This window comes from Sceloporus occidentalis, unplaced genomic scaffold (genome assembly GCF_023333645.1).
Source record: "Sceloporus occidentalis isolate IW3139 unplaced genomic scaffold, rSceOcc1.0.p SCAF_34, whole genome shotgun sequence".
Classification (NCBI taxonomy): domain Eukaryota; kingdom Metazoa; phylum Chordata; class Lepidosauria; order Squamata; family Phrynosomatidae; genus Sceloporus; species Sceloporus occidentalis.
Window position 1 is genome coordinate 1,733,435 of NW_028317014.1, and position 144,179 is coordinate 1,877,613.

A 144,179-nucleotide genomic window follows, 5' to 3' on the forward strand; every position below is an offset into this window, starting at 1 on the left:
GGAGGTGGGCATTTCTTTAGAATCTGGTCAACATCGCCAATTTGATTTACCCCATGAAACTATACATTTTTGAAAACTAGTCACCCCATGGTTATTTCAAATGCCAGTTTTTTTAACCTCTTTCCATGGCACAGTTTTTGTGAATATATAGTGCTATTTTTTAGGACTTGCTCATTAAAAAGGTTTTTTTATTTATATATATTTTGGGACTTTTTCAAATACTGTGTCCATATTGATCATCTTCTAGCTTATTTTAAAGCAGGTTTTTAAAGCAGCTGTTTTCAGTGTTGCTGAATGTTTCAAACCGGAGGCCTTACAGCAGCAGAGGCCTGAACTTGCTTAACCTCATGACGTGCCTGACATGTCAATTGTCCTCAAGGGATTAATTATTTGCAACAGTCTAACTAATAAAGAGAAATATATGCATCATTTTTCAGACTTACCCATTTTGTTCCTTCAAATACAAACCAGGATCATTTTTTTATTTTTTATTTCATCAGGCCCCATGTTGTCCTTTTGTTAATGCATATTTATCTTTTGGACTTTTACTAAAGACCTAAGTTATCCAAAGGCCTGGTACTAAACACAATAGTTAGAGAAACATGGTTTGCAATTTGTATGTTTTAGGTCAATGTGACCAGCAATATATTGTGTGATTACTGATATTAATTTGGTTTTGAATCCTCATTTAAAAAAAGCAGATATACATTTTAAGAATTTTTCAAGAATTCCCAAATAATTTGAAAAGAAACGTTAATAATTAATCAGTTTGTTTTGCACGCCTATATGCTAAAATGTCCTGCTGGCCTTTAAACGTGCACATTTAAATGTATTTTTGGATTTGGAATAATTAACAACATTTTTGTAAATTACATTAGCTTGTTTCTGAATGTGTTATGCAGGAGGATCTTCTAGAATTACTGCAAGGAATCAAGCTTTGAGTATGTACAAACCTTTTAATCCAGGATCGTGATCCAGCACACTATTATCCTATTTATGTATTTATTTGCACCGGAGATTGCTTCCTTTATTGATAGGCTTCTTGCCATAGATCGTATTGTGTGCCAAATAATGCTAATCTTTATGAATACCTTAATGTGACTTTCCTTTTTCGTGACCTTTACCACATACAGAGCTTCCTCAAGAAAAATAGACAAGCTGTCTTAAGGAAACAGTCCAAGTAGGAATATAGAACACTCAGCAGAAATCCTGTATTGTCCATCTGAATATTTCCATAAAAATAATCAAATACTGAGCATTAATCAACAAACTTTAAATCACGCTCTAACCTGTTAATTTATTATAGATGTAGCTGCAGCCCACCAGACAGTGTTAAGAATGTTAATTCATAATATAACCCTTACTGATTATGTATCTGCATTGACACTTAATGTCCAATAATATATGGTGCGATTGCTTAAAAAATGGCACAAAACAGTAAAATACTATCTAAAATTGAGGGACGAATGGTTCCCTGGTTACAGAGCTAGGATACAGCTTTTCATTCAAGCTACATATCGCTATTTCCTGCCGGTCCTGATGATGTAGATGTGGGTATTGACCTATGGCAGAATGATAATCTCCCTTAACGTATTGCAGAAGACAGGGAGATCCTGAATACCCCTATAGTAGAGATGGGCAATTTCTGTGGTTTCAAATGGCAAGGCACCTATTACTTTTTAACATTATACTGGATCCTTTAACTTGGTTATTGATTAGTGATCACATGTTTGGAGCATTGTGATATGAGGTTACACTTACAGCCATTGGGAGGATTTGTTGTATATTTCCAACCCCTCCTCCTCCTTGCTGAAATTCGTTGTTCAGCCCGAATACCGAAGAAACGACCATGGCGGCGGCAAAACGTAGACGAAGACACACAATACGAAGAATCTTTGTGTAGGTCTTCATTATTTCTCTAAATAATCTCCCCGGTCCCTTCCCCATTTGGTCAATCTTATCTACGCAGCATTGCAGGGGTCAACGGGAGCGAAAATACCTAGGATCACTGGTTTGTGCAAGCAATTGGTTGATGCTAGAGGAGGCCTCTGCTGATGACCAAGAGTTGCTCTTATGGACCTTTAACTTCTGTTCCCTATTCAGGCCAAGTTTCAGCGTCAGGAGTTAAAGGTCAGTGCAAGCGATTCTATTGGTCATCTGGACACGACAACTTTGTCCCATCTGCCAAAAGAGTTTTCAATTAATAACTGCGGAACATGTGTTTTTATTACTTTCAGAACAGGGCTGTGATGGTACATCCTTATCTGATTGAAAAGTAGCATAAAATCCAGCGAGCATTATATGCTGACGCTATGCAAATACTATCTCCATCACACTATGGCCTTGTGCCAAGAAATCAGTAACGCAAGGAGAAAGATAACAAAGAACAGCCATATATATATATATAATTTAATTTTCTTGTCCAATTTAGGTGTGTTACTTACTACACACCTAAATTGTCCCCGGATTTTATTTAAAAAATCTGGTCACCTTAACGTACAGTAATTTCCGATACAGACTTTCCATTTGTGAATACTAAATCTAATATGGCTTCCTCACGATTTGGCTCCTCAACTACTTGATTTAAAGATTATCACAGTAGGGAATTTAGAATATCTGCACTCCAGGCACAACCATCTACTTTCCAGTTCGCAAATGGTCAAATGAATCCTATCTGCCAACCAATTATTTATGTTTCTATGGTCTTTTGAGTGATATAAAAATTGCTGAATGATTCTAATGGCCACTAAGTGGCAATGTTATCGCATTGTTTTTTATCATTTCGCATTTTTATAAAACTTAAAACATTTATAAAGAGACACAGAAAAGCACGAGTCCTGTAAACAAGATACACTCTCTTATAAGACAAGATTAGCCAATTACAGGAACAATCTATTTTATTCTTCCATTGCTAGTCAGAATTAATGTACCCTGACAGGAAGTCTTAGGTACACAACCAATCACAGTGATGGCATGAGACTGATAACATTGCTGGTAGGAAGCTGCTGGGCTGCTACCTTTTCTGCAAAATCTCTAACTGATGGACTATGCTTTGTCTGATAAAACATTTTATTTTCTCAGAGGTTAAATTTTAATCTTCTGAAAAAGAAATCTCTGTAGGCAATAGATATTCTTGAGAATTTTATCTGCAAACCTAAACATGTAACATTAAATTGCAAGAATCAAATCTGAAACTAATACCCTTTTTTAGGTCTACTTTACTTTAATGTACTGTAACATCTCATCGACAGTAGGTAAATTTAACTTAGTAGACATGAAGCCCTGCCACCAGCCACACCTTCAACCACATACATTCACACATCACCCCTCTTTGCCTACTGGAGTTGGTTTAGGTATGTTAAACATATATTTTTTATTGATTTAGCTAGAGTTACAAATGTATTACAAGATATCTGGGCCAGCTTTGGTGGTGTATTCTGGCCCAGGACTACAGCAACAGGCTCATGGATGAGCAGCCCCTTTTCTGCATAATGTTACTCCACTACTCAATGAGCTGGTTTAAAACGGAGCTCAGTGATCTCAACTGGCCCATTAATGTTATAGAGGGCTATGCTCAGTTGATACAGTCATCCACAGGTTCCTTCTGCTCTGTGCTTCTCTTAAAAGTGGAAGAGGTGCAGAGGGAGCTGCAGGTCACATTGGCCTGGGTTAGCCCTAGGGCAGCACTAACAGAAAATATACCTTCATTACTATTGGGATCCTTGGTGGTCTCCCCACACCTACCTTATGTAACTGCCTACCCTGTACTCCATTTTGAATTGCAGCACACTGACATTTTGCACAGTGACTTCTGTGTACGGAAAAAAGTGTAATGCAAGTTACTTAGCAAATACATGCGTCGTGTCACCAAGGTGGCAAGCTGTTGTGCTGAACTTTACAGGACTCAGTATGGCCATACAGAGATATAGTGGCCACTGTGCAGATTAATGCAAATTGTAGTGACTACTGAGGGAAGTCCTTAGTTTTTTAATTTTGAGTACCATATGCATTCTTCACATATAGTACCCTTTAGGGTAGTATTTTTTATGGCTTAACGGGTTTGGGGGTTGTGAACGGGGGCGGGAGGGTTATACCTTTTAGATGTTGTGTTAGGGCAATGGGATGTAAGAGTGTTTTCTTTTTTTATTATATTTTTTTTAATAAAATTGCACTGTTATCAGTGCAGTGTGGCTAGAGGTCCTCACACTCCTCCCTGCGATCCCCCTGCACCGATCACACTGTGATCTCTATGCAAGTCCTCACAGACTTGCATAGAGATCACAGTGTCTGTGACCAGTGCCTCATCAGAGTGGTCGAATATCCCAGCAGAGTCTAGACAGACCCTGCAGGGGATATCCTGCCCTCCAATGACCTTCCGGGTGATGTCAGCAGTTGTGCGATCGGGCATTTAAAACAGAAGCTGTTACAGGAGATCGGGCAGCAGAAAGCCACTGAAGCTGGCGTCTGATGACAGAGGGGAATCCAGGCTGTCAAACAACAGCAACAAGGTTAGAACTTACTGGTACGTCCATATGTGCAGTACAAGAGAACGCAGAGGGAGGCCGCGCCCCCTGCTGAAGTCTGTGAGCGGCATCGAGAGAGCTGCAGTGCAGGTAAGGGGGTGGGGGAGATTGAGGGAATTAAACTGTGAATGAATGAGTATATTAATTGAGTGTATGTTTGTGATAGCATGGATGTGTAAGTCGGGGGGCATGGTACAGGATGGCTGTAAGTGATGTGTAGACCCTATACTGCTGGCAGCATCAATACACAATACACAAGGGGGGGCAACTGGCTGACTTGGCATGATAGGAGTGTGATTGCTAACAGCAATCATGCCTAGGTTCCAGCATTTACTGGTTGCCTGGGTCTGATAGGATCATGCCAAGTCATATTGTTGATTTTTTTTTTTGTCCAATTGTGGTGTGTTACTTACTTTTAATAAAAGTGTTGTTTACACACCAAAATTGGACAAAAGAATACAATAACAATATTAATGTATATATGATTGTTGACAGCAATCACACTCCTATCATGCCCAGCTAACCAGTACATGCTGGAATCCGGGTATGCCTGAGATTGCTGTTAACAATCATAATATATATATATATATATATATATATATATATATATAAAACCAAAGAAAAATGAGCACTCACGGGTCTTTGTCGCAAAGTGCATTAAACACTAGTTTATTTCAATCAGCACGGCCAACGTTTCGGACCACCTCCGGTCCTTTCTCAAGACAAAAAAAGCCTGTGTGCAACCGCTCCCTTTGGTTTGTATATATATATATATAAAAATAAATTTTTGGTGTGTAACTTACTTCTATTAAAAGTGTGGTATTTTTTATTTTTTATTTAATATAATAAGGTGGGGGGTCATTTTTGTTTTCGGCTGCGTGAACCCTGAATTTTCGGTTTTGGTCCAAAATTTTCATTTTGGCGCATGCCTAGAATAAATAGAACTAGGAAAAGTGTAATTTGTGTCATTTACTTTATTTTAATCTGCATATCTTATTAAAGCCCATATTTTCTCACAGTGAAAAATGAGTGCGGCCCCCAAACATATACAATTCTGATGAAGTGGCCCACTGCAAAAAAAAAAACTTGGACACTAGGGTTTCAGAGGCACGTTTTCAACCCACACTGTGATTGTTTTAATGGTGTATTCAATATGCACAAGAACACTAGAACACTGTGGGTTATTGGGGAAAACAGATTATGTTTGTTAATCATTGTCACTAAGATGTCAGTGTAGTGCCGAAAATTTACTGGGGTGAGATGGATTGGAGAAGCTGAAGTGTAATGTATATTAATGTGTATATTGTATAAGCATGTATAAGCAATTAACAATGTAAACAAATATTATATTCCTTGATAAAAATTAGGCATTTGACTCTACTTGCCTACGGTGTGACTGTGTTTTAGTTGCTACTGTCTTAAAAAAACTATACTATGAACAGTATTCCATTTACATTACCAGCAAATCCTCTAGTTTGTGAACAACACAAAATAACTGTTATATTAATTGATGGATATTGGTGACAAAATTAGGCATTTTGCTGTATGTGAAACTCCTGGGTAGGGTTATACACGTTTACATTCTGGTACAAATCAGGGGATTGTTCTCTTGTTTTCCCATGGCTTTTTTGACATTTTTATTATGTTTGTTCAATTGCAATTCTCCTTTTTATGTTAATGTACCTGCACAATTTTTATATTGAGGTTTTTCCCGCAACAGATGGAGCTTTCTTTTGATATCTTGTGCATTCCATCATTAGTATGAGTAGTATAAGAAAAAAATTCTTGTAAAGTTCTTGCCACTGAAAACAATCCTGCAAGTTCAGCAACAGCTCTTCAGTAGAATAATACCCCGCCAGCAGTTTTTTAAATTTTATTTTATAATGGGGCAAAATACCGCTTACATACTATTCTGTTGTTTAACTTAAGAGTTGAGAGGTAGGGTTTTTAAACTTTCTAGTCAAGGGGGTATGAGGTATTTGGGCTCCTATTCATTTCATTTTTAAAACTCTTCTTTCTTATTCTTTTGCAGTGACAATGACATAATTGGAGTTTTTAAATTTGCTTAATTTATGCTTTTGCTATTTTCTTTATTTTGAAGTGGAATAAAATCAACTGACCTGGTGATTTACATTAAGCCACATTCTTATATGGACCTCCAACCTAAACATTTCTTCGTTTTATGCCATTTAACACAGCAAAATGGTCCAGAGAAAGACAGTGTACAGGATAAGTGAACACTGCAAAAGAATAAAGATACACAGACAGAATAATCCTTATCCTCAAAGGGAGCATGTGAAAAGCAAATATCTTCACCTCAGTAACTTCGTCTCAACAAGGAAATGAGTTAGTACTGAAGCAAGCTTTGAAGGTCTCCACAGACAACTCTAGCTGAAAAAGCCAATGCAGAAAGGAATATGTTTAGCACAATCAATCTCTTCGGGCTTTGTTTATAACTAGCCATTGAGTGTTGGTACATGTTCCACTAAATAAAATATAGATATACAAGGAGCATTTCACAGAACTTCAGCTTTGTAAATCAGAAGCGCAGAGAAGATTCAGGAAGTTTTAGAGATAGTATAGACCAATAACCACTAAAATCATTACTAGTAATGTACAATAGAGTTTGTTCTTTATGTACCAACAGTATTTATTGATCCACTTCCCAGCATTTGACTTTTAAGACCATTGTATTTTTGCTTGGGAAAAAAACACGTAACAGCTTAACTTTTTGATTATATTTTAATTATTTTAGTACATACCGAAGCTGCTGTAATTTTATCAACGTGGTAGATAAGAAATCTGTATTCTTAATCCGTTAACCCTTTTCTCAATGTGTAACCTTTGAAGTATAAGAATTTAGATTTTTACTGGACATACCAACTGAAACCCAAATCGAAAAACTGATTTTTGTTTTTGACAAGAATGCTTTACAGAGTAAAAATACTAAATATAAACCCCAAAAAAACGTGATACAAAAAGCAAATTTCCATGTGGTCCATTTTCAAATGTATTCTACAGAAAATGCATTTACCCCTTTCTCTACTGCCTGGCCAAATGCATCTCCTGCAGGCAATGTTATTCACCTCCAGTCAGATCCAACCCTGAACTCTGCCCACAGGTGTCTGTTTAGACCTCGGTGAGCATATGTAAAGTCTTCCCATTGATTTCAATGGGAGCACTTTCCTGCCACTGGTTGGTTGCTTAAGCTGTCAATCGTTAACTGGAATACTCATATTGATTTTATTGGAAGTACATTACTGCCACTGATTGACATCTTAAGTAGCCAATTAGTTGCGATAGGTTTCGAATCGTGGAGGAAGAAAGAAGATTTTGCAGCATGGTTGCGGATTCAGTGCCAGGTAAGTGTTTGCTTTTGTATTTATTATTTGTGGAAGAATGTATGTTAAAGAACTAATTAGTTTAATATGTATTTTCTTATAGTAGGGAAATCAGGGATATCAGACTGCCCCTTTAAAAGGTATGTCATGCCTATATCATGCCTCATGCCCTCCCTACATACATGCCTTGAGATTGAGGGGGGTTTTAATAAAAACCTAAAAAATGACTAAATAAAAAGAGGTTCCCCAAATAATGACACAAAACACCATAGTTATCTTAACATTCTTTATCATAAAAAGTCAACAGTAAAACATCACATAATATGGCAATGCATGTGCCGAACCGCCTGTAAACACGTGCAAGCATTGAATTAACCATTAAGTGTTAGCAAGAAATCCTGAAAGGCTAAAAAGTGCCAACACCTTAAACTGTTAAACAACCACTTACTTAACCGTTAACTAGACCGACCCAGCTGGCACAGGTGTAAAACCGTAACACTGTAGAAACCCATGTACGGCAGCCCTTGTCACCACTGGATTCACCAAGACACAAGCCCAAGGATTGTCCCACACTTAAGCCGAGGGCCAGTGCACCATGAGTTAAACCTTGCTCCATGCCAGCCCAAGAACCAACCGAAAAGTAATGAAAAAAAGGGCGGGAGGGAGGGAAAACTTACCCAGGCCAGTTAAATTAATGACCAAAACAGGAAGGGTTCCCATATATATAATGTCACCCACCACCTAAGCTAACAGGGAGGCTAACCCGCTGACCCTACCTATCACCCACTAGCTCAGGCTGTCAATCACTCCTTGATTGACAGCCCCTTAATTATAATAGAGAACACACTAGAAAATGGGAGGGGGAGAGGGCTGCCTGCCGCCCCCTCAGTCATGTGCCCCTCTTGCTCCATACTCTCGGCCTGCATGAGAGTTAGCCCCACGCCACCTAACCCGAAGAGTAATCTCAGACCACACAAAAAATACGAAAACCCTCCTGAGAAACCATCGCCAAACAAGACAGCGGCCACTCTATCGGGATACCTAGTCAGCCAGGGCAGCATCATCTCCAGCCTTATTGGAGTCTCCCCTCTTTGCACCACCAGCCTGTTTGCCCCTTTTTCTATCGGGATACCTAGTCAGCCAGGGCAGCATCATCTCCAGCCTTATTGGAGTCTCCCCTCTTTGCACCACCAGCCTGTTTTCCCCTTTTTCTATCGGGATACCTAGTCAGCCAGGGCAGCATCATCTCCAGCCTTATTGGAGTCTCCCCTCTTTGCACCACCAGCCTGTTTGCCCCTTTTTCTATCGGGATACCTAGTCAGCCAGGGCAGCATCATCTCCAGCCTTATTGGAGTCTCCCCTCTTTGCACCACCAGCCTGTTTGCCCCTTTTTTGGCGCTTTTTGCTCTTTGACAACGGGTGGGAACCTGTAAGGACTTACCCTTCCAGCAGCCGCGTCCCACGGAGACCCAAGACGTGCTGGTCGTGGGACGCGTGATAGCAGCAGCACACGAGCGTGGTCAAGTGATCGCGGCAGGACACGAAGCTCAGTCACGTGATCGCGACTGCTTCGGTCACCTTGGTGACGTCACTGAGGTCACTTAAATTCCCATTTCTTCCCCGTTTGAACTTTACCACATGCCTAAATGCATTGAGTAGTTGCCATGTGATTGGCTGATTTGCTATTTGTGTTAACAAGCAATTGAACAGGTATGGCAAGTGAGTGTGTGTGTGTGTGTGTGTATATATATATATACATACTGTATTTGCCCGAATATAGGCCGCACGTTTTCCCCCCACTTTAAGTCTTTAAAGTGGGGGTGCGGCCTATATTCGGGGTCTAGCGCCCGACGCCCAGGACATGCAGTTCCGGGTGCCGGGCAGGCATCAGGGTTAGGATACAGATCCCCCGCAGCGGTGCAGGGGACCTGCATCCTACTCTCGGATACGCTCAAACAGCCTCCCCTGCCAGCACTTCCCACGGGGGGAGTGCCGGCACGGGAGATTGTCTAATCGCATCGCGCAGACATTCACCGGCTGCGGCGATGCGCGCGTAAACAACCTCCGCTGCTGGCATGTCTGCTCGATGTGCTTTAATCTCTCTTGCTGGGAATTCCCACAAGGGGAGTCCCGGCAAGGGATATTGTTAAAGCACATTGTGCAGATGTGCCGGCAGCGGAGGTTGTTTATGCGCATCGCCGCAGCCGGTGAACGTCTGCACGATGCGTTTTACCTCTGCCCCAACACTTACCAGAGCAGACTCCCGGGTGTCTTGCGGGGCCGGCGGGGGACATCTACGCAATACGCGTATACAAATTCAGCAGAAGTGCCGGCACCGGAAGTTGTATACGCCTATTTTGTAGATGTCCCCCACCGGCGCCGCAAGACAATCAGAATTCTGCTCTGGTAAGTCGGGGGGGAGGGGAGAGAGATTGGCAGCATATCTCGAGGGGGAGGGGAGGGGAGGACAGAGTGGCAGCATATCTCGAGGGGGAGGGGAGTGGCAGCATATCTCGAGGGGGAGGGGAGTGGCAGCATGTGTCTGGGGGAGCAGAGTGGCAGCATATCTATTACAAAACTTTTTCTTTAAAAAAGCACCAAACTTTTTCAGGTGCGGGCCTATATCCGAGCCAATACGGTATATATATATAATGTAATATATAATATATATATAATGTAATCTCATCAGTTTCATAGCTTGTCCCTGAATATCAGAAATAAGATGTCACCCTAATCAAGTGGAATTGTGTAAATATTATGTGAATATAAAATTATAATATATAAGAATAAAATAATGTTATACCATAAAAATATTGAAGCCATTTATAGGACAAGGATTTATGCTAAACTAAAACTGAGAAATGCTTTACAAATCTTCTCTGCTTGCTTATTTGAAATAATTTTCTATGAATAATGAAGGCAGCAAGTTTGTAAAACACTTTTCCTTTCATGCTATAATTAATTTTTTTTGTATATACTTGGGAAATAACTAAGAATATTTATATCATAAAACTTGCAATCCTTTTGATAAAGGAGGGGGCACAGCTAGATGTTTCTTTCGTTATCTTGCCTACTGCCTATTATATTTTCCTTCATTTGTTGGTATCTTTGCAACTAAACAGCAAGGATAATTATAATGGAACTGAAAATAGTTTTCTTTGAAACAGTTCACTTAAAATATTCAGCTTAAAGTATCGTTGGAGATGTCAAATTATAAATCTTGGTTGTAAATTATACTCTTTGTACCCTTTTGTTCCCTTGACCTTGGTTTGTGTTGTATTTTCTGGAGTTTTACATGGTTCTTTATTATTTCTAAGTTGTCTCTAAGTTGAGACAAGATACCTATATTCTACAATAGGCCTTATCTCCAAAATAGGGAGAAATGGCCACATTATTATACATATTCAATTACTGTACAAAATATAGAATATTTAGTTCCTTTGCATCCATCGTGTGTTTCATGCTGCCATGATTTTTGGGTTACTTTACTTTCTCTTCCTTCATGTTGATATTGAACATCATGATTTACATAGCATTTGAGGTTAGTTAAGACCATTCAGCCCATCTAGTTTGCCAACTTATTTACCAATTTAATTTATACCAAAAACAGCATTAGGGCATATTATGTACATCTCTATTTTTAGCAAAAGGGAAGAAAAAAATCATATTACATTTTAATATGGACATTTGCAAAAGAACTAACCTGATATGTGGGGAAACATTTTCAGTGGCCAAAAGTTCCTGATGAGGCTTTGGGAAGTGGGGGCAGCTGTGGAGGTCCACTTTGCTATCATGTACATAGCTGGCACTCTAAGGATTAAGGCAACATGCATTAATAGGGGCTGCCACATAGTGTTGTGTGTGTGGGAGTGAAGGGGGTGGCTTATAGTGGTGTTGGAGAGGAACACCTTTTGTAATATAGACATATAGAATTTGACGGCAGATAACCATTCTACTTCAGGGATTGGAAGATACTAGTTATGAAAAGAGACTTATAGCTCTCTTTGGACACCATTAGCAAGTTACCCATATGGCCATATAATTGCTTAGCCCGCCACTGTGTAAAAGTTATGATTAGATAGGATATTGATTTACCGATAAAAAGGAAATATTCTTTGAGAATTTTTATTAATCTAAAGACTTAGACTGATTTCTCAAGAAAGCATAAACTAAACAAATTTGTTGTGGATATTGCAGCATATATGACAATTAAAGCCGAACAGCCCAACTTATTCAAGTTGATACCTCCTCTCCCTACACCTACCTCTGGCTAGTGCATAGGAGTTGAATACCCAAATAAAGCAGTTTTCAGGATTCTATCCTGACTGCAGGATCTTTCATGTTTGACCCTTCATTTGTTATGATTTACCTATTTCGAACACCACTCTACCTGCCTATTGTCTGGTCTGACTTTCACCTCGACTTACCTTATTACCAGGCCTATATCTGGACACTCCCCTGTTTGTTAGGTGCCTTTACATTAAGACTGTGATGACCTTACAGGCTGTGTAATCTGGCTTCTGATATCCTGTGATTTAACCTGCGTTTACCTGACTAAAGATTGCCAGACTCAAGTTCCCCAACTACAGAAGCCTGTGTATCTTTATAAGAAGTCTTATTGAAGCGTCAACTCTGCTTCATTGATTCTGCTTGTCATAGTTACCAGTGGCGTCGGCAGGGGGGGGCCAGAGGGGGCCATGGCCCCCCCTAAATCATGCTGTGCCCCCCGGTGTGCCCCCCCAATTGAAACGCCGTCTTTTTTTTTTTTTTTTTAATAGATCCGGAGGAGAGAGAGAGAGAGGCGCCGAGCGGTCGCTGAGGAATAAGTTCTCAGCGACCGTTCGGCGCCTCTCACTCTTTTCCGCGACCGCGAGGCCTCTGCCTTGGTCGCAGTGCCGGCATTTCAAGCCGAGCGCCGGTATATGATGTCATATCCGGCGCTCAGCAATGAAGCCGCGCACACTGCGGCAGAACCAGGAAGACAGAGACCTCGCGATCCCGCCGCTGGACTTCTACAAGCCCAAGGTAAGTGAACTTCAAAGGGGGGGGGGAGGGTAGAAAGTTAGGAGGGGGTTAGAGAGTGAAAAGAGGTAGATAGGAAGTGAGAAGAGGTAGATAGGGATACATTGGGAGGGAGAGAGGGGGTAGATAGGATAGATTGGGAGGGAGAGGGGGTAGTTAGGATAGATTGGGAGGGAGAGGGGGTAGTTAGGATAGATTGGGAGGGAGAGGGGGTAGTTAGGATAGATTGGGAGGGAGAGGGGGTAGTTAGGATAGATTGGGAGGGAGAGGGGGTAGTTAGGATAGTTTGGGAGGGAGAGGGAGATATTAACATATATTGGCAGCAGGGGCTAATATTAATATTAATTGGCAGCAGGGTCTAGTATTTATATTCATATTGGCAGCAGGGTCTAGTATTTATATATATATCGGCAGCAGGGGCTAATATTAATATATATTGGCTGCAGGGGCTAAGTTTATATATATATTGGCTGCAGGGACTAATAATATATATTGGCAGTAGGGGCTAATATTAATATATACTGGTAGCAGGGTCAAATATTAATATATATCGGCAGCAGGGTATAATTTTTATGTATATCGGCAGCAGGGTATAATATAAGTATATATCCGCAGCAGGGGTTAATATTAATATATATCAGAAGCAGGGTGTAATATTTCTATATATTGTCATCAGCAGGGGCTAATATTAAAGAAGGAGAAATAACTGCCTAACGTGTGTGTGTATATGTGTATATATATATATATATATATATATATATAGTGTATATGTACCGTTTTATAATTGGCCCCCATACCTTGGTTCCTGGCCCCCCATGTGCCCCCCCTAAATATGAAAGCTGGAGACGCCACTGATAGTTACACCTGCTACAGATGCCAATGCTCCTTATACCTCCAATATCTTACTTGGACTTCAGCTATCTGGGGTAAGAGAACTGTAATCACCGGTGTAGATCTGCCTTCATAAGCTGTTACTACAACAGCTCCAACTGGATTTTCTTATAGACTTCATGATATGAACTTTCATGTTAGTTATCTCATGCTTTGCTTTATGAATTGTCTGCAACAAAATATATAGCTTACCTTCCTTGGATTAACTCATCTGTCTCTGGACTATTGTGTGCCTTATTTTCCTTTTGTACTTGGTTCTCATTATGAATAAAGACCAGCAATCTGAGTTAACCGTTAACCCCTGAGCTGAGACTCTTTCCTGACCTGGTAAGGTTCATGACAGCAGTCATTAAAGTGGGTAATGAACCTTCTTGATGCCACAGCAGATAGTTTGCTACTAGTACAGCCAAGTTAAAACCTTGTGAAAACAATACCTATTAGGTTGCAATTTCCTTTAGAAAGGAGGTATGGAATGCAAATGTATCTAACGGCTTAGTATACGCAGCTGTCAGCTTAGACCTCAATTGATTATTAATAAACCCTCAAAATGAGCTATTTTTCCTGAATCAAAAGGGAAATAACGGTAGGTCTCTTTCTTACTGTATATTTTTGAGACAGAGTATAGCTGCTACCTTATTTAAAGAAAGACTGAAGCTATCGTGCACTTTGAAGCACATGATATCTGCATTGTTCTTTAAGTTTATGTATTGTCCTTTTGCAAATGCACACGGGGGATTCTGCTGCAAGCTGCACTGAAGGCAGCGCATAAAGCAAAGTAAGAGGGATGGGGGCTGTGTGAGGTACATAGATGATGGGAAAGGGAGACTGAGTGTGTGTGTAGTGTTAGTAAGTGAGCATGTGTCTTAATGTATGGTGTTGGAGAGTGTGCGTGTGAGGATATGGCATTCAAGTTTGTGTGTAAATGTGTATGCATGCATATTACTGTATGGGGTTAGCATGTATGTAAGCATATACTGTCAGCGTGTGTCAGTTTATGACATCAGCATAAATGTATGTGTCAGCACATGGTGTTAGGGGGAACATAGTATACCATGTAATTTTTAAACCTCTACATCCCTCATAGGATTTGTTGGTTTAACTTATTATACGTCTGTTTGCCCTAAATCATACCACCATTCCTAGCCAGGCTAGTGCTTGTATTGTCTAGACTTCACCTCTGAAAAAATCTGTGTTGAAGCACACCAGGTGTCCTTGAAGCACAACAAGTACTTTTTACTTATACTGGCAGTTAATACTATATTTTTGCAGGAACCACAAACCAGCTGGAAAAAGAAATGCAGTGCAATCACCTTTTATATACTAAAAAATAATAAATAAGTGCAGAGAAATAATGTGCATATAACGTAGTGAAAGGTCCAAGCCAGAGGTCGAGAGCCAAATCAGGAAGTCAAACAAGCCGAGGTCAGGATACCAGAGGTCAAACTGAGTCAGGGATGAAAGCAGGATTTGGGAACCGGAGAGGAAATCAGCCAAGTCAGGAGTCATACACAGGAAACTGGCGGAACAATGGAGAATGCACTTGGAGAGTTTGAGACCAAAAACAACGGCTATGAGAAACTGAAGTGTTGCTGTTTAAATAGCCAGACTCTAGTGTAAGAAGCAAGAGGAGTGGGGGAAGGGTGAAAACCCTGCCAATTTTATGTGTTTTTATTTAAACATATTAAAACTGTATTTTCAAATTCAAGTCTCTTACCTAGTACTTTAAATATAGCCATTACCACCCTGTTTATATTCTAGTGCACTCTCTCAAGAGCACTGGAAACTGCTTTTTTTGGTGATTATTACTGATGATGTCCTTTCACCAGATTGGAGAATCGGACATAACCTGGAGCAAACATCTGTCATGTAAGACCATTTTTACGACTTCATTCTTTAAGGGATTAACATGGTTAAGGGGTAACATGAAAGAGTTACTCTATACCCCCCCACAGGGGTTACTTTTTTTAGTTTCTACCCAAATACACAACGATTAGGGAAGGGGGGGTTATAACAATCCTTTGTAATTTATTAACTTAAACTGTAAACCTTGTTGTGTTACTTATTGAGAATTGTGGGGGGGGGGGTTGTTTTTTTTATAAAGATTTTGGAAATTGCAGGTGTCACCTTCTGCCCAGGCTGCGGAGCTGCATATCTGTCTTGCTTCAGTTTCCCTGTTTTGCTTCGATCCATTCCTGGATTTCCTTTTGCTCTGTTCTGATCTTCCATTCCTTGCTTCTGCTTCAGCTCTTTGCTTCAGCTCTGTTTCCTTTATAAGGTGTGCCCCACCTGTGTGTTCTGTTTGTCTCAGTCTGCAGTCTAAGGTATGTCTCAGTGCTATGTGTTTTGATTACATGTTTGGTTTGTTTCGTACCACTGTCAGCAGGGATTAGCGTTAGGACCCACTGTCATTGGCGTACTTTGGCCATATGATGTGACGGAATCTCCAATTGTTATCATATAGTTCTAGGCTAGTTCCTGTATTCATGTTTGTTTGTCTCTTATGTACCTTTGCTCTTCTTCCTTGTATCATCTGAGGATTCTGGTTCCTCTCTCCTCTCCCTTTGTCCTAGTCAATATGGCCTATCCTTGCTTAAAGGAGAAGCGTCCGAGGATTCCGGCTCCTCACTCCTTCCCCTGTGTTCCTTGCCTTGTTCCCTGTCCTTTGTTGTGCCCTGTATCATGTATATCTTGTCTAGTAATGTTTATTCCTTGTCTGGTTCACTGTAGTGCCCTGTAACATGTATATCTTGTCTGGTTATGTTTCGTGCCTGGTCTCCCTGTCCCTTGCTTGTTATGTTTCTGCTATATCCTTTGCTTAGCTTCCATACTCCCAGCCTGCAGCATCCTGCACGTGATTCCAGTGATATGTTTCATGCCTGCTCCAGGGTGCCTGCAGGATATCACTTCGTTTCATTCTGGACTTCATCCGCTGCTATATCAGGGCGCTGGTGTTTGGTTGCACAACTCTAGGTGACCAACACCTGGGTGAGTGTGGTCGCCCTGCAACCAGGCCCTGTCTAACTCCACTACTGCACTGTGACTCCTGCACACAATCTTTGTGCGCGCTGGGTCCTTTCAGTCATCTGTTTGGACCCAGTCCGTGACAGCAGGTGAGCATATGCACATTGTCTTACAACCACGCCCTAACCTTCAACTCAAAAAATGTATATTCACTTGCAGTTGAATACTTTATGAAGCAACTCACATATTAATGTATATACAAGTTGTCTTCTTGTGTTTGCATGCAAGGGCATGCAACCTCATTTATTTCAGATCAGTCACGTTTACACATAACAAAATAAATATCTTGTAACAGAGTCCAGACTTTGATATCGTAATGGCACAGGATTTGTGTGTGACAGGACTTTAGGGGACAGGAAGTAAAATAAAATCTTGCACGCCCACAGGCATGGAGAAGCCAATCATTACCCAATGAACCTGCACAGAAATTTCAATTCACCAGAAAGCAACATGTGAACCTTAATGTTAAAGGTTCGTTACACTATTTAGTTATACTTTGCGAACATTCCTGGCTAGGCTATAATTAATATGCTGCCCCAACAAGCTGGCTTTTATCAATATTTTTGCTAGGAAAGAATAAAAGATAGTTTCGATGCTACAGCTATGCTCTCTTATTCTGCAGCACTTTGCATATGTATTAAAGCTTACTTTGTCCATAAATGGAACCCCCTATATTGAAGTCCTATTATTAAAACCTATAGAACAGAATGATTAATTACCACTTTGTAATAAAAAAATAAAAATAAAAAAAAAAGACAAAGCAAAACACTGCATATCTTCGAGAAATATTCTCATATGTGTGTGTTTTCTTCAAATATACCCTTGGAGGTAGCGATGCATTCTGTTTGAACTATTATAGAGTTTTTTGGCGTAGTGTACTGCATGGTAATCAGAATAAAAAGCAAAATGCTTGAATTTTTTCCGCCACAATATTTTAATTAAGACTTGTGGTTTGTACATTGTATCCCACAGGAAATTACTTATGTAAAACCGACAGAACTCTCACTTGCATGCTGCGATAAACACATTATAGTGAGAAACTAAAACACTACATTTCTTTTTCTTCATACTGTTCCTGTCTAATTTAATAGATCATCTTGTGGTTTTGTTCCCAACCCCGATTTTAAATGTTATTGCCTGCTTGAATTAATTGCATGATTAAAAGGTTCACAGTTGAACTGAGGTTAACCTCAGATATTGGGAATTATTTCACAGAAACAAAACATTTTGGGACACTAGCCTACTATTATTATTACAAATGCCTTCTCACTTTCTAACATTTTTAAGCCTTGCTTGCTTCTTGTTTTAACTGGATCTTTACGAACTTCCTCTCGCTGAATTTTAGACATGAAAATACTGGAATATGCGGACAATTAAAAAAACAAACAAACAAACAAAAAAAAAAACTTGTAGACTGCGCATTCCATACTCTGGAAATGTTTCCCTGAATCTATTACCTATTTGCTATCATCTGCAATATTATATGCTAATGGGTTCAGGAAAACAAAAAGTAAACTGAAAAAATGTGTCCTTTGGGGTACTGTGATGTAGTGGCAAGCTAAGCATTATATGGCCATATAGGTACTCTTTAAAGGTTATGCAGTGCACTCTTTTGTGTATTGTATTCGCCATTATTATTTTAGCAGCAACCCGGGAATCTGAATGTGTATGCCTTTTGTGCTCTTTATTCTGTGTTCCCCTTTCTGTAGAAAAAAAAAATATTGTGTGGAACTCAGTGAGGAATCGGAAGATACCAAATTAGTTTTTCTTTTCATTAACCCCTTAAGGACCGGGCTCATTTTTCGTTTTGTACCCTGTGGGACCGAGGCTGTTTTGACACTTTTGTGGTGCTTGTGTTCAGCAGTAATTTTCTCCTCACCCATTTAGTGTACCCACATAAGTTATATATTGTTTTTTTCAGGACAAGATGGGCTTTCTTCAGATACCATTATTTTGATCGTATCATCTTATTTACTATAAAAAAAATTAAAAAAACATGGTGAAAAATTGAAAAAAAAACACATTTTATGACTTTTATTTGAAAAATCTTTTACTCACCTAAAAAAGCAAGTAAAAAAACTAGCTAAATAGATTCTACTACTTGTCCTGAGTTTAGAAATACCCAATGTTTTTATGTTTTTTTTGCTGTTTTTTGTAAGTTATAGGGCAATAAGTACAAGCAGCGTTTTATGATTTCCAAATCTTTTTTAACAAATCTGGTCAGTCTGCCTCCATCTCCTCTTTGGAACATCTTTGAAGCCGGTTAACTCAATTTAACCCATTCAAACCATATATTTTTGAAAACTAGACACCCCAGGGTATTCCAAATGCTGTTATTTTAACCCTTTCCATGCACCAATTATACAACTACACTTTGTCAAACTTTGTAATAGTAATTTTTTTTATTTTTTTTTCCACACAAATTGTACTTTAGTTATAGATATACAGGTGCTGGTATATGTCACTGTCAAACAACACCCCAATATGTGTTCAGCAACATCTCCTGAGTACAGCGATACCCCACATGCATGGGTTTGTCAGATTGTTTGGCTGGTAAAAGGCTACTTTTGGGGCATGCGTAATTCAGGTGGTCATTTGGTCATTGTGCCTCCCTCTCCTCTTTGGAATATCTTTGAAGCCGGTTAACTCAATTTAACCCATTCAAACCATATATTTTTGAAAACTAGACACCCCAGGGTATTCCAAATGCTGTTATTTTAACCCTTTCCATGCACCAATTATAGAACTACACTTTGTCAAACTTTGTAATAGTAATTTTTTTTATTTTTTTTCACACAAATTGTATTTTAGTTATAGATATACAGGTCCTGGTATATGCCACTGTCAAACAACACGCCAATGTGTGTTCAGGAACATCTCCTGAGTGCAGTGATACCCGACATGCATGGGTTTGGCGGGTTGTTTCAGATTTAAAATGCCACATTTGGGAAGTGCGCTTTTTTTCGCCATTTTGGTCAGTCTGTACCTATGCCCTATCTTTGAGCTAGGCCACTCCAATTTACCCCATCAGCCATTTTTTTTATATATTAGACACCCCTTGGGTATTTGAAGTGCTTTTATTTTAACTCTTTGTTGAGATTTTTGAGAAATTTTAGCACTTGCTCAAAATAATAAACTTTATTTTTTAATTTTATTTTATTTTTTTAATACTTTTTTTATATTTTTTTTACACATTTTGCTGGTACTGGATGGTTCATCTAGTGACATCACTGCATAATTATTTTTAAATGTTAGCACATTTTTTTTTTATTTTTTTTCCATTTTTTATTTATTTTTATTTTTTTTGAATATTTTACTAATCACATAGTGATTAGAAAGCTGGGCTCCATTGACTTGCATGGTTGAATGCAGTACCTGTATTCAACCAGCAAGTGGAGCCAGTTCTCTAGAGGGTCTGGAGACCCTCTAGCGAACTTTTTCGTCTTTATTGTTTTATTTCCCGGGCCGCCGCCATCTTGCTTGATGGCGAAGATCACCGGCAGCGGCGGCTGTGACCGCTCTCCGGAGCGGTCACAGCCCACCCAGAGGTAAGTGTTTGGTGTCGCTGGATGCCTCCTGATCGAGGCATTCCAGCGACACCATTTAAGTTTAGGAGGCGATCGTTGATCGCCTCCTAAACGCTTTTAAAATGGGCGTCCGCCGCCATACAATGTATGGCGGCTGTTGACGCCCCGGGGAGGGGCCAGACATGGCCCCCGATGCCGATCTCGGCCTTGCTTAATGCCTCGACATCGAGGCATTGCAGCAAGGCCGTTTAAGCGAAGAAAGTGATCCTTGATCACTTTCTAAGCTTATTTAATTTTTTGACGGTTCAGGACCGTCAAAGGTCATTTAGTGACCTTCTTGTTATGACGGTCCTGAACCGGCAAAGGTCGCGAAGGGGTTAAACCCAAAATAGTATGTGGTAACACATCAATAGGGGTAGGCAGGGAGTGCAATTAAGATCCTCCAGTTCAAAGCAATTATTCAGGATTCAGTTACCTGAGTTCCTTTGTCAAGGCAGATTAGGACTCTAACAGGGATAGATATCAATACATTTAACATCCACCTAGAAAAATAGGGAATGGCATTATACATAAATGTATGTTGTCCTAGGGTGATCTCCCCAGCAGTCCCATTTACATTTTGCAGAGCTGGCATAGACCCCATAGCATGCTGCGCTTGGTGCCACCTAAGGAGGCAGAGCACTGGCAGATTACATCATATCTCAGCCAAAAGGACTGCAGCTATGGAAATGAGCCGGGGGCAGTTGGGGTACTTAGATGCTAGGCTTAGGGCAGCACCCAAGAAAAATACATCACTGATAACCGTACCTGTGAACTTGTGGGCTCTGGCTACCCAGAGCATACCCTTTCGGGACATGACCAGGACTGCCCACTGGAGAACCAGAGAAGAGGCGCTTATCTCCGAGTTCTCCGAGCCAAACCCAGAGAGTTGCCACGTATGCTGATTACATACATAGTTTGAGGTAGAGAATATTCACTAAATGACAGAAGGCTTGGCATCCCTGGGATGCTAATTTAAAAGTTGGAACATCCTGATAATTTATCTGCAAATAAATACATTCTCAATTATATTAGGGAGCAATTACCCTTTCAGTAAAATGAAATTGAAAAGTAAAAAGTAAATTTTCTTAAATGAACAAGGACTGTGATCAAGATACTCCATCCTAGGTATTATAAGGAGGAGGACCGAGGTCAAACTTTTTAAAGGTCAGAATTAGCCTAAATAACGGCAACTAGGTTATCCGACTTGGAAATGTATGCAAAGTGACAACGTGATTACACTCTAGTGCCATTATTCCTACAAATCTGGGTATAAATGGTATTATTCAGTGCCAGAAATCTAACATGTGCACTGGACTGGCTAGGAGTAATTTAACAATCTTCTAAAATAGACAAGTGTATCTCATGGTCCAATTCAGCATTTAAATACTGATTGACAGAGGGTGGCGGGACTACAGCTATTTTGTTTTATTAATACTTACTAATTAGGGTAAGTGAGCAGAGTGAATATGGAATTGCTTAAGCCCATGTTAACTAACTGATGTGTCATGAAATATGTGATGCTTTTTAGTGGCCAAAGGGGAAGGATGTGAATCATCCTGCATGAAAAAGACCGGAACCCCGTGGTCTAAAACAGTCTAATTTATATATTCCTGTTTGTGCGGTATGGAAATGGATCCTTACAAAAAAATGAATGTCTGTTTCTTCCTGTCACCACTATGTAGGTTCACTTATCTTACATGAGTGCTATTGAAAAGTCACAGCATGTCTTGGGTCTACAGTATTATGACCGCTTAACGTCTGCTCCTCTGCGCCTCTACTACTTTTGCGTCTATCGAATGAGTTATTTCTGCACATACGTGCAGGGATTCCTGATCAGGAACTTAGACAGTCGTGACTGTCCTGGTCTGGACTATTGACTATTGAAGTCACATTCTGAGTACAGAAGTCATTATTTCATTGTGAAATACAATAGCATTCTCTGAAATTAATAAATTGGAAACTCAGCCACACTGACCACTTTATTCACACTATACACAAACACAAAATACAGCTTTTTGTAAAATAAATCCACAAATGTCAATTGATTTTAAGTACTTTTAATAAGCATGATAAGGATTATGATGATTTCTGATATATTAAATGAGCTGGTCAGATCACAGTAAAAGATATGAATTCATTATGCTTTCATATACAGCAGATATGACGATTGATTGATTGCTTGACACATCTATTATATGTGCCTTGTATATGTGAAAATTTAAGATAAGCTTTGACTGGCGCCAAAACAATTCAGACAATTATGCAAGTGTAAGGCATTTTATAATTAATATCCAATACAAAATGAGCAATGCCCTCTCATGCAAAAAGGTTTCATTCTGTATATTTAGAAAATTGTTGGTAGTCAGCACGTTCTAAATTTCATGTGCCAAAGGCTGCTATGCTGATCTGGCACAAAGGACCTTATTTACACCAAACACAGTTAACAAATAGCATCTTCCTGCACCTTGAAGGTCACAGTGTAGCACGGATTCAAAAACAGGCTTATTTGTTAACATACACTCATAGATGTTAATAGATACAAAAATATCTTGCAAATAAGTACATCAAAAACAAATAATTAGGGAAACACAGTTATGAATTTTTGTGGCTTTTTTAATGGTTTAATAAATAAGCGTGTTGATGCATATCAGTGTTATCTATGTCGGGATATTTAAACAGCATTTTCCAGTTTTTATAGGTCTGGAATATTTACTTACTTACTGGAACTTATGTGGCCAATCCAATGCTTTAGTGTGTAGGAGTGCAATATGCTGCTGCATGTACTCAGAAGGGGCCATATGTACGCCATTTATCAGTTGTAGGCCTTAAAGGCCGGGGCCACTTTTCATCCCCAGTCGTTTCTTGGTCTGGCAGATGACTTTTTGTGTTTTCTGGCCTAGTTAATTATTTGACACTTGCTCTTGGCCTCACTTAAACCCAGTTACCTTCCGGTATTGTCTGACTCCATCGCTTAATATCAATTGCCTCATCATTGTTTTACAGTCTGATACCACTGCCTATCTCGTGCCCTGATACCGGCTTAACATCTACAGAAGGTTCTGTTCCTCTTCTCTCTACAAAAGGGTTCCCCTGGGTGCATCTCACACCATAAGACCAACATCGGATTCATCATAAGACCTGGTCTAAGGTATACACGTTTTTTTAGCGTTTCTGTTGTGAAAATCCCATGCTGTGAGTAAATAACAATTATAATAATCATTGTCATTTATTACTGATATCACCACACTAAAAAGTATTATCAAAAATTACATACATTAAAAAAACCACAGCCATCCTGCACAGATTCCTCTAAAATGATGGAATATATTTTGATGACATTGTTAAGCTAACTGAAGTTATAGGCCTAATTATGAAGTGTATTTAGTGCAGCTATGTGTGTCTGCAGCTCAGACTACTGCATATTTTAACAGGATTCTCTAACAAGAGAGTTGTGAATTCTTTAGTTTATGAGGTCTGCTTTGCTATGGTCTTATAAAACATTGATTATCTTTAGAGACACAAAAAAGATAGCAGTGGTCAATCGGCAGGCTGGAAAGTTACAATTGTTTCGGGGAGTTTATGAAGCAATCACACAGGATATTTGCTTAAAAGATGGCTTCAATTTCACAATCTGCTGGATTGCACCGCTATGCTGATGAACGAACAAGTATGTAATGAAAGTGCCTGGCTTTGTGAAAGAGAACAGTATTCATTTCCAAATTATAGACAGCAAAAAGGTACATGGGCCGTGTTTGAAAGCGATGCATTTTAAACTCTAAAATAATACAGAGCATAAAGTCTGAAATATTATACAGGCATCTGGATGAAGAAATACAGATAAATATATTTTGCAAGAACACCAAATCATAAGCATATACAGCAATAACCCAAGAAAAAAAATCACCGTAGTATGAAAAGTTGAAAGTGACTACATTGAAAGCACCTCAAGAAAAGCATTTGCTGAAGCAACCTTTCTTATGTGACTTTAAGAAAAAAAATATTTAATACCTAACAAAACATCAAAGATTCTATAATATAAGCAGAGTATAGAATAAAAAAGGTTAACAAATAAATACAGAATTTGACATGAGAACCATTCTGCCATTCTTCTTGTCTAAACAGTCCTTTGCAAATAGGAAACAGATTTTGTAGGTAGGATAGGGGCCAAAAAAATTATCCAACACTGAATGTAGTAGCAGAATAGGATTTATTTGATTTATTAAGCCCTTTCGTGACAATGGCTGATTTTATTTTTTGTACCCTTCGTGACAATGTTTTAACATTTCTGTGGTGCTTGTGTTTAGCTGTAATGTTCTTCTTTCCCGTTTACTGAACCCACACTAGTTATAGATTTGTTTTTTTCAAGACAAGAAGGGCTTTAGTTAGATTGGATCATATCATTTACTATAAGAAAAAGTATAAAATACGGTGACAAATTTAGAAAAAAGACTTTTTCTGACTTTTACTCATCTATAAAATTTAGTGAAAAAACCTTCCCCAATGTGCTAATTCGGGTAGCTGGCCGATGCAATTTACCCCATCAAACCATTTGTCAAACCAAAGACGTGGATTGACAAATTTGGTGTGGAACTTTATTGGCTTGCACAGACCCATGACCTCCCATTTTTGTATATTGTTTTAGTTTTGCATAACTTAATATTAATGCCCATAGTTTTGGAATGGGATGTGCAACAAGCTCATATAGGTGTGATGATCAGCTGTCCTATAATGCATTCCTTTCTATTATTTTGCATGCTATAGTATAGTGTGTTAACCCAATCAGTAGGTTTACTGTACAACTTTTCCCTTAAACAATGCTTTACGTTTTATCCCATGCCTTTCCTTATGAAAATAGCAATTTCTCACCTGTATCGACTAAATCAACTACATATATCATGACTCTATCAAGGGACTGTATAACAAAAACAGTGTGACAATATCAATGCAAGTAACTTGTAAAAAGATGCTAAGTTGTTAGGATAAAGGTGTTAAACTATCACCTTTTTTAAATGTGTTACATTAACAGGCTCAATTTAATTGCTTTAAGGTGAGGTTTAAATAAAATAAAGTCTTATGAGAATTAACGTGTCTAGTATACACTTGATTAATTATACACACATGCTACTATTTTTCTCTATACAGATTATATGTGGGAGTGTGGGGGCTTTGTCCATATATAAAACGCACAATACATAACAATGCAATCTACTGGCTGCAACCAATATGGGTCCATCCACTATCTGGGAAAATGAGTTCTGTTCACATTGGTAGTACTGTAGGTGTTTAATGTAAACATATCTTAGTTTAGCAGTAAAAAGACATGCAAAGACATCGGACGCAAAATAATTGAAGGTATGCCCAGCAGAAAATATGCTACCCAATGAGCTGCTACCCAGTCGATGACCGATGACCACACACTTAAACAAAGCAGGGCTGCTGCTGAAACAACACCTTTAAATTGCCTGGTAAGCTTACATGAGGCCAAATGGTAGGGGAAACATAGGTGAAGCACATGAACAATTTCCAACACCTGCCTTGGTCAGTTTGCATAGCCTTGGAAAAAATACTTCCCATAAAAGTGCCTCATCTAGAATTTTTACTCAGTTCCTTGTGGAAACTGTTGGGCAAGACTAACGAGTGGCGGCATATTTCACAATTCAGTACAGTAGGTTAGAATTGTTGGGGTAGTCAGTGGGCCAAGTGTTTTTGTACTAATGTATTAAAAGTTTAAATGGGTTGAATGATGTTGGAATGTCCCTTGCATTTTTCAGATCATTATGGGACAAACCAATTGATGGACAAATATAATCTACAAAGCTGTTGACAACGGTGATTGTTTCAACACTTGAAATGCAAATTTTGCACTGCAGGAAGTTTAAATTTCGCTTTAGTTAGGCAAATAGGAGTCTGATTTCACGGTTTCTATCATTCTGGCATTTGTAAAGTCTTTGTTACGTTACTTACCTAAGTGTGAACCTGGATTTTAATTAGAAGACTGAGTAAAAAAATGCTTGCGCGGATCTTAACTCCTGACGGCGGACCTATGGATTTCCGCTTCCATTATCTATGCAGCATCGTAGGAGTTAACGGGAGCATTGTGTGTCTTCGCCTTTGTATAGGTTTTGCCGCTGCCATATTCATTTCTTCGCTATTCGGGCTGAACCATGAAAACACACCCTTCGAGTTCGTTTTCATGTTCGCCCGAATACGAATGCACAAGTCTACTGAAAAACAAGAAAAAACGTAAAAGTAACTTAGAGGGATAATGCATGCGTGCAATAAACAAATGTAGAATTTAAATCAATTATCACTAATAAAACGGCACATAATCAGAAAAACGACACAATAAAAATGTAATAACAATATCAAAAGTTAATGTAATGCATAAATAACCATACAGCAAATACTCAAAACAAAAGGGGAAGGGAAGGGAAATATTCGCTTCCTGTCATTACTGAAATTAAGATAAGTACACTATAGCTAGTATAACCTTCAATTTAATCAGATGACAGAAGGCTTCATATTTTGATGTTTTAACGCTCATTCATTAAGGCAAAAGAAGCATGAGTTCCAGGTCAAAAATAAAACGTACGAAACGTCTCTTCCCTAAACCAATCAGCAAATTGTAAAATGTCACATAAAGTTGTACTGGCCAAAAAGGCCTGAGAAGCAGCTACGCCTCTCACATAGTGAGCTCGAAATGATTCCTCCACAATAAGATCCATCAAATCTATCTGGCTAGAGTCGTTGTAGTCACTGGTTTGTAAGATTTGACAAAGGACACAAACATCTGTGCGGACCTGGAGAATCTTAATGAAGATGTCTCTTCCACATACCTACGTAATGTGGTAGCCACACAGAGCTTAGGAGAATCCCTGAAGAAAGGAAACGAAATGGATGTATAATCACACTTAGTATGGAGAGAGGTAGCAAAAGCAACTAAAGCTGTAAAGGAAAGGCTCTGACTTCAGATACCCTCCTAAACAATACCAAACACAACAGCAAGTCAATTTAGGCGAAAGCTGAAGAGATAACACTTCATTATTAGGCCAGTTCCTAATGAAATTAAGTACCTCATCTACATTCCACAGGTGAGTATATTTGGGGGTTGGCGGCCTCGCCAGTTTAATGCCCCTCAAAAGACTACAAACTAAAGGGTGCTGCCCAACCAGAACACCATGAAGAAGAACATGGGCCGCTGAAATAGCTTTCTTTGGCACTACAGATTCTCCTGAGAACAGGTTAGAGAATACGCTGTAAAAAAGTTACTTATTTTTTCTTATTATTTTTAGTAATTTACGAAACACTTCTGCTTGCAAAGCCTAGTAGTTCTTCTCACAAAAATTTAATTAGATCAAGTTTTGGTTCAAATGATTGTTACACTATAAGCAGTTGTGTGAATAAATATGTATATGGACACGTGTATGCGGGTGTATGGATGTACATGTGTGTAGATATGCATATGTAGGTATGTATGTGTATGTGTGTATATATATATATATCATGGTTTCTGTTAATACTAGTTAAATCAAGATGCATGGGAGGTGGCTGGGAATGATAAATATTTGGGAAACCTTTTATCTTAGTTTAGATAACACTGATATGCGTGATGAAGGGTGTGTGGAAGAAAGACAGGTTTTCTCATGAAATAGATTGAATCAGGTCAGGAGATCTTTGGGTTTTACTGCCCCATGATTGTAAAGACCCCAGGGTGTGGTGTTGGCCAAAGGGAATAACTTCAAAGGGTAACTACGGCAACCACAGGGTCCAATCAGGGATCTCCCCAGTAGACTCAATTGGGACCCTCTAGTATATCAAGGGACAGGTAGTCAAAGTAAGAGAGGAGAGGAGGAGAGAAAGTAAAGAGACAAAGGAACATCACTAACCTGGAGCTCTCAGGGAAGGTAACTATGAACATGCATGTTTGAATATTGTAAATAGGAACTTATATATATATATTTGTTGTAAGTCAATTAATGTGGGGATTATTGTTATTGTACTGTTATTTGTATTGTTTTATTTTTGGAACGTTCTAGTAAAAGTTTGTATTGTTGTATCATAGCCGCATTGTGGATTCTTGGATATCCTGTTGTTGTTTCCAAAATATTCTGTTGCATTCTGGAAGAAGCGAAAGTTTTCAGTTCAAACCTTAAAAGTTAGAAGAGATAGAACAGGGATTGTTTAATTTAATAAGCCAGTGGGTGGGTTTATCGGTGCATATTTCATAAGTGTATCCATATACCCATTCACCTGGATAAGAGTAGTTATTGTAGCTAGAAAACACATTAGCCTTCAGGAGATATATCCGAATACATATTGTAATTTAATTGATATGTGTTTGGATGTATCTGTTGTTGGATCAGTTGTAATCTTAAACACATAACACATTCATAAGTCTTTTAGATGGTATGCTGTAGATAAAGCATTAATCCATCTGATTGATATTTTAATAACACAATTCCCTAGTTCCCTCAAAAGAAAACTTAACATGATTAACAAAAATTTTACTTTGTACGAAACATATACACTTTAACAGGATTTTTAGCGGTTTTATCCATAGCGTTAGCGTTTTTATTTCATAAAACCCTTTATATCCAGGACTGGTATTTAGTCTACTTGGTACTTCAATGTGTTTTTTGTGCATTTACTAAACTATACAAAATGGAAAGCACACTCTAAAGAGCATTTAAATTCAGTTTTTGGAGTACTGCTGAAAATATATTTTATTTATATAGTGGCAATAATTTATGCAGCACTTCTTACAGTACATGCATTCAAAGGGTATGACAAAACTAGACAACTATGATAAACCAAGACATTAAAGAAGGCACTTCTTGTGAGCTTACAATTTAGAGCATGATTTAAAAGTACATCAATATTGCATAAATATTTGGAATTCTGTCATACTGTATGACCGTGTATGACTTAGCCTGCCACAAAACACTCAGAAATGTAGTTGAAAACCAAAACATTATGCCCCCATATGAAGATTTCAGAACTTGGTGGCTAACATGCTTGGTTTAACTAGTTCCCCATACTGTCAATGGTTTATAGTTCATAAGAAATTTAACAAGGCATTAGTCTCACTACTAATTCAACTTGCAAGATTTTTTTTGCTTAATTATTTATCAAAACACAAGTTTGTCCCTTTTCTCTAAACCACTTTAGGAGCTGGACAGAGTTAAGTAACTCAGCAGTTCCTCAATTTGTGGTAATGTTTGGGACGTAGCGGACTCAATGCAAAAAAGCTACCTTATTGTTTATAAGATAGTTGCTGGGTACTGTTTTTTGAGGGTTAAATAACAAATTTACAGAAGCAAATTTAACTGAACCTACAGTAATATTCAGCTGGAAACAAAAACGCATCATTTCGTGATCTGGCTGGCCTACTGTCATAGAGCATTGACCTTTCCTAAACAATTACCCGCACAAAGCGCAGTGCTTTAATATTAATCCATAGTCATAAAATAAACACTTAAATATTCAATGAAAGCTTTAGTCTCTATCTCACAAGCTGTTAAGCCAGTAGAGTTAGATTAGTAGCAGAAAGAAACTGGACAGCTGAAAAAAATAATGTAATTAGAGCCGGCTCCAGGCAATCTGGCGTCTTTTGTACTATTCTAAAGCTGGCCTTTAACATCATATTCATATACTACATTTCCCTGTAATTTTGTCATTATGATATTATATCACCCACAGTGCCACTTATTCAGAATGGGCATATTCATGTGGTAAACTAAAGATGGACTTTTTGGGAGAAACAACCTAAAAAAGATAGTGGCAAATGCTACCAGTATGTATAGTATATACAAATGTTAAAGGCTGTGTTCAATTGCAATAGGATCTCCTTAAGGAATAATTAATGTTCTGACATTATCTTTTTTTTCCTCTTGCTTCGAAGGATGCATTTATAGTTCAAATTAGGAAGTTATACATACAGGGAAGAGAATTTACCCCCAGCTGGGAAAACAAGGCTTAGCAAGAGTTTTACATCCACCCTCATTGATCCTCAGATTATCTCACATTGGAGACCTAGCTCCTTTTGGGAACTAAAGGCAGGGGGAGCTAATGTGAGAAAGCGCAAGGAATATCTTCATTTGACTCAGAGGTTATGTAGATTACATTTGGCAGGCTAGAAGCAAAGGAGGTTACCTACTTATTTTTTCTTCACTTGTCAATATTTTTCAATCTATAATAAGGTTTAGCATTGCAGAACAAAAGTGCTGACACTTCCCAGTGTTATATATGAAATAATAAACTCTTACTGGATTTCGACAGTCTCATTGTTAATTGAGTGATTGGATATTGTAAATCCAATCATATATAACAGTATTATGTTTTACTAAGCTTTGATTATGTGACTAATTGATGCTGCAAGGAAACATCCATTTGCAAATATTCATATTTTAATAATTTGTTAATGGTATTAAAATTATTGAAAGTCAGCTAGTTATTGTTAAAAATTGATGTATACATACACGTGTCACAGTGCTTATGATGCACATTGCAGGACTTGAGATGCAGGAACAAGTTTTATTCTGCTAAAGGTTTCCCCTAGGAGGAAACTACTACTTTATGACCTTTTTAAAGTCAGGTGGGAAATTGATTTTGTTTCACCTAGCTATAGTGGTAAGAATATATATTGGGGTTTATCCTGCTGTAATGGAAGATACTGGTGACACATTCCTGATGCTACCTGGCTCACACCATATACTTTATTTCATTATTTTCCAAGTTTAAGTCTATAAGCTGTCACTGTCTATCTTGCAAACAGCATAACATTTTTTGTTTGAGCAAATGATAGTCTCGTTGTTTATTTGAGAATGCTGAAATATTTCCATGTACTAATTATTGGCTTTATTTGCACTATGCATAGGCTGCTTGGTTCATATAATTAACATTCATTCATTTTTTTGCTGTTTGCGATAGACACACAAAAGATGGAGATATAATAATACTGTATAACTGTAACGTACCTGGCTGCCGGTTCCTCTGGGTCCGCGGATCTTCAGCCGCCACGGAGAAGGGGGAGACCGCCGGCTTCACCACAGCGGCATCAGCCGCCACGGAGGAGAGGGAGACCCCCCACCTTGCCGCAGCAGCCTCTACCGCCGCGGAGAAGGGGGAGACCCCCCGCCTTGCCGCTACAGCCGCAGCCGCCGAGGAGAAGGGGGAGACCCAGCGCCCTGCCACAGCAGCTTCAACCGCCGCAGAGGAGAGGAAGACCCCCTCCTCCGCGAGACAGCCTCTGCCGCCGCGAGGACGGGGAAGACCCTGCAACTCCACACGGCAGCCGCCGCCTACTGGAACCTGGTCCGGTCCTGCCGCGTGTACACGTTCCGCACGGTACTACCGGTTCTTTTATGAATTTGCGATCTCGCCAATCCCAAAATGGCCGCGGACCAGAAGTGACGTAACGGCAGTTTGGAAATTTTTGGCGGGAAAACGCTGATTGATGTCTGCACTTCCTCTTGCTATTTAAGAGCCTCAGAAACCTTCCAGCTTTGCCTTCTGATGGTTGTACCTATCTTGCATAGTGTCTTCTCAGTACGCGTTCCTGTTGATTTCCCGTTACCGATTTCCTGGCGTTTGACTCTGGCTTTCCTCATGACGATTCTGACTTCTGACTTCCGGCTTCCTGACCTCGGCTTACCCTGCAACGATCCTGACTTCTGGCTTCCTGACCTTGGCTTGCTCTTCGGCTATTCTGTACTGGACTATTCTGTACTGAACTGTCTATTGGACTTGCACACGCTGTTCTACCTGATTACAGGTTCTACCATACGCTGTGCATGACAATAACACTGTACATTTTTTTACATACAAATTAAGGTATTCATTATTCCTCTATTCACCTATAATACTGTACTATTGGTTCTATTTGAGCCATTTACTCCATTAAAGTATTTGTGTTAAATATAAAATTTTCTTGACCCCCTCCCCCATAATATTTTTTTCCATGGGCATAAATGTGGACTGCGACTTTCTTTTGCATGGAAAAGTAATAAATTTCAAGACACACACACCATTATTCTGATGTACAATTACATTTGCTAGTAATGCTCATTCCCCTTGATAGTCTTTTACAAATACAAATGCGCACTCATCATGGGAATGTAAAGGCATAATCTACATGTATCCTATACATGCTACAGAATGTAAAGCTAATACTTTTTAGACCAAAAACTTGAATTAACAGATTACTCAAAAAAAGAAAAGTTCAAGTAGGGGAAAGTACCAAATTAAAAAAAGTGTTGTTTCCTAAATAATATATCCCCATATTTTATTTTCATTTAATCTATTACTCAGATTGAGCAAAGTAATTAAAGCAGTGTGAATGTCCTTTTCAAAAAATTAAACCCACATCTGGTGCAGTTACCATTGCATTATTTTTTGTCACCTTGAATTTGGATACAAATTATTAGTAGATCTAGTTACCTGCATATATTCCATATAAATCACCTTCTTATTATCCTGACCATAAAATAAAACCAAGGGTGATTTTCTAAAACATAAATATAGCCCATCTGGCTTTGGACAGTCATTCAGTACTGTGTGGGCACTATGTTTCTTTGCTTGATTATCGATGTGATTTAAGCCCAAGGTATTGATGGTGAAGAAGAGGCTTGTGACTGTGCCATAGTAAGGTCACACAAAATCACTGGGTCCCTAGTCCCTCCGCCCCGGGCAATAGAAACCAGATCTTCTTTGCCCCTCCATATCCAGTGTGCAAGAAAAAGTGCCGTTATCACATATGCTTTGTGTGCACTAAGTTGAGTCAGCACAGTCCCCAATAGTTTAATTCTGCCCAGCCCTGCACAACGTTAAAAATGCCAAGATATGATGTCACATCCTGACACCCAGCGCTAAATGTGGCATTGCGGAGGAGGCGGCTTGTGGCACAGCCCAGGGTTAGATGTAAGGCAGGGCGGAAGGAAAATATGTCAGCCATTAGGACCCAAAAAAATGTCTCTGTGAAGCTTTGCATTATGAACAATGTATTTTCTGTCATGAAATATAATAATGTAATGTTTCTTTGTCTGTATTCGTTATTCCATCTGTGCAGTTCTGCATATTACTTTTCAACATTCAGACACAAATGTAATTGTAAAAAAGGATTCAAGGTTACCATGTAACATTTTCAATTCAGAAGGCGCACACCATTTATTGTCATTATAAATCTGCTTTAACAATACACTGAGCACATTTCAATATTTGTGTTACATCAAAAAGCTTAAAATATGAATAAAGCCAAGCACATAAGAGGTCATTGTTCAACTCGTTGCTTTTTGGACTTTACGTGGCTTTAGACATTTGATTAGAAATAAATTCCAGCTTCTTTAACCCAACAGGTTTTAACTGAATTAATTTTGGCAGTCCACATGAGTATCATTCTAGCTGCAGAGGTTACATAATGACACTAAATTGCATTTTATATCAGTTTGTTCCTCTGAGAAAAGCTTGATACTGGTGGGAAGAGAAAAAAGTGACTTATTACACAGTATGATATTATGAAGTGGAGGATTAGCTTAGAGCAACTGTCGCATTTGAGACTTTTTATGTAGTGCATTTTCATGTTGACATTGTAGAATAGGCTTTTAGACCAAAATTCTATTATTAGCATGCAAATCTTAAAACTCAGAAAATACATCACAAGATAAAACATAAAAGTATAACATTGTTCAAGTAGAATGATCTTTGACATTTAGAAATAAGAAAATGTGTTAATAGTGAACCAAAAATCCAACCTTTATGCAAGGTTTTGTTGTAATTGGTAATACCTGAATAGCAACTCTTTAGTTTATCATATACAAACATGCTTCATATTGTTAGCATAATTCCATATGTAGTTCAATTAAACACTGTTGTAACTCAACATAGTGTTTACCCTTATAGGAGTATCAATTCCAAGAAGACTATAAAAAAAAAACATATGGCAGGTTTGGCTGAGCATGAACCTGGGCACAGTTGGTTGAGGAGCATAGAAGCTGAGATTGACCTCTCAATACATTAAGGAAAACCCTAAGTGAGAGGACGCTGAACCAGCATGACCTTGGCTTGGACTTCTCTAATCTTGTTGACCTGGACTGAAGCTGGCTCATCCAGCTATATAATAAATTTTTGAAACAGAGGAGATCACTGTGAATAAAATGCACTTTTCCATGTGCCATTATTTAATAGCCTGGCTAGAAAATTGCACAGAACTGTAAGGTTACTTAAAGTAATACGTGTGGGGGCCACACAAATGTTCAAGAAACATTTTTGTAGGAACCACAAACAGTGTCCTACAAATCCTCATATGTCACTGAAGCCTCATTGCCAATTACTGATTTTTTTGAAGAAATATGTTGTTCATTTACTTTTTACATCTGTGAAACTTTTAATGCAAGTATAGTGAAGGTGTGTATGTACAGGTATTCTGTGGGCTAATTCATTTATTTATTAAAACTTAACACTAAACAGACTATTTTTTTTCATGGTCAAAGTTTAGCATGCGGAAAAGTTGTTAAGCTAATGATATATTATATTTATATATGATTTATATTATAAATAATGCAATAATATTTATCTGCTATTATTTAAATTTGGGCATTATTTTAGACGGCACATAAATAAATGAACTACAGTGAGAATAATAGTTTGCATTGAACAAAAGGATTCCAAATTGTAATTCTGAATACTGTTCTCCTTAAAAAGCTTCTGTGATTAAGTGAGAGATTGTTGATTAGTTGGACTTTGACAAGGATTATTTGACTGTGTCATCCTGGGGTTTTAAGAGGAATTGCCTAAGACTTAAAAATTGAACTGAAGTTTGACATGTTTGGGAGTCTGGGATTTCTCAAATGTGAATCGAAACAAATATAATTGGTGCGAACAAAGACCAGACAATTTGCAAAACTACCAAGGGTTGTATTAACTGCTTTAAGCGGATATGTCTGAACACATTTGCTGTTGTGCGGCTAAATAATCTGGATACTAATATTTACAATCCTAGGAATTCCATTTAATATAAATGTGCATTCTAGTACCTGATGACAGACTCTTGTCAAATTGTTACTTCTGAATTAATAAGATAAGAGCACTTTTCTGCCAATTTATACATCACAAGTCTACTGTGCTCACCCACGCTCACACTTGTCATAAACATGGTTTTCTCCCAACTTTATCTCTGATGTGTGCTGGGGTGCTAAGAACATTATTCTATTCATTCATTATACTGTGGCTATAAAGGTCACAAGGAAATACAAATGGCAATGTTAGTTTATAAGTGAATCTAGATAAATTATCTTATTATCATACAGTTTTCATACTAATACTTACTGAACAAGATTATGAATCTGAAGGAAACTCCACAGATTCTTAATTCATTACGGTTAATATTCTAGCTGTACCTGATGTTGAGCATCTCTATAATGGGTACTATTATGCCTACTTCTGCATTTAAGTGTGATGTGCCAAATGGTCAAAGAGTGGGACAGGCAGGGCTGGAGGGGCAAGAAGCCAACTTCACCCCAGGCCCAGTCCAAGTTTTCAAGCTGATTTGAATAATGTTTTACGTGACCCCCATAGCAATAGTGCAGATGTCCACACGGTATACAAGCAGCAATAAAGAAAGGCTCCAGGCAGGGGGAAAGTATGAGAAGGTATGTGTTATAGTGAGTGTGTGTATTTCTTTTTGGCTTTTTTCAATTAAAAGAACAAATTTGTAAATTAAGAGCATATAGGATCACAACTTCAAAATATACAATGTATATGTGTTTGTACCCCAAGCATGAATGAAGTTAAAAAAAAACATGGGTCTTAGAGCTGGGGAGAAAAAACTAATTTCTTGTGATCAGCTTTAGTAGGCATTTTTAAAGAAATACCTTGGTTGGTTTCATTTCCAATTATGTCCCAACTGACCTGGCACGAATTTGAATGAATAAATGCTTCCGATTTGAAGCTTCTATATACTGCATATGCACATATAGAAAAGTATTCACATATATTTAATATTTCATTCTCCTATATCCTAGTCCCATTGAAACTATAACATTGCATATAAAACCATTGCTTTATTTTACCCTGTGTGATTCCATAGTGGTGCTAAAATGAAACATCCTTTAATCGTTCAGAACATTTTGCATTTTATTTGGGTTCCAGAACTGTTACATTAATGATATTAGCACCATTTATTTTTTTATAAATAGGTATATATGTTTTTATGAAATATCTGGTAAATAATCTTATTTATTCTCAGTGTAGAAACATTGCTACTTCGTTGTATAGGTTATATAAACCAGCCTATCTCTGATATGGCATAAATGAGTCTGATTCATTTTATATTTCCTATTTTAATCTCTTCTCTCTGCTAAAAATACTCTGGGACATTTTCACTTTAATATAATGTCTTGACACCAAAAAGCAAGTATCTTTATGCAAGAAGGTCAAAAGCTCAAATCAAAGGAAGTCGCAAGATGGTAAAGCTCCTTTTAGAAAATGAAACATAAAATGGGTAGGAGTCCATTTATATAACATAAAAAATATACTTTGATATCTATTGATATGGATGAGATAGTTTTTATCATACTACATAAAAATCACTGATTTCAAACAACTTCAACCAAAATAAACTTTAAAATTAATATTGTGTATATATATGTATATCTTAAATAATTTTATTATTTTCATAGACATCAGAATACCTTCACCTGATTGCTCTTTAAAGATTTTAGTTCTATCTTTTACTAATAGGCTGCTCTGTGAACATTTTTAAACAGTAAGTTAGTTTGAAGGATTGTCTAGAATCTCATTTACAAGCCAATTCCCCCATAGTATCAAACCTTTGGATAATAAAGCATTTATAGTCATCTAAAATATGTGACCTAAGCCTGCTCAATATATTTTAATGAGAAAATTGTGGATGAATTCAATTCTTTAGGGGTCATTGGAAGAAAAGTTTGTTCATTGCACGCACAGAAAAAAGATTCAGTGATCCTTGTTTTATAAGCTCTGAACCCACTGACTCAATTCTTAAAAAGACAGTTGAATTGTATTGAAGACTTAATCTTTTTGCCATTATGTTTGTATAGTGTTTAGAAAGTTACAGTACTGCTTCTAGAATAACTACTTTAAGAGCTTCTTCCACGTACATGACAAATAAGAAAGTTTCAAACAAAAATTCAATTTGCAAATCAAAATATGTCTTTTTGTAATTTTAAAAAGTATGCATGTTATACCGATGGCTGTTTGTTCTCCGTCTGAAAGTATCATTGCACATTAATATTTTATGAGGTTATTGCCATTTAGAAATGTAAGGAATCATGTGGATTTAACCAAACAGGTTAAAAAGGTAAGAATAATTTCCTAAACCAATTATCATTTTCTCGGGCAGTTTAGAGAAGTGGCAAACATTGGCCAGAGTTAATCATTACAACCAACTGTGCCGACATAATCATAACAATTACTTGAACTTATCTTGATTAAATGATTCTTGAAGTGGAATATTAGAGCATGTCCAATCCAAACCATAACTATAGCTTTCTTAGACCTGCATTAATTGCTGAAAGTTAATCTAAGGGCAAGTTTCCTTTAATCCAAAAAAAGAAATGTTATATTTTTTCCTGTTTCACAAGATCAGAAGCAAGGCTTTTTATAGATGACAAGATCTATGAGTACCTTCAGGATCATGTGATTTACCAATATTTAGAAGTGATATTTTTGTAGTTTGCAGTAGACTGGCAGAATCAATATAGTTTTGATTTTATACTCTGATATTGTTTGGAAACGTAAAGAAAAAGTACTGGTATTCACTGCTAGACTTTTCGTTGCAAATCCATATACAACCATGAGAGTGCGGAATCCAGCTGGTATGTTTACCTGCTGCTGAGCTTTTGGATGCCATGGTTGTAGGGGGTCGCACCTAGTACCCTGATGGTTTGTAGGTTATGAACCTTTTGTTATGACAGGCTAAGAATTGCTTTGTAAATGAAGTAAGAAAAATAGGCATGCTATTCATCTGGATGTGACTCCTCTATAAAGGTCGGCTATTAACATCTAGTGGAATTTTCCTTTTTTTCCAGAAATATTGTAATTTGCAGATTTTATGATCAGGCATATACAAAGTGTTATTTTGCCTGTCCATAACCTGCCAATACCGTTATCCAATTTTTTATAATAAACCCATCCAACCCTTAATCATCTTGGTTAGCCGTGTACTATTGTTGTGGCATAGACAATATATTCAGTATTGAATACAAGTAAAAATAATAGACATCTGGAAAAAAAACTAAAAGAGAAAATGCATGTGTTACTTTGTCATTGATACCAACTTAAGTAGCTAAAGGAAAAAAACAAAAACAAAGCAAGACTAGGTAGAAAAGCCAGATTCTTTTTCTAAACTTTTTTCTTTTTTCTTTTTTTTTTTGTAAAGTAATTTTTATTTTGTCAATAGAAAAGATGACTTCCAAATAAGCGCAAATACAGACAAAACACCACATCATAGGTACAGTGTACATATCACGACAACGCCAATGAGCGCAGAACAGGAAATAATGTAAACCGAATGTACCCTAACAATAGGCCTATGGCACAACGCCCAAAGGACGAGGGCCCAAAAAGGCACACAGTGAGCGCACAGAATATCAGCGCCGGTGAGTCTGGAGTAGGTGTAAGTATCGAAAATCATCTCCAAAGAGAAATGCAGAGAAAAGAAAAGAGAGAAAGCCAGAAGACCAAAGAGAAGCTAAACTTTTTTCTTTAACTGATCTGGAGAGTGCCCTCTTTCTCTATCATGCTATAACCTGTAGTGCAAAGAATTAAAAATTTTTGTGGTCACTATTTCCAGACCTTGCACCATACTCACTATAAATGGTGCCAGTCTTTACTCAGGAAATTGCACCTGAGCATCAACACAATTTTGATGGCTAACCTGGTGGACAATACTAGTGCTTTGGTAACATGATCTGAACTGGCAAATGCGTTATAGTAGCCAAATCAACTATTATTAGCTAAATCAACAAAATTGTGTAGGCATTCTGATTTTCACTCTCTTTAATACACCCTGTGTTTCATGTTTCATTCCACACATGACTAGTGAAAACTCATGTGAACTAAAGAAAAAATTTTTTTTTTTCAAATATATTTTAAATTACATTATTTAACACGTGCACTTGCTTCCTTCTCCCTGTGTCAAACCACATTTATGCAGAGGTTTCCTAAGAAACCGTACAATGTCATCTGACGTGAAAATTTCATAGCTGATTTAAACTAATTATCTTTCTCTGACATCTTTTTTAAAGACCTCAGGAGATTTTTGTGCATAAAAGCCAGTGTATGTTTAGTTGCTTACAAATTGTGTGCAATTCCTATGATAATATCAAGTTCCATAGAACAGTTTTCCATCCAGCTCACAAGTATTTAACTAAGAAATATATATATATTAAAAGGTGATCATTGCTAGCCTTATTTGCATATGCCTAACCAGAATCCCTTGCAATGCTGTTAGCACTACAAGTTTAGGATTTCTGGCTGTCTTATAATCGAGCAATTACTATATATATATATATATATATATATATATATATATATAGACACACAATCTATTCTGATATGTAAAACCATAAAAATAGGTCTAAGGAATAAGGTAAATACAACCTCAGATGAACAACAGCACATGTCATGATTTATTCAATGTTTTAGGTTTTAAATAATTTGAAATGAACTGAAGAAACATTGTAAAGAAGAGTGGGCAAACATTCCTCCACATAGATGTGAGAGACTGATAAAGTCATACAGAAAATGGTGTCTTCATGTTATTGCTGCTAAATGTGGTCCTACAAGCTATTGAATCATAAGATGTACTTAGTTTTTCACACATGGCTTCTCTTTTTTGGCTTTATTTTTGTTGAATAAATCATGACATGGTATGAGACTTTAATTGTATATTAGATCAGCATCTAGATAAAATGTCTTCAAAGAGAATTATTAAGGATCGAAATCTCCTCCTGCAAGCCCAGAGATTCCAAGCTTTGCTAAAAGCGCATGCGTTATTTGATATTTGGAGAATGGCCCATCCTACAGAAAAAGATTTTACATGTTTTTCTAAAACACATAATTCATATTCCCGTATTGATTTAATTCTGGGAGAATGTAACTTAGCACTAAAAGCAAAAAACATTAAAATACATGAAACAACATGGTCTGACCATAATTTAGTTACTATGGATTTGGAAGAGAAGGGGGAAAAATTTAGAACAGAATGGAGATTGAACCATAAACTAATGGAAAAATCAGAAGACATTGAATATATAAAAAAAGCATCCCAGCTTTACTTTAATGAAAATGATGTGGATAACATCTCAGCCCTAAATCTTTGGTGTGCATTCAAGGCAGTTATAAGGGGACATTTTATTAAATTGGGAGCATATGCAAAAAAAAAAGCGGGAGTTAAATTATCTGATTTATATATTACTCTTTTTCATCTTAATAAACTTAATAAACAGAATCCCGCAAAAAATAATGTTATGAGAATTAAAGGAATAAATGATAAAATTAACCACATATTACTGGAGAACACCAATAGAGCCTTGTTGACTCTGAAATCAAAAAGATACTATAAAGGAAATAGGGCAGATAAAATGTTATCCAATCAATTGAAAAAGAAAAGGGAAGATAAGATGATTACTAGAATTGTACATAAAGGAAAAATTCTCCTAGCCCCTAATGAGATAGGCCAAGCTTTTAATGAATTTTATGAAGAGTTATATAATTTACCTAATAAGTCTACAGAATTAGATGTAAAAAAATTTTTGTGGATAGAATTCTCCCTAAACTCCCCAAATATGATCTGGATATCTTAAATGAAAAAATATCTTTAGATGAGGTTTATAAAGAAATACATAGACTGCGGGAAAAAAAATCCCCTGGACCAGATGGGTTTGATGCAACATTCTATAAAATATTTATCGAGGAGATCTCACCATGTCTAGTCCGAGCCTACAATGAGGGTATGGATAAGGGGGTGCTCCCTGAAGAGTTTTTGAGAGGCAATATTATGCCAATACTTAAAGTAGGGAAGGAACCTGACAAGATAACCAGCTACAGACCTATATCTCTTTTAAATATAGATGCAAAAATATATGCAGGTATACTAGCTCAAAGACTAAATATGGTGTTACCGCAGCTGATTCATACAGACCAGGTTGGATTTATCAAAGGACGCTCTGCATCTAATCATATAAGAGCGTTATTGGGAATTTTCGAAGATAATATACAAACTAAAACTCCTCAGTTGACCCTATCATTAGATGCTGAGAAAGCCTTTGATAGGGTCAGCTGGGGATATCTAGCAGAAACGTTAAAAGCATTTGGGATAAAAGGCAAGATTCACCAAGCGATAATGGCCCTTTATAAGAACCCGAGAGGCAGAGTAATTGGATCAGGAATTAAATCTGATTGGTTTGCGTTGTCTAATGGGACAAGACAAGGTTGTCCTCTTTCACCACTGCTCTACGTCCTATCCTTAGAACCTCTCGCAAGAGATATTAGAAGTAATCCTGGGATAGTGGGCTGTGGAGAGGGTGAAATACAAAAAATCAAACTTTACGCAGACGATATATTACTTACAATTAAAGATCCAGTGAATTCAGTAAATCAGATTATGAAGCATATATATCGATTTAGCTTTATCTCCAACTATAAACTAAACATAAATAAATCAATAGTGTTACCTTCCTATCTTAATGAAATACAAAAGAAAGAAATTGAGAGAATTGGTTTTGGCTGTACAAATGATACTTTAGTTTATTTAGGTCTTAAAATTACAAATTCTCCAAATACATGGGTTGAAAAAAATTTACTCCCCATGATTAAAGAAATTAATTTATCCTTTAAAAAATGGCGAAACCTATTTATCTCTTGGTGGGGGAGGATAAACGTGGTAAAAGCATATATCCTACCCAAATTTATATATTTGTTTAGGATGATTCCACTAAATATACCTTATAGTTGGCTGGATCTAATTCAAGGCGCAATAAATAGATTTATTTGGGGAGGTAAGAAACCGAGATTAAATGCTAAATTGATTACAAAAAAGAAAGACCAAGGAGGATTAAGTGCTCCACTAATCCAAGAATATTCACAAGCAGCCCTGCTAATGCATGCTAGTATATCACAGAGAAAATAATCTATTCAGGAGTCTTGGTATAGAGGTGAGACTATAAAAATATATCCTGTTAAAGTGCTACAAACTCTGTTTTGGGTCCCCTACAAGAGAGCGATTGAATTAATCCCAACTATAAATAGCTTAGTCTTAAAACAATTGTATACGAATTGGATCTGGGTAAGAAGTAAGCTAGGGCTAAAAAATAAGATAATAGTAGATTTACCGTTGGATATTATGGAAGATTTAATGGATAATATAAATTTAAAAACTTGGCTACAAGGAGGCGCCTATAGAATTAAAGACCTAATCAATGGCTCTAATATGAAGCCCTTTCCTCAGCTTCAAATAGAATTCAATCTGCCAGAAGGTGAAGCATATAATTATTTAAGAGTTAAAAGTTTTTTATTAAAATCGGTAAACTGGAATCTAAATGTAAAAGTACAAAAACTTTTAAGTGACCTAGTAGTAGGGGAATCACAAAAAAAATTGTTGTCAAAAGCATTAACTTTGATAACGCTATTTAAAAAGGAATATATCCCCCTAGCAATTAAAAAATGGGAGAGAGATTTAGATATCATAATTAGTAACATAGTAACATAGTTCATAAGGTTGAAAAAAGACCAAAGTCCATCAAGTTCAACCTATATACATATTGTGTCCCTACTGTGTTGATCCAGAGGAAGGCAAAAAACCCTTATGAAGCAGATGCCAATTGCCCCATACCAGGGGGAAAATTCCTTCCCGACTCCAAATATGGCAATCAGAATAAATCCCTGGATCAACGTTCTGTCCCTATTAATCTAATATCCATAACTTGTAATATTATTGCTTTCAAGAAACACGTCCAGGCTCCTTTTGAACTCTTTTATTGAGTTTACCATCACCACTTCCTCTGGCAGAGAGTTCCATAATCTCACCGCTCTTACTGTAAAGAACCCCCGTCTGTGCTGGTGTAGAAACCTTCTTTCCTCCAGCCGTAGAGGATGTCCCCTTGTTATAGATACAGTCCTGGGTATAAATAGGTCCTGGGAGTGATCTCTGTACTGCCCCCTTATATATTTATACATAGTTATTAAGTCCCCCCTAAGCCGTCTTTTTTCCAAACTAAATAACCCCAATTCTGATAATCTTTCTGGGTACTGTAGTCCTCCCATTCCCCTTATTACTCTGGTTGCCCGTCTTTGAACCCTCTCCAGCTCCACTATATCTTTCTTGTACACTGGTGCCCAGTACTGTACACAGTATTCCATGTGTGGTCTGACTAGTGACTTGTACAGGGGTAGAATTATTTCCTTGTCGTGGGCATCTATGCCCCTTTTGATGCACCCCATGATTTTATTTGCCTTAGCAGCAGCTGCCTGACACTGGTCGCTACAGGTAAATTTACTGTTAACTAAAACTCCTAAGTCCTTTTCCATGTCAGTCGTCCCCAGTGTTTTCCCATTTAATACATATTCCCAGCCTGGATTTTTCTTCCCCATGTGCATAACCTTACATTTATCTGTGTTGAACCTCATCTGCCACATCCCAGCCCAAGCCTCCAACCTATGCAGATCCATTTGTAATCGTGCGCTGTCCTCTATTGTGTTAACCACGTTACAGAGCTTAGTATCGTCTGCAAAGATTGATACTTTACTATGCAATCCCTCTACAAGGTCATTAATAAATATATTAAAAAGAATAGGACCCAAAACTGACCCCTGTGGTACCCCACTAGCAACAGTCACCCACTCAGAGTATGTACCATTAATAACCACCCTCTGTTTCCTATCACTGAGCCAGTTACTTACCCACATACACACATTCTCCCCCAGCCCAAGCATTCTCATTTTATGTACGAGCCTTTTATGTGGCACCGTATCAAATGCTTTGGAAAAATCAAGATATACGACATCCAGCGATTCACCCCGATCCAGTCTTGAGCTCACCTCCTCATAAAAGCTGATCAGGTTAGTTTGACAGGACCGATCCCTTGTAAACCCATGCTGATATGGAGTCATACACTTATTTTCATTGAGATACTCCAAAATAGCATCTCTTAGGAAACCCTCAAACAGTTTACACACAACAGAAGTTAAACTAACAGGCCTATAATTCCCCGGGTCACTTTTTGTCCCCTTTTTGAATATTGGCACAACATTTGCTATGCGCCAGTCCTGGGGAACAGACCCTGTCACTATAGAGTCCTTGAATATTAGAAATAGGGGTCTGTCTATTACATTACTTAACTCCCTTAGAACGCGGGGGTGAATGCCATCTGGACCTGGTGATTTGTCTATTTTGATTTTTTTTAGGCGGCACTGCACTTCTTCCTGGGTTAGACAGGCGACATGTACTGGGGCATTTATCTCATCCTGCTGTATATTACCTGGCATTTCATTTTCCTCTGTGAATACAGCAGAGAAGAATATATTTAATAGATTAGCTTTTTCCTGATCCCCGTCTATAACTTCTCCCTCATTACTTTTTAAGGGGCCAACGCTTTCATTGTTAACCTTTTTACTATTTATATAGTTAAAGAACATTTTGGGGTTTGTTTTACTCTCTTTGGCAATGAGTCTTTCTGTCTCCAATTTTGCTGCTTTTATCTGATTTTTACATATTTTATTTTTTTCCCGATAGCTTTTTAGTGCTTCCTCACTGCCTTCCTGTTTTAGTAGCTTAAATGCCTTTTTTTTGCCATTTATTGCCCCCTTTACATTTTTATTTATCCACATTGGTTTTCTCTTGTTCCTGACTCTTTTATTCCCATACGGTATGTACCTTTCACAGTGAGAATTTAAGATATTCTTAAAAATCTCCCATTGAGCGTCTGTACTCTTGTTTTTGAGGACATTTTCCCAATTTACAGTGTTAAGGGCTTCTCTTAGTTGATCAAACTTTGCCCTCCTAAAGTGCATAGTTCTTGTGGCTCCTCTAAGAGTTCCCTTATTGAAGGACAAGTTATAATGCATCATATTGTGATCACTATTTCCTAGATGTCCCCTGACCTGCACATTAGTTACTCTGTCAGGTCTGTTGGTTAATATTAAGTCCAGTAGGGCGCCCCCTCTGGTCGGGTCCTGTACCATTTGGGACAGATAATTATCCTTACTTATAGTCAGAAACCGGTTTCCTTTATGAGATTCACAGGTCTCGGTTTCCCAGTTTATGTCGGGATAGTTAAAGTCCCCCATAATAACCACCTCATCGTGATTAGCTGCCTTGTTTATTTGCTTTAATAATTGATCTTCTGCTGCTTCCATTATATTTGGTGGCTTATAGCAAACCCCGATCAGTATTTTATTATTTTTCTTTCCATATATTTCTACCCATAATGACTCCACATTATCATTTCCCTCACATATATTCTCCCGCAGTGTGGCCTTTAGGCTGGACTTTACATAAAGGCAAACTCCTCCCCCTTTTCGTTTTTTCCGATCCTTCCTGAATAGACTATACCCCTGTATGTTAACCGCCCAGTCATAGCTATCATCCAACCATGTCTCTGTTATACCCACTATGTCATAATTTTCTTCAGACATTATTAACTCCAGTTCGTCAGTTTTATTGGTCAGACTTCTGGCATTAGTAAGCATACAATTTAGAGGTGTATGGTTTTTTTCCCTATGAAGCCTATCCCTATTAACTATTCTAACCCCTCCCTCTGCTCCACCCCCAGGTACATTTATAAGCCCCAGCTCTCTATCTACACTATCTTCCCCTTCTATATTGTAGTTTCCCTCCCCCCCTTTCCCTAGTTTAAACACTCCTCCACCCTTCTGACCATCTTCTCCCCAAGCACAGCTGCACCCTCCCCATTGAGGTGCAGCCCGTCCCTACCGTAGAGCCTGTATCCGACAGAGAAGTCGGCCCAGTTCTCCATGAACCCAAACCCCTCCTTCCTACACCAGCTTCTGAGCCATTAAACCGGAAGAATGGAATAAATCATTGTATGTATCGTACAAAAATATACATTGTTTGAATCTTAATGAAATGCATTATAAACTGATGAACCGGTGGTACTTAGTGCCTACAACACTGGCAAAAATCTCTCCCAATAATCTGGCGAATTGTTGGAGATGTGGGTATTATAAAGGAGATCTGATCCATATTTGGTGGAGTTGTCCTTTGATAAATAGAATTTGGCAAGAATTATCTAACAAGCTCACTAAGCTATTTGGATCACACTGGGGACTAACACCAGAAAGAGCCCTATTACATCTAAATCTACCTAAAATACCTACTCAGGAATTGCAGTTCTTATTACATGTGTTAACAGCAGTTAAAATAATTGTATCCAGGAATTGGAGAACTTCTGACCCAATTAATTGGATAAAAATAAAAGCTCAAATTATGCATCAATGTTATATGGAAAAATTGCTTCTGTTATATGATAGAGGGAATAAAGCTGGGTCAGAAGCCTGGGAAAACTGGATAAAATTGCTGCAAGAAGGTAAAATAGATTAATTAAAATTAGCAATCCTTTAATTTCTTCTTCTGCAGTTATATCTCTGCAGATTGAAAGAAATAGAGCCTTAACATTATCCCAATAGAGTCAATATCACATTGATATGAAGAAGTAGTATTGTCCTCGTATTTTTGTCATTTTTTCTTTTTTTTTTTTCTTTTCTGAAATACGTGGCAATAGAGGATGTTAACTGGAATCCAAAATTGTATGTTTGTCTTAAATTGTGTTATGTATTTATGTATTTGTTTAAATTTTATCGATGTATTTAAGAATTTACTTGTAAGTCCTTTTTGTATTTTTGTAATAAAAAAAAATAAAAAAAAAAAAAAATCATGACATGGTATAATATGTCATGTGTGGTTGTTCATCTGAGTTTTTATTTACAAAATTTTTAGACCTGCTAAGGAACAGATATTGTTATTATGTCTTGATATAGAATTCAAAGAGGGTGTACTTTTTTCACTCAACAGTTTATAGAAAATGGTTTCTTACATGTATATGAAAAATGCATCTGATATTGTCACAATCATGTAACTGTGGGTATAACAATCTCATTTCTCACATATAAGTGAGTAATTCTGCAAATGTTGATCAATGATATTCCAGCACAAACACATCTGTTTGCAATTTTATCATATCCCTAAACACACACTGATTAAATTTTATGGGCACTGTCAAAACAATAGGCAGGGAAGCAGCCGGCACGCGCTTGTCTAATGCAGACAAAATGTCTTTTGCTGGATAGGATTTGTGACAAGTATGAAATATGGAAGCAAACAAAACAAGTGAAAGCAAATTATTTAAAACCTAAAACAGTCTGGTTATTTAAGAATAATAAAGCTCTTTAAATATAGTTCACAGATGACATAAAGGCAATCTTTAAATTCAAAAGCGATATCATGAACAAAAAACCTTGAAGCTATAAGTACAATGGCAGCATGACTAGGGATCCAGACATCCTGTAGCCAGGCCATTCAGACTTTTCTTATATCACCCATGTAAGCAGCCGTAGAAAAGGAAAGCATAGGGTTAAGAAATGAACAATGTAGGTTGAGATTCAGGGGAAGTTATAGAAAATGTAACAGTGTAAAGTTCTGGACTAGAACAGGTTTTAACACTGACCTTCCCTCATTTTAACGTCTTTTTTTATATACAGTATCTCACAAAAGTGAGTACACCCCTCACATTTTTGTAAATATTTTATTATATCTTTTCATGGGACAAGACTGAAGAAATTATACTCTGCTACAATGTACAGTAGTGTGTACAGCCTGTCTACACACTCAAAATAACTCAACACACAGCCATTAATGTCTAAACCTTGGCAACAAAAGTGAGTACACCCCTAAGTGGAAATGTCCAAATTAGTCATTTCCCCTCCCCCGTGGCATGTGACTCGTTAGTGTTGCAAGGTCTCAGGTGTGAATGGGGCGCAGGTGTGTTACATTTGGTTTTCTCACTCTCACACTCTCTCATACTGGTCACTGGAAGTTCAACATGGCACCTCATGGCAAAGAACTCTCTGAGGATCTGAAAAAAAGAATTGTTGCTCTACATAAAGATGGCCTAGGCTATAAGAAGATTGCCAAGACCTTGAAACCGAGCTGCAGCGCGGTCGGCAAAACCATACAGCGGTTTCATAGGACAGGTTCCACTCAGAACAGGCCTCGCCATGGTTGACCAAAGTAGTTGAGTGCATGTGCTCAGCGTTATATCCAGAGGTTGTCTTTGGAAATAGACGTATGAGTGCTGCCAACATTGCTGCAGAGGTTGAAGGGGGGGGGTCAGCCTGTCAGTGCTCAGACCATACGCCGCATACTGCATCAAATTGGTCTGCATGGCTGCTGTTCCAGAAGGAAGCCTCTTCTAAAGATGATGCACATGAAAGCCCACAAACAGTTGGCTGAAGACAAGTAGACTAAGGAGATGGATTACTGGAACCATGTCCTGTGGTCCGATGAGACCAAGATAAACTTGTTTGTTTCAGATGGTGTCAAACGTGTGGGGTAGAAACTGACAAAGACAAGTGTGTTGGCACAAAGAGTGCTGCCGGCACTGGGGAGCTACAGTTCATTGAGGAAACCATGAATGCCAACATGTACTGTGACATACTGAAGCAGAGCATGATCCCCTCCCTTCGAAGACTGGGCCGCAGGCCAGTAACCCCAAACACACCTCCATGTGAGTGTGGTTATGTGCATGAATGTATTAAGTTAATTTTGTGAGGAGTATGGCCTGAGGCAGAAGGGAAGTTGAGAATTCTTCTTGTGAAGTTAAAAGTTGAAGAGAAAAAAAAATCACAACTTAAACCACATAGCGTTCTATGCCCTCTGGAGGTACGAAATTATGTCATCAACCTTTTAAAAGATGCCATTATTTTCTGAGAAATTATGTTTTGGTTTTTTTGCATTTGATTCACTTGAACAATATGTATATATACAAACTGTTAACTTTTTAAGGTTAAAAAATTACCTTAAAAGGTTAAAAAAAATTTTTTCAGCTTTAGTATCTACAAAGTGTGTAGTAGAAAAAGTTGAAACTGTATTTCTGAACATTTCTGTGCAAATATGCACAGGATTTTAAGCTGTAAAGTAAGTACGGGTCTCAAATGTTGAAAATATGTTCACCACTCCCCACTAATGTTAACCGTCATGTGAAATGTCTGCTTACTTTTGTTCATGTGCTCTCTAATAAAGCCACTTGGTTTCTATTTTCATCTTATGACTATGCCCTCCAAATCCAGTAGCATTAATTTTATTATTATTTTATTATTTATTGTTTTCTATAGCGCCATCAAATTCCATAGCGCTGTACAATGGGTAGACAGGACATAACAAGTAGTATGTAACATAACAAATTGACTAACTTTCAATTTTCCTAGGGGCAAAATGGAGCCCTATGGTGCTCTTTAGGGTTGGAGGTTTTCCTTGGCCTATTGTACCAACTATGAACCCTATTGTTAAGCTACTGACTGTAAGCTCCTATTTTTAAATTAAAAGTTTCTGCATATTGTGACCAGGTCTGGAAAATTGTGTTAACTCTCACATTTTTATTTTGTGCTTTGTCATTTATTATGCTAAAACATCTCAAACTAGTAGTTTCAATTGGTGAGTTGAACATTATCTCAAATGTGAAGGTGTTGCATTATTTTAGGATACACTTAAAAAGATTTCCCTTTTGTGAAGTTGTTGATGAATTTCATAGAAAAAGGATAAGGACACAGGATGACCAAATGCCAAAATTTCCCCCCAAAAATGCATACCTCCCCAAATGTGGCCCTTTAGCCCCCACACAACCTAACAAAACCATTCATGGGCGTCATCACTGTACTCAGGATATGTTGCTGAACACATGGGTGGGTGTTGTTTAATTGTGACATATACCCAGAGCTGTAAATTCATGCCTGAAGTACAATGTGTGTGGGAAAAAAAAACTTTCACAAAGTTTGACGAAAACGGTCTCCAAAACAGGACATGGAGCCAAAAGACCAGTTTTGAAAACTTGGCTTTGAAGTAGCAATATGCAATTTCTACTTGTTGCCCTGTCAGTTGTCAGTTATTAAACGGATAACCTGACACATAGGGTGTGGGTGTGCAAAGGTTACCAGCCCTTTGGTAACTCACTTTACCCCAAACGCTCCACAAATACCACACCAGACTGGTAATACGCTGCTGCCACCACTAGGATATATTTTAACCTGACTATAGCCTATGGATGCTTTGGTAATGCCTAGTACCAAAACTGAACAGATAAATACATATATAAAACCCGGCTCTCTCGGAAGGAAGAGTTTGGTTAGAGAACAGAGACGGAGACTGGGTTAATATGTAGTTTAATCTGACAAATGTCAGGTGATAATTTAGATAGAGTTTGTAAAAATAAACAAGGAGAAACACAGAAAAACGTAACTATACAAAACCCATATAGGTAATCTGTGGGAACCTCAATGTCCTTATTGAGTTTTACGGTTTTCAGTGATGTTACAATTCCATAGAAGGTTCCAGATAGAAATTTCCAGGAGAGACTTTCCAATTTTTTATTTTTTTTTTAGTAAAAAAAAGTAAATTTTTATTCCCTAGTTAAATATTCTGCCCCTCCAGTGTCAAAGAGAGACGTATCAGGCCTAGCCCTTAGTATGACACACACTTCAACTACATTTTATTATACAGTGAAGGAAAAAATTATTTCATCCCCTGCTGATTTTGCATATTTGCCCACTGACAAAGACATGATCAGTCTATAATTTTTATGGTAGGTTTATTTGAACAGTGAGAGACAGAATAACAACAAAGAAATCCAGAATAACACATTTCAAATAATTTATACATTGATTTGAATTTTACTCAGTGAAATAAGTATTTGATCCCTTCAGGGCTGGCCCAAGACAAAATGCCGCCTGGGGCGAAGTTTAAAATGCCGCCCCCCCCCATTATCTACCCTTCCTCTCCCTCCCTATTATCTACCCCCCCCTTGTACTTACCTTTCAGCAGTCCTGCGGCGAGTCTCCCTGCTCGGTCTCGATGCTGGCTTGTAATGCTGAGCGCCGGAAATGATGTCATCTTCCGGCGCTTGGTAAGTGAAAACCACTCGGCGCCCTCTCTCTCTCTCTCTCGCTTTAAAAAAAAAAAAAGGGCTTGGGGCGGCAAAGTGTCGCCCCTTCAAAAGTGCCGCCTGGAGCAGTTGCACCACTCGGCTCCATTGTCGGGCCGGCCCTGGATCCCTTATCAATCAGCAAGATGTCTGCCTCTCAGGTGTCTTTTATACAGGTAACGAGCTGAGATTAGGAGCACTCTCTTAAAAATGAAATTTTTACGCCCCCCAAAATAACACTTGCATGTACTAACATGAAAACTCACTATAACACCGTACACTTACACATATCTTTACATCATCTCCCCCCTCAGATCAATAACCGTAGGCTCACCCCAGACACTTTTACATAAACAAACATACAGACACAGTAACATCATAGAGTAACATGTACGCATATATTTTCATATATTCATATTTATTTGGATGTTATTTCCAGAATGCAAATAAATTACAGTGTATCTGTAGTTCAAGCTTTAGTGACCAGCACCCTTAGACACAAAGCAGAGATGGTCAATGGGTTAAAATTATTCATTTGCGTACCGCCCATTGATTAACTTTCTTTAGTAGCATTACTGGTGTTAATTGATGTTAGTCATTACAAAACTAAATTATAACAATGGCTTGCACTGTAGTTGTAGAACTAAGTGACATACAACAACAAATTCTCAGCTGGTAAATGTCATTTTCCACCTTATGCCTTTTGATTACATCATATGTTATCTTCCTAATATCCCTGGGATCATTAAATTGGATGTGTCCAGCGCATAGTACTCATTCCATTTTGCAGTTCTGGAGACAAGAATGATGTGGGTGTCACCGGTCATTTCTTACATTTAAATCTTGAGGTTGGAACCAAATGTTATACTGTTATGCCTGGTATTAAGCAAATAAGCAAAACATTATTTTCTGTAAAACAGCAGAGGGTCAGGTGATACACACATGTACATAACGTACATGATTATGATAGAACAATGTATAGCACCTTTAGTGAACAAATTGTGTACAAATGTAAGTTGTTTTTTATAGATTCTCTGTTATGGTTTGCATTTTGTAGTTATTTAATAGAAATTCACGCAGTTTTTATCAAAATCAAGTTCATATAGTTATACAGATTCTAATAGCTAGAAGGTAGATTAGGACTGTATTAAGTAAAAATAAAACATATAAATAAATATATAAATATATATACTATACATATACATACTTACAATAAAAGTTAATATATATAATGTTTCATATATATAATGCTTTTTGGCGCACCAAACCATAACATTATTCCATGCGTATCGACTTTAATTGTATCTTTTTCTATGACAAAAAGGTTATTAGTTTCACAACACTTGCTGGAGGTAAAATGTAGCAAAACAAGATGGCTGCTCACAACAGACGTATTGCTAATATATAGAGACTGCAACTATAAATGAAGAAAAATTGCATAAAAGGAGACCACACATTTGTAACAACTATTAAGCCACAATTTTCCTCCAGGGATGCTTGTTTTAAATGTTTAGGTCTGTAGGTCAAATGTCTCATAACTCAGCAAAATTGACAAACACAATTGGTTCATTGTGCTGTAAGCTAAATAACACTTGTGAAGAAACATCAAGAAATTAAAGGTAAACAAAATTTAGAGCTTGTATAATTATCCATAGAACCATCACTCAGTATTTCTACAGAATAGCGGACCTAAGTGAAAATAACTGTCTCATTTCATGTTAATTACTTCTCCTAAGTTAAATTTATTTTGAGAGAGTCTCCTTACCAGGTATCAGCCTCTGGTCTTATGTCTTAATATGCCATCTGGAGAAGTACCTTCCCATTAGTCAAAAGTAACTACGTGTTGGTATTTGCATTTATATTGCATTTTTGTGTAATGTATCTCAAAGCCCAGAAATAGCAGTCAATAATAAATTTGCTCCTGCCCCCACCTATTATGTATTGAAACAAAGCATTGCCTTAATCCTTGTTCAGAGAATTTGCTGGAAGAATTTTAGTGAAATTAATAGAATATTGTATGAGATTACGTAATTAGATGTTGAAAATTGCATCTCAAAACAAATTGGAATATTAGAAATGGATCAATGGCCCTACAGCTTGTACTTGCCAGCACTACAGTGAAGGAAAGGTTACATTCTCATTGTGTTCTTGTGTTATTTCACCTGTAATGTATACCCACATTGCAAAAAGATGTGTTAATGAATGGCAGGTTTAATTAGTTTTATTACCCGCTATTAAGGATTGTAGTCTGTATGCATCATGAAGGAAAACTTTCCTAGACGTGTTGTATCAAACAAACCCAAAACAAAAAATAGGTTTTTTTCCTAGAAGCCCAAGGAGACTTGTGCTTACCCTTGTTGTGTGAAGATCAAATAAAAGGATGGCAGAGACACAGTTGAACACATGGGGACGTGCAGCCCCTTACTTACCTCCTGAAGCATCACGGAGGGCCAAATCTTCTAGGACCAACCCAAGAAAGCACAGCCCACTCCCAAGTCTTCAGCACCTGACTCAACTGTGGCAATTCCAGCGCAAAAAATATGATTCTATATAAAAAAATCAATGCAATCACGTGCAAAAAAACCCAATAACATTGTTCCTGTGAATTTAAAAGACAAAATATCGTGCTGTAGAAAAACACAATAATAATACTCATGAATGCATCCATAGCTAAGGTAGAGTCACAAATAACTGACCCAGGTTTCTTTTCATCCAACTCAAAAGACGGTCCCTTACAAAAGGCAGTCTCACCTCCCAGATATTGACTGTACATAAGTTTTACCCAGATATTGATGTAAATTTAAGTATGTTTAGGAGCAGTTGAGTATTCTAGCCTAGGCTGACTAGGCCTATGGCATCAGTTCCAAGAAGAGCGGCAGAACCTCTGCAGGAAAGCCAGAGGTATTGGAAACTTAGGCTTTGCTGTGGACTGCTTACTAAATGGGCTGGGAAATCAGAGATCGCCTTGTAACTGGCCACTTTTGCTATATCACAGCCGCAATAGCAATTGTCATGTATCTTCGAAGTCTAAAGACTTACAGACTTATGTCTCTGACACCCCTACTGTGTAACTACACAGAAGTTATAGCCATGCTGCAAAGTCTTTTCTTGCTTCATGATTTTAAATTTCTTGCCACTGATTCACTGAATCTCCTAATGAATTTGCAAAAAGGACCACATACCTATCATCAAATGCATTAAACAGCATATAAAGGATAGACTGGAGCACTGACATATAATAACAGAGAGGAGGTGCTGGGGGGTGTCTGGGCACTGACGACGGCCAGGCAGCCCTGGCACTTTAAGGCTGGTGTCTGACAGCAAGATATACTCAGCTCATGTAGCATGTAGCAAGGCATATCATGTCACTGGCCACACAGCATCAGGTGAGTATGTGATGATGTCTGTCAACAGTCCACAGGGCATTGGTCAGGCCTGTCTGGGTCAGACCTACAGTGCACCCCATCCTAGATATAATGTACCGCTGGTTAAGTAGCTTTCATTTCCCCTCAGTGAAACCATACATGCATATTTAATGCTGGAAGGATAATAAAACTAAACCCATAATTTTACATAGCTCAAGTAACCTGCAGTTAGCGACAAGTGAACTTATTGAATGGCAATTTCATTTGGGCCAGCACTGAACTGGACTCTCAATGTATAGACAAATAAGAATATATGCAAAACAGATTTTGCAGGGCATCCTGTGCATGTAGAACGCTAAAATAATAAATTATGCACATTTGCACCTAATTGGGCTACCTTCTTTTCTCCCTAGGAAGGGAGGGAGCAATTTTTGGCCTACCCACTTCCTACATACTCCCACTAACTTCTCTCCCACTGTCTGCTTACTAAATGCTGTCCCTGCAAGCAACTCGGAAGAAAGCAAACAGTAACACAGGTATCCACTTCACAAGTCATTCTTTATTTGCTCTGCTAGCCTATTTGTTTTTAGACAATTTGTAAAATAACTGTAACACCTCCTTTTTTTACAGGTACAAACAAAGCAAACCGTGTTTACTTATGTTCTTTATTTTGCTAAATGACCAGTGTTTGTTTCACTCGGAAAAGTATGTTAATTATGTTCCCATTGGCTACTTACTACTAGTCACTACTACTACGACTACTACAAAGGCAGTACTTGTTTCATATCCTCCCAGTGACAGAATACAGTACTGAACCCTGATGTCGCTCATCGGGTACTGAACTGACTAATATGCCATAAGAAAAAGGAGGAGAGCCAAATGTTTTTTTTCAGAAAAGAAAAATGTAAAATAAAGCTTATTTTACAACATAACCCTTGGCAATATTCTGTTACATACATCACTTCCTGTTTCATCACTCATTTATGTCATGTTAAGGACTAAAGAACCATATTAAAAACAAACTTTTACTAACACTGACCAAAACACTTTAGCACAACTGAGAATATTAGTTGCATTCTGAATGATCTGAAAATATTTGAGGACAATTGCCATTTTTTTGTTTCTAAGCCACCATCTACATAGTTACCTGCCTCTGTACACGCTTATACATAAATGTAAACCCTCTGATTGGTAAATTGAGATGCATGATTTGCACTACTATCACAAAAAAAATCATTAAAATGCCTAAAAGAAAACAAAAAAATGTGTAAATACCAAATTACAATTTCATATTGTTCTCATATTAATCCATTCATCAATATCTTTTGAAACTCTGCAATAACTATCCTGTGTGAAATAAATCTTATTCTGAGATCTTGTAAGGATGGTAAAATCACTTTTCTCCGTTGGGCTATATAAATGAGTTACAATCTCCTTCCTCTGACATAAATTTTCACAAGCAGAACCCTGTATCACTTTTTGCCAATAGCATTTCATTTTTAACTAGTCAATGATCCTATTAATGAGCTTGAAAGATTATAAAACACAATCACCAACAACATTTCATCATATTGCTGAATATATAAATGCACATTTTAACAGGATTGTATTGGTACAAGTACTGCAACAAAGCATTATGTCACTATTATACAGTTTTAACAAATGCATTGAAAATGAGACAAAAAAAGCATCCAGTGCTCAGATTAAAAAGATAGGGTGTAACACACAGATATAAACAAAGCAAGGACCATAGCAATATAGGTCTTGGTCCACCCTGCGGAAACTTTAAACTGCTACCGATCGGGGTCCCCACAGTGGATTGTTTCGCTTTTTGGACAGAATATTCTAGGGACCCTGAGCTATCCATCGGTACACTGGGATCGCCGCAGCTCCCTCGGGATCACCCTGAAAACAATGATTTGTGGTTATACAGACATTGCTGAGCATGGTGTCCTGAGTATAGTCTTCAGGGGCTTGCTATATCACTCATTGTCCTTTTCAGGACAATTACAGCACCGTATTTGGCTATGTCTCAACGGGTTGCGGTGCTACTACATTGAGGATCCCTTCCTCGCAGTATCATCTGGCGCTGGAAACGGTTCCAGGAGGAAGCAAAGAAGGGCTGACGGGTGTACCCAGTTGGGGTCCAGTCACATCTTCCCTTCCTCCACAGGTAAATTCCTTTGACGGTTTCCTTCAATGTCAATGGTGCCACCTATAGTCTCCAGTCCCCTAATCCATTTATGAAAAGTAGAGGGACTTAACCCTATAAAAGCCATTGATCCTATCCCTCTCACTTTCTTTGGTTTGAGCTCTGTATCAACAGTTAAGTGGGTGACATATATAACACCTGCATTCAGGGCTGTCTTTTAACCTAATGGGCCCCCCATTCCTCCCAAAGCACAATAAAGATTGTGCTGGTGGCTGTACAGACATCTTTCACATAACTTCTTTTTGTATTACTTTTTTTTATTCAACTTGCAGTTGACTGTATGTGAGTTGATTAATTATGTTAATTAAAGGAAGTGTAAATGCTTTTTTGCAATATGAATATGTAAGGTGGGATTTAGTCAAAACACTCAAGGAAATATAGTTGTGTTCAGTGTTTGCTATACAGTTTCTCCAACTTTTTCCAGCCTAACCCTGCAAATGCGTCACATTGATGTGTTGTTTTGTAACATAATACCTGTGTGATAATTATAAACTTGCATTTTTTGAATGCAACCCAATGGATGCAATTCGGTTCTCAATAGTGTTGACAGCTGGCATGCCAAAATAAAAAAAAATATTTTCTTCTCAATTCAATTGACATTAAATAAACAACTCGGTATGCAATTCGGTGTGACTGCCGATCAGGCAACGAGCCACTAAACTTTAGACATTGATGAATGTGTTCCTTCAACCCCTTCAATTTAGAATTTGTATGCCAATTATATGCTCACTCTTGATAATGACACATTTTACGTGAGAATGGGTATTTTCAGATCACTCATATTGTTCATGTTTTAGGCTGTATCACCTTTTAATGTATGCTTGACTGGCTTCTGGGGTCTGAGAAAAATCATTACTAATTGATATGACTTAAAGGCCTGAAAGCTTTTTTTTACAGTATGATGGGCTCAGGAGAAATGCTGAGTGGAAGATATTTGATTCTAATTATGCTTGAGTATGAACAAGCAGAAAGAGAGACTGATCATGGCAGTTATATTATTGTCAGACTGCCATACCTTGGGTTTCCCATAATTTGATACGGTTACAAAACACTGCTCTATTAAGCATGTGAAAGGCACTTTGCGTAACATGCTTCTGTCTCTGAAAGGAACATCTCAGAAAAAGGGCAAAAGAAATGACTTACAAAAATTGCCTTATCTTGTCCTACCAATATGTTTGTTCATAACATTAAACATTAATTTATTTTGCTATTCAGGCAAGCAAAGTGTGGAAGATGCTACTTTGTTCTTCCACAAAAAGGAAATAGCGACAGTATTTAGACGAGTAAATCGAGCATTATGGTTTTTGAGCCAAGCCCATCCATGCCTTTTGAATTTGATTAATTTTAGAAAAAAAGCCTTACTGACTGTATCAGTAAAATGTAAGTTTTTATTGTTTTTGCACTTAAATTGCGTTATGTTATTTTAGGTTTTCGTTACGTCAAATACTTTAGGTAGTGTGGGTGATATTCAAAAGATATAACTCTAAAATGAAGCTGTACTAATCACCAAGTACTGTGATGTGGCAATGCGCTGGGTGAGAATAAATCAATTACCTCTGCATTTAGCTATGCATATGATGCATGCTGATTAATGATACACGAGAAATAATGTATACAAAATATTCTGGTGATATGTTGGAAAGTGTTCTTATTACCAGGACAACCAAGAGATGTCCATGTTGATAGAACAATTCCATAGGATGCTATAGTGATAAGAACACTTCAAACCCTGCACCATAATAACCTTTTTATCTAAAAACCCATAGCTCTGTACAATAGTAGACAAATGTCTTAAAATGTCCTTTCATGTTCAGTAATGGGGACCAACTTTATACATTGCCTCTATTATTTAGTCTGTTTTGAACCCATCAAGGTGGACTTCTCTAGGCCCGTGTGCTCTTAACTAAATGCTGTCTGTAAAATTGAAACTTAAAGAGTATTTGTATTAAAAACCTACGAACCTCACATGTGAACTAATATAGTACCAGAATTTGCCTGCGTCATCCCCTGAAATTAAAACATTTTATGACTAAATGCTACCTTTTTTTAAACTAACCCGCCACCATCTGCAGGTTCCTTTTTTGGGAGGAAGCGGTTAGATCCACCACTCACACAGTACAAATTCCTCTTTTAATATCTCTGGGTTCTTAATTCTGAAGATACCTAGGCTCCTTATCTGTTACACCCCCCATGACTACAATTAAATGCTATGGGAGGCAGTACTGGAGATTTGGTCCTATTATTTTGGTCCTTGTTATTTGTCTAATGTGAAAACATTTTATGTGACTAGCAAGCAAATAATATAATGTATATGTGTTATATATTTGCTTGATTATAAGACAAGGTTTTTTCCAGAGCAAATGCTCTGAAAAATTGCCATCGTCTTATATTCGAGATCGTCTTCTAATCAGACCTCAAATAGAGGTCTGACTACAAGACTAAGATCCAGATCCCCAGCAGCGCTGCAGGGGACCTGGATCCTCCTCTCTGGCAGCCGGTGGAGGTATGTGGGATGCACGCAGACAACCTCCGCTGCTCCCCGCACTTCTGCCGGGGATTCTATGAGGGAGCGCCGGCATTACATGACTTTCCGGTGCACATTCACAGAAGCCCGGCGGAAGTGCAGACCTTCACCGGCTGCCACCACTACACACTTAGGAATCTGAAGCACGGGGAGAATTCTAGGGATTCAATGGTAAGTCGGGGAGGGTAATAGTGGCATATGGGGGGGTTTAAGGGCTTTTTGGAGGCAGAGTGGCATATAGTGGGTTAAAGGAATATTAGGGAGGCAGAGTGGCATATAGGGGGTTAAAAGGGATATCAGGAAGGCAGAGTGGCATATAGGGGTTAAAAGGAATATTGGGGAGGCAGAGTGGCATATAGGGGGTTAAAAGGAATATCAGGGAGGCCCAGTGGCATATAGGGGGTTAAAAGGAATATCGGGGAGGCAGAGTGGCATATAGGGGGTTAAAAGGAATATCAGGGAGGCCGAGTGGCATATAGGGGGTTAAAAGGAATATCATGGAGGCCGAGTGGCATATAGGGGGTTAAAAGGAATATTAGGGAGGCAGATGTGCATAACTGGGGGCAGGTTGGCAAATAAAAGGAAACAAAAACAAGCATTTTTCTCAATCATAGTTTTTATTAAATAAGGATAAATAGTTTACATGTGAATTAATATTTACTAGTAAAACTAGTAGTCTTATATTTAGGCATTTTCTTTTTTTCCTAAATTAATATTTTTCTTCTTACAATCAAGCAAATACGGTAATACATTATCATTATTGTGTTATTTTTGTTAGATCAAATACAGCCTGTGTAACTTAAAAATTTAATTTACATTTACTTTTTTTATGAAAAATATTTTTTATGCAGACCTCAATTAGTTCAGTGCTGGATAGCTTAAAAGTGCAATGTATAGTATGTATATAAGGAATCATACTACACTTAAAGGGTATTGATTGTGGTATTTTTTAAATTCAAAATAGCGACTTTGTTTCATTATAATTTGACCAAACAAAATCAGGAAATTACCGTATTTGCTTGATTATAAGACGACCCTGATTATAAGACGACCGCCCAAAATCTGAATATTAACTTAGGAAAAAAAGAAAAAGCCTGAATATAAGACGACCCTAAAGGAAAAAAGTTTTACCAGTAAATGTTAATTCATGTAAACTATTTTTTGGGGGCAGAGTGGCATATAGGGAGGTGTAAGGCATTCCAGGAGGCAGAGTGGCATTAAGGGAGTTAAAAGGCATTGTATAGAGCACTCTGCCTCCATAAATGCCTTATACCCCTATATGCCATTCTGGCATATAGGAGGTTAAAAGGCATATTATGGGGCAGAGTGGCATATAGGGAGGTATAAGGCATTTCAGGAGTGCTCTATTAAATTCCCCCTTAACGCCACTCTGCCTCCTGAAATGCCTTATACCTCCCTAAATGCCACTCTGCCCCATAATATGCCTTTTAACCCCCTAAGTGCCAGAGTTGCATATAGGGGTATAAGGCATTCCAGAAATGCCCTATGCCCCCATTTAACACGCATACACACTTACCGGTGCTTCCAATTTCCTGCTGTATTGCCGGGGCAGCGGCTTGACGTCTCCTTCCGCTGCAGCCGGAAGGGGGTGGAGTTGGCAGCGGGGGTTTGTCTGCGTCCGTCGCGCATACCTTCCCCGACTGTCAGAGATCAGACTGTCGGGAAAGGTATCCGCGACGGACGCAGACAACCCCCGCTGCTAGCCACAGCTCCTTCCGGCTGCAGCGGACGTTGTCTACGCGGAACGCGTAGACGTCAACCCGCTGCCCCGGCAATACAGCAGGAAGCACAGGTAAGTGTGTGTGTGTGGGGGGGAGACAGGAGGATCCAGGCCCCCTGCAGCGGTGCGGGGGATCTGGATCTTAGTCTCATATTAGAAGACGACCACGATTAGAAGACGAAGGGTATTTTTCAGAGCATTTGCTCTGAAAAAAACCTCGTCTTATAATCGAGCAAATACGGTAATTCCACACAAGCTCATTTGTAAGACAGAATTAAATCATCTATTCAGTGGTTTTCTAGTTTTCATTCTGACCTCATTTAGTACCACAATAATACATAAATGAAACCTTGGCAAAGAGCAATATATTTTTACTAGTCTAGACTACAGGGAAGTGAAAATAATTTTTATACAACCTCTACAACAATAATGACATACAATGCAAGAACAAAGAATGCTCACCTTTTCAGACACTATTCACCTTCTGCTTATGGTGGATCAGAAGTGATGAAATTCCTCCACTGTACAGATCCCAGCATGCAAAACGAACTACACTCATGTCAATATGTTCATGTCTTAGGCTACAGACACTCACACTAAATCACAAAGCATGTCACTTTTTGATTCCTTACTCATGACTTCAAGGGTATCCTCACTTGGATGTATGTAAATAAGGGATACCATGTGACCATATGTAAGGCATCAAAGTGACAATATTTTACTAAGCAATTATTTACTTCATAAAGGAAATATGGGTTAACCCCTTCAGTCCCCTATGGACCTACCGGTACATCCAAAAACGCACCCCAAGAATCCCCTATGGACGTACTGGTACGTCCAGCCCTTCTTGCACAGCCTGGACTCCCCCCTGACAGCAGAAGCTAATATAAATAATAATAATAAAAAATAAAGTGAGCTAAGTGATGTCATTGTGACATCACTGGCATTAATAACATGTTCAAGAGGTTCCTAAGAGGACCTCTAACCATTTAAAAAAAAAATAAATAAAAAATAAAAAAATATATATATATAAAAATACAAAAAAATATATATAAAGAAGATAATAATAAAAAAAATTTAAAACCTTAAATCCCATTGGCCTAGCATAACATCTACCCAGTATAACCCTCCTGCCCCTGTTCACAACAACCAAACACATTAAGCCATAAGCATAAAAATTCTACACAAAATGTACACCTTATAGTATGTTCCCTGATGCTGGGAAAGTATGGAATATCTATATAAATTAGGTATTTCTGAAATCAGGACACCTGAATTCATAAACTTGGAGGAGATTTTCCATCACTTTACCTAATTTTGTGAGGATTCAGAGGGAACATTTTAAAAAAGTAGGTATTTTTTTTTCTAATATTTGCTAGTTTTTCCTAAATTTCTGTCTAAATTTTCAGCTAATCATTCAAGTATAGTATCAAAAGAAAGCTCTATCTCTACTTGAAAAAACAATATATAGTTTACATGGGTGCACTATTCACAGGAAAGGAGAATAATCGCTGAACCGACATCTTTTACTTTATTGTTGGTTTTTAATGCATGGTTTCTTATCTCTTAAAGTTGTTTTTCACGGAAAACTGATCTATGATAAAATATCACCCAGCCTTATCTGAAACACTAAATGACAGTGTCCTAAAGCCCTTTTGAATAAACTTGACTCTGAGGGAGTTCTCATTCAAATAAGAGCTGGCCTACGTTTAGTCGAAAAAAATCCATATAAATTGATTCTGTGCAAACTTGATGGATTTCTCTCTGCAGAGGACATAATAGAGCTGTCTGTGCTAAAATGTAACTCTAGCAAAACTGATGTCACTGTGAACTAGATCCTCTGGGTTTGCAAAGAGAACAGGACAGTGGCTGTCAATTGAACTTAACAAGCTGGACATTGTGATATTTATGTATATTAAAGCTGCAATATTTTATAGATTTGAGTCACCAGGTAAAAGTTAGGGCAAAGTGGATTTCCTTTGACATTGTGGCACAAAATATGATAAATGCTTGCATTGTAATTAACACAAATGAAACTCTATGTCGAAGGTTATGTTCCTTAGATCTAAAACAAGGTCCTGGTTAAAAATTGCCAACTCCCAAAAAAGTATTAAAAAAGAAAAAATAGAAAGTGAAAATATGTAAGAAAATATATTTCTTAGTGTTTTTGTATAAATAAAAAAAAAAGTTGGTTTCTGAGTAGTGGGTGCCATGCCTGAGCCCATGTGGCTGTGTGTATCCATGTGATCGGGCATCTACTCTTCATTTTGGTATGTGTATGTGGAGTTTGTTGGTCTGTAACCATGTCGGCTGACAGAGGACGACTGAGGAGGACCTCTGTATAATACAAATAACAAGTTATGTACTGTATGTCTTAAAGCCATTGCGGCATGGAATTTTGTATTAAGGAAAATGTTATATCTTGACTGAAATTAGAGGTGTATACTACCTTTCAACAGATGCGTGGTCAACAGCCATCTACATTTGAGTTTTAGGGTGCTACGCAGAGAACCACTTCCCATTCCTCTGACCCGGGATTTATAGAACCTTCACAGTTTGCCTATGTTTACTAAGTTTATGATTCTGAATAAGAATTTCCAGAATCAAGAGCAGTCTCCTCAGAAGAGGAGGAAGGGGAGATATCAGACTGTCCAGCAGTGGAGAATAATACAGTAATTACAGCATTCAGATCTGATATGAGCATATCTAAGGAGCAGACTCCAGACTAAGACACCTTCTTTCAGGGTCTCTCTCTCATTATTGAGAAGTGGAACAATCCAAATAGAAAATTGGGCCTGGCCAAGAGGACATCTTACTGTGCTCTACAGAACAGCTTCAACTATGGGAAGTACCCCAGGTGGATGCGGTAGTGCCGAAGGTGGCTAAAAACCAGTTGGAACCAGTTACAGAAATTCTATTTCATAGCAGGAAGCTGGTCTCCTCCCTTTGCTATGTGAAGATCTGGAAGAAATTTTCCTTGGAGTTACTCTATGAGCTATTGTCTGATGGCCTGTCCGCTTGCAATTATATTGCAAGATGGCTTTGACAGGGGCCTCTCGACACCCACTATAAAAAGGTACATAGCTCGGTGCTCAGCGCCTTTCATGACACAGATTTGGTTTCTCCGAGACCTTTTCATAGGTTCACTATACACAGTCTATGACCACGCCAGTCTATGACCACGCCAGTCAGTGAGGGTTATGTCATGGGACATAAACCTTGTCCTCCAGTAACTTACTCACTCTCATTTTGAACCTCTGATATTGGCACCTCTTTCCTTGTTTCAGAAGACAGCCATCCTGGTGGCGATTACTTCTGCCAGTAGAGTGGGTGAATTACAGGCTCTGTCATCGAAAGAACCCTTTCTACGTTTTTTTTCTTCCGGACAGAGTTGTCTCTTCCTGCCATTGGAATTTTCCAAGGTAACTACTACCTTTTCCAAGGTAAATTCTGGATTTCACAGACAGTAAGATTTTTTCACTTCCTACCTTCTTTCTTGATCCCAGCAATTAGGAGGAAGCATTGCTACAGTCCCAAGATGTGAAAAGGGGCCTATACATTTACCTTTCCAGAACTGACAAATGGTGAAAGTTTTCCAATACTTTATTTTGTGATTCTTGAGCTAACAGAGCCCGATACACTTCAATCACATGTTGGATTATACAAACTACTAGGACTGCCTATTTATCTGCAGGCCAATCTCCATCCATGGGGATTAAGGCCAATTCCACGAGAGCTTTGGCTACGTCTTGGGTGGAGAGATGTCTGGCATTGCTAGAATTTTTAGAGCAACAACATGGAAAAGTATTCATACATTTGCCAAGCATTACTGAGCTTACATGGTAATTTGTGCCCACTCTTTTTTTTCTATAGTACATTTTGTGTATGTGCCACCAAAGTGGGCAGAGAAATGTAGATTCTACTTAGCAATAATTCTCTTTTCCCTACTATTACCTTGGTGGCAAAATTCTGTTCCCCTTGCTTTGTTTGTATTGATATTTTGCTGTATTCTAGTGTACATGGTTTTTTTTGTTTGTTTGTTTTTTACTCACTGAAGGAGCCCTGGTGTGGAGGGGCTATTAATACCTTTTCTTTTTGAGTCGTGCCTACCCAGGAGGGAGTAGTCTGTCTATTACGTATGTGCCAAGGTAATAGTGGGGAAAAGAGAATTCTCGGTAAGTAGAATCTATGTTTGAGTGAATTACAGTAACTAAAAAAAAAATCTAACAGTAAACCCCTCCCAGCACTGTTCTAACTCAAAGCATTAATGGTTTAAAAGAGAATTGTATCTTTTTTCTTAAGGTAGCAAAAAAAAAAATTGTATTTGAGTCGTAAATCCCAACGGGACCATGATAAATTTCTGTTGTAGTTTTCTCTTCCGTGTAAGATTTGAACAATGACTGATTAGTCAGCCCTGACAGGTGTTAGAAGATCTTGGCACTGACTGAACATTTGTATCGATTACCTCATACATGGACAGAGTTTTTCCTGCCTGATTGTATTGCAGTAATCATCTAGGAGAGGACACACGCATGCTGCATCATCAGTTTCTTCAATCCATTTTCTTATAAAACCTAGTGGGCTGGTTTAACTACTAGCTACTCTCAAAAATAAGTAATAGGACCATGATTGGGGTAATGACTTAAACCCATATAGTAGAACCTTATATCCTCATCTTATACTGCAACTAGATTTTACTAAACTCATTTAAAATTATACCTAACCACAGTCATTACACTCAACAGTCTCTCTTAACATCTTATGGTTAGATTATGATTTATGCAAGGTACAGATCCCTTTCCTTTGGACTAGTTGTTGGCTAAATGATGGCTGGATAACGGATATACTTTAGAAGTCAAATTAATTTAAACAACTCCACAGGTCTAAAAAATAAAGCACATACCAAGCACTAGGGTTACAACTTGCAGCTCCTTAGCTGGCTGGTGAAGGTACACTAGTTAGCAGTGTGCCTTCTATTTATTATTATAATTACACTACATATATTCAAGGGGTATGACAAGACGAGAATTGACAGACTAAGAGAAACCGATGGAAAAAGGCCTGCTCTCAAGCTTACAATCTTCAGGGAATGGGGTGACAAACATAAGGCACAGAGAAAAGGTGAGAGGTAGTGTGGTGGTTGTATCAATGACAAGGAGGTTCTAGCAAGATGGTATGCTTCTCTGAAGAAGTGAGTTTTGAGATGTTTCTTGAATGTTGGGAGGGAGGGTGAATGCTGAAGGTTCGGTGGAAGTAGATTCCAGAGATATGGAGCAGCCCGAGTGAAATCTTGTAGACGGGAAAAGGAAGAAGTGATAAGTGAGGAGGAGAGCCTTAGCCCATGGGAAGAACGTTAGGATCGAGTAGGACAGTATTTGCTTATGATGGCAGAAATGTATGGAGGAGCAGTGTTATAGAGGACCCTATTTGTTAGTACCAGGATTTTAAATGTAATTCTAAAGATAATAGGGAGCCAGTGGAGGGTTTCACAGAGTGGGGAAGCAGAAGAGAATTGGTGTGCAAGGAAGATAAGCCTAGCAGCAGCATTTAGGACAGACTGTAGAGGAGAGAGTTGAGGCAGTGGAATGCTAACCAGAAGAGTGTTGCAGTAGTCAAGACAGCAAATCATAAGTGAATGAACCAGAGTTTTTGTGGATTCTTGGATGATGAATGGGCAGATGGGAGAGATGTTTTTTAGGTGCAAATGGCAGGATCTGGCGAGGGACTGAATGTGAGGGATGAAGGAGAGGTTAGAGTCAAGGAGGACCCCAAGGCATCGAGCCTGGTTAACAGGATAGATAGTCGTGTTGTTAATGGTGATAGAGAATTCGGGTAGTGGAGTGGAGATGGAAGGAGGGAAGATAATGAGTTCAGTTTTAGAAAGATTAAGTTTCAGACAGAGTTGTGACATCCATGAAGAAATAGAAGAAATCGGTAATACGGGACATGAGAGATGGAGAGAGATCAGGAAAAGACCGGTAGATTTGGGTATCATCTGCATATAGATGATACTGGAGGCCTAATGAGTTGATTAGTTTGCCAAGAGATGAAGTATAAAGAGAGAACAGCAGAGGGCCAAGGACAGAGCCTTGTGGGACGCCAAACGAAAGTGGAAGGGGTGATGATGTCTTGCCAGAGAAGCTCACAAAGAAGGAACGGTTAGACAGATATGAGGAGATCCAGGAGAGAGCTGTATCTCGAATGCCTGTAGAAGCAAGTGAGTCAAGAAGAAGGTGGTGATCAACAGTATCAAAAGCAGCAGAGAGATCCAATAGTATTAGAATGGAGAAGTGACCTTTTGCTTTGGCAGAGAGCAAGTCATTGGACACTTTTGTTAGAGTTGTTTCAGTAGAGTGAAGGGGTTTCAAACCAGAATGTAGAGGGTCAAGGAGGGAATTAGAGGAGAGGAAGTTAGTAAGGTGATTGTACACAATCCGTTCAAGCAACTTAGAGGTCAAACCTTTAGCTCCTACTGTTTTTTTTTACCTCATTAAGCATTCTGTGTTGTGTCCTAGTAGTAATCTTGGCTGGACGACCACTTTTAGGGATAGTAGCCACAATACTAAAACGTCTCCAACAATTTATCTGATGACTGTGTAAATCCTTTGAGATTTCATAACTCTTTTCAGCTTTATGCAAATCAACAATTCTTGATCGTAAGTCTGGGATTTATTTTTTGTGAGGCATGGTTCTCATCAGCAGATGCTTACAAACAGAAAACCCAAAATGTTTGTGTGGGTTTTTTTTTTTTTTTATGTCAAAGTATCTCTAAGACACATCTCTGATTCTGTTGAAGTGATTAGCCCAGGGGTACTTTTTCAATCCTCACTGTGAATGTTAAAATGATGTATTCAATTTGTACAAGAACAATACAATAGTATTGTGTGTTATTAGTAATGTTTGTTCATTATTGATGATTATTTTATATTTGTACATTTGTACAAAAATGTGCACTTTTTCTTGCCACTGTTTACTGTATATTATATAATCATAATATTAGTTAGGAATAAAATGTTAACATCCAGGGAGAAAATAAAACAAAAACAGTTTGCTTAGTATGTCTTCTACCGGAAAAGTGCCACTGCTAAAAGGAAAACCAGTTTGTGTTTAACATCCCTCAAGTAAAGTACCTATCATGGACAAATCTTTTAGGTTTTTTAACAAAGGTTTTTCTTAATTTTATAATTCTATTTGGAGGAGTACAAAGTGTTTTGCACCCTTATTTTTTACTTTTTGTAAACATATGTTTGAATGTTTATTTCCATTTAATAGTTTGAACTGACCAGGTATGTCTCTGCTCCTATAGGTCCACCTTCTTGTGGCCTACCTGGTACATCACTGACTGCATCAGGGTTTGGGATGTAGTGAATAAAGCCTTACCCCCCAAAAAACACTAAGGGGTTAAACCCTCCAAACAAGGGCAGGAAGTTAGGCCTTTAAAATTCTATCTGCCGTGCACAGGATCATAGAGACTTATCACTTGGGTTTAGAAAGTGCGGCACCTTTGAACCTGGGAGAGAGGCTAGTGTGAAAAGTATTCGGCTACAGAGTGAAATAAAACTGCCTTTATATGAAACCTTCTGTGTCTTGTCCTGCCATGAGAGTACCCGGCAGAGGCACACACTACCACAGGGTTATATACTGTACTAATACTAAATATGAAATGTTTTCTGTCCTTGAATGGTAAAAGGGTAAATCATGCAAAGTAGATAATGAAAGGTAAAGAAAGTTACAAGATAAAAAATTAAGTAAATGTTGTAAAAAGAAAACCGTTGATTGTTTTCCAGATCCATGCATAGGATCATCAATCCCAAGGCTGCTTACATCTCTAGGAATGAAATGGCTACATCAAACCTATTTACTAAAAGATAGATTTTGAGAAAACATGGGTATATAAGTTGATTCGTGGCACTAATGGCTAAACTCGTACTTTTACTTTTTTTGTTTTATGCATCTTTGTTTGTACTAGATACACAACAGTTTACCACACATCCCCGGATTATGAGAGATGATGATGATAAATAATTCAACAATACTTTCAACCACAAAATCTACAGAAAAGCTCATGTCCCATGTTTAAGTTATTGAGAACGCATTACTGCTTTTGACTGTAAAATGTGAAACTGAGATGTATTTCTCGGCCACCTTTTATTTTCTAATAACTGTTTTGGCAGTGCACCTTAGCTCATTTAGGGTCTTGTAATGTGTTGAGGTTCTACGTTATTGAAGGTGTGCTGCATTCTCCCTTTAGAGGTGGGAAATCTTAATAGCTGATAGTCAAGCTTTCTGTCCCTCAAATCTACAATATCAGTTTAAAACACATTTACTTCAATATGAAGGACAGTTTGACAATCAATTTCATATATATATATGTGTTTGTTAAAATGATTTGCTTTTAACCACAATGATTCTTGTAGCAGTAATACAATCTTTCATAAAACCCGATTGAGCTAAAATATTAAATGTTGGCAGGTGTTGGATTTTGATAAGAACTAAAGTGAACTCCTGTCTAGTGTACCACTGGATACCTGTAAATGCAGCCTTTAAAGGGAAGCTTTTATTCTCTGTCCTAAACCATGAGGATCAAAATTCCATTTAGAAAAACAAATACATTCATCTTTAGATATATTCATCCATCATCTGTATACCATCTGGGATATTACATGCTGTTATTTGAATGAAAGTTGAGGGAAATATTTAAATTCATACAGACTGTCGGCTAGACATAACATTTTGATTTTAGTCTGTGCCAAAGGAAACAATTGAAAATAATTTGGGATATTTGCAGGGCCGGCCGAAGACTTAACGCCGCCTGGGGCGAAGTTTAAAATGCCGCCCCCCGCCGAGGGGGGGCGGCATTATCTACCCGCCCCCCACCGGTACTTACCCTTAAACAGTCCTGCGGCGAGTCTCCCTGTGCTGCCACGGTGCCGGCTTGTAATGCTGAGCGCCGGAAATTCACGTCACTTAACGCCGCCTGGGGCGAAGTTTAAAATGCCGCCCCCCGCCGAGGGGGGGCGGCATTATCTACCCGCCCCCCACCGGTACTTACCCTTAAACAGTCCTGCGGCGAGTCTCCCTGTGCTGCCACGGTGCCGGCTTGTAATGCTGAGCGCCGGAAATTCACGTTACTTCCGGCGCTCTGCATTACAAGCCGGCACAGAGACCGAACAGGGAAACTCGCCGCAGAGGAGAGAGAGAGGGGCGCCGAGCGGGTAAGCGAAAACCACTCGGTGCCCCTCTCTCTCTCCTCCGCTTCAAAAAAACCAGAAAAAAAACACCGCTTGGGGCGGCAAAGTGCCGCCCCTTCTGAAGTGCCGCCTGGGGCAATTGCCCCAGTCGGCTCCATTGTAGGGCCGGCCCTGGATATTTGTTATAGTTAATAGTCTTAATCTTTTTGCTTATACTCAAGATACATCATCTTGTTGGGGGAAAAAAGCCATTGAGGATTCAATACAAGGTTGAAAATATACCGTATTTGCTCGATTATAAGAAGACCCTGATTATAAGACGACCCCCCAAAATCTGAATATTAACTTAGGAAAAAAAGAAAAAGCCTGAATATAAGACGACCCTAAAGGAAAAAAGTTTTACCAGTAAATGTTAATTCATGTAAACTATTTTTTTAAATAAAAGCTATGATTGAGAAAAAAAATTTTTTTGTTTTTATTTCCTTGTATTTTCCAACCTGTCCCCCAGTTACGCACATCTGATGATATGCCTTTTAACCCTCTATATGCCACTGTGCCCCATGGTATGCCTTTTGACCCCCTATGTGCCACTCTGCCTCCAGAAATGCCTTATACCCCTATATCCCATTCTGGCATTTAGGGGGTTAAAATGCATATTATAGGGCAGAGTGGCATATAGGGAGGTATAAGGCATTCCAGGAGGCAGAGTGGCATTAAGGGAGTTAAAAGGCATTGTATAGAGCACTCTGCCTCCAGAAGTGCTCTATTAAATGCCCCTTTAACACCACTCTGCCTCCTGAAATGCCTTATACCTCCCTAAATGCCACTCTGCCCCATAATATGCCTTTTAACCCCCTAAGTGCCAGAGTGGCATATAGGGGTATAAGGCATTCCAGAAATGCCCTATGCCCCCATTTAACACGCACACACGCACACACACTAACCGGTGCTTCCAATTTCCTGCTGTATTGCCGGGGCAGCGGGTTGACGTCTCCTTCTGCTGCAGCCGGAAGGAGGTGGAGTTGGCAGCGGGGGTTTGTCTGTGTCCGTCGCGAATACCTTCCCCGGCTGTCAGAGATCAGAGTTCCCCGCACCGGGGAACTCTGATCTCTGACAGTCGGGGAAGGTATCCGCGACGGACGCAGACAACCCCCGCTGCTAGCCACACCTCCTTCCGGCTGTAGCGGACGTTGTCTGCGCGGATCGCGTAGACGTCAACCCGCTGCCCCGGCAATACAGCAGGAAGCACCGGTAAGTGTGTGTGGGGGGGTGTTAAATGGGGGGGGGGGACAGGAGGATCCAGGTCCCCTGCAGCGGTGCAGGGGATCTGGATCTTAGTCTCATAATCAGACCTCCATTTTAGGTCTGATTAGAAGATGACCCCGATTAGAATTATAATCGAGCAAATACGGTATATGTCCTGTAGTAGAGGCAACTACCAGGGCCTTTTATTACTCAAATGTGGGTCCGTTGCCTCTGTTTTACAGCTGGATGTGGATCACTGACCCTTAGTTTTTTAGTGTTTTATTCTGTGCAATGGGTGGAAGTTGACCCTGATATTTTAGCTTACAAGTAGAGTGCCTCCAAAACATAATAGAGTTAGAGGGTTTTATTTCACTCTATACCGCCAGCAACTAACTATATTTTCAAAGATAAAGGATATTGTTAATGTTATTGGCACAGTTCTCTTAGTATCCTAAGTCTCAGCATTCTTATTACTATTCCTTATTAGGTTACATTTTCGTTTTTGTGTACTTACACTGTCAGCCCTTTCCTTCTCCACATGGCAGCTAGGGTGGGTAGAGGTGAGTTGCGTTAGTCACATGCGAGTGTGACTAGCCAGAGGTAGCCTAGAGATTAATTATTCCATTATTTCACTGGTGCAGATCTATACCAAATTTCTCACTTACTCTGCCTTGTGCCCAACTGAAAAATTATATGGTCATCGACAATGTTGTTGATGACGATTATGAGCCAGACTTGGAGTCAAGTCTCTAGCACATAAGCCCTTCATTAGTAACTAAAATCATGCCTTACTTTGGTAGGTGGAGGTGGACAAGATTTTTTTTGTACACGCCTGCCTCCAGCTCTGCCCAATACACAAAAAATACTCAGAGGGATAAATTAATCAAAATGGTCCAATTTCTGAAGACATTCAGTCACATAGCATGATGCTGGATGTATGTATCCATTGGTGCAGTGCTGCTGGTGGGCCTGCAGTACAAAATTGAGTCTGGATCTCTTCCTAAGACTCGAGATGGTGCTGCTGTAGGTGAAAAGTGAGTTGAGAAGGTGTCAGGTACCTCCTCCTTTGGGAACGCTCCTGAATCAATAAAGCCCCCAGAATTTTATCCAAATCGAACGGTCAAAAAGCAAAGTTCACTGCACGAAAATTAATGCAACAAAACAAACATTTTGTTGCAATGGACTTTGCTTGCAAAGCACAAGTCTAATTTATAGATAGACGGTAATATCACAGGTTGGTTATTTTTATGTCTGTAGAGACCTGACAGCACCCCTGCTAAGAATTGGGAGACAATATTGCACGTTTGCTAGCCAGAAAATGGAAATAATCTAGAAAAATTTGATATTTTAGATGTGTGTGAAGATTATGGATGAACAGTAAAACACAAACATGAATTTCTGTGTCCCAAAAGGATGTAGTTAATATTTGTCCTAATATACCCTTGCTTAACCACAATTTAATGCCGCAGGAAGGACAAAGCCATACGTTTTTAATAGCTTGCTACTCTTTTTGCATGTAACCTTCTTTTAAGTTTTTTCACATTGAATTGAGTGCTAGTGTCTTGAATCAATTGGAAATCTCAAGTAAGCTTATATAACTAGCTGTCAACTTAAAAGCTTGATCACTTCCTCCATGCTTGAAATGTCAATATCTACATTACCTGAATATAAATGAAAACAATCTCCTTGACATGAATTTTAAGTAACAAATACAGTACATTCTCTATATGTATGGGAACTCAGCTTGATAATATTTGAAATACTATCAACTGAAACCTAATAATTCAGAGAAGGCTTCAATTGTTTCTTGACAGCCACTAATAGCTCAAGAGGAGTTATTTTTCTATCCTACCAATTAAAATGTTTACCTGTTTCTTCTTACTTCAAGTTCACCATATCGGTATAGGAATACATACAGTGTTTTACAACAACCACACCAAGTCACAAAAGAGTGTATTAATAAGCACATGTTTACCAATATACAGCTCACCAATTATTTAAAATGACAAACTAGATTTCTTGTTCATTATTGCATGTCATATATTGAGGGTCTAAAACTATTAGAGTAATTGAATCTACTTTTTATTAATCTGTAAGATATAACAATGTTTCTTTACGATATATAAACAAATTGATGTGTGTGATCAGTGCATTAATGACATCAAGATAGCTAAACGTTAAACTAGAACTCTGTGTAAGTCACTGAAATATATTTGCACCCCTTGTCACCCCATTTTAAACAATGTGTGCCCATTACTGCTTATATATTGAGGAAACAAGAAAAATGTACCTAAGTATGTTGATCTTCCACAGCTGGAGGCAACATTTAAATAGCTGTTATGCTGTTAGAACGAAAATCCAATAAACAACTTTAATCAGGATATTTACTTTCTCTGTCTCCATAAATAATAGCACTCCTTTGACACACTGAGCAATTAATTAAAGTTTAATAAGCTTTCCCATCTAGTTTTAATGGAATTGAGCATAGAAATGGCTTCTTCACAGGTGCAGAAATACCATAAATGTTCCTTTTAATTATAAGGCTGCATGTTCTAATTGCACTTTCTGAGGTTAAATGTAAAATTATTATAAAGGAGCCATAGGAGAACTTTAGTTTTAATCAAGTCCTTCGAAGTATATTGATTAAATTCAAGTTGTATGCAATAGCAAAAAAACAAACCACAGCATATTTAGCATATGTTTCATTTATGGGTCGGAGCCATTTTATAAAATGCCGAAAATATTTATCATCATAATAAAAACCAAAAAGGGTGATTTATAATCATAACATTTGTGCAAAACTTCAATTGCAACAATGTGAATACTGTTTTGGGAATTAAAAGGTGTGCAATCACACCATAAGTGATACATTTCAGGAATACATATTTGTCAGGTTTTTTTAATTTATTTAGTGATCTGTAACAGATGTATTGGGGCTTTTAAATGAGCACTTCAGCCCTATTTTGATAGTGGATGTACTGCTGTACATTTTACAACATGCACATGTATGTTTTGCTTGTATACATGTAATTAGCTGCTTACACCCCCTCTGATTTCAATTGGCTCCCAATGACTAAAATTGAAGAGCCTGTCTAAGTTTCCTGTTATACCCCCCTACACGTTTCTCTTTAGGAGGAACAGTTCCTCTTTGGCACCCAAATCTTTCTATCTCCCTTTCTACCACTGATCGTACACAAAGGCAACAGTGTCCCACCTTGGGCATTGAAAATCTTTGGAGATATGGAAAATCACACCAAGGCTGAATATAGAGGTTATAACCTTTTGACTCCTTAAAAGTTTTGTCTTCCAATTGAAGGGTTTTCTGAGCCATGGATGGAAATGTAATACCATTATAATTTTATGTTATAATGTTGGTTGCCACTATAATAAAATATTTTGATGATTTGATTTAATCAAGGCAACTTAATCTAAATTATTCTTACAATCTCTATTTATGTTAATTCCCTAAATCTCAATCAATTGTATACATAGCTCACATGTTTTTGTCATATCTAGGTCATAGGCATATGGCAATAGACAGGGAGAAGCGAGGCTAGCACCTGAAGTGGCATGAGACACGGCCTGTGTCCCCATAATTTGGACTTTTGGTACATATGCTTTACGTTTGTTTCGTGAGCTAATGATTGTTATTTAGGTAACCGGAAAAGCAATTGATAGCCAGTATATATACATGCATTTAAGATGCTTAAATGCCAATGCTAGCTTAATTGCTATGGGTTCTATGAAACAATAATACACATGAAACATTTAGAGATTCTAGGAAAACGGTAATATCATCAAGATTTTACTGGGAATAAAAACTAGTCCCAGAAAAGATGAACAGCTGCCTCAAATGTCACCGTGCCATAACTGCTCAGAGTATATTTGTGAGCCCTTAGCCCCTAATTTATGTTCACCAACTATTTATATGCAACACGTGAGCATCATACCCCTTGGATGCACTTCTATTCAATTTGAGTATCAATCTAACAGTAAGTGTTTTAGGGGCTCCTATACTTTCCCGAATACACACTGTGAGCTGGGATCATGTAACCACACAGTCTTAAGGTTTGAAATAACACAAAAGGCTGAATTATTTTTAGAAATTGTAGTCCTTTTATTAAAAGGTCTGTAAACAAACATAAATACAACAAACGAAAAGAAAAACCTTGCTCTATGAGCACATACTGACAAATAGCAACTGACTCTCGTTGGACAGCTTACCCGCTACCAACAAAAACATTTAGCACAGACCTTTTCGTTTAGGAACCATTCAGTAGATTCTTTAGGAGAAAAATTTGCAGTCTCACTCACTGCTTGTGTTTCTCACCTGACTAACTTACAGGGCTCCTTTTTGTAGCAGCCCCCTGCTGCTCATTGGTAACAGGTGAGTAAATCTCTGGGATAACCAGAACTCCTGGACTGGCTGCATCACCTGCTGCAAGTAAACTGTGGAGTGGAGCACTGCAGTATTTTGTGGGAAATGTACACGTTATCCACCACCATGCCCTGTTCCCTGTCACAACACATAAAATGTAGATTAAGGTATGAGCTTGCAATCTATTCTATATACGCTTTCTGTTGTAGCTGTTATATTGCCCCCCACTTATTATATGTAGTAAAGGTTTCCTAGACATTGCCAGTGATTAATTTATTGGTAACTTTCTGTACCTCTTCCCTCAGGATACTGCTGCTCCAGGTATGTGGGTATAACATTACATTGTGACTTCTTGACCAGCCATGTGGAGTGGAGGTGGCCTTCAGACCAACTCTAGGCAGGCTGCCAGAGAGACTTGAGTCTCAAGGAAGGTACACAAAAGCTTTGTTGCAGGTTAGTATTTTGTTTTTTGTATTTACTACTGTTTATGTGTGTGTCTCATATGTTGTGATTGTCAGAATTAGAATTACTTACCAGAATACAATACTATTACCAAGATGAAATTTTCAATCTGTGACTTCACGTATAATTCTTTAAAGGGACAGTTTAATATCCATGGCACTCCATTAAAAAAGAATGCATCTTAATTTAAAAAAAAAAAAACTGACTTAGAAGCTACAGCCCTCTTACTGACACATCTTGCCACTGACTGCAAAATCTCCCCATGCATTTGCAAGAGACAAGCCACGAAAATTTAAAGGGACCATACTCCTATCATACGCGTTAAAGTTCATAGGATGGCTGGAGTGTCCCTTCAAGGGCAATATCAGACAGTTTGTGCTGGACAGCGGAGTTTTACAGTAGTTTTATTTCTCTCTAGGTTTTAAACGACTGTACTAATGTAACTAATGTTATTGGTGTAAATGTTAACGTTCCTAGAATGATGAGTTACACTGATCACACACAGCTAGTGCAATATTTTGCGTTGTTAAGTTGTGTTTCCATTGTTTTAATTAACTCAGGTTTGTATAACAGTCTTTTAATTCTAAGAGGCTTAATATTTTTGTATATATTTTTTTATTAAAGTGGAAATAATCACTGTCAATCAATAATCAACATAACACGGCACTTCTGTTGCAGTGAAGGCTCATCAGTCAGCCCGTGGTGTGGGCATGAAAGGGATAATGGCAACTAGCCCTCAGGCTCATTCCTCACCCAAAGCACACCTATTGTTCTTTGTATGTGAATTACTCTGAGTTAATATTCCCCATGTTATTAGCAGCATATAGGTACCCCCTGTGAAATTACCCATTCCTATTCTTCAGGCCCTGTTTATCCCCCTGGAGGGCACTTTGTAAGCACACAGAATATCTTCATGTTACACATCCTCTATGAAAGCCTAATCATATTTCTGACATTGTAACCATGGAGATGCTAGGTGCTGCATCCCATGTGTGACCAAAATGTATAATTCCTGGATGGTTTTATGGCACTCTGGACAAGAAATCTGGCATCCCTTGAATATTCCATAGGTGAATGCTTATTGTGTAATGTTTTTCCTATACCCTGAATAATTGCATTTCCTTTAAGTGGGACACAGTAACAATAATGTTAAAGGAACTGCTTATTTGGGAGTCTCCCTAATTTTAACACTGATTCCGTACAATGACCTCCTTGCGCATTTATGCCTAAAGAGATACCAATCTCACCCCGCCAATGAGAGATATGAGAGGTAAAATGTACAGTATGTCTAGGGTTGTTGGTTCTGTTGTATTGAGTGCACAGTGGAGTCAGCAGGGGTAGGGCCGGAGGGGGCCATGGTCCCCCTACAGCATGCTGTGTCCCTCCTCGTGCCCCCCCCAATTGAAACGCTGTCCTGTTTTTTTTGTTCAGTTGCCGTGAGAAAGCAATGATTGACACGAAGAGGGGCACCGAGTGAAAATGAGTGAGAGGATGAATGAATTAATGTGTGGATGCATTGTGTGAATGAGTGAGTATTAATGAATTCATGTGTGGATGAATTGTGTGAATAAGTGAGAGTATGAATGAATTAATGTGTGGATGAATTGTGTGAATGAGTGAGAGAATTAGTGAGAATGCATTATTGAATATGTGTAAATAATCTGTGTGAAAGAGTGAGAATAAATGATTGTGTGAATGGAAGTGTGAATTAGTGAAAGTGAGTGACTGTAAAAGTGTATGTGTGTATCATAGATGTATACTTGATTTGTGCAAAGGTAAAGATGGCACAGTCAGGGTGTTTTTGGGACAAAGATGGCACAGGTAACGTGTTTATGGGACAAAGTTGACTCATGCAGGGCTGTTTTCGGAATAAAGATGGCAAGTCCTATGTGTGTAATTTGGGTCCTGGTCAGGGTCTATGTGGGCAATGTGGACACCAGGGCTGGCTTTGGGAGTGTGTAACCTGTGATCTATGCCTGTAATTTAGGGGGTTTCCATGTGTTGTTTTTTTGATCTATACCTTCAGTGCTGAGTTTATATGTGATTTCCAGTTGATCTATACCTGCAAAGCTAAGTTTTGTGTTATTTTGTTGATCTATACCTACGTTATATTTCTATATATTTATGTATACCTGCAAATACAGAGTTTGCATGTCTTAGTTGATCTATACATGCAAGTGCTGTTTAAATGTGTTGTTTATTTGATCTATACCTGAACCACAGGGAGTAAGTAAAAGAGAGAGGTGTGGGATGATTACGGGGGAGAGGACCTCTCAATGTCACGGTAGGGTCAGAAAGACGGTAGACTGCATTGACCCTCAGTCTTCCCCTATATTTTTTTTTGTGTGAGAACTTCTGGGCTCTGGCTATCTGGAGCCTTCCCTTGCAGGACGCGGACAGATTTGCCCAGACGTGAGTGGGAGTTCCCGCTGACGTCAGGGGCGTTCCCGCTGACACTCCCATTTAAAGGGAAAATGGGCTGGGGCGGGAGTGTCAAGACCCTGCTCCCGCGAACCTGGAGGATTCGGGTCTTGACCTGGAGAAGCGGTGCTTCACCCAGTAATCTCTGGGTCAAACCCGGAGAGTTCCCAGTTATGAATAAATACATACCTAGGAGCTTTCTGGCTCCGGCTACTCGAAGCGCCCTTATTGTGGGATGTGGTTAGGTTGTCCAACTGATGTTGCATGCAGGCCTAGCCCCACATGCAGGAGGGGAAGGGAATGGGGAGTGGGGCTTGCCACAACACCCTTCCCGCGACCTAGAGAATTCCCAGGCAGGAATATGTACCTCAGGATATCCTTACTATATGTCCGCGAGAGTGACACAAGGAGAATATGGGATGACTGAAACAAAATATTATATTAAACTGAATAAAAAGACACACTTGCCACCAATTAAGAGCAATTTTGTTAAAGGAAATATAGACGATTACACCAATTTGAAGACTGTGGCTATTTTCATTAACCTACAGAATATCGCTTTACAGCCATGATTTTCAACTTCCCTGTTATAAATATTTCATTAAATACCCAAAACCAACCTGTAGCCAAGTAATAACAAATGTCAAATGGCACATTATGAAGATTCATGGTAAACTAAATGGGCCTTTTTACAAAAAGGTCTAATTCACTTATTGTGGTCAGTGTTACAAATTGATTTTTTAGAGGAAGAGTATTCTGAAATTGGCACCTTTACCTCACTTGATAGGACATTAATGAAATGAAGATACATTTAGTTAGATTTTACAGCCACTTGGTGTACACAGTTAATGAACACATAGTATTATAAAAACTATATCAAGCCATTTAAATGATTAATAATGTGGATGCATTACAGTAGACATTTTCCATTTCTGTGATTGGAAAAACAATGAATATAAATATATTTTCTGATAATAGTGCAACAAATAGGTAGTTTGTGAAACCTATTAGTGGGACTTATTCATAGAGCAAGAAATATTGCAGTTGCTTTTCCGCCCTTAGTCTTCCATGTATTTGATAAAATGGCCTCTGAAGTCTTCCGAGCTTATGTGACCATACATCTTGTTCGCACTAGATTAATCAGCTGAAAGGTATCGCTGACTTCCATGGATGCAAATATATAACATCGATCAGCAAGGACCTACCACTAACCAATATTGGGCAAGATTAACCAGTTAAGGGATACTGTTCAAGTACTGGGGCAAGTATGTGGTAGCAAGCAATAACCAGTAGGCCCAAAAAATAACTACCCTAGGTACAAGATGGTACCCCAGCAAGTACATTGAAAATGGGAACTGTAAGGGAAATGGGCACCCAACAGCATTTAAATTGTGCTGGGTGAAATGTAATTTACTAGTACTAGTAACATGTTTAATGTCCTGGACAGCCCCAGTAAAAAGTATGCATTTTAAAATACATTATGAGTACTTTAATATATATACAGTGAAGGAAATAATTATTTGATCCCCTGCTGATTTTGTATGTTTGCTCACTGACAAAGACATGATTAGATATGATTTTAATGGTAGGTTTATTTGAACAGTGAGAGACAGAATAACAACAAAACAATCCAGAATAACCCATTTCAAATAAATTAGAAACTGATTTGCATTTTACTCAGTGAAATAAGTATTTGACCCCTTTGCAAAACATGACTTAGTACTTGGTGGGAAAACCCTTGTTGGCAATCACAGAGGTCAGGCGTTTCTTGCAGTAGGCCACCAGGTTTGCACACACCTCAGGAGGGATTTTGTCCTACTCCTATTTGCAGATCCTCTCCAAGTCATTAAGGCTGACGTTTGGCAACTGGAACCTTTAGCTCCCTCCACAGATTTTCTATGGGATTAAGGTCTGGAGACTGGCTAGGCCACTCCAGGATCTTAATGTGCTTCTTCTTGAGCCACTCCGCGGCAAGTTGAGTTGATGCCAAATAGCTCGATTTTGGTCTCATCTGACCACAACACTTTCACCCAGTTCTCCTCTGAATCATTCAGATGTTCATAGGCAAACTTCCCACGGGCCTGTACACGTGCTTTCTTAAGCAGGGGGACCTTGCGGGCGCTGCAGTCCTTCACAGCGTAGTGTGTTACCAATTGTTTCCCAGCTGCCTTGAGATCATTGATGAGATCCTCCCATGTAGTTCTGGGCTGATTTCTCACCATTCTCATTGAAACTCCACGGGGTGAGATCTTGCATGGAGCCCCAGACCGAGGGAGATTGATAGTTATTTTGTTTGTCAGGATTCCACCCTGTCAGATGAGCCTTGTTTTGTCAGATATTTTATGATAGAAAACATGTATTCCACATATTCTGTATTTTACATGAAAACAAAATGGAGTCAGAGCCATTTTATTTTACTTAATCATATAGTGATTATTTCTTTTTGTCCTTGTTCTCTCTATAATTGAGAACAAAGAAGTATTCATGTATATAGATGTTTCAGTAAGTATGATACAATTAATGTTATCTTCCATGAGAAAGTTAAGGAGTAGACGCTGCATATCCTTGGGAACGTAAATTCGTATGGGGGATACATGGTAAGTCTACCAAGTCCTGAGTTACTATCTAGGAGGTAACACCTAGCGATAAGGGTGACCAAGGATAAATTCCAAACATATATGTAATGGTTTTAAGTTAATTCTTAGACCAGAGCGTCTCTCACAGGTAAAGTAAGAAATTACAACGGTGTAAATATGAGTAGAAATTCTAATTATAATGGGTAAAACCCACCGTTATGATTGGAGAATTCCAATCAAAAGGTGGAGGCTATGATAATAAGCCCTGTCTTTAAAAGCTTATGTCTTTAATAAAAAGGGGGGACCTTTAAAAAGAAAAAAAAGAGATCGCACCCTGGAACGGACAGACCCTGACGGATTTATTCACCAAATTTTCCCCAGAGACTTGGAATCTTAAGATTCTGGCACCATTTTTCACTCTTGGAGTTACTTTGAGTTATAACCTATATAACTGGTAGACAGTTATATTTTTTCCACTTAATTTCTTGCCACTGAACCTGGATTAATTTCTACAAGGACCGGTGGGATAACAGCAACAAGTGGTGGTAATTATAATTGTTTTATTATTCTGAATAGAGATGAATTTTGTCTTCTTCGTATAGAATTCCCTGTTTCTGGGAAGTACTATATTGCATTATTGTATATGACGGCTTGTGAGACTGCAGCTTATAACCCGTGATAATAACAATAATGAAAAGGTATTTTTACCTATAGATGAAGTTTGACATCATTTGCATCTATTAGGAATTTCACTAATACTCGTAGACATTATTAAATTATTTTTAATTTGTCATATTAGTTAAACTAATATAAGAGAGATAGTGATATCTTTATTACTGCCCTGATTATTATAAATTTTTGGTTGCTGAGTGGACTGGAAATTAATTGTGTGTTAGACTCATATAGTACTAATTCATATTGATAACTATCGATAATATATTGTATTTGAATTGATTCAATTTTGACATGTTTTAAGAACTTTGTGTTTTATATTATGCACTGTGTGACCCATATATAGATTTTATAAATTGTATTCACAATAAATAAATATTTTTGATTGACTATCTTGGTGATATATATCTGATTTGAATTATAATTTTCGGCGATCTGAAAGAATTTAGGATCGGAGATAAAATATAGGGTATCTCCTTAAATTAATATTGTGGATGTGGTACTACAATATTTGGTAGCGTCGTTATTTTGCGTATGTGATAAAATATTGGTTTTGCCTATTTTGTCTCATTAATATCCCTAACATAATTGGAGGCACTGCTGAGATATTTCACGTAAAATAATAATTCAAATTATTGATATACGGTAGTTGTTGTTATTTTCGGTTGTTTCACATAGTATATTTCTGGTACGGTGTATTGTATACTGATCAGTGCATAAAACATGTCTGTGTCCAGCAAGTCGAGTGCTGCTTCTGATGAAGATGTTTTGATGTCTAAAGCACAAATGCTGGTACATGTTAATAACATTAAACAGGATATTATGAGAAGTTATCATAAAAATATGAAAGCCAAAGAGAATTATGGAGAGTGGCTCCAATCTCTTAAGGATGAAGTACAAATGACCCTAACAAATGAATGGTCTGAAGGATCACCTTTGGTTGGACATTTGAATGCTATTGTTCAAACATCAGATTTGAAGGAGCGAGAAGGGTTAATCTTTTCATCCTGGCCCTACTTCTTTGTATTGGTTTCTCGGTTGTTGCGAGATCGTGAAACTAGAGAAAAAGAAGTGTCTAGTCTCCAGAAAGAAGTGTCTAGTCTCCAGAAAGAGGTGAATGCTTCTAAAGCAGCCCTGGATCAGTCAAATGATACTCAGGCAGAGTACAAACAGTTGAGACTAAAGTTTGATGATTTAACTGATAAGCATTTGGCACTTCATGGCCAGTACTTTGATGCTAAGAGCAGGGTAACTGATTGTCAGTATGATCTTGTTAATTGTCGTGGGGAGATACGAGAACTCCAAGCCAAATTGTCTAACCAGGATAGTGTGCAAATGCCTAAGCTATCTTTGTATGGTGAAGGTGATGAAGGGGTTAAAACCCACACCACCGTAACAGAGTCTACTGTTCTGAGTATAAGTAAGCAATTACAAACTCTACAAGAACAGGTTAATCAGGTGGCTTCTGTCCAATCACAGCGGAATCAGAAGGTTATATTGTCTGATACACGCGATTCCTCTGATTCTGATGAAAATCAGGAGAGTGATAAAAGTGATAGTGAATCTTCCGTTTATTCAGAAGGTCATGTTTCAGGTGAACCCTCTGTGATGTTACAAGGTGCCAATACAGCCAGAACACACAGATCAGACGGGCGCTCCCGTAACTTTAAAGGAGCAGTAAAGGGTACTAAGAAATTACCCGTACCTGTCTATGATGCCCCTAAGGTAATTAAATTCCTTAAGGAGACTGTTGCTGAATTTTCTAAAAAAGGCACAGCTAATATTGCTGACCATTTAGAATCATTTGAAAGGGCAATGCAGTTTTTGGGAATGGATGATGATTCCAATAAGAAGCACTATGTGTCGTGGACTTTCTCAAGTCATCACAGACATTACTTTGAAGGTTTACAAAGTATGCGAACCCTTTCTTGGTCTAAAATGAAATATGAGATTAAGATTGAGTTTGGACAGTATAAAACTGTCTCAGCCGCTAAGAAGGCTGTGTATAATCTCAAATGTAGGCCTCACCAAAGTCCTAGAGAGTTTTTAACTGTTCTAAAGAACGCTTATTCTCTTACAGAACGTAAGCCCAGATATGATTCTCGAGAATTTCGTGATCTTTTCTTCTATGCAATGCCTTCCCCAATTCGGACAAATCTTGCTAGAGATTATGATAGCGATTGCTCGTTAGACTGGCTTGTTAATGAATGCATGACACTGTATACAGTATTGCATGCCAATGATGATTTGTCTGATAAAAAGAGTCAGAAATTTCATGGACAAGAGGTGGCAGAGACCCAAGCCCATCTGGGATTAGAATCACAGAAAAAGAGAAGCTATGCTGAGGTGGTTAAATCCCCAAAACCTCAGAAACAGGAATCGGCTACAGCCTCACCTGTTGTCAGGCCTAAAACTCCTAATGTGGAATCCCAGGATAACAAAGGACAAAGTCCTACTGCCAAAAAGAATCCACAGTGGAGGAAGGGTAATTCCCAGTGGAAGAAAAACCCTCAGGCAAGGAGGAAATTTTACAGGACTAATAGGGACAGATCCAGTCAGTGTGAGTCTGATAACTCCCAACAGCCTCAGCCAAATAACTCCAAGCCTAATAGGCAGTACAGGAATGGGAAAAACAATTTTCGTCATCATGTCAATCAAATGAGTGACCAAATGAAATTGTTAACGGAGCAGATGACTAAATTAAGTCAAACTATGGCTACAGCGACCACCAATCCTTTTTTAGGGGTAGGTCCTGCTACAATGCCAGCTCCCCCGCAATAGATCATAACGAAGTTAAAGCCGATGTGGCAATGCAGGGATGGTTGTCAGATGATATAATTCCTAACCCTGTTTTACTTCCAGATCCTCATCATCTATCAGATGATTGTGTTAATAATGATGGTAAAACCTATGTGATCCCTCCACTTTTGGCTAGGGGGGACGTGTCTGTAACTTTGTCTTCTATATTGCAGCCAGACCAAATGAGTCCGCAAGCTAATTTGTCTTTAAAAGCACCTAGTTCCCTGGAACCGGCTCTGAAGGAGTTAACCGATGAGATGCCGACCACTAATAAGAGCTTGAATGCTCAAGACATTCCTGAGAAGGAAGAACTAGTGGGTAAGAGTGTGCACACATCAGTACAGGTTGGAACTACTGCCGTGACAGGTAACGTATGGAAGACAAGTGATATGCTGACACATTCTAAATTCTTATGTGAACTAGAAGAATATGAAGGAAGATATTATGTTTCTGTAAATGTACAGGATTCATTGCCACAACCCTTCATGGGGTTAATTGACACTGGGTCACAGGCAACTATATTGTCAAATGTGTACTTTCAGAAGGTAATGGATTTAGCAGCAGAAAAGCCGAAGCTAAGAGATTTTCCAAATACTCTACTGAGTGTTGGAGGTAATTCCCTTCATGTCATAGGTTCAACCTGGTTAAAGTTTACCATAGGTAATAAGACCTTGAGACACCCGGTAATAGTGGTAAATCTCCCCTATGACCGATTGATTTTGGGTATAGATATACTCAGAAGATTTAATGTAATCATAGATTGTGTGAATGGGATTGTATGGTCACAAACCAAAGTACCCATTCCATATGATAAGTCTCATCAGCAATCCAGGCGTAATTGCCATGTAATTGAGGAAAGGCCGGACTCAATTGAAATTTATTTTAGGAATAGTCAGTCATCTGATGTTACTGTTTTGCAGGTTAATGATTTTACTTCCCCTGCAGATGATCATTCCATAAAAGTTCAGCCAGAGAGGATCCGAAATGTCTCTCTGGAAGGCGATGTTTTAACCATTTCTCTTCACAGGAATTATGTGGAATCTGTGGAATCAGCAGGTCATGTTCAATTCCTTGACAAAATTGAAAGGGTTAATAACAATTTATTTTTTCCTGTCCAAGTGAATGATCTAGGGAAAAGTAAGAATGCCAAGCTAAACTTAGAGATCGAAAACAGCTATATCAGCAAAAGTCTGTTAAAACAGATCGCTAATCCTAAAATGATCCGGTATCTTTCTCCCCATGACAGGTGGATCCATAATCTGGACGGCGAATCGGATAGCCATAATATTATTGCAAAATGTTTGTTATCCATTTCTATCGGAAATAAGACAGCCAAACATTTGTTTCTGGTGTTGGATGAACCTCGTTACCAGATTTATGTGGGAAATGATGTCATACATCGCTTTGCTATCCATCTGGATCTGATTAATTCTAATCTGTGGACCAGGTTAAAAGGCGATCCTTGTGAATTTCAGGATGAAGATGAAGCCCTGAAATCGGCACAGTTATTGCCATATGCAGTCAGTGTTCAAGTACCTGAAGATGTAACCATTCCACAAGGGAGTAGTAACTTTCTTCTACCCATACAGGTTAAGAAAGGCCAGAGATTGAGAAATCCTAATGCATTTATCTGTTTATCCAACCGGATGCAGCAGCTAGGTGTCATGGTAACACTTACACCAATGGTAAATATCCATGGAAACCCTATTTATGTTGTTATAAACAACATTGCACCTTATAATATTACCTTATCCAAAGGTACTGTTGTAGGTTTGGCATTGGATTCAGAATATTATACTTTTGGATTCCAAAATCATGTTATAGGTCTCATTCCTGAAGAATACCTGACAGAAGAACAAATAGTGGAACAAACGTTTAATTCTATTCCAGAAGGTTTATTCACTATCCAATCTGTTTATCCTTTCAATATAGGTGAAGGTTCGTGCAGGATTGAAGAATCCTCCATCATCTTTGACCACCTAATTGATGAACAAGAATATCAAGACCAAAAGAAAATTAATCCACCTGGAGAGGACCTAACCTCTAAACTTGAGGAATCCTTTGAAATAGGTCAACCTAAAGTTTTTCCTGGATTTCAGGAAAGGGTGGAGGAACAGATATCCATGGCTGACGCTTGCTCTAACGATAATGAACGTCAACAGCTAAGGGAAATCCTAATGGAGTTCCAAGAGATCTTTGCCAAAGATTCTTATGATTGTGGTTTTACTAACCTTCATGTCGCTAGGATCCAGACTGATCCCGATCTACCACCCGTATGTATCAAGCAATATAGACTACCTTTAGCGTCCTATGATGCGCTACAGGATATCATTCGGAATTTAAAGGACCGGGGCATTATCCGTTCGGTGCACAGTTCGTATAATAACCCCATCCTAGGAATTCTGAAGCCTAATGGTCAATGGCGTTTGTGTGCTGATTTAAGACAGCTAAATAAACGTGTGTATATGTCTGGATGGCCTGTACCCTACATAGACCAATACTTGGTACAAATGCAAGGATCTAAAATATTTACTGCCCTAGATTGTGCCCAGGGATACTGGACTATTCCGGTACACCAGGAAGACCAATACAAGTTGGCCTTTACATTTGGAAAACAGCAGTATACTTGGACCCGGATGCCTTTTGGTTACATAAATTCTGGTCATGAATTTGCTGTATTCATGCATAAAGTTATGCCTGATGCATTTGAAAGGGGAACCTTGGCCTATGTGGATGATATTTTACTCAAAAGTACTTCTTTTGACAAACATATTTTGGAGATCCGACATGTTCTTAATCAATTAAGAGAAGCAGGAGTTAAACTTTCATTACAGAAAGCCCAATGGTGTCGCACCAAAGTCAACTTCCTTGGACACGAGGTAACTTCTGAAGGGTTAAGTCCACAGAAGAAGAAAGTTGAAGCCGTTCTGAATGCCAAAACTCCTACTAATGTCAAAGAATTAAGATCATTTCTAGGAATGATTAATTATTCCCGTAAGTTTATTGATAACTATGCAGAACTAACAAAACCTCTTTTACAGCTGCTTAAGAAAGACGTGAATTGGAACTGGGGGGAAGCCCAGGACAAAGCCATAGACGAGCTGAGGAGAAAACTCACTCAGGCACCCTGTTTGGCATATCCGGAGGGAGGTAAGCCTTTCTATCTGGAAACAGGATTTACTAATTTAAGCATAAGTGCGGTTTTGTATCAAAAACAGGACAATCTGAACAAGGTCATCGCATATGCAAGCAAAACCTTGTCACCTGTTGAAGTGAAATTCAACAACTGTGAGAAAGCTTTATTGTCTACGGTATGGGCATTACAGAATTTTCGGAGCTATATCCACGGCGAGAAGATTATTGTAGAAACTGCTCACCAACCTCTACAATATTTGCAGAGCGACAGGATACGAGACGGTAATCTTTCTAACAGTAGAATTACTGCATGGACTTTATTCTTACAGGGATGGCCGTTAGAAGTCCGTTATAATCAAAACAAGAAGAATGTAGTTGCCCAAGGACTAGCAGATCTACATGATTGTGCTGCTCTACCTCTGGATGATAACTCTACCGGAAATGATTTCCTAGAGGAACAATTATAAAGTTTATGACGAGGAATATTGTCGACCACTATCATGTGTATACATAGATGGTTGTTCATATCATATCACTGTTGATAATGAACGGAAATTGGTTGCAGGTATTGGAATCACCTGGACAGGTGATTATCCAAATATATCTGTAGGATACAGCATTGGTCCTAAAAGCAGTCAGATAGCTGAACTTTGTGCCGTATATAAGGCCATTCAAATGGCAATTGAGTATGGTGTTAAAGAATTTGTTATCATAACTGATTCTAACTACGTGCGCAATAGCTTTGTCGAATATCTACCTAGCTGGAAACGTAACCAAATGCTGAGAAGTAACAACAAACCTGTGAAGCATGGTAAGTTGTTTTGTAGGATTGATGATTTGGTAATCAAACATGATTTGACCATTTATTGGAAGAAAACCAAAGGTCATTCTAAGATACAAAGTATCGATAAAGAAGGTAATGATTTGGCTGATTCATTAGCAAAACAGGCAGCCATCAATGGAGAACTTTTTAACATTGATGATCTTATTGGATCAATTCAAATTGAAGCCATAACTAGACAGCAAGCTAGAAATGAAGTGGACCTTAATATTGCACAATGGAGTCAAGAATTTCCCAATGAGGATCTGATCACTAGTCAAAAGAACGATCCCGTTATTGGTCGATTTTATGAGTATATAAAAGATCCCATTGCCAATCCTATCACTGATGATGATTGTAAGAATAATGAGGACTTGCGAATCTTGATGAGATATAAAATCCAATTCAACTTGATGGATGGATTGCTGATCAGAACATCCAAACATGGCATACAACAATGGGTAGTTCCTACCGCCTTTAGAGGTTTAATGTTGCAACACGCACATGATGCACCTACTTCTGGTCATCGTGGGGATAAGATCACCTACGAAATACTGCGTGATTATGCCTATTGGCCACATATGCTAAGAGATGTGCAAACTTATTGTCGAGGATGTTTGATTTGTCCGCAATTCCAACCTCATGCTCCAATTCATCGTGCACCACTTCAGAAACGAGGAATGTCTCTACCTTGGTCTGACATACAAATCGATTTCATAGGACCTGTAACTAGATCCTCAAGAGGTAACAAGTATATGTTAACTGTTACATGTATGTTCACCAAATGGGTAGAATGTATCCCATGCAGAGAGAACACTAGTTCTGTATGTGCAGCATTACTAATTAATCATGTATTTTCCAGATTTGGCCTTCCTCAGAGAATCGAATCAGATCGTGGAAGTCATTTCACAAGCGAATTGATGACAAAAATGTGGAAAATCCTAGGTGTGAAACGCAAGTTACATATCGCCTACCGTGCAGCCTCTAGCGGAGGGGTAGAGCGTTATAACCAGTCCATAGTAAATATACTCAAAAAGTATGTGAAAGAATCTGGTAAGGACTGGGATGTTAAATTGCCCTTAGTTCTGATGGCTATTAGAGCTACACCTAGTACCGCCACTAAGATGTCACCTTTTGAATTGATGACAGGCAGGAAGATGATTTTACCACAACATTTGCTATATCGCACATCTGATCATAATTTGATCAACGCTGCAACAACCCATCAGTATGTTGAAAATCTACGTAAACATCTTCAACATGCATTTGCTTTTGCACAAAAGAATCTAGGAAAAGCAGCAATCAGTGCTAAAACCTACTATGATCTGAAGACTACCAAGAAAGAATATGAAATCTCCGACCAAGTTTATCTGTATAACTTTGCACGAAACCAAGTAAAGGAAAAGAAGTTTCTACCTTCTTGGAAGGGTCCATATGTCATAATTGACAAGATTTCACCAGTAGCCTATAAGATCAAGATTCCTAAAGATGGTGATTTTGTTGAAAAATGGGTTCATATTAACCAATTGCGTTCTTGTCATCCCAGATCTCAGTTAAGAATTATAGATAATGATTCTGAGATAGAAGACTGAACATCGGTGTGAAATCAGAAGATCCAAGTCAACAATGTGGCAAGGATTCAAGTTCTGAAAGATGTCCAAGAAGGATGTGGCGATCGTCTGGATCGTATTACTCCTGTGTCACGAGATGCGGATAGAACCAATCGCAGAGCCTGGACCATCCTCTGGCATCATGATCCAAGAAGCTCCTGGATTCATCCTTACAGAAAAGAGGATCCTAACACAACGTGTGTTTGTCAGCTTAGACCCGAAGATCTCCATCGAAAAACAGTACAACGTTTCATCGATGCAGCTCCCTGAATTAAAGGCCTAGTACCAGATGCATCTTGAAAGAGCACAAAGACGCGTTCAAGAAATTTTGGAACAAGCCAGGAAGCCGTTTGTATCGAGCTCCATTACAATGAATCATCGAGCTAAAAGATTCCTTGTTGCCTTAATTGTTGCCTTGGTATGTACAGCCATAGGTGCAGTCATTGCAACCGGTATGTCTGCCGCAAATTCTGTTTCCGTTCAAACTTTGGAGAACGAAATTCGAGGCTTAAAAGGAGAAATCAATGCTATTCATCGGGAAATGGAACGACAAAGAGAGTATCTAGTCGACTTAATGGTTATGGTAAATGATACCATTGTAACCACGAATATGTATTCCAAATTAATCTCTCACTCCATTAATCTGCACCAAAGTCATGAACAATTCAAACGTGAACTTTTGTTTGTGCACGACCCGATAATATTCCACACGATTTCATTTTTGGACGAAGTGCAATCTGGAATGACTGATTTAACCAGAGGACACATCCCTTTATATTTTGTTGCAGATGATATCGTTCGTAAAATGATTACAAAAGTCGATGGCAATACCGTGGAACCCATGCAACTAAATCTGGCCTATGAAATGGGAAGTGCTCTTCCTCTTTACATTGATCCAGAGAGAATGGAAATATGTTTCTTATTATCAATCCCGTATGTTACCCCACGAAACATTTTTCAGTTGAAAACCATACATAATGTTGGAACATGGAAGGATGAGATACATGTCAAGATCCAAACCCCTGCTGTGTTGGCTTTTCAACCATGGGTACCAGATTGGTATTCAATACCTATTTTGACAGAATGTGTCAAATTTAAGGACAATAATTTTCAGTGTGACGGGAATTCTTTTATATACGATTCTACCAATGCCTTATGTGGAATTGAATATATTAAGCACGGTTCTGAAAAGTGTCAAGTAACTATGACAAAAACTGGTGATAATGCCCCAGTACATGCTATCTTGGTAAAAGATAGATGGTTGGTCAGTACTCTGTACAAAAACATGAGTATATTTCGGAGAGATCAGGTGACTAATAAGGTGATAGCCTTGCCATCTCCAGTGTCACTCATCAAGGTACCCCAAGACTCGCGTATTACTGTAGGCACTGTTACTTTGTATCCTGCTGGTACCGATGTTTGGGAAGGGGGAAGTTCAAATGGTTGATGCGTTTCAAAATCTTGATATTCCCATTAATCCTGATCTCCAATATCTGCTTGACCATAAGCCTAACCATACGATACAGATGTCTATCAGGAAGAATAATATTTCTGTCGATGCTTATAAGTACACAGAACAAGATACCAATATTATACACAATGTGGATTGGGCATATTACAACGACATCAATTTTGGTTTGATGATTGTAACAGTTTGTATATGGCTAATTATTCTTACTGTAAAGTTTTCATTAATGACTTCTCTTTCAGGAGCAAAAGTGTTCCAATCCGTGCATTATACCCCTGCACGTCCCATGTCGGACAACATGATTTGAAGTCGTTAATATACCATCTGACGTTTGTTTAGATCATTCTAAAGCAAACTGGATTTTGCTTTGTCATAATCTAAAGGGGGGATTATGTCAGATATTTTATGATAGAAAACATGTATTCCACATATTCTGTATTTTACATGAAAACAAAATGGAGTCAGAGCCATTTTATTTTACTTAATCATATAGTGATTATTTCTTTTTGTCCTTGTTCTCTCTATAATTGAGAACAAAGAAGTATTCATGTATATAGATGTTTCAGTAAGTATGATACAATTAATGTTATCTTCCATGAGAAAGTTAAGGAGTAGACGCTGCATATCCTTGGGAACGTAAATTCGTATGGGGGATACATGGTAAGTCTACCAAGTCCTGAGTTACTATCTAGGAGGTAACACCTAGCGATAAGGGTGACCAAGGATAAATTCCAAACATATATGTAATGGTTTTAAGTTAATTCTTAGACCAGAGCGTCTCTCACAGGTAAAGTAAGAAATTACAACGGTGTAAATATGAGTAGAAATTCTAATTATAATGGGTAAAACCCACCGTTATGATTGGAGAATTCCAATCAAAAGTTGGAGGCTATGATAATAAGCCCTGTCTTTAAAAGCTTATGTCTTTAATAAAAAAGGGGGGACCTTTAAAAAGAAAAAAAAGAGATCGCACCCTGGAACGGACAGACCCTGACGGATTTATTCACCAAATTTTCCCCAGAGACTTGGAATCTTAAGATTCTGGCACCATTTTTCACTCTTGGAGTTACTTTGAGTTATAACCTATATAACTGGTAGACAGTTATATTTTTTCCACTTAATTTCTTGCCACTGAACCTGGATTAATTTCTACAAGGACCGGTGGGATAACAGCAACAAGTGGTGGTAATTATAATTGTTTTATTATTCTGAATAGAGATGAATTTTGTCTTCTTCGTATAGAATTCCCTGTTTCTGGGAAGTACTATATTGCATTATTGTATATGACGGCTTGTGAGACTGCAGCTTATAACCCGTGATAATAACAATAATGAAAAGGTATTTTTACCTATAGATGAAGTTTGACATCATTTGCATCTATTAGGAATTTCACTAATACTCGTAGACATTATTAAATTATTTTTAATTTGTCATATTAGTTAAACTAATATAAGAGAGATAGTGATATCTTTATTACTGCCCTGATTATTATAAATTTTTGGTTGCTGAGTGGACTGGAAATTAATTGTGTGTTAGACTCATATAGTACTAATTCATATTGATAACTATCGATAATATATTGTATTTGAATTGATTCAATTTTGACATGTTTTAAGAACTTTGTGTTTTATATTATGCACTGTGTGACCCATATATAGATTTTATAAATTGTATTCACAATAAATAAATATTTTTGATTGACTATCTTGGTGATATATATCTGATTTGAATTATAATTTTCGGCGATCTGAAAGAATTTAGGATCGGAGATAAAATATAGGGTATCTCCTTAAATTAATATTGTGGATGTGGTACTACAATATTTGGTAGCGTCGTTATTTTGCGTATGTGATAAAATATTGGTTTTGCCTATTTTGTCTCATTAATATCCCTAACAGTTTCCTGGATTGAAACCTGCCTATTTAATCCAGCTTTGCCTTCAGTCAGGGCCTTTGCATAGTCAGGAAGTTTGTGGACCATTTTGCTTTGGCCCTGCACCTGTACCGGTAGGGTTCCTGCCTTGTGGGCTTCCTGCCTTGTGCCCTGCCAAGTGGGCTTCCTGCCTTGAGCCCTGCCAGTGGGCTTCCTGCCTTCTGCCCTGCCAAGTGGGCTTCCTACCGTGTGCCCTGCTAAGTGGGCTTCCTAATGTGTGCCCTGCCCAGTGGGCTTCCTACCGTGTGCCCTGCCCAGTGGGCTTCCTACCGTGTGCCCTGCCTAGTGGGCTTCCTGCCGTGTGCCCTGCCCAGTGGGCTTCCTGCCGTTTGCCCCTCCAGTGGGCTTCCTGCCGTGTGCCCCTCCAGAAGATTCCTGCTGCCTGCCCTGCCAGTGGGCTTCCTGCCACACGTCCGATTTCTTGTTAAGAGACTGCTTAACCTGTATTTGCATGTCCTGCCATAATATACAATACATAGCACTACCTGGAATTCTGCCTGTGGTGTATTCCTTTGTGCCTGTCTGTCTTATCCTTCGGTTACCATTCATCGCCGTGTGCAGACAGAATCCCAGGTATCCCCTGCAATGAGGCTCCTACCCAACCTGATTATACGGGTCCTGACATTGTGCTTCTTCCATTTGTGAATAATTGCACCAACTGTTGTCCCCTTCTCACCAAGCTGCTTGGTAGCCCATTCCAGCCTTGTGTATGTCTACAATCTTGTCCCTGACATCTTTGGGCAGCTCTTTCGCCATGGTGGAGAGTTTGGAATCTTCAGCAGAGAAAGCACTTGCTGCATTCCTCGAGCTAGCGCTGCAGCTAAAAGCAACCAATCAGCGGTATGAAAGTTCTCCTGCTGAAATTATTGGGAGCAGTATCTGCAAATGCGCATGGGGTGAGAGAACCTACTCAGTAGTAAAACTTTTATAAGAAACTGTATATAAAAAGACGGACTGCATCTTTCTCTCAAAGGAACAGAAGAGTGGTTAAGTGGTTTTATTAATAGCCATTTAAATAATAAGAGGGGGCTATGCTTCCATAGATAAATTGGAGAAATGGTCAGAGCTGTGGCAACTGACATTTAATATGGATACATGCAAAGTAATGCATCTAGGGCATAAAAACCCAAGGACAGAGTATAGAATATTTGATACTATCCTAAACTCAACGTGCGTTGAAAGGGATTTAGGGGTAATTATTTCTTAGGATTTAAAGGTAGGCAGACAATGCAATAGAGCAGCAGGTAATGCTAGCAGAATGCTTGGTTGCATAGGGGGAGGTATTAGCAGTAGTAAGACGGAAGTGCTCATGCCGTTGTACAGATCACTGGTGAGACCTCACTTGGAGTATTATGTACAGTACTGGAGACCGTATCTCCAGAAGGACTTAGAAATGTTGGAGAAAGTTCAGAGAACAGGTTAAAGGATCTTGACATATATAGCCTGGAAGAAAGGGGGTATATGATATAAACATTTAAATACTTAATGGGAATCAACAAGAAAGATGGTTTATTTAAAAGGAGAAATACTACCACAACAAGAGGACATAGTCATAAGCTAGCGGGGCAAAGGTTTAAAGGTAATTATAAACCTTAATAAATATTAGGAAATATTACTTTACGGAAAGGGTGGTAAAATCTTGACTTGAAGGTCTTGTTACTAGTGGGATACCTCAGTATTCTGACATACATTTGATTATTTTTTTTTTAACGATGTTGCAAAAGAACGCGAAATGTTAGAAAAAGAGGCCATAATCTAAAACTAGAGAGTCAGAGGATTCAATGTAACATAAGAACGTTTTTCTTTACTGAGGGGGGTTGATAAGTGGAACAGCCTACCAGCAGAAGTGGTAGAGACTACTACAATGAAGGAATTTAAACATGCATGGAATATGAATAAAGCTATCCTGACTCTGAGACAAGGCCAAGCACTGACTAAAGTTTATACTTTTTCTGCGGATTAATTTGTATTATTATGGCCTCTAAGAGTAGTTCCGCAACAGGGCGGGGACAACTTCTCCCTCATTCCTCCAATTGGGGAGAGAGTGTGTGCCAAAGCCCCGCCCCATTGTGAAATGACTCTGATTGAGGGAGTGTGACAGAATGTGAGATAAGTGAGAGAAAAAAACAATTCAATGAAATTGTCTAAATACAAGTTTAATAACAACAATAGTAATTTGCACATATAACACGAAATGTAACAAATATGATTGGATTGTATAAATACACAGACAGATGTGATCTGATGTCAATTAAGTTAATAAATATGCATTTTTTTTTAGATTTGCCATTTTAAAATACTAGCTATTTCAAACAGACATCAACATTTTTTCCCTTTTGCAAATAATTTATGTGCTAAATAGATATACTGCAACTAATCTACATTTGATGTTTTTTCTGTAGTTAAGTATATTATGTTATGCATCCCCTATTTGTAAGACAAATAGTAGTATGTATTATTTTCTGAGTAAATGGGGCTATTGTTATGAAGCTTTTATAGTTATGAGGAGTACAAGGGTTAATAGCATTTCAACTATCCCTCACCTTCAGCAACTGCGACTCCAGCGTCTTGGTATTAGCAGTATCGTACAGTCGTAGATTTCCCCTATGGATTCTGAAACAGGGATACCTTTAGGATTTTCTACCAATAAACTGTGCTTGGATAAATGTTATTGCTTTTCTTGCTTTGATGTTTTGTGGATGCCATTCAGCTGGTCAATTTCATTTCGGTTTACTGACTCCTTGGGGCCAAGTCTAATTTCCGTGTGCTCTGACGCTGAACTATTATTAAAAGCTTAAATGATTCATTTTTCTCGATCATAAGAGCTGAACTCTTAACGATTCACCATGTTGGTCATGTGGTAACTGGTCTAACAAGGAAGAAAGTGTACAATAAAATTAAAAACAGCTTACATAGAAAGATATAGAAAATATAACTGACCATAGTATAATCAGCTGATCTTTCCCTTTATTAAATCCTATATTATAGTACAGTTCACAAATAAATAATATTAACAAGTTATACCTGTATATAATGAATATATATACAAAATCAATCAAATTAATAAACCATGGTATCAACTTAATTTACGGGATTTGCACTCCCCTTTCTTTAAGGTACTGCTCCACTTGGTTGAAAGTTATTGTTCGTTTTATAAAAGTGGGTGAGGAAAAAACTGAAATAATCTGAGCTAGGTTTTCAGTGGACTTCAGCTCTTCTGAGTTGATATCTTTTATATTTGAGCATGGTATTTCCAAAACAATTAGATTGGGAAACAAATCCCACAAAATATAGATAGTTTAATAAATTAAACGTGCTGTTCCACCCAGGGTGCCTCATAAAATATCACTGGATAAGTGATACATCAAGTAAAGAGAAGTAAAAGAAACATTTTTTACTTCTCTCCTTGTCACTTAAAAAACTGCATTAAAAGGTTGAGCTGATGTCATTCTTCTAAAACATTGCTTTATGTATTACATCAGAGCAGTCTGACCTTCTACAACCTCTACCAAACTAGGCTGCCAGTCACCCACTAATCACGCTTTCACTACAACTGTGTTACCTGTGTTTTGTTTATCTCCAAAACTTGCTTGATATACAGTAGGCACTAGGCAGTAGAGCCCTGCGCTGGACGGCTTTTTTAATCCCGCTCCCTCTGATTTTTTGCCTGTTCCCGGCCACTCCCGCAATGTGGGTGTTCCACTCCCGCCCACTCCCGCCACACTTGTCGCCAATCCCGGCCGCTCCCGCCACATTTGTGGCCAATGACACCCACCTCCTTACCTGAACTGCAGAGTTCCCGTGCAGTCCCGCAAGGCTACCTTCTCCGCTGTTCCCTCAGTGTCTCTTCTCTTGCTCCACCCAGGAACAAGGCGGAGTCACAGGAAGTGACATCACGTGACTCTGTTTGGTTCCTGGGCGGAGAAAGAGAGGAGACACTGTAAGGGAGCAGCGAGAAGGCAGCCTTGCAGGACTGCGCGGGATTACCGGGAACCGCAGGGACAGTGCCTGACCACCCACTCCCGCCCGCAGCACCAGTAAGACCGCCCGCGCCCGCAAGTTTTTTGCAGTCCTCTACTAGGCAGTTATTTAGTTAATAGACTACTGTGCATTTCGAGGCCTCTCTTACTTTACCAAATTTCCCCCACACCTATGTAATGCTTGGATAATACTCACCAAATCTCTTCCATGACCATCTTCACTCACCACGAAGCTCCTTACTTCCTCTATTAAAATGGATCCACAGTTTTCAGTTTTTAATCTTTGTGATTTATCTGGTTTAAAACTTAGAAACTCTAAGGATGTGTGTGTGTTTTTTAATTAATACTAACATAATGGTTTCCAACTTATTTTAAAATTCTTTACCACTTAATTATGGAAGCCCTGTTAAATCTTTATCAACTAATATATAATATGAAAAGATGGCCAGTATCTTTTGATTATCGCTGAACTAATTATATGTTTTAAAACTTTCTTCGCTGTTCCAGAGCTTAGTGGCTGAATCAAACTTTGTCAGCTTTACATTTTTTTAAATTTGATTTCATACCTTTAATAAGGAACCTGTGAGACTCCTGTCCTAACAAGCACAGATATGAATTGTATAATTGCTCAAAACTCAACTCGGAGATAAAATAACATGAAATGAAGACAAAGCTGTGACATTCGGGCATTTATATGTGGATGATAATTGAATAGTTTTTACTCCAGAGCTGACTAATTAAATTCATATTCTGTATCTCAACTATTTGTCAAGTACAGGATGATGAAGTTTGTTCTAACACTATGGTAAAAATACACCATGTTCCTATACTAAATATAAATACACATTCAGCTGCTAGCAGCCACATTATATTTTAGGTAAGTGTGAAGATAAAATGTAACTTCCATTAATAGATGCAGGGAAATGGGAAATATATTCTTATAAAAAATTGTGCTGTCATTTTGATTAATAGTTAATTAGACTTATTATATATTAGTCTTCCATTCCCCTCATGGAGCAGCTTTCAGCTGTGGGGCCAAGCAAGGTATAGATCAGATAAATAATGCATGGAAAACCTAAATTGCAGACATAGCTCACAGGTCATAAACCCCAAAGGGCAGCCCTGGCACCCAGATTCCACACATATGACTTGTCACAGGACCCAGGTTGTACCCCCAGGACCAGCCTAGCACCTAGATTGGAGGCAAAGGATTTGCAATATTTGTCCCCAAACAGCCTCCCTGTGCCATCTTTACCCCAAGCAGCCTGCCTGTGCCATCTTTGCCCCAAGCAGCCAGCCTGTGCCATCTTTGTCCCAAACAGCCAGCCTGTGTCATCTTTGCTCCAAAAAGCCAGCCTGTGTCATATTTCCCCCAGCCTGCCTGTGTCATCTTTGCCCCCCAAATCCGCCTGTGTCATCTTTGCCCCCCAAATCCGCCTGTGTCATCTTTGCCCCCCAAATCCGCCTGTGTCATCTTAGCCCCCAAACCTGCCTGTGTCATCTTTGCCACGCAAGAACCTGCTTGTGTCGTGATTTTCCCAAACAGCCTGCCTGTGCCATTTTTGCCCTCACTTACACATCCATGCTATCACACATATTATTCACAGGTACTTATTAATTCCCTCTTTCACAGACACTCATCCATTCCCTCTTTCACAGACACTCATTCATTCCCTCTTTCACAGATACTCATTCATTCACCCTCCCCAGCCCCTTTACCTCAACTGCAGATTTGTTTCTGGTGCTCCTGCACTTCCATGTGGGCCTGCTGCTTACCTCTGCGTTGCTCGCACACTGTGGGAACAACTGCTCTTTTACTGCTCAGGGAAAGCGGGAACACAGCAGCGTGATGTAACATGACTCTTCTGGGTTCCTGCATCTCCTTGCGGTACAAGAGTTGTTGCTTGCACAGTGTGCAAGCAATGCAGAGGTAAGCAACAGGCCCATACGGAGGTGAAAAGCAACCTCAGTCAGAGTTGCAGCTGCTATGGGCCCCCAGGAATGATGGGGTCCGGGGCAACTGTCACTTTTGTCCCACATTAAAGATGGCCCTGTAGGTCTTCCCCACAAAGGCTGATCATTCTCCTTTACTACTGTAACCCTGCAAGATTTTACATTGATAAACTGAGAAAAAAGACTCTGATAAAATGTAACATTTATTAACATACAACTCAAATAGAGATCAATACATGTTATTCACATGAAAAAGACAGTTTGTCCCGCCTTCTTGACAAGGCATAATTGTATCCCTAGTGGTTGCTAATTAGTCCCACAGAGCTGCAAAATCTCTAAATCCAATATAATTAACCCTAAATGTGATTTACCATAGTTATCCCTATGGTATTATCAGGGGATTTCTAATATTTTACATCAGAAAGTTTATCTTGCTATCTGGAACCCAAGGCATAGGAAAAATAGAATTTGACAGCAGATAAAAATCATTCAGCCCATCTTGTCTGCCCATGTAGAGACTCTGGTTTAAATTACGACTTTCCTTTTTTTTTACCAGCTTCTCAGTGAAGTAAAAATGCCTTCTAACATTAAGAGTGTTCTTAGATTAAAAATAGTTTCTCTATCCTCTCTCCTTCAAGCTATGCTTAAAGAGATCCCTTAGTCTTGAGATTGATATCTCATAAAAAGAAAAAGCTTTATACTTGGTTACATGATCTTATTCATGACCACAATGGCAACCTGTTGTACAAAACCATCTCTGTATGTATATATATATATATTTTACTGTGAGAGGAGCTGACAACTGGTCACTGAATTTGACAGGGGAATTAAAGTAATTTTAGTAAATTGTATGTGTCCAGCAACATATTACAATTTTATCCAACAAAAACAAAGTACATCTGATATACAATTTCCGTTATATAAAAAGACCTTTCCTTGTTAAAGCAACTTTGTTTTGAAGGAAGCAAAGTCAATTAATTTGACCTAATCTGCTATATTTCTTGTTCAGTACTTCCTTGGAAGAGAGACCTTTGGTTTAATTATAAGAAAGGTGAGCTCTGAGTGCTTGTGACACATATTAATGGAAAGTCATTGTCAAGACTCAAGTGCGTCGTAGTTTCGGCAGTACTTTGCAGTCAAACTGACTTACCGGAGCAGACTCCCGGGTGTCAGCTCCGGTAAGTCAGTCGGGGGGCAGAGGAGGACAGTGGCAGTATATCTCGGGGAGGGAGGAGGACAGTGGCAGCATATCTCGGGGGGGGGGGCAGTGGCAGCATATCTCGGGGGGGGAGGGACAGTGGTAGCATATCTCGGGGAGGGAGGACAGTGACAGCATATCTCGGGGGGGGCAGAGTGGCAGCATGTTTTTTTGGTGCTTTTTTAAAGAAAAAAACTTTTTCTTTAAAAAAGCACCAAACTTTTAGGGTGCGGCCTATATACGGGGCGGCCTATATCCGAGCCAATACGGTATTTTTTTACTGTACATTGAAAAGTATTAAGCATATTTCATATAGAAGAATTACAATATCCTGATTAGAGAGGCTGATTGTGGGGTTTAATGTAAATGGCGATAGACTTCCATTGAATTAAATGTGTGGACTTTAATGGACCCCATTGAAATCAATAGTGAAAACTCACATTAGTTTACAAAAACCTTCCTGTGTCAATTGTCAATGACATGGGACAGGGTGGACTGTGAGGAGTAGAGACAGCCTGGAGTCCATGCCTCCCATAGGGTTTTTTTATCTTATTTAACTCCCATCTCCATTAGTAGGAGATCGGGTTTTAAATGGACATATACCCTTCAAGGATTATTTAATTACCTCTACCCCACTGTTCACAGGTAGGGGAGTAGGGTGGTTATTGTGAGCCCCCTCACCTGTGTAGGAATACATTTTTCACTGATAACCCCCTTTTTTTATTTTCCTCCTCCCTCCCCTTTTCCCACATTTTTGCGCAGTGCCAGGGTATTTAAATGGAAACTCCCTATGTGGTCTATCGGTTGATTTATTTTTGTCACTGGTTTATGTCCACATTTCTCTGTTACATGGAGCAAAGTTTCAATGCCTGCACACCGGCATGGACAGGAGCAGTGAACACCTTTGTTTCTGACCTTGCATTGTTTATATCCTACATACAATTTTCTGCGTGATTGCTGTAAAATTATTTTAGTGCAACTTATCAGACTGCTTTACTACAACACAATAAACAGAGATAAATTATTTAGAGTAAATTAAGGAGCTACTTTTTCTGGTGTGTACAGAGAGGTCTGAATGGTCACCTGCATGCAGTGTTCACTGAACCAGCGCTGCAGCTGACTGAAGGTGACTGTATCATGTGTTTGGGCTGAATCTGCAGAATACCCTACGCATTTTCAAGATGGACGACACAAATATTGAAATAGGCTACGCATCTAACATATGCATTAACCCCTTCAATCCCAGGGGTTTTTGGTACCTCAAAGCCCGGAGCAATTTTGCCATTTTTGCGCTATGTCGGTTCAGCGATTATTCACTTTTCCTGTGAATAGTGTACCCATGTAAACTATATATTGTTTTTTCAAGGAAAGATAGAGATAGGTAAAGTGACAGAAAATTCCATCCAAATTTATCAATTCAGGTGTCCTGATTTCAGAAATACCTAATTTATATAGAATTTTCATACTTTTCCAGCACATAAAGCCAACATACTATAAGGTGTACATTATTTTATACAAAGCCGTAAAATTTTTACATTAGGTATGATTGGACTGTAACTCTAATTTTAAACAAATAAAACAAAAACACCCACAAAGGTATATATTTCTGTAAAGCAGACAACCCAGGCTATCCTATCAGGGGTATTTGGGCATTCTACATGCAGTTATTTGGCCACCAATCACTGTCAAAGGTGGCCACAGAAATTAGTTCCTGCGCTTTTTTCAACAATGCGTCTTAGTATTTTGTAGTATTCTTAGGATTTTTTGTACAGGTATGTGTTACGGCAGAGAAATCTACCCTAAATTGTTCAGCCATCTCTCCTGATTACGGAAATACCCCACATGCCTAGTTTTTTTGTGGTTTTCTGGACATTACAGGGCACAAACAGGACCATGCGCGTTATAGATTCCAAACGTGAAATTTTCACATTTTGCTTTAGTAGACCTATGTTTCATTTGGTGCTGTTTAGTATCCCCCTAATTATAAATATCCCCATAAAAGTATATATTTCCGTAAAGCAGACAACCCAGACTATCTCATCAAGAGCATTTGGACAATTTTCATGCAACCATGTGGCCGCCAATCACTGCCAAAGTCAGCCGTAGCAATAATTTCATGCTTTTTCCACCAACACATCTGTGTTGCTGAGGATATTTTGCACATGGTATATGTTATGGCAGAGAAATCCAGCCTAAAGTGTTCAGCCGCCTCTCCTGATTACGGAAATACCCCACATGCCTAGTTTTTTTGTGGTTTTCTGGACATTACAGGGCATAAGTTGTAACGTGCCGGCATACTGGATCACTGATTACGGAAATACCCCACACGCATAGGTTTTTTATACATATGGTTATTTATGGGTTTTTTTTAATTTGCAGGGAAAAAACTTATGGAATTGTGCCAACTGAAAATACCCCCTGTGGCTCACCCTAACACAAAAAAAAAAAAAAAAAAAGAAAAAGAGGAAGTATAACGGAAATTTAATAATCTACCTTGGTCTGGTAGATCATGAAGCACTCATCGATGCAGAGTCCTGGCAAAGAGGGACAAGAAGGTCAGTGGTACCTGGAGTCCTTCCTAATACCCTTTTTATAACAGACTCTGCATCTTTTCTGAGGCTTCTGTTTGGCACCAGTGGTGGGGATTGTAGAAGGAAAATGCCTTCCGGTAAGACGCAGGACATTCTCATCCTGTACATTAGGTATTGGCTGCTCAAAGAGGATATCCCTCAGGATTTTGAGCTGGAACTCTAGGAAGGTGTAGATCTTCCCAGTGGCACATTTCTTGTACAACACATATGTGTTGTACATGGCAACCTGGGTGAGGTCTTACGCAGCACCAGGTACGGCTGCAGACACTGGTCAGAAAGATCTACACCCCCCATGTTCTTGTTGTAATCGGTGATGCACTGAGGCTTGAGCCCCTGAGCATCACCTTCCCCATGTACACTGACAGGTACCACCTTCTCGTTGTGTATAGTGGAGAGGATATACACATCCTTCCTGTCAGTGTACCTGAGGGCCAACAGCTCCTGACTGCGCAGAGCACTGGTAATGCCGCACCTCTGTATGTTTTTAGGATAACCCTTGCGGGTTGGCCTAACAGTGCCACATGCCGGGGTCTGCTGTAAAAATAAAAAATGAAACAAATCTGGGCTGGTATAAAAGTTATCCACCCAGAGGTGGAAGCCCTTATTCAAATAGTGTGGGACCTGCTGTCCCCCTATCTTCCCACTAGTACCCACAGATTGTGGGCAGCCAGGGGGATCAAGGTGACTGTCCTTCCCTTCGTAGATTCTGAAGGAAACAGTATATCCCGTCCCACTCTCGCAAAGTTTATATAGCTTTACACCATACCTCGAGCGCTTGGACGGGATATACTGTTCAGTCTACCCTTGAATAGGACCAGGGACTCGTCTATAGCCACATTTTTATCGGGGGTATAAATTTCAGGGAATTTACTTGAAAAATAATTAATAATGGGCCTCAATTTATATAAACGGTCAAATTGGGGGTGCTCTCTAGGGGGGCATTGGGAATTGTCACTAAAATGTTAAAATTTTAGGACCCCAAAGTACCTGTTCCGGGGGATTATTTGGGAAAAAGCAGGGGTGGATATTATGGGATCTGTGCTCCAATATGATCGTATAGTGGGCTTTTTTACAATGCCCATCATAAGGGTCAGGGCCCAAAATTTTCTAATTTCATGGGTGTCAGTGGGGTACCAGGTCTGGCTTCTGTCATCTTGGTCAGCTGTCTGACACTGGGCTGCATAGATGTTTGTTTGAGCTGCTAGCAGCTCAAAAAACTCGGGGGCAAACATTAAATTGAAAAATAACTTTGGCTCACTAGCATCAATGTCACATCTGATGCCATGAGTCCCAGTAAAAGCAGAGATTACTGGGTCTATCATATTTAGAGTCAGGCTCTCCACGCCTGGCTTTAGCAGATGGACCCTGGCCATCATCTTCTTCCTCTGACTCGTCATTATCTGACCCACAGCTAGATTCATCAGATATTGGATCAATATCTGATGCAGTCAGAGTGGCATCGTCGTCTGACGCAGTCAGAGTGGCTTCGTCATCAGACTGAGTGAGGAAGTCATAAGCCTCCTCAGCGCTGAAGACACGTTACGCCATTGTACACGACACCTACCTACCCAATTTCTAAAACACTACACTATTCCCAATTCCCTCTAACCACCCACCAAACTAAATTTTTTTTGGTATTTTTTTTTGTTTTGAGGATTGTGGGGAGGAAAGGGTGGGTTGATTTTGGGGTTTACATATGATGTGGTTTTGCACTAAACACTGCAGCTCTGCAAGATGATCTCTCTCTCTCTCTCTCTCTCTCTCTCTCTCTCTCTCCGATCACAATAATGGAGGAGAGAGGAAGAGCATCTGCAGTAACAGTCACACGATCGCTGTGATTGGTCATCACAGCGATCATGTGACATTACTGCCGGATGTGTGGCACTGGGGGACTGCCCCGGATGTGGGGCAGTCCCCCAAGGCTAATGACACACTGCAGGGAATGTCTCTGTAATAGTTTACCGGCAGTTTACAGACAGACGCTGCAGGGATACCCGATCCTCCCGTGAACTTCCAGGTGACGTCAGTAGTGACGTCACCTTGAAGGGAAAGCCCGTGATCGGGCATTTCTATCTGTAACAGTTTTCCGGCTTCACGCCGGAAGCTGTTACAGGAGATCGGGCAGCAGAAAGCCAGCGACGCTGGCTTCTGCTGCCAGGGGGGAGTCCAGGCTGTCAAACGACAGCCTGGTCTCCCATGCAGTGGCAGGGATGTGTCCCTGACGCTGCACGAAGGGCTAGACGTACCGGTACGTCCATAGGGGTTTCTTAGTGGGCGTTTTTTGGACGTCCCGGTACGTCTATAGGGGATTGAAGGGGTTAAAGTGCATATGATGGCTGGAGTGTCCCTTTAATAATGACATGATAAATATGCCAGTTTCCCTAGTGATGGTTAACTGGAATGCCTTTGATGTCTCACTTTAATATACTGTTTGTACCTGTTATTGTTGTGAACATCCGCTGAGATGATAAAAACTCATTAAAGTTATTTGCTACTGACTTTTGAAAATAATCTGGTCCAATCTTTGCGTTTTAGGATATTGGAGAGAAAAACCAGTGCTGTTTCAATGGTGTTGCTCCTTGCTTATAAGTGAAGAGCATGGTGCCGTGGCTTTTATACTTTTACTTAGAAGTAACAACATTAATAAGGGTTATTAGTTTTTAAATACAACATTAGTAAATAACAACAAAAAAAAACCCCAGTGGACTAATTTCCTGTTGAATTATTACACAAGGAAGTGTATTAACTACAACATACCCATTTTGATGTATTCTGAATGGCCAACTATAGTTTCATAAATGCATTGCTAAATTTTGCATATATAGTTTATTTTAAACTAAAGCTATGTTGCTGCTTATTAGGGACACAGCAACACAAATTAAGTTTTTATGCTTTTTTTGTAACATTAATCTGGTAAAAAAAAAAAAAAAATCATCTAATTATTACACAACCTTTCAAATAATGTATAAAACCTTCTATACCACTTCTATATACTTAGGGATTGAGGGTGCTTTAGACACCCCTAGGCTGAAAGTAGTATCACCACATATAATGACATCCACCCTGCGGCAGATAAAATTAAAGCAATGATGGAGAAGATAGACATATGTGATTCAAAGCAAAGTTTGTGGCATTATTTTATTTTTTGTGGTAAAGCTTTAAATTATATACATGGATGAAGCAAAATATGTTAAATCTGATGTGTTTATGAATATAGTGATGCTCATTGTCCTTGAGAAATGTATGCAATGTCTATTTTTTCTGCTTTCTTGTAATACAGCTCCAATTTACAAGTATTTAGAGGAATGATGTGTAAGACATTTCGTTGGACTCCCATTGAGTGTTCCCTTAAACCCTTTGCTTCTCAAGAGGGTTTCACCTCTTAGTTTAGGATTCATATACTTGTCTAATTAATATGAACTGCCAACATGGGGCAAATTTAATAGAACTAATGCTAGCACATATTTGATTGCTTTAATTAGTTTCTTTCTAATGATCCTGTCATTTAGTAAAGTTTTGAAATCGGCAATTAAGCTTCATTTACTTCCTGAAATCTGGTTTGACTTTATGATGAAATTACTTTTCTGACCTCAGCTGCCTAAGTAGTTGACACACAGAACAGAATCCAATGCTTACAATGAATACAGATGCAGGAGGACTATTCTAAAGGGTGTACGGCTGAATAACAAGATAAACAATGTATTACATGATGCAGTAAAATAAAGAATAACTGTTTAAAAGGTGCAGGTGCAAAATTCTGGTATGGTGACAAGACTTATTGCAGTGGGAGGTGTAGGCCATATAATGTATGCAATCAGGCAACTGGAAACTTACCGTATTTGCTCGATTATAGGACACGGTTTTTTTCAGAGCAGATTTATATTTATTTTCAGAGCGTCTTATATTTATATAGAGATCTGATTACAAGACTTAGATCCATATCCCCTGCAGCGCTGCAGGGGACCTGGATCCTTCTCTCCAGCAGCTGGTGGGCGTCTGCAACCTCCTCTGCTGCCGGGGCATCTATGACGTCATATGACCTTCCGGTACTCATGGACCTTCTGGTTCATTTGAAGTACCGACAGCAGCAGTGGAGGTTGTCTATGCACATCGTGCAGAACCTCCACCGGCTGCCCCCACTACACACCAAGTAAACTGAAGCACGGGGGAGAAGTCTATGGAAGCACTGGCAAGTCGGAGGAGGGTAAGAGTGGGGTATAAGGGCTTTCTAGAGACAAAGAGGCATATAGGGGTTATATATATATAGTCTCGCTGTCCTGCCGCAGCCAATGCCTCGAGCTTCCACCACCGCAGTCAGGGCAGCGGTAGGGAGCAGAGGAGACAAAGGAGGCTGAGCGGTTGCTAATAACATTTGAAAGTGCGTCCACTCAGCGCCCCTTTCTCTCCTCCTCTCCTTGCTGCCTCAGCGCGGCCCTTGGTGATGGGAAAGCTCGCACACCCCTAATGATATATACTGAGGAAAAATAGTTAACTAACACTCCCATCCCGGTTTTTAGTGTACCTACACTTTCCTTTTATGTACTTAAATAATTTTTGGGGGTTGGTTTTGCTCTTTTTGGCTTTTCTAGTTTAGCCCAACTAATCACTTTTTTGCATGCATTATTGGCTTCCTTATATGTTATATGGGATGCCTCTGAAAATGCCTTTAAATGCTTTAGGTGTCATTTAACAGGTTCAAAAACCTGAAACCTCTTACAAAACTACTAGTCCCTCTATCTCAATTTACGTCTGGGAAATTAAAATCTCCAATAATTAAAGTGTTACCCAGATGTGACAGCTGTTCTTCCTCATCAGTATTAACATTAGATGGTTTATAACATATCCCAACCATTATTTGATTTCCTTTTTTTGCCCCAAGCTGATATCTTCCCATAAAGCTTCCACATTTTCCTTGTCACGTTCAAGTTGCTTAATATTATACTTTAGCTTATTGTTAACATACAAGCATCCTCCACCACCCTTCCTGCTTTTTCTATCCTTCCAGCATAACGTGTAATCATTTACGTTAACGGCCCAGTCATGCATCTCATCCCACCATGTTTTCGTTATGCCTATTATATCATATAGCTTAGTGTATGCTATTGCCTCTAGTTCCCCCATTTTGTTATTTAGGCTCCTTCCATTATTAAGCACACATTTAATATTATCATGAGTCTCTTGTATTCTATGTGAATTTTTAATATTGTATACCTCCTCTGTTCTGATCTACAACCTCCCCATCTCACCCCCCTTGTTCTGATCTAAAGCCCCTCTCCTTTCTGTGCTATCTACATTTTCAAGGTTTCTGTGTCCCTCCCCCATACAACTAGTTTAAAATCCCCTCCAACCTTCTAGCCATCCTGTCCCCCTGCACACCAGACCCTCTTCCATTTGGTGCAATCCATCACGGTTTGTACCCAAGCGCAAAATCAGCCCAGTACATTAAAAAGCCAAAACCCCCCTTCCTACTCCATTACTTTAGCCACGCATTAACCTCCCTAATCTCCCGCTGTCTTTCTACTGTTGCGTGCGGCACAAATAATATTTCTGAGAATACTACCTTGGAGTTCCTTTTCTTCAGTTTACCTCCAAATTCCCTGAAATCATTCTTTAGGACCTTCCATTTTCCACTGACTTTCTCATTGGTACCAATATGGACCATGACAGCCGGGTCTTCCCTAGCCCCTCCCAATAATCCATCCACTCTGTCAGCAGCATGCTGGACACGAGGGGTCCACCAAGCTCAAGGTAGGCTTTACCTTTAGTGTACATTTCAGAACAAGTGATTGTGTTCATGATTGTAGCCTGCATGTATTATACTCAATAAAGTATTTATATTAATTGTCAGTGTTGTAAAATTATGATGTTGTGGCATACATGGAACACACATTTAAATTTCCAATAGAGAACACGCAGTCTCAAAACCTTTATTATGTATATATTTTTATTACAAACTACCAGGTTATTTATGATACATTTGTGTAAAATACAGAGTTGTTGTCATCATAGGGGTGTAATTTAGTTCTTGTGCTGCGCCCTCTGTTTGTGGCTTCTAACTGAGTCGCTTCTGTATTCATCTCCCACAGTCAACGATGACACAAGACAAATCTGATCAATGGCTTCTTCTGTGGGAAGTGCAAGGCGGCCACTGAGTCTGTTCCGGGGCAACATCTGGTAATCTGCAATAAGTAGTTAGTAAATATCATGTGTAAGAATTTGTGTATGTACAATGTATTTTGATACCAGTTTGTAATGACAGGTTAATGTTAGGGTTTTTGTAATGTGTAATCTCTGTACTTGATGTCTGAATGGACCAGTAAGAGGAAGGGGAGATAATATCAGGCTATGATACGATTAAATAATTAAACCTGAGTCTAGATACAAAAGGGGCAAATATTACACAGTATCCTGAAATTCAATGCTACTATTTCAATAAATAATAATGAAAAAGGAAAGGGCTGCTTACATAAGACTGTATGTATGGTGACGTTTGCAGCATAGATGGTACATTTTGCAATTGTTATGCTGTGATACATATTTATGGAGAATCAGTTAAATGTACAATTACTGGATCATAATAATCTTTATCCAAAATCTCAGCAATCAAGACAAAATCAAACTAATATGTTTCATATGAGCACCTACTTTAACACAATCTGAAAAGTCTTTATAGGTGTAAGCATCTTGGTCCTTTTCACTTCCGCCGAGGTGGTAATTGCGGCTTGAAGGACACGTACCGAGGGCATCTGCAAGTAATTGATAAAGATTTAAAATTCTAACAGTTAGATAACCAATTCTCTTGATCTGTCACAAATGTTTTCTAGGTTATTTTCTAGCTGGGAAGATGAGTGTGAAGTGGCTCTATATTAAAGCAGAGTGTCAATAGGAGTACCCGAGTATAACCCCAATGATATTAGTGAGCATATGACATCAGAGCCCTGACATCAAGTGCCACAAGGAGACTAAGAAGCAGGGAATATGAAATAGCTATAAAATGTGTAGATCATGATGTTCCCTGACAATCAAGAAACTTGCACAAAAAACCAGGCTAATAACACAAAAATTCTATAAATCGTATACAGGAATCGTATACGTTCCCCCTCATTATTCCAATAGATATTCCCATAACCTTTACATATCAAGATTTAATGTTCCTACTTCTAAATATATCACCTCAATGACCTCATCTCTTACCTGGCCGAAGAAGTCTGAGTGGGTTTCCCCTTCTGTTGTTGGTTAAAGAGCCAGTTTTTATATTTCTTTTGAATGACTCTTTTTTTAGGTCTGGCAAAGCATCTCATTATCCAATGAAATACTATAAGGCAAAAAATGAAGAATAAAATCCCCATTTTCACTGCTTGTAAATAGATAAACCAAATAAGCCTCTATTCACTCGCACAATCTGAAAATTGTGGCTAGATGTCTGTATTGAAGTAAACAAGTGACATCACAGAAGGTCAGGCGGTAACACAACAGAAGTAAAGGTTCTGTGTAAGAATTACGTTGTGATGTAATATGTATGGGGGAGGTGAAGTGACAGATCTGTGAATAACAGGGCTACAATAAATAAAAAAAAACCCTAATGCTTCTGTATGTACATATAGGTGGTGGTTATTGAGGATACTTTATTTTGACAAAGTTTGAGGAAGCTGCCATCAGAAATGTACCTGCAGCTTCTTTTTTAATGGATGTACATTTTACACCATAAAGTAACATGTAGGTCTAACGAAAACCAAATAAAATTATATTCTTATCAAAATAGTTGTTGTGTTATGAAATTATTTGTATGAAGTGGAGAAGTGGAACTGTCTCCCTGGTAGAGGGAATGACAGTTAGGGAATTTAAACGTGCATCGAGTAGACATATGGTTACCCTGAGTCTAAGATACGACTAAGGTCTGAATAAGGTTTGAATCCTTACACCAGGAAAGCCTGGCAGACTAGAATGGCCCGATGGTTATTATCTGCGATAAAATTCAGCATTAAAACTCAATATTTTCATCTAGTTTTCCGTGGCAGTGTATGGTGTGAGTTTGTGTATGTTGGTGTATGGTGTTAGCATGCAAAAGTCGGTGTGTCCTGAAGTCCTTGTTACACTAGACACCGATACATATGGAAGTGCACGTAGAATACAAATAAAAAAATCAGGTAGGGTCTTTAACCCCTTAAAGACAGAGCTGTTTTGGACCCTTCGTGATTTTCATTTTTTAACATTTCTGCGGTAACCACACTAGTTATGTTTTGATTTTTTCAGGAAAAGAAGGGCTTTTTAGATATAATTATTTTGGTCATCTCATCTAATTTGCTATAAAATGTATTGTTTATAAAATGCTTCCTGATTTTTTTTCAAACATCTTTTATTCAATGAAATGAAAAAACCTGTTAAATAGATTCTAATATTTGTCCTGAGTTTAAAAATACCCAATGTTTTAATGTTTTTTTGGAGAAGGGGTTGCAAGTTATAGGGCAATAACTGCAAATAGCATGTTGCTACTTCAAAACTAGACATTACAGGGTATTCCAGTGCTGAAATTCTAACTTTTTACAGGCACACATTTTACCACCAGCCTCTGTTAAAGTTTGTAGTAGTATTTTTGTGTGTTTTTTCTTCACTCACATTCTACTTTATGTATGAATATATAGCTCCTGGTTGTTTTAGGGCTAAAAGGCCACATTTGGGAGGTGCGCATGGTTGCCTCCCAACTTGTTTTAAACAGGTGGCCAGTGCCATACTTGCGCAAGGTGATGCTCCTGGGAGCAATAAGTCGGGTCCCCTGCTGTAGATTTCCATGTTGCTGAATGACTCAACATTGAGGCATTACAGCAACCCATTCAGGGAGACGAAACCGATCCCTTTCCACAACCATTCATACTAATGACTTGCCAGGTATGTCATGTGTCCATTTTTACGTGACATGCCTGGCACGTCATTTGTTTTCAAGGGGTTGAATTATTTTGTTGAATGACCCTTAATACACTTATGCCTATTATACAAATTGGTTGAAAAGAGGAAAAATGTATTTTCAAAAAGAACTCATGATTATATGCTCTGTTATTTCCCCCTTAAGGTTTATTCAATGTTTTTAACCAACTAAGGCTTTTAGGGGTGAAATTTGGTTTCTCCATTTTCTTAACAGATGCTCCAATATTTTCTTCTTTTCATTTTGTAGGATCAGTGATTCAGGAGTGAGAGTTTATCCATTTGTGCAATTTCATCAAACCTCTATGCACATGTAAGTTTATTAACCCCTTTGTGTCTGGCAATGTACCAGGTATGCCATGCCCATGTGGGCTTAGCAGTTCTGTGACTTACCTGGTATGGGTTGTCTGCCTAGGTGTCTAAGCCATCCCAAGCCCCCCCCCCTCCGAGCTTTTTATCACTGCCACGGGAGCGATTCTGTAGGCTCAAAATACCACAGCCACAGGCAGGTTCAGGGAGTGTTGATTGAGTCCCTAAACAAGTGTGGGGTCACAGCATTCCCCTTCTGCCTGATCACTCCATGAGAGCGACAGTGCAGCGTTAGCTCCTTCAACACCGCAATCATTTTAGGGGACCAGGCAGATCAGCAACAGCAAAAAATAACCCCCACAAGCCCAAAGAGACTCCTCCCTGCAATTGCCGGTTTACCCCTACAATCCTGTGATAGTGTAGGACATCATCGCGGCATTGCACTGGTTATATTTTTTCCTCACAAACTTGTAGGAACTAAATATCAGTCAATATGGAGCATCAGCATTGAAAGAGTTTAAAAAAATTAAATCTGCAGTTAAAAACCACTGCAGAACCAATCAAAATTGGACTGATGATGATCAGATCACTCCTGGTCAATAGGAGTGATCTGATCATTATGGCAGCCCCTGGATGAATGCTCCTCTAAGGTAATAATGAAAAAAAAAGACAAATTATTAATAAAAATATTTAATTATTACCTCATAACTTGTCAGTGAGATGTTAAGTCATTGATTATTGATCTGTCTTCCCGATCAATGTCAGTGGCCTAAACTTACAAGTGATCTGATTAAAAAAATACCGTATTTACCCGAATATAGATGGCCTCCCATCTGATCTGTTCCTGTTTTGATTCCTGATCTGTTCCTGTTTTGATTCCTGATCTGTTCCTGTCTTGATTCCTGATCTATTCCTGTTTTGATTCCTGATCTGTTCCTGTTTTGGTTCCTGTGTTCCTGAGTTTCGGCCAGCGCCCCACTAGTGGACTCCCAAGATGAGTGCCCTGCATCCGGCCTCCCAAGATGAGTACCCTGCAAGTGGGCAACCTGCCGTGTGTGCCCCAGCCTGAGGGCTTCCTGCCGTGTGTGCCCCAGCCTGAGGGCTTCCTGCCGTGTGTGCCCGATCCCGAGGGCTTCCTGCCGAATGTGCCCCATCCCGAGGGCTTCCTGCCGAGTGTGCCCCATCCCAAGGGCTTCCTGCCGAGTGTGCCCCATCCCAAGGGCTTCCAGCAAAGAGACTTTCCTTGTTCATATGTTGTACCATCCTTTACAATACAAGTATTATCAGTATCGTCAGTCTGTGGTTTGTTTTATTCCGCTCGTCTGTAGTATCCCCTGCACATGGGCTCCTTCTCTACCTGTGTACCCGGTTCGTGACAGAATGTCAAGGCCCTACCAAGGAGTCTGCAGGGATAACCACAGTTCTGGAAGTACTGGCGGAGTGTCTTCAGATATGTATATCTGTACGGACTGTGTTAAAACCTGACCATACTGATAAAGAGACCAAAAGCAAGAAGGCTGCTAAGAAGCGCTACGTGCCAGAACAAAGATGTCTTGCCACAGACGGTGACACCGCTTCTATACAGTTCTATGAGCACCCGGAGGTTGCTCCTAGCTGTGGGGGTATGTCATGATTCCACCCTGCAAGCCTGGACCATGCATAATTATTTCGCGGTCATGTCCATCTCCAACCACTAGTGGCCACTCTTGTCACTCTGAACCACTCTGAAGTGATTATCAGGTCCAGCTGCTTCATATCACCTGACCAAGCCAGGCTTTATGAACCTACCCAGCCCCTCAGTCTGGGCCTTGAAATTAACGTTTAAGGACTACCTGTTTTGATTCCTGATCTGTTCCTGTTTTGGTTCCTGTGTTGTTCCTGAGTTGCGGCCAGCGCCCCACTAGTGGACTCCCAAGATGAGTGCCCTTCCTCCAGACTCCCAAGATGAGTACCCTGCAAGTGGGCTTCCTGCCGTGTGTGCCCCACCCAGAGGGCTTCCTGCCGTGTGTGCCCCATCCCGAGGGCTTCCTGCCGAGTGTGCCCCATCCCGAGGGCTTCCTGCCGAGTGTGCCCCATCCCGAGGGCTTCCTGCCGAGTGTGCCCCATCCTGAGGGCTTCCTGCCGAGTGTGCCCCATCCCGAGGGCTTCCTGCCGAGTGTGCCCCATCCCGAGGGCTTCCTGCCATGTGTGCCCCATCCCGAGGGCTTCCAGCCAAGAGGCTTTCCTTGTTCATATGTTGTACCATCCTTTACAATACAAGTATTATCAGTATCATCAGTCTGTGGTTCATTTCATTCCGCTCGTCTGTAGTATCCCCTGCACCTGGGCTCCTTCTCTACCTGTGTACCCTGTTCGTGACAGCATGTTGCGTAGATGTCCCACGCCGGCCCCGCAAGACACCCGGCAGTATACATTGGTAAGTCTGGGGGGGGCACATCTTGGAGGCAGAGTGGCAGCATATCTCGGGGGGGGGACGGAGTGGCAGCACATCTCAGGAAGGCAGAGTGGCAGCATATCTTGGGGGGGGTGGGCAGAGTTGCAGCATATCTATTACACTAAAAAAGCACCTAACTTTTAGGGTGCGGCCTATAATCGGGTGCGGTGATGCCGGCTTCTGCTGTCAGGGGGGAGTCCAGGCTTATCTCCCGTGCAGCGGAAGGGATGTGTCCTTCCCTAGCCCCTCCCAATAATCCATCCACTCTGTCAGCAGCATGCTGGACACGAGGGGTTCACCAAGATCAAGGTAGGCTTTACCTTTAGTGTACATTTCAGAACAAGTGATTGTGTTCATGATTGTAGCCTGCATGTATTATACTCAATAAAGTATTCACTTTAATTGTCAGTGTTGTAAAATTATGATGTTGTGGCATACATGGAACACACATTTCAATTTTCAATATAGAACACACAGTCTCAAAACCTTTAATATGTATATATTTTTATTATAAACTACCAGGTTGTTTATGATACATTTGTATGATTATTTGATACATTTGTATAAAATACAAATGATGAGTTGTTGTCATCATAGGGGTTTAGGTCTTGTGCTGTGCCCTGTGTTTGTGGCTTCTAACTGAGTCGCTTCTGTATTCATCTTCCACAGTCAACGATGACAAAAAACAAATCTGCTCAATGGCTTCTTCTGTGGGAAGTGCAAGGTGGCCACTGAGTCTGTTCCCGGGGCAACATTTGGTAATCTGCAATAAGTAGTTAGTAAATATCATGTGTAAGAATTTGTATATATACAATGTATTTTGATACCAGTTTGTAATGACATGTTAATGTTAGGGTTTTTGTGATTTGTATTCTCTGTACTTGATGTCTGAAAGGACCAGTAAAAGGAAGGGGAGATAATATCAGGCTATGATACGATTAAATAATTAAACCTGAGTCTAGATACAAAAGGGGCTTCATATGAGCACCTACTTTAACACAGTCTGAAACGTCTTTATAGGTGTAAGCATCTTGGTCCTTTTCACTTCTGCCGAGGTGGTAATTGCGGCTTGAAGGACACGTATCGAGGGCATCTGCAAGTAATTGATAAAGATTTAAAATTCTAACAGTTAGATAACCAATTCGCTTGATCTGTCACAAATGTTTTCTAGGTTATTTTCTAGCTGGGAAGATGAGTGTGAAGTGGCTCTATATTAATGCAGAGTGTCAATAGGAGTACCCGAGTATAACCCCAATGATATTAGTGAGCATATGAAATCAGAGCCCTGACATCACACTGTGGTGCCACAAGGAGACTAAGGGAAAGTGAAATAGCTATAAAATGTGCAGATCAGGTTATGTCTTTTATGCTCCACACTACATTTTCCTTTTGTTCCAATCAAACCGGCTTCCCAACCCTTCATGATTTCTGTGCCAAACCTGGCTTTAGAGGGAAATACCTTTATTGGTACAGCAGGGACCAGTGGACGTGCTGCTCACGCTCACGAGGATGGTTCCAGGAACTATAGGTATGAAAAGAAACAATTACAAAAGCCAAGTAAAATATGTTTTGAAGATCTTCATTTTAGTCAGTTTTTTTTAAGTGTCTATTAACTATTTAACTATTTCAAGTCATCCAGATAAGATGTATGCCTTCTTTATCTGGCATCAGAGGGAGAACCCATGCATAGCACATACACAGCATACAAATGTCAAGCCACTTTCATAATAGGGCACAGGGGCAGTTGGGCAAAATGTTGGAACATAGTAAATGAAAAAAGTAAAAACTCTTCAGTTTATAGTTCATGACGGTGATCCTGAAAGGATTCTTGGTGAACGCTATTAATGAAGCAGAATGTTTACTGTGGGTATTTTCATGATATATTAGATATTTTAGAAAAAGTTAATATATGTTAAGAGTCACTCTCTCTGTGTCATGATGTTCCCTGACAATCAAGAAACTTACACAAAAAACCAGGCTAATAACGCAAACATTCTATAAATCGTATACAGGAACCTTAATTAAACCGTTATCCCTCATTATTCCAATAGATATTCCTATAACCTTTACATATCAAGATTTAATGTTCCCTCTTCTAAATCTATCACCTCAATCACCTCGTCTCTTACCTGGCTGAAGAAGTCTGAGGGGGTTTCCCCTTCTGTTGTTGGTTATTGAGCCAGTTTTTATATTTCTTTTGAATGACTCTTTTTTTAGGTCTGGCAAAGCATCTCATTATCCAACGAAATACTATAAGGCAAAAAATGAAGAATAAAATCCCCATTTTCACTGCTTGTAAATAGATAAACCAAATAAGCCTCAATTCACTCGCACAATTTGAAAATTGTGGCTAGATGTCTGTATTGAAGTAAACAAGTGACATCACAGAAGGTCAGGCGGTAACACAACAGAAGTAAAGGTTCTGTGTAAGAATTATGTTGTGATGTAATATGTATGGGGGAGGTGAAGTGACAGATCTGTGAATAACAGGGCTACAATAAATTTAAAAAACCCCTAATACTTCTGTATGTACATATAGGTGGTGGTTATTGAGGATACTTTATTTTGACAAAGTTTGAGGAAGCTGCCATCAGAAATGTACCTGCAGCTTCTTTTTTAATGGATGTACATTTTACACCATAAAGTAACATGTAGGTCTAATGAAAACCAAATAAAATGATATTCTTAACAAAATAGTTGTTGTGTTATGAAATTATTTGTATGAAGTGGAGAAGTGGAACTGTCTCCCTGGTAGAGGGAATGACAGTTAGGGAATTTAAATGTGCATCGAGTAGACATATGGTTACCCTGAGTCTAAGACACGACTAAGGTCTGAATAAGGTTTGAATCCTTACACCAGGAAAGCCTGGCAGACTAGAATGGCCCGATGGTTCTTATCTGCCATAAAATTCAGCATTAAAGCTCAATATTTTCATCTAGTTTTCTGTGGCGGTGTATGGTGTGAGTTTGTGTATGTTGGTGTATGGTGTTAGCATAAAAAACTCGGTGTGTCCTTAAGTCCTTGTTACACTAGACACCGATACATATGGAAGTGCACGTAGAATACAAATAAAAAAAATCAGGTAGTAGTCCAACATGTTTAACCCTTTAAAGACAGAGCTGTTTTGGACTCTTCGTGATTTTCATTTTTAAAACATTTCTGCGGTAACCACACTAGTTATGTTTTGATTTTTTCAGGAAAAGAAGGGCTTTTTAGATATAATTATTTTGGTCATCTCATCTAATTCGCTATAAAATATATTGTTTATAAAATACTTCCTGATTTTTTTTTCAAACATCTTTTACTCAATGAAATGAAAAAACCTGTTAAATAGATTTGTCCTGAGTTTAAAAATACCCAATGTTTTAATGTTTATTTTTGGAGGAGGGGTTGCAAGTTATAGGGCAATAACTGCAAATAGCATGTTGCTACTTCAAAACTTGACACTACAGGGTATTCCAGCGCTGAAATTCTAACTTTTTACAGGCACACATTTTACCACCATCCTCTGTTAAAGTTTGTAGTAGTATTTTTGTGTGTTTTTTTTCTTCACTCACATTCTACTTTATGTATGAATATATAGCTCCTGGTTGTTTTAGGGCTAAAAGGCCACATTTGGGAGGTGCGCATGGTTGCCTCCAAACTTGTTTTAAACAGGTGGCCAGTGCCATACTTGCGCAAGGTGATGCTCCTGGGAGAAATTAGTCGGGTCCCCTGCTGTAGATTTCCATGTTGCTGAATGACTCAACATTGAGGCATTACAGCAACGCCATTAGGGCGACGAAACCGATCCTTTTCCACAACCATTCATACTAATGACTTGCCAGGAATGTCATGTGTCAATTTTCACGTGACATGCCTGGCACGTCATTTGTTTTCAAGGGGTTTGTGACGGGACCGACCTGTACCCCGACTGGGTACTCCCGCCAAACGTTGCTTCCTCCTGACGGGACACCAACAAGTAACCCCTTCAGCACCAGGCAGAACCAGCGTTGTAGATAGAAGGAGGGACGTCGCTGCACCGAAGCCGCATTGGCACTGTGGCTATCCGAAGCTTAGCTACACAGTGTGGCTACAGCCCACCCCAAACATCAGGCAACACTCATGTTGAGGTGAAAACAGGACTCATTTATTAAAGCCAAATACAGAACTATATATACACAAGTAGAAAAGGGGCAAGACAAATATCACATGATCCAATTACCATGTCAGGAAGGAAGTAATTAGATCAAATCCTGCAACACAATATCTGGGGGAAGGACAGGATGACACGAGACATAAATAATGACATTAACTGGGGACGTAGACGTGGAATGACGATAGACATATAATCGGCTTGAGACAGACAATGGCCAGGACACAGGGATAACAGGAGCTCACAGGATTAACAGCTACCTGTTATGTAATGGATAATTAGGTATGCAGCAGTGACACCTAGTCATACCTACAGGGGGTCTTAAGACAAGGGCTAACTCACACAATAACAGGGGAAACACTTCACACCTATACAATTAACAATGTACAGATAATCAGCCTTCTTCCTACCACAGGATGTCCAGCTGACGTTACAGTTCTGAGACTCTGAGTGCTAAAACATGGGGTACATCAGCAGACTGAACCCCTGTATCCACACACAGAAGTCTCTACAAGGCCTGGGCCCATAGTCGATAGGGAGGAGGCTGGCTCTCAGGCCTCTCCAGGGACCCCAGTGATGGAGGGTTCTGTCACACTTCTCCCCCTTCCAAATAGGACTGACACAGGAGGAAACCCCAAACGGGTTGACTCCGTAGTCAGTTAGTTCACTTAGCCCATCAATGCCCTCCCGAAACTGGTGCCCCAAATAATCTGCCCCTCCAAGAGCAGCACTCCCCCGCCCCACCTCTGACTCTCCAGAAAAATACAACTGCCGCTGGAGAGAAGTGCCTACAGCACCTTCTCTCTGGAATCTTCCCAGTCGCTGGGGAGTGATGATGCCTGCATCTTCTCCCTGGGGCTCCTGTTGTCGCTGTGGTGATGGGTTGGCAGCGCCATCTCCCAGGTCATCTGTGCGCCACTGGGGAGGAGGGAAAACACCCTTGGCTCCCTGAACTGGGGTCTGGGGCTGGAAAGGGAGGACAGGTTCCTCCACTTCCGAATCTGTGAGCTGCTGCTGGGGAGACTGGCCGCCTGCGCCATCTCCTGTGCACTCACTTGGCCGCTGGGGAGTGATGCCACCTGCACCCCCTCTTTGATGCTCCTTCTGCTGCTGGGAACATGGGCCGGCTGTGCCATCTCCCGGGTCATCCGTCAGCCGCTGGGGAGGAGGGACGACACCCTTGGCTCCCTCAATATGGATCTGTCGCTGGGGAGATGAGCCGGCTGCGCTGTCTTCCAGGTCATCCGTCAGCCGCTGGGGAGGAGGGACGACACTCTCAGCTCCCTCAACTGGGATCTGATGCGGGGGAGGGAGAACAGGTTCCTCCGCTCCCAGAGTTGTGAGCTGCCGCTGTGGAGACTGGCCAGCTGCGTCATCTCCTGGACACTCACCCACCTGCTTGGGAGTGATGCCGCCTGCATCCCCTCCCTGGTGCTCCATCTGCCGCTGGGGAGATGAGCCGGCTGCACTGTGTCCTGGGTAATCCAACGGCCGCTGGGGAGGAGGGACGGTACCCTCCACTCCCAGGTCATCCGTCAGCCGCTGGGGAGGAGGGACGACACCCTCAGCTCCCTCAGCTGGGATATGCCGCTGGGGAGGGAGAACAGGTTCCTCCGCTCCCAGAGTTGTGAGCTGCTGCTGGGGAGACTGGCCGTCTGCGCCATCTCCTGTGCACTCACTTGGCCGCTGGGGAGGGATGCCACCTGCACCCCCTCCTTGAGGCTCCTTCTGTTGCTGGGAACACGGGCCAGCTGTGTCGTCTCCCGGGTCATCCGTCAGCCGCTGGGGAGGAGGGACGATACCCTCAGCTCCCTCAACTGGGATCCGCCGCTGGGGAGATGAGCCGGCTGCGCTGTCTCCCGGGTCATCCAACAGCCGCTGGGGAGGAGGGACGATACCCTCCACTCCCTCGTGCTCCTGCTTCCGCTGGGGAGATGGGCCGGCTGCCGCATCTCCCTGGATTCCTGTTGCAGGTGCGGGGCAGAAGCCAGGGGCTCTCCACCCTGTTGTCAGCGCTTCAGCTGAGGGGTATGGATCTGGGCGAACTACCCAGCATTCGGAGGACCCCGGTGTGAAGACCGCAGCCTCATGTACCCATCCTGAGTTACCATCCTCGTATAAACAGTCAACAAAATCCATGGATACTGGGGCATACTGCTGAACATGGTCGAACAACTCTTGATATGCCTGTTCCAGTTCCCATTCTTGTGTGACCAAATAATCCAGGTCAGCCCACAGCTCGGCCACATATCGGATAGCCTCTGCCCTGCGCTCCTGGATGTCTTCCCCCCGACACTCCGATGTACTTCCGAAGTCGGGATCCTTTTCTATGCTTTCCAATAGTAATCCCGGGCCGCCGAAGCCATAGCCCTCTGTAGGACCTTTATCCTCCAGCCCCGGGCATAGCTGTGCTGCGTACCACCGCAGAGCCCGATATCCATCGTCCAACCTCAGCTCTGTCTGGACCAGCACCTCTAACTCTGCCACCCATTCCTCTTTGGGCTGCTCTCCCAGCAATGGCATTCGTGCCTCCAGCTGGAACCAGTAAATGTCCTTGCTGGTTGGGAGGCACTTACCCAAGTATTCCTGTTCCCATCGCAGAGTCTCCCACCAGAGTTGCCGACGGATATGATCACTCCACCGCAGCTCGTCCTCAGCCGATACAGGTCCGTTGTGTTGGGCCCATGCCTCCTGCATACGCCATCTGAACTCCAGTTCCATAGCTGAGGATCCTGGCGTTGCTCCTTCTCTGCCCGAAGGGTGACCAATCCTGGTGCTTTGGATGTCCCCGCTCCGGTGTGAAAGAGGAAACTTCCGGCCCCGGAAATCAGACCATAACAAATTTCTTTAAGGAAGCATCCCACCGCTTGCCACCAATGTGACGGGACCGACCTGTACCCCGACTGGGTACTCCCGCCAAACGTTGCTTCCTCCTGACGGGACACCAACAAGTAACCCCTTCAGCACCAGGCAGAACCAGCGTTGTAGATAGAAGGAGGGACGTCGCTGCACCGAAGCCGCATTGGCACTGTGGCTATCCGAAGCTTAGCTACACAGTGTGGCTACAGCCCACCCCAAACATCAGGCAACACTCATGTTGAGGTGAAAACAGGACTCATTTATTAAAGCCAAATACAGAACTATATATACACAAGTAGAAAAGGGGCAAGACAAATATCACATGATCCAATTACCATGTCAGGAAGGAAGTAATTAGATCAAATCCTGCAACACAATATCTGGGGGAAGGACAGGATGACACGAGACATAAATAATGACATTAACTGGGGACGTAGACGTGGAATGACGATAGACATATAATCGGCTTGAGACAGACAATGGCCAGGACACAGGGATAACAGGAGCTCACAGGATTAACAGCTACCTGTTATGTAATGGATAATTAGGTATGCAGCAGTGACACCAAGTCATACCTACAGGGGGTCTTAAAACAAGGGCTAACTCACACAATAACAGGGGAAACACTTCACACCTATACAATTAACAATGTACAGATAATCAGCCTTCTTCCTACCACAGGATGTCCAGCTGACGTTACAGTTCTGAGACTCTGAGTGCTAAAACATGGGGTACATCAGCAGACTGAACCCCTGTATCCACACACAGAAGTCTCTACAAGGCCTGGGCCCATAGTCGATAGGGAGGAGGCTGGCTCTCAGGCCTCTCCAGGGACCCCAGTGATGGAGGGTTCTGTCACAGGGTTGAATTATTATTTTGTTGAATGACCCTTAATACACTTATGCCTATTATACAAATTTGCTTGGTTGAAAAGAGGAAAAATTTATTTTCAAAAAGAACTCATGATTATATGCTCTGTTATTTCCCCCTTAAGGTTTATTCAATGTTTTTAACCAACCAAGACTTTTAGGGGTGAAATTTGGTTTCTCCATTTTCTTAACAGATGCTCCAATATTTTCTTCTTTTCATTTTGTAGGATCAGTGATTCAGGAGTGAGAGTTTATCCATTTGGGCAATTTCATCAAACCTCTATGCACATGTAAGTTTATTAACCCCTTCGCGTCTGGCGATGTACCAGGTACGCCATGCCCAAGTGGGCTTAGCGGTTCTGTGACTTACCTGGTATGTCATCCAAAAAATTTCTCCCACGTCGCCATAATCTTGGTGATCACGGGGCACTGCTGCTGCTGTCTGCCCAGGTGTCTATGCCATCCCGAGCCCCCCCGATCTTTTGATAAGTGCCACGGGAGCGATTCTGCAGGCTCAAAATACCACAGCCACAGGCAGCTTCAGGAAAGGGGGCTGAGTGTTGATTGGGTCCCTACACAAGTGTGGGGTCACAGCATTCCCCTTCTGCCTGATCGCTCCATGAGAGCGACAGTGCAATCATTTTAGGGGTTAATACCCATTTTGTACGGGGCTCTGCTGCTGCTGGTCTGCCTGAAAGCAGACCAGGCAGATCAGCAACAGCAAAAAAGAGCCCAAACAAGCCCAAAGAGACTCCTCCCTGCAATTGCCTGTTTATCAGCGAATGTGTCCCAGCTGCCAGAGGCAGCTTCAGGGACAGGGGCCAATGTTTCTTCAGACTCCGCATGAGTGTGGAGACCAGCCCCAACCCTCCCCTGTTCCCTGATTGCACCATTAAGAGCGATTGTGGAATGTTAACCCCTACAATCCTGCGATAGTGTATGATATAATCACGGCAAACTTGTAGGAACTAAATATCAGTCAATATGGAGCATCAGCATTGAAAGAGTTTAAAAAAAAATATCTGCAGTTAAAAACCACTGCAGAACCAATCAAAATTGGACTGATGATGATCAGATCACTCCTGGTCAATAGGAGTGATCTGATCATTATGGCAGCCCCTGGATGAAGGCTCATCTAAGGTAATAATGAAAAAAATAACAAATTATTAATAAAATATATAATTCTTACCTCATCACTTGTCAGTGACATGTTAAGTCATTGATTATTGATCTGTCTTCCTGATCAATGTCAGTGGCCTAAACTTACAAGTGATCTGATTAAAAAAATACCGTATTTGCCTAAATATAGGCCGCACTCCCCCCCCACATTAAGGCTTTAAAGTGGGGGTGCGGCCTATATACGGGGTTTAGTGCAGGAATGCGCAATTCGTAGCGTCCGGTGCATGCAGTACCGGGTGCTGGGCAGGCAGCAGGGTTAGGATACAGATCCCGATCACGTGTGCACGATGCGCTTTAACAATCTCCCTTGCCAGATGTTGTATACGCGTGTTGCGTAGATGTCCCCCGCTGGGGCCACATCTTGGGGACAGAGTGGCAGAATATATCTCGGGGTGGGACAGAGTGGCAGAATATATCTCAGGGGGACGGAGTGGCAGCATATCTTCGGGGGAGGGCAGAGTTGCAGCATATCTATTACACTAAAAAAGCACCTAACTTTTAGGGTGCGGCCTATAATCGGGTGCGGCGATGCCGGCTTCTGCTGTCAGGGCAGGACGTACCGGTAAGTCCATAGGGGATTCTTGGGATGCGTTTTTTGGATGTACCGGTACGTCCATAGGGGACTGGAGGGGTTAAGAAGTGATGTGGGATCCCACAAGAATAGTCTGTATTTACTTTTTCAATCTATCTAAGAATGTCCTATTTCTAGATGCAATAGAGGAATATAAAATGATACCCAAATCTCTCCTTGCTGATTTGCTGGTGCTGTTACACATCCATCATGAAGCTATAGTCCTGCTAATTCACTATAGAAAATCTGTTAGTCCTTATGACCATATGTCTCATGACCAAATGCCCCGTCACCAATAATTCTAGAAATAATAATCAAAATTCAAAAATTAAATAAAAAGGGTGGCGGGATGGTTGTATTGGTTGGTCTTTTGTAATCACACATATTTTGTAGACAGCGACACTCTTGAGCTAATATTAAGAACTTTATTAAGAACATTATCAACATGGAATGATAGATAACAGAGAAAAGCTTTCCTCCCATGGATGTGTTCTGGGGCTGTTAAAGTTTCACTATAAATAAGATAAAATATATTAACTTTTATTTGACACACAACCGAATTGTGTATATGATCATAAGGCTTGTAAGTCCATCTAATGCATTTTCGGACATGCTTTCATGAACAACTATGTAAAATATTGAACCACTCACAGACATTTAATTATGGGTCAGCAAAACATTAATACTTATTTTATAATTAAAATACCAGGATAATTTATTGAAAATGAAGCATTACAAAAATCATGACATTGAAATTATTTAAAATATATGATTAGGTTCATTATGTACAGGAGTTGTGTTTCAGTAGTAGAAGTTAGCAAAATCTAGTTAATGCTATCACAGTGTTCCACAGATTTAAATTTCCCAATCATATGGAAAATATGGACACAGTGGCGGAACTACCGGGGTCGCAGGGGTCGCGACTGCGACCGGGCCCCGGCGGCAGGGGGGCCCAAGCCAAGGGGCCGCCCGAAATCTTTTTTCCGTTTTTTTTTTTTTTAAATAAGGCAGGGGCGTCCAACATGCGGCCCGCGGGCCAAATGCGGCCCTCGAGACCTCGAGGTGCGGCCCGCGTAAGATCGGCAGCCAGGGCAACCGATCTTACGCGAGCCGCACCTCAAGCCCTGCTACTTACTTGTGGGAGGGTCTTCTGGACTGCACGTCACATCCTACTTCCTCTGTGCTTTAGCAGAGAAGGCAGAGGGAGGCCGCGCCCCCTGCTGAAGTCTGTGAGCAGCATCGAGGAGCTGCAGAGCAGGTAAGGGGGTGGGGAGGGTGTTTGAATGAGTGTGTGTGATTGAGGGGATGAATCTGTGAATGAATGATTATATGAATAAATGAGTGTGTGTGTGATAGCATGGATGTGTAAGTGCTGGAACCTAGGCATGATGGGACTGTGATTGCTGTTAGCAATCACACTCCTATCATGCCAAGTCAGCCAGTACATGCTGAAACCTGGCCAGCTGCCCCCCTTGTGTAGTGATGCTGCCAGCAGTATGGGGTCTGCACTTACAGCCACCCTGTACCAGCATGTACTGGCTGACTTGGCATGATAGGAGTGTGATTGCTAACAGCAATCACAGTCCCATAATGCCTAGGTTCCAGCATTTACTGGATGGATGTGTAAGTGCTGGAACCTAGGCATGATGGGACTGTGACTACTGTTAGCAATCACACTCCTATCATGCCAAGTCAGCCAGTACATGCTGAAACCTAGCTAGCTGCCCCCCTTGTGTAGTGATGCTGCCAGCAGTATGGGGTCTGCACATCACTTACAGCCACCCTGTATCAGCATGTACTGGCTGACTTGGCATGATAGGAGTGTGATTGCTAACAGCAATCACAGCGAGCACAGTCCCATCATGCCTAGGTACCAGCATTTACTGGTTACCTGGGTATGATAGGAGTGTGATTCACAAGTCCAATTGTGTGTTACCTACTTTTATTAAACATGTGAGTTTTTATTATTATTTTTAAAGGTGGGGGTCATTTTCGGTTTTGGCTAAGTGAACCCTGAATGTTTTGGTCCAGAATTTTCATTTTAGTTCATCCCTAGAATAAATCTAGGGAATCCTGAATTTGTAGTTGCAAAACTTTGAAGGCCCAGAAATCAGTGAGAGGAAGAGTAAAGGTTTTGTGTCATTTTACTTTATTTTAATCTGCATATTTTATTAAAGGCCATATTTTTTGTCACAGTGAAAAATGAGTGCGGCCCACGCACGTATACAATTCTGATGAAGTGGCCCACTGCAGAAAAAACTTGGACACCCCTGGATTATGCCCTTTGTACATGCGCCCCTTTTTCTTTGATTTTTTTACAGATATGATTCAATATGTAAATTGAATTTGTTGAATTAGTTGAAAAAAAATTGTTGGGTAAAAATCATGTTTTTTTTGGGGGGGTGAGGGGGTGGAGGGGCCCTTAACAGATTCTCACACCCGGGCCCTGAGGCGTCTAGTTACGCCCCTGTATGGACACTAAATTGTATAAATAAAAAACATTGTTTTTATGCAAATAAATATGATATAAAGCAATAAGAAAAAAACATTTATAAAGGCACTGGCCTCTAGCTGCGCTAAACCCACATTCCCTATAACAAATATGCCCCTTTTCACAATTTCAAATGTTGAAAATTATATATTTAGTCTCTACTACACAATTCTACTTCTTCTTCTTCAATCTCCCTCAATAACATTGAGGGTTCACTTTAAAAACCTAATGAAATAAAGGTTACCATGATGGTGACAAATATCCCGACTAAAGCAATAGTTTAAAAATAAGAGGTTCATTAAAAGTTAACGCAATGAAATGGCAGCTATACGAAAGCCGTAAAACACAATCAATCATCTATTCTCTTTCATATTACACTTAGAGGCCTTTCAATAAGCAAAATGTGCATCTAGAATCACTGAGTGGCACCTGCAATTGAAAATTATAGGGTTGTCAGGTAACAGCTAAAGTGCAGACATTAACTTTGAAGCAGAATATTCTGGCAATTAAGGATCTTTCAGAGCACAGTAATGGAATGTTTATTACTTATTTCTAGACTGTTTTACCACTGAATGTTATTTCTTGTCTGACTATAGAATGATTATGTATTTCTTTTTCTGCTTTATTCTGTAAAGTAGTGTTATGCTGTTTAGTCCCTGTTGCCATGTGGAATTTATGGTGTATATTAATGCATACATATACACCTTCCAAGTGTCCATCTTTACGAGGTACAGTCCCTGTTTCCTCCCCTGATGTCCCTTTTTTATACTATTTCAAAATCTTTTGTGGTTATGAGTTTATCCCATTGTTCTACAGCCATAACAATTACCTTAATGTATCTAGATTGTAGGTTCGCAAGAGAAGGACCCTCTTATCCTTTTGTATCAGTTTGTTATTGTGTGTGACTTTAAATTATCCCACTGACTTTAACAGCACCACAGATTCTCTTTGCGCTATATAAATAAATGTTATATTATGTAATCATTCAAAAAGATCTAACTCTGATAACAAATAAGTGGTGGCAGACCACTTTGTCACTTAACTTTAATAAAAAAAATCTCAACCACCTTAGGGCAAAATGGCGGTGCTTTCGGTGACGTCCTCTGACACAATTGGAAGATCGGACATAATCTGACACGAACTTCTGCCAAATCGCAGGTGAACTTCCACCAAAATTTTAGCACTTTCGGTAACATCCTCCCAACAAATTGGAAGATCGGTGAGAGGACGTCACTGGAAGCGCCGTCATTTTGGTGGAAGTTTATGCCAGGTTATGTCCGCGGAGGTGCAGACAAAGATAGAAGAGAGAAGATAAAAGGTAGGAAAGAGAAAATGATGAAGAACTGAAATTGGTCGGCAGCAGTGTTTGGCAGAGAAGGTAGGGAAACATTTAGTGAAAGTGTGAGTGAAAGGGCCTGCAAATTTAAGCATGGATTGTATGATTTTCCCTTTTATAGCTCAACGGTTGTTTTTAAGCCTTTCTGAAAAACATTATTCTATTCTTTTATTTATATAGATATCTTATAGTAACCATTATAACAAACTCACCTAACTGACAAAGTTGAAAATGAATGCCATCTGCACTTTAATTACTTTGTAAAAGTGTAAACACTCTACTTGAATCATAAATACAATCTGTATTGGTTTACCTGTTATTTTTCCTCATTGCGTACCTGTTAAACAAATGTTGCATTTTCTGTTTCTTTACTGTCTTTGTTTTTATTGAAGAAAATTACGTTTTTTGGTACAAACAGAAGAGATCTAATGAGTATGAATATTCTGCTACACAGGAAGCAATTTAAAGCCCAGTACAATGCAAAATGAAATAATGTCCACAAATCACATTTTTTTTTATGTTTCAGTATCACTATCTGTAGACTTTAGGTTGATGCTGCAGACCCATCCATATAAAATCACGTTTGTTCATTATACACATGCATCAAACTAAAGATACTCAGAGATCATGGACATTTTTTTTTATATATTTGTTTGTTTCAGGATTTTTACATTATAGTCATTTATTTTATTTTTTTTCACAGTAATGGTGAAGACTCTGGGCTGCTGTGATTATTTAGGGACATTAAGTATTTACCAAATCTTGCATCATTTACTATTGCTTTGACTTTGCTCATTTAATGTTTTGTTCGAAAAATCTGAGCAAATATTTACTTTAATGAACCACAAAAAACAAGTGCTGAGGTTATAACATTTAATACATACCATGATAATGTACAATATGTTTTTTTTTATCACTTCTTGTTCTGACCTTTTCATTGACTATTCATTAACTTAACCCTATATTTATATCACAGTTCTGTATTTGGGGTTTATTTTAGGAAAGCCAGTTCCAACCAAATGTAAAAAAAAAGTCCAAAATATACCAAAAAAAGGAAAACCTTTATTGTTATGAGCAAGTGCTAAAATTAGCACTGTATCTTCCCAAAAATCCTGGCATGGAAAGGGTTAAAATACTAGCATTTGAAATACCCATGGGATGTCTACTGTTAATGAGGTAAATTGAATTGGCTGGGTTCAAATATGTCCCAAATAGGAAATAGGACATGGACGCAGACTGACCAGATGTCAGAGTAAAAAGAACAAAAATACACACCTCCCAAATGTGGCCTTTCAGCCCCTAAACAACCCAACAAACATGTGCATGTGTAGTATCACTGTACTCAGGAGATGTTGCTAAATACATATTCAGGTGACATATACCAGGAGCTATAGGCTGGTGGTAGAATTAGTGTGTGGAAAGAGTTAAATTTGTCACCATTTGAAGTACCCTTGGATGTCTAGTTTTCAAATATATATGGTTTTCTGTGATGGTGTGAGCAGGTCGGTGGGAAAATAATAATGCCAACTTCGGGCACTTTGGTGCTTGTATGAGCATATGCTTATTGATTATGTGGAAAATGGATGACCACAGGGGGCGAATTGCAGGGCCGTGCCACCATATGTGCGCCATTATTCCTACATTTCAACATTATTTCCAACAGAGATTGCTTGTGCCCGGAAATATTTTGGTTATGCAATGTAGAATTAAGTATCATCTCATGATGACCTTCCTAGTAACATCTATGTTAGTGGAGCAGTGTGAAGCCTTTCAGGGCTTTCAACCATTCTCTCAGGCGTACTTCCACTTGCATGTCTTTTTTCCCATGCCTCCATATATTTTAGTTTAAGGGGTTTTTAAATCCAAGTTGCCAGTCCCCAAAAATGCATGTGGATGGGACGAAGCAGTCACACATAAATGTATCATCTTATTTGGTTTACTACCATGCGTCTGTCCCATATTTCCAAAGTGGTCTGTAGGCATAACCAGAGTAGCTGGGCAATGTTATAATGGCCTCTGGTGTTCAGTTTTCATACCCTACCTTGATAATTTATTGGGGCCAGAGTGGCATAGTATCGCTTGTGTTAATAGTGCAGCTTCGTTATAACAGCATAGGTTTGGTATCCCCAGGCCACCTTGCTTTTTGAAGGATGCCCAGTAGGAGTTTAGGTTTCTTATAATCTGTTTAATGTGTTTTTAGAGTGTGTCTAATAAGTGTTTAGGAATCTTAATAGGCATTGTACTCAAATATATAAAACCTTTGGGAACACTGTCCAACCATGTGGTAAAGATTTTTGACCATTTTTCTAATGAAATTGTATTTGTGCATTTGATGTAAAGTGGGGGTATGTGTATAACTATATAATGTAAGAAGCCTTCCAGTCAAAGTGTCATTTGGATTGGAGTATGTCTAGATGGGTTTGAGCTAGATATAGGGGCAACACCTGGTATTTTGTGACCTTAATTTTGTGGTAGGAGATCCTCCTAATTTGTGTCAAAGATTTTTTCAGATTTGTCAACTAAAGGACTATATTGTCTGCAAATAAGCCGAGTTATAGTCCCCATTGGTACCTATGACAATGTAAATGGCAGGTGGGAGATTCCATAACAAAAATAGAGCACTATGTGATAAACGTAGGTAAATATTTTCAGAAATATTACCTGTACCATGTGCTACACCAGGGAGGCAGCGGGAACTTAGGGAAAGTCGTTAAGGAAGGAGGTTTTTTTTTAGAGAACTAGGAAGACTTTGGGGTCTGCTATACCAGGGATGTGCTGCACCTCAATGATCAGGGGCTTCTGTACTGTGGGAGAAGATGGTTAGAGGGTTGGGAGAGATTTTAAACTAGAGTGTGGGGTTAAAGATAGCAATAAAGGGTAGAGATACAGAAAAAGCTAAACCAAAGCATGTTATCACACACAGGTTGAAAAACAGTAGCTTGAGAATGTTGTGTACAGATACTATGTAGGGAGTAAGATCCGTGCCTTTACTGCCTTGGTAACAAGTGATAATGTGGATTTTTTTCTGGTACAATGAGCAAAATTATTGGTATATTGTCATACCAGCATACATTTACACAGACAGGCTAGAGATGGCAAAGATGAAGGAGGGGTTTGCCTATCCCTTATGTAAAAAATAACTTAAAGGTTTATCTTACACAAAATAAAGAGGAGAACTAGAGACGGTTTGGGTAACTTTAGAGTTTGGTAACAAAGTAGTTCAGATTCATGTGATAAATAGACCCCCTGGATACACAAAGGAGCTCAACCATCTGCTAGTTGAAGAAATGATTAAGATGCCAATGAGATATGATGTTTAATCTCCCTGAAGTAGACTGGACAAACCAAACAGCAGGGTCAGCCAGAAGTAGAAACACCCTAAGCCTGTGTCTTAGGAAACTGGTAGAAGAGGCAATAAGGAGGCTGTGCTGGACTTAGTATTGACAGATGGAAACTTGATAAACAGACTCAAAATCAGGAAGATGGGACCAAATATAAAGCTAAGCTTGGGGAGGCAAAGCCCATTATTAAATGCACCAAAGAAACATGGAGGAGATAAATGTCAGGTTAACAATTTGCTTAGCTTAGAGATGAAAACATAAACCAGGAATAATTAAGCTAAATAAAGATCTAGCCGACTGCTTAAATACATACTAATGTTTTTTTCAGAGGAAGATAAGGGTGAGGAACCTTTGTTAGTAAAGAGAGATAGGGTGACATGTAAAACAAAGGTATTTACAGAGGAAAAAAAATGTACTTGAACAAACCCGATGGGATGCACCCAAAGAGCTTTGAGGTGTTGACGGACTTATTTAACCAGTCGCTATTGGCAGGAAGTTGGCAACTGTAGTACTACTTCACAAAAAAGGTAACAGGGGAGATTCAGTGGAAAAAATGGAACAGTCTCCCAGCAGAAGTGGTGGTGTATAATACAGTGAGGGAATTTAAAGACCAGACCAATGAATCCCTTACATCATGAAAAATGGGCAGACTAGATGGGATGAATGTTTCTTATCGCTTTTCAAATTCTATGTTTCTACATCTAAACACCATAGTTACTGTTTCATGAAGATAAAAAACCTTACATTCTTACAAATAATATAATTTATAATCAACATGTTTTGGTACTGGCATATAAATGATGATATGGATCCAATTTAAAATGTTTCAGACGGCAATATTTAACCTGTGACGTTTAAAACCATGAGGAAAAACGATATCATTATAAAAATAGAAGCGTTGTTTTGACGGGCAGGATATGTTCAGACCTGTTGTGACACCATGGCATCTTCAGCTCTCTAGGGAATTAACAGGTTACATTCTGTAAGCAAATGGCTGCTTTCTGTCGAACTGAATCTGGGTTGTGTTAGTGGCAAACCCTCCACCAGATCTTTCTGTTAAAACTATGGGCATAAGTAAAGGCTAAAAACATTAGACATTACATAAAAATAATAATTAGTTTGCCAAGCTATAATAGTACAGGTACATTACTCTCTTAAATAGTTGTACAATTGAACAGAGTCTAATTAATATGTCTGGCCTGAAGCTGTGTGCTGGAATCAATCTCATAAACAAATATTCCCAGTATGTTGTAGATTATAAAGCTATTTTTTATGTTCACTCTTGGTACTTGGTGTACTAAGTGTACTTTAACATTATTAGTAGCTAAAGATAATAATTTAAACTGCAAAAGTATGTTTAACTGTGTGTATTGAACAGCAGTATGTAACTGCTGACAAATGTTTAAATATTAACCCTTGTAAGTCTAGTCTGGGATCCCCCAGAAGATGGGATCTCTGTTTTGCAGAGAATATTATTAGGCTGGTCCCATGCAAAGCAGGGACACTGAACTGATTATTAAACTCAATTCACCTATTTTTTGGAGAAAATAGTATTTTCATCAGTAATATGTGGAGTGTCCTGATATCCCTGGACCCATAACAGATGATTAGGGTTTCATCCAGGATTTGGTGAGATGCAAGATGCTAGACATTCCATTTTTGTGATCAGAACCACGAAAAAAGAAGTCAAGAGTAAGCAAAGTAAGAAATCTTAAGCCACATTAGCTGTCAAGCTGAAGATACCCAGGAAACTACTGCAAAAAAAGTCTGAAAGAAAGTACCGTGTCAGCACTGTAGAAAAGCCTGTAGGTAAACTAGAGCAACTTGCAATATGCCACATGGTTGAAGAAGCTGCATAAAAAAGTGTTATCTGGGATATAAAGAAACTACTGCACCAACTCTACAAAGATCAACTTGAGAGACTGGTAACATCTTTAAAAAATATAAAATCGAAAGAGACATTGTCAGAGGTAACTTGCAGTGTTTTTGCTAGGGGAGATACTGGGGCTGGAGCCTCAACTCCTCGATTTCAACTGCATTCGGAACCACGGGCCAGTTTGGGGAGATCATAGATTTAACCAACCCCCTAAAAAAGAAAACGGGGTCTGGTCTTGCTTCTGTCTCCCTACTGCCTCTTGAAGCATACTAGCTATTAATGCAGAGCCCCGGGATATGGTGGATGGAGGTCTGCCCAGGTGTATAAGTGTGTGAGCACTGTGGTGTGTGTGAGCACAAATGTGCGTGTGTGTGCACAAATGTGTATGTGTGTGAGCACAGGTGTCTGTGTAAATGTGTCTGTGTAAATGAGTTACTGCAGGAGAGGCAAGGGAAAGATGGAGCGAGGATGCCAGATATAATAATGAATAATAAGAGATAAAGGAAAGAAGAAAGATAGAGAAAGAAAAGACACAGGGATAAATAATATGATAGAGATAATGAGAGTGATATTATGGGAACTGAATAAGAGAAAACTGAAGTGCTTATTAATGTTTTTAGTTTATGTGAAACATAGAGTCAATTTTCCAGATAAGAAGGACATTTATGTACTTTTTGAACCATTGCTTCCAGAAGGACTGATTTTTTTTGTGTGAAGCATGAATCTGTGTATCAAATGGAGCTTGTTGTAAAAAGTAGGTACTGGCTAAAAATTTCACTAAAAATGACATTTAAGTTTGTGGCATCATGATGCCTATATCAGCATAGTAACTATTCTGAATTAGAGCAAATTTCAGAATAATAGTTCACAAAGAAATGTATGTTGTCATGCAACAACATTAGAAAACGCTGTGGATTTGCTGAATGCAAAACAAGAGGCATTACGGCACCACCAGTTAATTGAAGTCATTTAAGTTAAAAAAAAAACAAATAGTACGAGATATGTTGTACAAAGAATCACTTTATTATGCAAAATAAAAGGATAACAAAATAAACTGAATACAGATTAATTGAGAATGGAAAACAACCATGTCTATAAAGTGAAAATGGTGACCAAAGAAGTAGTATTACACAGAAATAGTTGCTATTGTTGAGGCCACTGGGGAAGAGGCCACAGCAGCTACATTTCCAAGCAAGCTTGTTTCCAAGTGAGGCCTGGGAATTTACAGGGCTGCCTCACAAGTTGTCAGATAAGGCTAACAAATGCAATTAAGCTAGACTAGAGGGCACCAAATGTAACCCCTTGAGAGCAGCAGGGTATGGAGACAGGCAGGAAACAGACATACCGGGTGGAAATGCTGCCCCTTTCTTACAATCCAGATTTTCCAGAGGGCATGAAGAGGGGATCATTAGTCCAGATGTTTCCTCTGGTCAGATGATCTCATTGCATTACCTGCAATGAATCGACTTCTCTACATCTAGACTACAGCTAATTCCTGACATACTCCCCACAGGGTTTGAGGGGTTCCACTTTGCTGTGGTGTCCCATTTCATTAAGCCCATCACCTGCAGACATAGACTGTCTAGGGAACTGACATCCTTTGAGAGCCTTTGCTTGCAAGGCAGCCCCCCCAGGGGAATCTACATCCTTTACAAAATCCTATTGGAGGAAAGGCTCCCTCCCCCTGGGTTCCCCCCACCTTGGGTTTTATGGGAAGGTGGGACGTATGGCCCAGGAAGATTGGTTTAAAATCTGCACCCTAGTACACTCCTGCTTGTTGGCAACTAAGGTGCAGGAGAACACCTACCAGATATTAAACTTCTGGTATAGCATGCCTCTCAAGGTTCACAAGATTTTTCCTGACTCAGACACACTATACTGGTGTTGCCACAAGTTGGAAGGCATTTCCCTGCAATTTGCAGCCATTCTGGGAGGGAGTTTATGCCATGATTGCTCAGGTCGTAGATGATTCATCTCCCTTGACCGCAGGTTGTGTGGACCTACAAGCGCACTCTTAACGTTATGTGCCTTTCCTTGCTCATTTGGTACCACTGTATTCCAATCGTCTTCTTTCTTTTTTCTGAAAAAACATCAACAAACTTTTATTTAAAAAAACAAACAAAAACTTATTATAGTGCGAGATGGTTGGGGGGGGGGGACAAAGTACCAGAAAGTGTTCATGGATCTAAATACAGCATTGCCATACATGTCGTTCCCCTTCCCCAAGTGGAAAACACATTTACTTGTGATTATACTGATAAATTCTTTATTCTTTATCCACAACCCAAAGTTACTCATATTTAATGACCCCTGAAACGCTGCTATCCTTTCTCTTTTAGTGTTAAATCTGTCTACAGTAAACAGATGATTTGCTGATGCTCTGATGGGTTGTTATACACTGTGGCACATGGTGGCTATCAACTGGAAATTACACCCTGTAGTACAACAAGATACGTTATGGCGCTGAAATCCCTCAATGTAATAAAGAACAACATTATACAGAAATAGCAAGGTGCCTCTGAGATGCCTTGTTGTAATTAAGATTTTGTGGTGTTGTTTTTATACATAGTAAATTAAAGATGAGACTCTGTTTCAATATATAGAGCAAGAGTGTAAAGTACCAAGAGAGACACGCTTCTGTTGGAAGTATATAAAAAAAATACAGCTAATAAGACCAGAAGTGCCTCTATTCCCCACAATCAACAAAATAACAGACGGTCTTGCCATAATGATTTTCAAATGCATAAACAAAACAGTCAGCAACCTTGTGGAAAATAGTCTCTGAATGAAAATAGTGCATTTAATTTTTCCTGGTACAAATAAGAAGACTTTGTATACAAGGGATGCTTTCCCATATGTGGTTGCTGGTGTGGTGATAAACATCAATTTTACCTATCAACATCTATTTATCCAATTGGTACAAAACATTAAAAGTTAGTAGAAACACATTGCCTAGAGATTAAACACATCATACTCTGGTAGTGTGATACTCTCATAGAGTTCTCGACAAAAATATATTTTTAAACAGTTCAAATAACCAATCTTTTGTATTTTTAAATTAGAGACAAGGCTAAGGTGAAGGCCTTTACTGAGACTTGTTGTGTGATTTAATAATAGCTTTTAATGTAAGTTAGTAAGCATTAAATTTGGTAAGTGGTAACAAGAAAAGAAATGTTGTTCACGCATGTTTTGAAACACATTTTCTTCTATTTGCACACTATAAAAGGCTATAGAAGACCCATATCCACTTAATATTATGTGACGTTTTGAGAAATCAAAGAAGTAAAGAGTGACAGAGGGATTTTGATAGAATTTCACAGTGCTTTCCATGATGGCCTCTCCCAGTGCCACCATTTTGCATTAATGTGAACTTTGGCCAAAATTGCAGCACTTTTGGTGACATCCTCTGATCGTCTGATTGGGGAGAGGATGGCACCAAAAGAGTAGCATATAGTAGATGGCGCAGGTTCATACCATATGAAGCAAAAGGGAAATACAATATAGTGTAACACGTTTTTTAATCATATAAAATTGAAACAGATTAAAAAGGCTTACTCTTAGCCGTGGTGACTACTCTCACGAGAGTCATTAACAACGAATAACAGTAAACGATTATCAGGAGTCCTGGATATTTTCTTTGCGTGTAATTCACGTGTAGGTACCTCTGGATAATGTCAGACGGGTTTCGCCCCGCCCAGGGCTTCTTCAAGTGACGTATGATGTTGACAAAATTTTATAAGCACTTGCATATTTTTATAAAAGACAACCAATCCATTGATATTCTCCACTGCTTAAAAATAAATTTTTATAAATGTATAGGATAAGTGGGCTCTATCTGTGTATGCCTGTGTATGTTAGTGTGTATGGGTATGTTAGTGTGCATGTGTGTCTCAATATGTTTGTGTGGGGGGGGTCTCGGTATACTAGTGTGTATGTCTGGGTATGATATCATGTATTTGTGTGTCTGGGTATTTTAGTGTGAATGTGTGCGTGTGTGTAGTGAGTATGTAAGCGTGAGTATCTGATTGTGTATGTTAGTGTATGTGTCTGTATGTGTGCTAGTGTCTGTTTGCTATTGTAAGTAGACTTGTGCATTCGTATTTGGGCGAACATGAAAACGAACATGAAGGGTGCGTTTTCGTTGTTCAGCCCAAATACCGAAGAAACAAACATGGCGGCGGCAAAACATAGGCGAATACGAAGACACACACCACGAAGAATCTTCATGTTCGTCTTCGTTAATCTACTAATCTCCCTGGTCACTTCTCCATATAGCCTGGGTGTGTTGATGTGAGTTTCTGTGTGTTTGTTAGTGTGTGAGTCTGTGTATATGGGTATGTGTTTTAGTGTGAGTGTCTAGGTGTGTTGGTATGTCTGGGTGCATGTTAGTGTGAGTTTATGCAATTGTGTGTGTTTCCATTTCTTTTTTTTTATTCCATGTTTTGTTTTGATGTACCAGCACCTCATTTTTTTTACAAGAAAAAAAAGCTCTGGGAATTAGTTGACTTTTTATTTTTTTAACGTATTGGACGGTATACAGCTACCTTCTTTATTTAATGGCTTATTATTGAGATTGCATAGTTTACAATCCCCCTGACCTGATACACCTCCACTAGATAACATTTTTGATTTTTGACTATACACACATGTACACTAACAGACACAAATTAACATACCCAGACACAAACCTAGACTCACATTTTGCCTGTAACCCCCTCCCCTACCCAGATCCACCCAAGCCAGAAAGTTAAACATTTTTTGGACATCATTGATCTATGGATGACACAGGCACCCAACCTTTACTGTTGTTTATGTATAGATGTGCAAGCTAATACAAGATACAACGTATTTTAATTATTTAGGCCACGGGTCTTGCAATAGATTTGTTGTAGACTGTCAAGTGCAGGATTCTCTTCTGCTTACATAATAGAATATTCTATTTTTTATTGTTATTTTTTGCATATTGTTAATTTTAAATTTACTGTTCATTTATATTCCCCTCAGTGTAACAACACTATTGAAGTTGCTGTCACTCTGTAAGTAAACTTTGAACTCTTGTATTTAGTATATGAACAATTATGTAATAAAAAGTTTTTTATTAAAAAAAATATTTAAAAGGAGTTGGATCAAACTGCTTTGTAAATCACAAAGCTGGGATCTGAATGCACATTTTAAAACTCACATAGTTGATTCACTTTTTGTTTTATGCTAAGAGGGAAAGACAAAAAATGCTGAACATAAAGTAAATTTTAAAAGATTAAGATAATTGTGTCCCAAATGTTTGGGACATTTTACTATGATGCCCTACAGACTTAATTATGGAATTTTAACTTTGCTGGAGAAGCTTGGCTTACTGTTCAGGGAGTGATATGATAATACTATGTTCAGCATGGACAAACACTCTGAAATATTGGCTATTGGTAGAAGAACACTTTGATGCTTCCCATTGAGCCCTGTGGGCCATTACCTCTATGCCTTCTACAGATGTTTTTAAATTGAACCTCACGAAAAGCTGTTTATTTTTAAATTACTTGATGTTTCATTTGGATTTTTTCACATCTCTTGCACAAATCATACATATGAGTCAGTTTGGTTGAGCAATTGGAGAGCAGTTGTCAATAGGCCAACTCCCTTCATTTTGAACAGATTGGAAGTACATGTCAGATGTCCAGTTCATAACTCTGACAAAGCATGCTACAGGTACAAGTAATGGACATTTGGTAGATTCCAGTAGACTGTTGAGGGGACACTGAAGGATGATCTCTAAGCCAATTGTGAAGGTTTTCTAAGGCTTTGCTTAGGTGGATATTTAGGATGGTAAGTCAGAGCCAGCAATGTGTAGGCTAGTGAGGGCTTCAGTTAGGAGCTATTTTGTATTATTTTGTTTTGCTGTTTGTATTCACTTGTACAAAGAAACACAGTTTATAATAAATATAGGTTTTCCTAACCTTATTCGACTAAAGGACTGCCCTAGAGGACTGTACTTAAACCATTTCAGTACAGTGTTTTAGCACCCAAAATAACCTATGTTTAACGGGTTCACCAAGAGAGCTGTAGTAACTCCCAGAGATCACCCAGTATCCTCCTGTTGTCCCCGGAATAACTTCCAGCAGCAGCCAGCATGCACACCTTGGAACCCTGCTATGTGTACCCAATAAGTAGACACAACTACCTTGAACTGAGTGCAGCAGGAATGAACAGTTTATTGTTGTAAAACATATCCACAGAACTTCATTAACATAAATTAACATTGATAAACAGGTACATGTAGACAACCCAACCTTTAATCCCCTGGTAGCAATCCTATTGATGAGATTAATTAAACAATGGAGTTCCTACCTGTGCTATCTTTGTTTGACAGCCAGGCTGGAGCCATCTCTGAGTACATTGGGGCCCTGTATGACAGGTCATTCTGTCACACTATGTTTTTGCCATTTTACCACATATGGCTTAATTTAAGATTCCCCTTTTCCATGTTTGATTCCACACACAAAAATATACATAATTTTTTCAGAAAAATGGGTCTTTCACTTAAAAAAATTTATAAATACTAGTATGTTAAAAACCTATAAAACACATGTACCCCACATACAATTTATTTATGTTCTAGTGGGCCAAACCCATCACTTACATAGTACTCTATAGGGTAGTATTTGTAATACTTCTGGCTTAAGGGGTTTGGGTGTAGTGAACAGGGGCTGATATACAGTATATTTTATCAGTACAATATGCACAGAGATCCCTTTAGGGATTCCTTGTACATGTTATGTATGCCAGTGATGTCACCATGACACCACAAAGCTCACTGTATTGTTTATGCATTTTTTATTTATGTTATTTCTCATTTTTATTTATATTTTACCAAAAGGGATTTGTCACAGTACCTTAACCAAGAAAAAATGTTAATCTGTCGGTTTGCTTATTTGATAAATGATGCTAATACTGTTTCTGGGCCTCAGCCCTCTAGAAGAAGTCCTGATTTTCAGGGTCTTGGGGTAAGTTTCTTCTTCTTCTGAGCAGAGAGCATAATCTCTGCCCACACCCCACCTAATTCTCTCCCCCTAAAGGTTGTATGGAGCTAGCCCCACACCTACACATGACTAGTCCTAGCCCCTTCACAAAACCACTCCCCCAGAAGAGGAAAAGATGTCTGTAACAGATTCTCAATGGTTTTGTAGATCAGTTCGGAAGCAGACCATAAACATTTTAATTGTTTCTAGCTAATATGATTAATTATGGTTATTGTAAACATATTACAAAAACTGGCTTAAAGATTTATCTTATTTATTCACATAACTTTGTAGCATAGAGGAGGCCTGAGGAGCTTCTATAATTGTGTAGGCCCTGCATAATGCATCTTACCAAATTGGTTATGCATCATGCAGAGACAAATCAGCTTTTTTGCAAGAGGAGCTTTCTTAGAGCTTGAGTAATTGCTCAAAAGGTCAGAGCCTCCACGCACACCCTCTCCCCCGACTGGAAAAACAGGGAGATGACCTTTTGTGTAAGTACTCCAAGAGGCCAGAATATTGGAAAAGAATTTGCTAAGAAAGATAGGCGATTCTGTACCGCTCTTTCTTCATGGATCTATTTGCATTGTGCTTAACAAAAGGAAAGAGAGAAGGGAATGGAGTGGGAAAGGAAGTGAGGGAAAGAGTGTGTGTGTATATGTATGTGTAAATATATGTCAGAGCAGGCCCGGACTGGCCATCGGGCACACCGGGCACACAGGGCCGCGGCAGGGCCGTATTGACTTAGGGGCTAATGGAGCTGCAGCTCCAGGCCCCTACCTTAAAATAGGCCCAGTCAGGACCGGACTGACTGGGCCTATGCGGGCCGTCCTTAATGCAGGGCAAAAGGGACAACTTAAGCCCGCAGCAACTGCAACCGGACCCGCAACTCTAGCAGCGGGCCCGCTACTTAACCGGCAGACACGCATGAGCAGCGTCTCTTCTACCGCCAGGGGGACGTACGTCACATGACCCTGCTGCGCGTCTGCGAGCGGCGCGTACATCATTAGTTCAGGTAAGGGGGTGAGGGAGGCTGTATGGAGTATGTGAGATTGAATGAAAGAATGAATTAATGAGTATATGTGAAGGAGTGAGTGGGTGAATATGTGGGTGTGATAGCATGGATGTGTAAGATGGGGGCAAAGATGCAACAGGCAGGCTGTTTTGGTGGCAAAGATGCCACAGGCAGGCTGTTTTGGTGGCAAAGTTTCCACAGGCAAGCTGTTTTGGGGGCAAATATGCCACAGGCAGGCTGAGTGAAACCGTCCGTGGAAACCCTCCGGATGCGGGTGTCAGTGTGGCAAAGCCTGTCCAGGTGTTTGTGATTGGGTGTCATTATGGCAGAGCCTGTCCTGTTGTGTGTGTGTTTGGGTGTCGGTGTGGCAGAGCCTGTCCTGGTGTATGTGTCAGTGTAGCAGAGCCTGTCCTGGTGTGTGTTTGTGTATGGGTGTTGGTGTGACAGAGCCTGCCCTGGTGTGTGTGTTTGGGTGTCGGTGTGACAGAGCCTGTCCTGGTGTGTTTGGGTGTTGGTGTGCCTGTCCAGAGCCTGTCCTGGTGTATGTGTCTGGGTGTCAGTGTGGCAGAGCATGTCCTGATGTGTGTGTCTGGGTGTCAGTGTGGCAGAGCATGTCCTGATGTGTGTGTTCGGGTGTCAGTGTGGCAGAGCCTGTCCTGGGGCGTGTTTGGGTGTTGGTGTGGCAGAGCCTGTCCTGGTGTGTTTGAACACAGAAAAGAACCCCAGCACTCCAATCAGCTTCCAATCCTTAGGTTACTTTATTCAAAGAAAGCAAAACAAAAAAGCAACGTTTCGGCCAAAAGTTGCTATTTTTGTTATGCTTTCTGTTTTTGTTTTGCCCTTTTTTCCTGCTAGCTCCCAGCTTCCTGGGAGTTGAGTGCTGAACCATTTCTTATTTTTTTAACTGTCCTGGTGTGTGTGTGTTTGGATGTCAGTGTGGCAGAGCCTGTCCTGGTGTGTGTGTGTTTTGATGTTGGTGTGGCAGAGCCTGTCCTGGTGTGTGTTTGGGTGTCGGTGTGGCAGAGCCTGTCCTGGTGTGTGTGTCTGGGTGTCGGTGTGGAAAAGCCTGTCCTGGTGTGTGTGTTTGCTTATCTGTTTCCTTAATTTACAGTGGGAACTATTTCATTTTTACTTATCCAGAGATAAAATGCCCTCCTGAATTTGTAGTGACTTCAGGGGACAAAACATTCAAGGCCCTGAAATCATTTAGTGGAAAAGATAAGGTATTGTGTTATTTACTCTAATATTTTTTTAAAGGATTAGTTGTACTAAATTGTGGCTTCAGGCTTCCCATGTTGAATGACCAAGTATTATGTACATGTATGTACATATATGTTTTTTCATAAAAATGGGCTGCTCAGTCTGAAATGCCCGGGCCTATTCTTTGTCCCAGTCATGGCCTGTGTCAGAGTGAGTGTGTGTGCATGTGTTAGTGTATGGTTTTAGGGTATGTGTGATAGTATAGTGTAATAGCATTAGAGTGTTAATGTATGGTGTCAGCATGTGTATGTGTGAGAATGTAAAGGGATGAGCCTAGGGTTAGTCACACAAGGAAGAAGAGAAGTGAGAGAAATAGTTTCTGTATGTATGTATGTGTAGTCTAAAGTGCTCACACATATCTCATGTGATGAATCCATCTTTTACACAGCTAACAAATGGAAATTAACTTTTGGTTGTAAATATCGATTGTCCATTGGAGGAAAACTGATTGGGCTAGGCAGTGACCTCTTGGAGAACCCTGTAGTTACAAGTTGTTGTATAGCATTGATTGCATAATACATGTTTTCTGAATCAAAGTTTCTTGCACCAATTAGATAGTTACAGCTTGGGACCAGAAGCTAAAATAAATGACTGCACCACCTCTTTAATGTTATGTGCCTTTATCGAAAAGCAATAAACCTCTTACTTTTTATGCAGGTTTAAAGGAATAAATCCCACGATCATTTGCACATTTGTAAGAAACAGAATGAAAATAAGATGATGTACTTTTACATTTAGTACAGCATTGTC